Genomic DNA, 144179 nt, shown 5'->3' with positions numbered 1-144179 from the left:
TCACCGACCTGAAACCTTAACTCTCTTTCCCTCCACAGATGCTGCCTGACCCGCTGAGATTTCCAGCATTTTCTGTTTTTATTATAGTAATGGCTACACATGGGAGATTTTGATATTCACCATAACAATGATTGAGATGTTAGCACGAGTCAATAACCTACTCCATCGGCAGACCATGGAAGGTGTAGTCATTTTGTTTGACCTTGTCTAGTCCAATTACATCTTCTGGGACCTTGTTTTAATGCAATCGCCGTTGTGAAATGTAGGAAACTAACCTACAGATTATTATTCTAAAGTGTTTTAAAAAAATTTAATATTTTCAGTTCATGCTATTCGACAACAGATGACCGGTCTACAGAGCCAGCTTCAGCAGGCACAGTTGGAACGTGCCACTCTGACAAGCCAGCTCAGGACATCCCAGTCGGAAATAACTTCTCTGCAGCAAGTTCGGCAGTGGTACCAGCAGCAACTGGTACTGGCACAAGAGGCAAGGGTTCGCCTACAGAGCGAAATGGCAAACGTGCAGGTAAGACTTTCCAACCTTTACACGGCACCCGTGTTCCACTTAGTGTAAATGATGACGCTACTTGGCCACCAGGAGGAGAAACAGACACACCTGAAGCTGTCCAAATCATATTGAAAATGTAAATTTAAATCAATCCAGTTTGGCTCCTTTCGTTTAGATATATCTTTTTTAATTGGCTCACTTTTTAAATTGTCACGTCAGCATGTGGCTACTATTGTTTTACCTTGGACTCTCTATAAATGTGTACAAAACTTAATTACATTGACTCTCAAACGATTTCTCTGAAAACTACAGCTTGTAGTGAAACCAAGGAAAGGATAATATACAGTACACTTAAAACTATTTTATTCATAGGGGAGATTATTTTATGAGGAGAGGCCAAGGAAACTAGACCTATATTCCCTCGAGTTTAGAAGAATGAGAAATGGTCTCATTGAAACATATAAAATACTTACGGGCTTGCCAGGATAGATGCTGAGGGGATGTTTCCCCCGGGCTGAAGAGTCTAGAACTAGAGGTCACAGTCTCAGAATGAGGTCGGCTATTTAGGACTGAGATAAAGAAAATGTCTTCACTCAAAGGGTTGTGAATCTTTAGAATTCTCTACGCCAGAGGGCTGTGGATGTTCAGTCGTTGAGTATATTCAAGACAGAGATCGATCGATTTTTGGACATTAAGGGAATCGAGAGATGTGGGGATAGTGCGGGAAGGTGTTGAGGTAGAAGATCAGCCATGATCTTATTGAATGGCGGAGCAGATTTGAAGAGCCGTATGGCCTACTCCTCCTATTTCTTATGTTCTTATTTCATGCTAAGCCAAATGTTTCTGCAGTTATTATGTTTCACAATGATTTGAGTGTGGTTTTTTATTGACAGGCTGGGCACATGACCCAAGCAGTAATGCTGGAGCACCTGAAGATAGAGAATGTATCTCTGTCTCAGCAACTTACTGACACTCAGCAGAGATCTATCAAGGAAAAGGAACGCATTGCAATGCACCTCCAAAATATTGAGGTAAAAATTAAAGGCAATCCGTGAACTGTGTGAGGATATTGCGACTAATGGCTGTTATTTGCATGAGAGTATAACCTTTAACAAAGTTCAATTTTGATCCTGCTCCACCTGTTTTTTAACAAGAGTACGTTATTCTTGTAAAAGGCTTGATGTGAATATTTTCTGTGATTCTGAAAGAAGTAACATGTTGGAACAGCAGTATGTCTCAGTTATTGTTGACATTAGAATTGCAATCTGATCTGTTTTAAAATGTAGAACTGATAGCCTAACCCCGTTTGCTAGGTAGCACATGTAGAGGTCAACAGCATGGGATCACTCGCATTTCTGTTACACTCCCTGATATGGAGAGAAGAGGGATTGAGTGAGTTGGTGCACACTGTTTGCATTTTTAACCTACCCTCTCAAAGAAGAATTGAGGAAATATTTAAAATGATTTTAATTGTATTAATGTTCTGCTTCGTTACAGTACAAAATGTAGTCACTGTGCACATACATCAAATGCATGCGTAGAGTCATCTTTAGTGGTTGATCTGCTAAAAGCTAAAGGATCTTAGTCAATCCCTCACAGTTGTACAGTACTGGAGAATGGATTGTTGAAACTCTTCTTTTTTTGGTAGAGAGAACATTGTGGCTTGAGGGAGCCCGGTCTCGGTCACTGCAGCGTGACCGTTATTGAATGATTCATAGTTGACCCTCTAGTAACACAACACTTCCACGCAAAACACGAGCAAGTCAGTTCACAAGGTTGGGGTTGCAACTGGTTTTGCTGTATTTTCGTGTATGACGGTGACATTTTGCACAACAGGTTGACATGTTGGACCAGGAAAAGGCTTTCCAGCAGATTCAGGAGGCGAAGGCAATGGTGGAAGATGATCTGTCACGGAAACTTGAAGAGTTTGAGGAAGAGCGTGAGCACCTTCAGAAACTGGCTAATTCTGCCACAGCATTGGAGAGACAGCTCGAGGAGGTAAGGAGCCCGAGTTTTGTAAAAATGGCTGTTTCCATTTGAAAATCTTACAAATACACTGGGCCGAAAATTGCAGTCGGAGACGTCCTTTGTACGCACGCCTCTGATCCGAAAAAAAAATCCCAGAAAATACCTGTTGGTCCCGGAGAAACATGGGGTCCAAGGTCGTCTTTCGCTGTGTAGTGCACAGGGAGATGTCTTTCATGTACGGACGTCTGTTGAAATCACGTGAGCCTGGACCACCAATCACAATCTAGTATTCTCAGTGATAATGGGAGCTCTGTTTATATGGTCTCCTATTACTATCAATGGCAATACTAAAATAACAGCACAATAAATTAAAATAAGCACCTCACATATTTAAAATAATTGAAATTAAATATAATTAAATGTTTTAGAAAAACATATTTTTTGGATTTTTTTTTTAATGTGTTGTAATAGGGTTTAATGGGAGCCCATATAAACAGAACTCCCATTATTAATGCGAATGAAGCCCTCAGACCGGAATAATATTAAAAATAAACTTGCCTTAATGAACAGGGTTTTTAATATGACAATGAATGATTAAATTTAATTTTTCTATGTTTTAAGTGTTACAAATCTAGAGCCCCCTGGATGTCAAGGGATATACAGGGTAAGATAAAGGGAAGCTTATTACAGAGTCCGAGAACTCAATACTGCAGAGACTCTAGGAGTATAAGTCAGGTCTGCAATTAAAAAAGATATCGGGAAAGCAAAGAGAGAGCATGAAAGAATGTTGGCAAGTAAAATCAGGGGAAACCCAAAGATGTTTTATAAATACCTTAAGAGCAAGAGGTTAACTAGAGAAAGAGTGGGGCCTATTAGAGACCACAAAGGTAATCTGTGTGTGCGTAGGCAGAAGATGTTGGTATGATTCTTAATGAATACTTTGCATGTGTTTTCACGAGAGGGGCGATGCAGACTTTGCAATGAGGGAGGAGGAGTGTGAAATATTAGACGAGATGAACAAAGTGAGAGTGGAAATATTAAGGGGCTTAGCAGCTTTGAAAGTGGATACGTCCCCAGGCCTGGATGAAATTTATCCCATGCTGTTAAAGAGAAGCAAAAGAGGAAATAGCAGAGGCTCTGGCCATCATTTTCCAATTCTCTCAGGGTACAGGTGCCGTGCAAGAGGGCTGGTGGACTGCTAATGTTGTATCTTTGTTTAAAAAGGAGAAAAGGGATAGACGAGTAATTACAGGCCAGTCAGCCTAACCTCGGTGGTAGGAAAATTATTGGAAAAAAATCCTGAGGGACAGGATAAATCTTTATTTGGAAAGAAATGGATTAATCAAGGACAGTGAGCATGGATTTGTTAAGGGAAGGTCGTGTCAGACTAACTTGATTGAACTTTTCGAGGAAATAACCAGGAGGGTCGATGAGGGCAGTGTGTATGATGTAAAAAAAATATAGAAACATAGAAAATAGGTGTAGGAGTAGGCCATTCGGCCTTTCGAGCCTGCACCGCCATTCAATAAGATCATGGCTGATCATTCCCTCAGTACCCATTTCCTGCTTTCTCTCCATGGCCCTTGATCCCCTTAGCCGTATGAACATAATAAGCACATAAGAATTAGGAACAGGAGTAGGCCATCTAGCCACTCGAGCCTGCTCCGCCATTCAGCAAGATCATGGCTGAGTGGACTCAGCTCCACTTGCCCGCCCGCTCCCCATAACCCTTAATTCCCTTATTGGTTAAAAATCTATCTCTCTGATTTGAATACATTCAATGAGCTAGCCTCAACTGCTTCCTTGGACAGAGAATTTCACAGATTCACAACCCTCTGGGAGAAGAAATTTCTTCTCAACTCAGTTTTAAATTGGCTCCCCTGTATTTTGAGGCTGTGCCCCCTAGTTCTAGTCTCCCCGACCAGTGGAAACAACCTCTCTGCCTCTATCTTGTCTATCTCTTTCATTATCTTAAATGTTTCTCTAAGATCACCCCTCATCCTTCTGAACTCCGAGTAAAGACCCAGTCTACTCAATCTATCATCGTAAGGTAATCCCCTCATCTCCGGAATCAGCCTAGTGAATCGTCTCTGTACCCCCTCCAAAGCTAGTATATCCTTCCTTAAGTAAGGTGACCAAAACTGCACGCAGTACTCCAGGTGCGGCCTCACCAATGCAGTTGCAGCAGGACCTCCCTGCTTTTGTACTCCATCCCTTTCACAATGAAGGCCAACATTCCATTCGCCTTCCTGATTACCTGCTGCACCTGCAAACTAACTTTTTGGGATACATGCACAAGGACCCTCAGGTACTGTATATGGATTTTAGCAAAGCTTTTTATAAGGTACCACATGGCAGACTGGTCATGAAAGTAAAAGCCTATGGGATCCAGGGCACAGTGGCAAGTTGGATCTAAAATTGGCTCGGAGGCAGGAAGCAAAGGGTAATGGTTGATGGCTGTTTTTGTAACTGGAAGGCTGTATCCAGTGGGGTTCCGCAGGGCTCAGTCCTGGGTCCCTTGCTTTTTGTGGTATACATCAATGATTTGGACTTGAATGTTGGGAGTATGATTAAGAAGTTTGCAGATGACACTGAAATAGGCCGCGTGGTTGATAATGAAGAAGAAAGCTGCGGACTGCAGGAAAATATCAATAAACTGGTCAGGTGGGCGGAATAGTGGCAAATGGAATTCAGTCCGGATAAGTGTGAGGTAATGCATTTGGGGAGGTCTAACAAGGCAAGGGAATACACATTAAATGGTACAACACTGAAAAGTGTAGAGGAACAAAGGGACCTTGGAGTGCAGGTCCACAGATCCCTGAAGGTAGCAGGCCAGGTAGATAAGATGGTTAAGAAGGCATATGGAAAACTTGCCCTTTTATATTCGAGGCATGGAGTATAAGAGCAAGGAGATTATGCTTGAACTGTATAAAACACTGGTTAGGACACAGCTGGAGTACTGTGTGCAGTTCTGGTCACCACATAACGGGAAAGATGTGATTGCACTGGAGAGGATGCAGAGGAGATTTACAAGAATGTTGCCTGGACTGGAGAATTTTGGCCACGAGGAAAGTTTGGAGATGATGGGTCTGTTTTCTTTAGAACGGAGGAGGCTGAGGGAGACCTGATTGAGGTGTATAAGATGATGAGGGGCCTGGATAAAGTGGATAGGTAGGACCTGTTTCCCTTGGCAGAAGGATCAACAGCCAGGGGACATCAATTTAAAGTAATTGGGGAGGTTTAGAGGAGATACAATGGGGAAATGTCTTCACCAGAGGGTGGTGGGAGTCTGGAACTCACTGCCAAAAGGGTTGTAGAGGCAGAAACTCTCACCACACTTTAAAAATACTTGGATGTGCACTTAAAGTCCAAGTTTCAGCATCAAAAACGGTGCACCTCGGAGACTTACGTGATCTGCCTAAGTTAGTTTGTAGTAAGTTTTCACTGCCGAAACTTACAAAACAGGCCTGAGTGGCTGGACACACCCCCTTTTGAAAAAAAATACTTTACCTAAAGCCAACCTAAACTAACTCACTAGAACTGGAGCAAACTAATATCCGAGAATTGCAATTTCTAACATACTCCAAACTAAACTAGTTGCTCCAAAAAACTAGGAGCAACTCCACCCGAAACTTGGGCCCCTAGAGTGCTACGGACCAAGAGCTGGAAAGTGGGATTGGGCTGGATAGCTCTTGGTCGGCCGACGCGGACACAATGGGCCGAAATGGCCTCGTTCTGTGCTGTAAATTTCTATGTTTCTACATTATGCTGGTAAAAGTAGGCTATAAACGCCTGCTTTTACCAGGGGTAATAGTTTGAAGGTCATTCGTTGGGCAACTTCTCCCGGGGATGCGTAGAATCTGTCTAAAGAAATGTTGACTGATCGGAAATGCCGGTTCTCAGCGCATGCGCACCGTGCGGCGAACCGTTCTTTGCACAGCCTTGCCGGGTCCATGCGCACTTCGTACCCACCCGGCGAGGCCGCAACTTCCGGCCCATTATGTCCGGAACTCAAAAGGAGAGAGTTGTTGCTGTGCTGTCAAACATGCCTCCTGGCAAGTAGACCAAGTAGCTCCACTGGTTTCTCAGCGTGAAGATATCAGCAGGTTTGGCTGTTCTGGCCAACTATGTCGAGGAAGAGATTGTAGACGCGGAGAGTGAAAAGGAAATTGTAATTAAAAAAAAAATTCAGCCGAAGTTGAACTTTTCACCAAATCCAATAAAATGTATTGTTGCTATGCTGCCTATTTAACCAGCCGCAATATGTGAGGGACCCATGCCATTCCTCTATTAGAGTTGTACTGCTCAGCTGCTGTGGGACCAGAAAAGTGGAAAGGAATTAAGGATATTTGTTATAGAAAGAGTAAAAAGAATGAATGAGCTTCAATTTATTTTGCAATTTGTTACTGCATCCTCTGAGCATAAAGTGTTTTACTACCAAGTTGTCATTACGTTGTAATGTGCATTCCTATTGTTTTATGGGCAAATGTAGGCATTTGCTCACAGCAAGGTCCCACAACAGCAGATGAATGGATGGTTAGGTAACTGGTGGTTTTGGCTTGGGGTGGAATGTCATACAAGATACCAGAAGAAATCCTTGCCCCTCTTTGAATAGTGCCAATGCAATCTTTTACCTCCCACAAGATGTTTGAACAGGTCAGACAAGGCCTCAGTTTATGGATCAAACCGAGGATGACTTGCTTCCACGCCTAAAAGTTCACAGGTGTATCAATAGTCCAGGTCCCGGACTAATTCTTGAAGGGTGGAAGATACCTGTGCATGTATTTTTTTAACGTGGGGTGGCCGTTGCACACCAGCCACCACACGGGCTTGACAGAGCTAGGTCTTGGTCCATTGGCAAGGGTTAGCACTGGAGACCAGCTCTGCTGCACGGACCTAGTACGCGCGCACATCACAGTGTGGGCTGGGCCCGTGCTGCCCCTGGGCCCTCGCCTCTTCTGGGCCCCGCACTCGCCCCTCTCCCGGGCTCCGATCACGCCCCTCTACAATCTCTCACCGCTCCTTCGCCCCGACCTCGCCGCTCCTGCTGTACCTGACCACGCTCCAATCACCGACCTGGATCTTGGTGACGTCCAATCCAGTCACCCTCTTTGCTACCATTGCTCTCCTCCAGCTCGTGCTGCTCCCTGGAGAGGTATGCCGCCATGCTGTTCCTTCTGCTCCCCGGCCTGCCTCTGCTGAAAGGCAGCATCTCCGACAGTCCCTCAGTACTTCGCTGAATTGTCAGCCTGGAGTATGTACTTCTGTTCTCAGTGGGGCTTGAAATCCTAACCCTCTGACTCGGGCAAGAGTATTACTGCTGAGCCAAGTTGTTGGTCTGTGACAGCTTCCTGTGACTGAGTTTCATGGTCACTGTCTGCTCCATTCTCAATGCATATACAGATGAGTGTGTATATTCAGCCCATACTAGCTCATCTGTACAGAAAGAACTGACAATTCCCCCGTTACAATATCCAGCTGTTGCTTAAAGATTCCAGGGATTTTGCCTCTACAGCCTTACCTGGAACTACAGTCTACATGTTGATGACTGTGAACAACTTGCTCAACTGCAAATTGTCATGACTGTTATTAATGTGATCTTGGATCTGGCCTGTAGGTTAAACAGCTTCCCACTGGTTATTAACTATTCCAACGCACATCTGGCTGGCCTCTCACATTCTACCCGATGTAAATTTGAGGTCATCCAAAACTCAGCTGCCCCGTGTCCTAACTTGCACCAAGTCCCACTCACCCATCATCCCCTGTGCTCACTGACCTACATTGGCTCCCATTTAAGCAACGCCTCAATTTTAAAATTCTCATCCTTGTTTTCAAATCCCTCCATGACCTCTCACCTCCCTATCTCTGTAACCTCCAGCCCCATAACCCTCCTGAGATATATATGCTCCTCTAATTCTGCCCTCTTGAACATCCCTGATTTTAATCATTCTAACATCGGTGGCCGTGCCTTCAGCTGCCTAGGCCCTAAGCTCTGGAATTCCCTCCCTAAAACTCTTTGCCTCTCTACCTCTCTTTCCTTCTTTAAGACACTCATTATAACCTACCTCTTTGACCAAACATTTGGTCATCTGCCCTAATTTCTCATGTGGTTTGGTGTCAATTTTTTGGTCTTGTAATACTCCTGTGAAGCACGTTGGGACGTTTTACTATGTTAAAGGTGCTATATAATTGGTTGCATTTGTGATTCTAGCTCATGGATGTACTGAAAATGTTTCTCTCTCCAGGTTAGGTTAACCTTGCATCAACGAGAACTCCAATTAGAAGCTTTACAGCAGGAACAATTGGAGCTTCTGAAGCAGCTCACTATCTCCCAAGAGGCCTTGCACACCAAGGACCAATCATTGAATGAGTTGCAGGCACGTTTCGATGAACTGGAGGCCAACCTAGCAGAGGTACAAACTGAAGCAAACACCAAAGATGATGCCATCCAGTTCTTGCAGAATGAGAAGATTGTCCTGCAAGTCGCGCTACAAGCTGGAAAAACGGATAAGGTTGTTCTGGAGGAAGGTAGCAAAAAGCTCGAGGAGGACACTGAAATGGTATCTGAAATCCTAGAACAACTTCGGCAAGAAATCGCTGTCAAGACTGGGCAGGTAATTGGAATTTACTGCACTGCGATGCAGCATGTTTATAAAATTAACAAAGATTTTGTGGTCTAGCTTTTTTGGAAAAAAAATATTCAGTACATTGCAAGTTGTGACCCATAAGAATTAATCTCTGTCAGATGCACTCTCTGGTCATATTTTCAGCCCTGGGTTATTTATTTATTAGTTTTTATACCATGTTGCTTGTATGGCTTTTTTTTTTAGCAGTACTGTACCTAAAGTTTTGAATAAGAGTCAAATGGGCTGGAGGGTAAAGGACAGAACTAGGGAGGGGTGATGCCATGGAGGGATTTGAATTAATGGATGAGAATGTTAAATTTGAGGTGTTGGGAGAGCCTGAAGCCAATGTAGGTCAGCGAAGATGGGTGTGATGGGCGAGCTTGACTTGGATTGGGGTAGGACACTGCCAGGAACGTTTTAGATGAAGTTTTACCGAGGATTGGAGACGAAGCAGTGGTAATCAACTCTGGATGTGACCACGATGTGATTGAGGGCTTGAGCAGCAGATGAGGTGAGATGGAAGTAGGTGGCCTTTGTGATGGAGAGGCTTTTTAAAAAATGTATTCATTGGATGTGGGCGTCGCTGGCAACGCCAATATTTATTGCCCATCCCGAAAACTGAGTGGCTTGCTAGGCCATTTCAGAGGGCAGTTAAGGGTCAATCACTGGGACATATTGGCCAGGTCAGGTAAAGACAGCAGATTTCCTTCCCTAAAGGACATTAGTGAACCAGATGGAGTTTTACGGCAACGCGGTAGTTTCATGGTCACCATTACTAATTACGGCAACGCGGTAGTTTCATGGTCACCATTACTAATTACGGCAACGCGGTAGTTTCATGGTCACATTACTAATTACGGCAACGCGGTAGTTTCATGGTCACCATTACTAATTACGGCAACGCGGTAGTTTCATGGTCACCATTACTAATTACGGCAACGCGGTAGTTTCATGGTCACCATTACTAATTTATTCCAGATTCATTTAGTTAACTGAATTTAAATTTCCCAGTTGCTGCATTGGGATTTGAACTCGTGTCTCCGGATCAGGCATCTGGAATACTAGTAACATACAGCAACGTCAGCTAGTGCTGCCATACACCGGGGTTAGAAGCACAGCTCGGAGTTGAACAGGCTGCTCAGTTTTAAAGTCTGGTTCAGCTTAAGACATTGGCCAGGGTGGAGTTGGTGTCGAGGGTCCGGACTTTGTGGTGGCGGCTGAGGTGATGGTGTTGGTCTTTCCAGTGTTTAGCTGGAGGATGCTACAGCCCGTCCAGGACTGGATGTCAGATGAGCAGTTTGATGGGGAGAAACTGTCTCCACTAGCAGAAGGCTCGGTAACCAGCGGACACAGATTTAAGATGACTGGTAAAAGAAGCAGAAGTGACCTGAGGAAACATTTTTTTTTTTTACACAGCGAGTTGTTGCGATCTGGAATGCACTGGCTGAATTGGGTGGTGGAAGCAGATTCAATAGTAACTTTCAAAAGAAAATTAGATAAATACTTGGAGACAAAAATTACAGAGCCATGGGGAAAGGAGCAAGCGAGTGGGACTAATTGGATAGTTCTATCAAAGAGCTGGCACAGGCACGACGGGCTGAATGCCCTCCTTCTGTGCTGAATCATTCAATTATTCTATGATAATTCAGCACTAATTGGAATTGCCAATCAAAGAGGCCACAGAATCGCTGGTGTGCCAATTGGAAAACATGTCATAAGGGTGCAGCAGTGGCTGCTCATCTAAGGTGGGGGCAGAGTAGAGGGAGCTTTACTTTGCTTCTGTCTGTGCATTACCAGACCTGGGAGTACTTGCTATTGGAATGCCTGAGATAGGACGAGTTCCATTTCCCAACCTTAACATACATCCCTCAACTTGAGCACACAAAACAATTAATGGTGAAAAAAAGTTTTATTTAACAAGCCACCAATCTATTTTCAATAAATTCTGGTCTTGGTTTGCATAATACAGGCTCTGCAAAAAGATTAAACATGGCAAAGAACAGCATTTTAGGTAAATCACAGGAGTTTTTTCAAATGCGGAATACATTTATGCAAAAATGCCTGTAGCTTACGGAGCAATGTTTTGGCATAACCAGAAAGATGGTTGTAAAACACACTGTGCAATTCTTAATCTGAAACTTGCATTACCATCCAGTGTTAGTATTTTACAGGAGGTGCAATTATTTATCTGTTGTATAGGTGGAAAATATGCAACAGGAGAACACCAGCTTTAAGAAACAAACCCAGAAACTGAAAGAACAGCTTGTTCAACAGAAGGTAAATGTTGCTGAGATTTGTAGTATGTTACTTGAAAGTGCTGTTTGGTTTACAATGTCTACATGTTTACCTAGATTGATGGTAACCAGAGGATTGATACTCGAGGGTAATAGAGAGCTGATTGTTCTAGAGTTGATTGCACTGTTAATGGCACCTTCCTTCAGGTGATGGTGGAGGCCTATCGACGTGATGCGAATTCAAAGGATCAGCTAATAAACGAGTTGAAATCAACCAAGAAAAAGCTGGAGTTGGTGGTGAAAGAGTTGAAGCAAGAAGTGGTCGTGCTGCAGACCGACAAAAAGTCAGCGCAGAACGACCATGTGCGGTTACAGAGAGAGATTTCTCGGCTTCACCAACAAATGACCGATCTGGAAACCCAGCTGCAGTTGGCACTGGAAGAACGTGACGAATTGGACACTGAGCTCCAGGTACAGAAGCTCACGGTCAAATCTCTCGACCCTTTAACTCGAGCAACTAACTATAGTATCAGCAAGTTGGCATTGTTTCATTTCATTGCTCTTGTCAACAGATCATTAAACCTGTCGTGTTCTACTTTCTAACAGTCGGTGCAGTTTGACAGAGGCCAGCTAGTGTCGCTCTCTCAGGAGAATGACGAACTGAAGAAGCAAGTGGAGCAGCTGCAGGAAGAAACTAAAAAGTGAGGGAAACTTTTGCTTAAACTTGATCGGTCCTTATCCTGCTGATTTATCACACAGACAATTCCGAATTAAAGTTTAGGCAGAAGTGACCCAAGTATTGATGATTAACACTTGCTACTTTTAGACTTTGGGATAACTTTCCTATATGGCCGCTAAGGCTTGTTATATCTGCATAATTGTTTACATAAACCAACAGGAAAAATCAGCAAATCTTTTGTTCGACGTTTCACTGCAAGTTTTGCAGTCACAGTCCTGAATAGTCATGGCTTCAAAAATACTACGGTTTTGTAAAAGTTTATCAATTAACAATTGGAATGAGACTGTGTAGACTGTTTAAGGGAAGAATTTTCGTTGTATAGCAGGATACCATTCTAACTTGTATGAAAACCTTATTGTCGACCCATATTTTCACTGTTGGCTGCAGATGCATGCAGTGTAATGACCAGGACTTGCCTGTAAAGCTGCATAGAGTATATAACCTCGCAGAATATAGAATCATAAAATGATACAGCACAGAAGGAGGCCATTCAGCCCATTGTGACTTTGCCGGCTCTTTGAAAGAGCGATCCAATTAATCCCACTCTCCTCTTTCCCCATAGCCCTGTACATTTTTCCCTTCAAGTATTGATCCAATTCTCTTTTGAATGTTACTATTGAATCTGCTTTGACTTCAGTGAAGTGCTGATGTTTCGAGGACTTGTCGATGGCTCTCCCACCCCCACTCCATTCCTTGTCCTAATTCGTTTTGGTGCAACATATAAAGAATTGTTGGGTTCTAAATGAATTTCATTTTCCTGATTGTGTTTGACTTGCGTCGACCTGATTTTTTTCCAGAGGTATCTCTGAGCAGAAGACCCGAATGAAGAAGCTCGGCACGGATCTCACCAGTGCGCAGAAAGAAATGAGAGCCAAGCATAAAGCTTATGAAAACGCTGTTGGCATCCTTAGCCGTCGACTGCAGGAGGCCCTTGGAGCGAAGGAGTCTGCTGAGGCGGAGCTCAGCAAGCTGAAAGATCAGATCACAGGAGGCGGAAGCGATAAGATTCTGCAAGTGCGTTTCCCTTTCTAAACTCTAATTGTAAATGTGTTTATATCCTGCAATTTGTAGATCGCTATCTGAGGCAAAAAAATGTTTAAATGGAAAAGGAGTTTCATAAAATCTTACAGTACAAAATCCGCTCCATCGTGCCTGTACTGGCTCTTTGAAAGAGCTGTCCAATTTGTCCCACTCCCCACCCCCCGCTCTTTCCCCATAGCACTGCAAATATTTTCTCTTGGCATCGTGGGCTGTCGACCGCGGAGGTTTAGTAAGAAGCAGCAATAAAGATAACTTCAAAAGATTCCAAAGATAAACTAAGGGCTGTAGTTGATTGTCATTTAATGAGATAATGATCTGGGTCAAGTGGTTGTGGTATTGGACTAACAAGCCAGAGGTAGTGAGTCAAATCCCATTGCAGCATGGTAACTTGTGACCACGAAAGCTTGCCACATTGTTTTCAATTTCTATCTGGTTTGATAATGTCCTCCAGACAAGGGAACCTGCTACCCCTACCCAGTCTGGCCCTGTGCATGTCTCTAGCCACACTGTGTGGTTGGCTTGTTAATTGCCTTCTGAAGTGACCTCGCAAGCCACTCTGTTGTAAAAGCAACCACTGCAAAGGCCCACCACCATTTAGGTTAAGCCCCTCGGGATGGGCGATAAAAGCACCCTCGCGGGTCTGTCTCACATTCTGATGACAAACTAGAATGAGATAAATCGAGAAACGGGATTCCATACCTGGTCTAATATTTTTGCACCAGTCTATTGCTATTTAAAGGAAGTTTATCACTGAAAAATCTTTTATTTTTTTGAAAATTGGTCAAGAACAGAACTAGATGTTTTTAAGTGAATAATTCAAAAAACACAGTTTTTCTCAAGCTGAGAAAAACGGAGTCAGCTATGCTTGTGTGTAAAACATGCTCGGAGTTTAGTTGGTTGAAATAAATATTGAAGGATGGTACAGCACATTGGAGCCACAGACTGAGGGATAGCAGGTTTCTATCTGTAGTTCCCCACATGCTAAGCATATGACTTCAGTTGAACCCTACAGATAAGACATAAATATGGAGCCTGATATATCCCCTGAAGGGAGGTAAAAACGAGAGGTCAGATAACTCTGGGTCTCTGGCAGACTGGACCTTCTTGTGTGGAACTCTAATAGTATCGACTGTCCTCTCAGTTTGGTGATGGTGGTTTTAAAAAAAATTCATTCATGGGAAATGGCTGTCGCTGGCAAGGTATGGTGCAGGTATTCCCACAGTGCTGTTTGTGAGTGCCAGGATTTTTACCCAGCGACAATGAATGAACACTGATGTATTTCCTGGTCGGGATGGAGTGTGTGACTTGGAGGGGCACCTGAAGGCAGTGGTGTTCCCATGTGCCTGCTGCCTTTGTCCTTCAAGGTGGTAGAGGCCACAGGATTAGGAGGTGCTGCCGAAAAAGATAACGTTGCAGGGAGACATTTAAAGGATGAAGTTTCTTTTCAAGTATCTCTCCTATTCAAAAAAAAAAAGTGCTATTAGTTCCGCAATCGGCCATTGAACGTACCACATGTTGGATTTCACTGGGGGTGAGAAGTGTGGTGCCAATATGTGATGTTTGCCGAGTTCACCCTTGTCCGCAGGTTGCTGTGGTTGGGTTACATTTTGGCAGAAATATGGAATGTGGCCTGTGGCATTCCAGGATATATTGGCCATGTCACTTGGAGCTGCGCTGGCAAATGATGGCGTTCTCCTTTTTATATGTTAATAGGAACGGATTCAGGCTTTGCAACTGGAGCTGCAGGCAGTCAACCACAGCAAAACCATGCTCGAGAAGGAGCTGCAAGAAATCATCTCGCTTACCAGCCAGGAGCTGGAGGATTACCGAGAGAAGGTTTTGGAACTAGAGGATGAGGTAAAAATGAAACAAAACCAGACTCTCTACTTGGGCACTTTTATCAGCCTGATTCCATTCCGGTACAGCTTATACCATAGAGGGAGTGCAACGATTCCTGGGCCGGGCGATTGTCCTATGAGGAGAGATTGAGTAGACTAGGCCTGTATTCTCCAGAGTTTAGAAGAATGAGAGGTGATCTCATTGAAACATACAAAATTCTTAGAGCTTGACAGAGTAGATACAGGAAGGATGTTTCCCCCGAGCTGGGGAGTCTAGAACCAGGGTCACTGTCTCAGAATATGGGGTTGGCCATTTAGGACTGAGATGAGGAGAAACGTTTTCACTCAGGGTGGTGAATCTTTGGAATTCTCTGCCCCAGAGAGCTGTGGAGGCTCAGTTATTGAGTATATTCAAGACAGAGATCGATAGATTTTTGGAATTTGAGAGAATCCAGGGATATGGGGATAGTGCTGGAAAGTGGAGTTGAGGTCGATGATCAGCCATGACCTCATTGAATGGCGGAGCAGGCTCGAGGGGCCGAATGGCCGACTCCTCCTAATTCTTATGTAGGGGTTGCTCATAGCGAATCGATGTCCCTTTATTTTTGTTTACTACAGCACGACTGAGCACAGAGTATTGTGGAAATGAATGGAATGATTCTGGGCTTTTTCTATTCACTCCTTTCCCCCCCCCCCTCCCCCCATCTCCTCCCTTCTCTCCCCCCCCCCCCCCCATCTCCTCCCTTCTCTTTCCCCCCCCCCCCCCCATCTCCTCCCTTCCCCCCCCCCCCCCAAAAAAAAAACATATCCATAGTGGTGCATCACCATAGTAGAGAAACGCATTATTGTTTGTTTATAAACTGCTTCTAGCCTTTCCTCCTCCTCTTGTGGTCTGATGACTATTGGGTTCTACAAAATTGTATAGAAAACCATTTAAAAACACAAAGACTTGCATTTCTATAGCGCCTTTCGTGATCTCAGGATGTCCCAAAGCGCTTTACAATCACCACGGTACTTTTGAAGTGTAGTCATTGGTGTACTGTAAAACAATAGGTTTTAAGGTGCATTATACGCGGGGCCATCATTAGTATAATGGTTTTCAAGATATTCCTGCATAGTGAAAATACATTTCAATTTGAATTTGTGTTGCACAGCCCTAAATAAAACATTTGTTACACAAATGTTTGTGGATTAGTACTCCATGTGGAATATTTTGAGCTTTCTGGGCTCAGTTTCAAAGTGCAGTAAATTTGACCTTTTTGTTCAGCTTCATTTCCTCTACAAATTATTGGCAAGACTGCACAATAACTGACCACTTCTGACTCTCGCACGCTCCTCTCAGTTGAGAGTATACCCTAAGTATAGTACGTGTGTGATGATTCCATCCATCAGCAAGTCAGCTTTCTTTTACAAAAGAAACCGCGATGAAACAGATAAATTTAGCAAAAACCTATTCAGACTTCATTTCAAGTTATGCATTTGAGAATGTGTAAAATTCTACTACTCCAGTCTTAGATTTGTGACCAAATACTTGTATATTCAGAATTCTAACGGGGATACATCTTTGCACAGTGACCCACAGAAGTTCAATGTTGTATCATACTCCGCCATGCAAGATGGGCAGCTCCCAGGATTTGATCCATGTCATGTAGTGAGATCTCCGTGGGGCAGCAGCCAGACCGTTGCAATTGAACTCGGTGCTTTGAGGTTTGTGATGGTGAAGGGCAGCCACTATCGAGCTGGAAGGCGTGTGTGTGTGTGTACGGATTTCAGATGGAGACAGGATCGTGGTGATGACCAGCTTGCTGGTGCTCACTGCCTTGGATTCACTGATCACACTGGTGTCCTGGATCATGGACTACCTGCTCTCTTCCCCCACCAAGCTGTAAATGTCAAATGAGATGCTGCTCGTATTCTCCTGTAAAATGCCTTCAATCATTTCCATTGCTTCTCTCTTTCTATCTTCTTGCTCCTCTCTTTCCCCACCCCCCCCCCCACCAGCCTTCACTTGCAATTTCTCTCATTTCAAGGGGCTGCCCTTTATATTTGTTTTTCGAGAATGAGTGAAGGTATCTGTAATTAATCCTTTCATGAGAATTATTCTGTCCATTCACTCAATGTGTCAGCCAATGGGTAACCTACTCCTCTGAGTCAGAAGGTTGTTGGTTAAAGTCCCACTCCCAGGTACTTGAGCGCATAAATCTAAGCTGACATTCCAGTGCAGTGCTGAGGGAGGGTGTCACAGTCGGAGGTGGTAAACCTGCTCTCTCAGGTGGACCTAAAAGAAGAGGAGCAGGGGAGTTCACCCCAGTGTCCTGGGGCCAATATTTATCCCTCAATTAACATAACAAAATGGATGATCTGGCCATTATCACATTGCTGTTTGTGGGAGCTTGCTGTGCGAACGTTGGCTGCCGCGTTTCCCACATTATAATAGTGGCTACACTCAACAAAAAAAAATACTTCATTGGCTGTAAAGCACTTTGAGACATCTAGTGGCCGTGAAAGGCGCTATATAAATGCAAGTCTTTCTTTCTTAAAAGCAATCTAACTCGAGTGTTTGAGTTTTTTTTCCTCTTGAACTGCTGTGATTTTTTTCATGCAGAATTTAAGGTTGTGTTATGTTCCTGAGGGCTGTCAGAAGGTGTGGTTCTGATTGAAGATGTAGACTGCTTCGCGTAAAGGTGTTTGTGAAAAGGCCTGGATTAGAAGAACTGTTTTCCAGACCCCAATAGTGTATTAGAAATTTGAAAAACACACAATCAAAGCTTTTGAACAATTGAAGTATTGTGTACTAAGCCCTCATTTTATTTTTGTAACCAAAGTCCTTCTGTGTATCTTGTGGGGTTAATTACAACAGCAGCAACTTGTATTTATTTCGCGCCTTTATTGTAGTGAAATGTCCCAAGGCGCTTCACAGGAGTATTATGAGATGAAAAATTTGACACCGAGCCGCATAAGGAGAAATTAGGGCAGGTGACCAAAAGAGGGTCAAAGAGGTAGGTTTTACGGAGAGTCTTGAAGGAGGGTAGGGGGCCGAAGAGGTTTAGGCAGGGAGTTCCAGAGCTTGGGGCCTAGACATCATCATCATAGGCAGTCCCTCGGGATCGAGGAAGACTTGCTTCCACTCCTGAAGTGAGTTCTTAGGTGGCTGAACAGTCCAATACGAGAGCCACAGTCCCTGTCACAGGTGGGGCAGACAGTCGTTGCGGGAAAGGATAGGTGGGACTGGTTTGCCGCACGCTCTTTCCCGCTGTCTGTGCTTGATTTCTGCACGCTCTCGGGGTGCTCAGCGCCCTCTTGGATGCACTTACTCCACTTAGAGCGGTCTTGGGCCAGGCCTAGGCAACAGAAGGCACGGCCACCAATGGTTGAGCGATTGTAATTGGGGACGCTCAGGAGGGCAGAATTACAGTCAGTATGAAGACTTATTGTTTTATTTTGTAGCAATTCTCTATTCACTGTGACGGCTTCAGTTCTTTCCCTCCCACGTAGCTTCAAGAGTCTAGAGGTTTTCGGAAAAGGATTCGACGCTTGGAAGAAGCCAATAAAAAGCTGACTCTGGAGTTGGAGCACGAACGAGGGAAGCTGGTTGGCCTGAGTCAGTCCCACGTTGCACTGAAAGAGCACACGAGCATCTTGGAGACGGCCCTGTCCAAGAGAGAAGCAGACCTGGTACAACTGAACCTTCAGGTATGAACTCAAAACAGAAGGATGTCTTTCTTTTAAAGCAAGGAGTGATTTGTGCTGCTTAATCCCGAGAGTGCTGCGAATCAAAGGAATTCCAGGCACTGTGCGCTAGCCATTGAAAAAATCGTTTCCCGCACTTTAATACTGAAGCACGCCCTAATACATAAAGCACTATTCAAATGTTGCGAGGAGCTTTATTATTCTAGTATTAACCCTGTAGAACAAAAATTATTTTTTTAACCACTCTGCTCATTCACCTTCCTCATTCTCTACCCTTCTTTCTTTTATGAATTCAACTTTCTAACTAGTTATACCTAACTGATGGATCTTGTAAGAAATTGTGGATTGTAAGAAATAGTCTTATACGGGTTCCCTCGCTCAACAGTTTGCCCGAGTTAATGACGCTGAAGGATTCCAATCACATCAGAAAAGGAATTGTATAGACAAACTGAGTTACAAGTCCATAATGCAAAAACAAAAACAACTTGTATTTATATAGCGCCTTTAACATCCCAAGGCACTTCACAGGAGTGTTATGAGATAAAAATTTGACACCGAGCTGCATAAGTAGAAATTAGCACAGGCTTTGTCAGAGGTATGTTTTAAGGAGCGTCTTAAAGGAGGGAATAGAGGCAGAGTGTTCCAGAGCTTGGGGCCTAGGCAACAGAAGGCATAGCCATCAATGGTTGAACAATTATAATCAGGGATGCTCGAGGGCAGAATTAGAGTAGCGTGGGGGGGGGGGGGTGGGGGGGAGGTTGTGGGGCTGGAGAAGGTTACAGAGTTATGACAAAAACAGGCATTAAGAGGTCTAGCAAGGAACCTTGAGATAAGAAAGATTATCCAAGAGAAGGTGTGATCTCAGAGGAAGTGGAGGGTTTTTCGCCTAAGAGTTGAGATAAAGAACTCGACATATCCTAGGTTAAATGATCCTGTCCATACCCTACACCAGGCCCATCGCTAAAAAGAGAATAAAAGAAAGACCTGGAGGGATTTTCAGGGTAGACGGTGCAGAGAAGAACTGTTCGTGCCACCAGCCCTGTCTGATCGGGACTAGTACCAGCTACTTGTCACGGTCGTATGTCTACTATGTCTATCCTGATTGAGTGTTGTGTTTGACGATATTTAAACTACCGCTCCCTTAATAAAATGTCTTATAACTGCTAAGACCCTTTGGGTATATGTGTGTGATCCTGATCGTACAGGCCCTCTAAACACTTGACTTGTTTCCTCTGCCTACCATCGTTTTTTGGAGTTGGGGCCAAAGTGTAAAATTGCTCTCTGTCTGGCAGAGAACCAGTTGTAGAGCCACTCTCGATCCAGAAATGAGAAGACCCAGATGGTCACATAATAGATGCAATTTTTTTGTTCATCTCGTGTCAAATCAAGAAACGCCAATGCTCAGTGGCCCCTGAAATTTGTTTGTGAGCTTGGTGCTGCTCCAAGAGCTAAATAAACCAACAGCGAACTGTACTGTGTAGTCTGCCAGCCCCAAACCTTTCTCACCAAAAATCCGTGATAATCTTGCCAACCCCATTCTGATATGAAAAACCATCCTGTGCCTTTTACTCCCTCCCCATACTTTGTGATTAATATTGTATTTCATTGATATCCATGTTCTACTTCAAAATGAGCAAAATTTCATGGCGTGACTTTTTTGGACAGGTACAAGCCGTCCTAAAACGAAAGGAAGAGGAGGACCAGCAGATGAAGCAGTTAGTACAGGCCTTGCAGATTGCACTGGAAAAGGAGAAAGAAAACGTTAATGAACTCAAACAGCAGGTAAATGGTGGCTTCAAAACTTCATTTCAAGGAACCGTAAACCTTTAATGATAGCAGTCGACAACCAATGAATCGGTTTATCTCGTTAATGGAATTTGCTAATGAAATGCTGGCAAAGGACTGGAATACAAGGGGGTAGAAGTCTTGCTTCAGCTATATAAAACCCTGGTTAGACCACGCCTGGACTGGAGCACTGTGAGCAGTTTGGGGCACTACATTTTAGGAAGGATTTATTGGCCTTGGAGAGGATGCAGCGTAAGTTTACCAGAATGATACCCGGACTCCAAGGGTTAAATTACAAGGAGAGATTACACAAACTAGGATTGTGTTTCCGAGAATTCCCTAGAATATAGAAGGTTACGGGGGTGATTTGATCAAAGTTTTCAAGATATTAAGGGGAACAGATAGGGTAGATGAGGGGGCTTGACAAGATGGATGCAGAGAGGATGTTTCCACTGATGGGGGAAACTAGAATTAGAGGGCATAATCTTAGAATAAGGGGCCGCCCATTTAAAACTGAGATGAGGAGGAATTTCTTCTGAGGGTTGTGGATCTGTGGAATTCGCTGCCTCAGAGAGCTGTGGAAGCCGGGACATTGAATAAATTTAAGATAGAGATAGACAGTTTCTTAACCGATAAGGGGTTGTGGGGAGCAGGCAGGGAAGTGGACCTGAGCCCATGATCAGATCGTCCATGATCGTATTAAATGGCGGAGCAGGCTCGAGAGGCTGTATGACCTCCTGCTCCTATTTTGTTATGTTCTTATTAGATCGAGTGAAACTATTCCTGCTGGTTGGGGAGTCTAGGACTAGGGGGCAGAGAGTAAGTATTAGAGCCAGACCTTTCAGGAGTGAAATTAGGAAACACTTCTACACATAAATGGTGGTAGAAGTTTGGAACTCTCTTCCACAAACAGCACTTGATGCTAGATCAATAGCTAATTTTAAATCTGAGATTAATAGATTTTTGTTAACCAAAGGTATTACGGGATATGGGGCAAAGGCGGGTAGAGAGAGTTGGGCCACAGATCAGCCATGATCTCATTGAATAGCGGAACAGGCTCGAGGGGCTGAATGCCCTCCTCTTATGTTAATGTTTTAATAATTTTTCTCCAAAAGTAGAGGTTTGGAGGAGGAATATTGGGGGATGTCTAATTGTCAATGATTCCAAATTTAACTGAAAGGCAACAATAGGCAAAGGGTGAGAAAATACAGTCTCTCCAAATTCGAACACGTCCATTACACTGCAATTCTGACTGTTGAATGAACGAGAACACTGCACAAAATTGCCCATCTTGTTTCACACGCTTGACATCTGCAGTCTGTAAATAAAGACAGTGTGAGGAAAATTGTATTGAAAATTATCACACAACATAACAAACTAGTTGCTTTAATCGACATCTCCACTGTACCAAAGGATGGCTAAGACCCAGCTCTGTGGGATTGAATGGTACAGACTCTGTGCTGAGTAAGTAGATCCCAGCCTGGCCAGCTATTGCAATGCTGGCTCCGGTATCGCTGAGCGAGGGATGGGAACGATCAGCTAGGGTTCCTGCTCCTGCTGCTATCCAGTGATCCTTGTTGCATACGCCATGTGAGAAACTTGGATGAGGACAATGGCTGTAAGAATATGAGCGGGTGTAGGCCATGCAGCCCCTCGAGCCAGCTCAGCCATTCAGTAAGATCATGGCTGATCTTCGACCTCAACTTGTACTTGGACCTAAAGTACTTGGATATGAACTTGAAGTGCCGTAACCTACAAGGCTACGGACCAAGAACTGGAAAATGGGATTAGGCTGGGTAGCTCTTTTTCGGCCGGCACAGACACGATGTGCCGAATGGCCGCCCTCCTGTGCTATGAATTTCTATGATTCTGCTTTCACACCCGATCTCTCATGTCTCTTGATTCCCCGAGAGTCCAACAATCTACCTATCTCAGCCTTGAATATACTCAATGATTCACCATCCACAGCTCTCGGGTAGAGAATTGCAAAGATTCATGATCCTCTGAGTGAAGAAATTCTTCCTCATCTCAGTCTTAAATGGTGACCCCTTATCCTGAGACTATGCCCCCTAGTTCTAGACTCTCCAGCCCACTTGCTGTCTAGGAATAGTCACCAGGATGGGGTGCTGAAAGGCTGCCAGGACTTGTTCAACTGTAAGATTAAAAAGGAAAGGGGGAGAAACGGAAATCTGCAAGAGATAATACAATAGAAAGAATGACTTGCATTTATATAGCGTCATTCACGACCACTGGATGTCTCAAAGCGCTTTACAGCTAATTAATTACTTTTGCAGTCACTATTGTAATGTAGCAATCGTGGCAGCCAATTTTTGCACAGCAAGCTCCCACAAACAGCAATGTGATAATGATCAGATAATCTGTTTTTGTTATGTTGATTGAAGGATAAATATTAGCCCAAGGACACTGGGGATAACGCCCCTGTTCTTCTTCGAAATAGTGCCGTGGGAGCTTTTACATCCACCCGAGAGAGCAGACTGTTTAACGTTTCATCTGAAATATGGCACCTCTGACAGTGCAGCACTCCTTCAGCACCGCACTGAAGTGTCAGCCCAGATTTATGTGCTCAAGTCTCTGGAGTGGGACTTGAACCCACAACCTGCTGACTCCGTGCTCAGCGAGAGTGTTGCCCACACTGAGCCACAGCTGACAATACTTTCCATCACCCTAAAGGAACTGAAAGCAAAGGTATTTTTTTCATTTTTCGTTTATTGTATGTCTAAATTTTTTTTTTTGTCTTTGTTTAAATTATTTACAGGTTTCAGCAAACAAGGCCGAGGCCGGACATAATCGTCGTCACTACAGAGCAGCCGCCCTCGAGCTCAGCGAGGTGAAGAAAGAGCTGCAAGCCAAAGAACAGCTTGTCGAGGCTCTGCAGGCAGAAGCTGATAAACTCCAGTAAGACAACTATGTGGCAGTAACTGTCCTTGGGCACAATGGTTGACCCGAACAGCGAGACCATGTGGTCGGAATGTTGAAACTCCGGGGTACCCGCTCAGTCGCTGGAGTTTCCCCATACCACAGCAATATATCATCCCGCAAATCCTCCTTTTGCCACGTCAGTCAGTGGTGGGGTTCAGAATTGTCCAGGTTGGCTTCATTTCTCAAGTTTGGGAAATCTCAGCCCCGTCCTCCCTCTTCTTCCCCCACCCAACCCCCAATCCAACTTTCTATCTGGAGTTTGTGGCTGGAATGTTAAGTGGGCTTTTTGTCTATTGTGTAGTGATTGGATTTGATGCATTTTATAGAATCCTTGGACTTCAGGTACAACTGTTGACTGTATTGGCCCATCGTGCCTGTGTCACGGCTAGCTATCTACTCTCGGAGGAAACGTTGCTGGATCTTGGTGGCTAAATGTATTTGCGACTGTTTGCTCACTTGGAGGGCAGGTGGCCTGTTTCCATGTAATCAATTTCATCAGTACATAAGAAATAGGAGCAGGAGCATTTGGGCCCTCGAGCCTGCTCCGCCATTCAGTAAGATCATGGCTGATCTGATCTTGGCCTCAACACCACTTCCCCGCCCGCTCCCCATAACCCTTGACTCCCTTATCATTCAAAAATCTGTATCTCCACCTTTAAATATATTCAATGACCCAGCCTCCACAGCTCTCTGGGGCAGAGAATTCCAAAGATTCACGACCCTCTGAGAGAAGAAATTCCTCCTCATTTCTGTTTTAAACGGGCGACCCCTTATTCTGAAACTATGCCTCCTAGTTCTAGATTCCCCCACGAGGGGAAACTCCTCTCTGCATCTACCCTGTCCAGCCCCCTCAGAATTTTATACGTTTCAATAAGACCACTTCTCATTCTTCTAAACTCCAATGAGTATAGGCCCAACCTGCTCAACCTTCTGGGATTGTTCTGGCCTATATGGTTCAACTACATATTGCTTTTCCCATCAAGGGCTAAAATAGTTGGGAAAAAATTAATGTAAAAATATTTTCTAGTATTTCCTAAATTTTGAAACGGTTTGCTGCCTTCTACAGTTAATTTGTCAAAACAAATATTGGCTTTGGGATATTAATGTACCCAGCTGGAGGGTAAGAAATGGCCATTACACATGATGATCCAAGAATCCACCGCAGTTTTACTTGCACAGTGCTCAGTGTCCAAAACATGGTGCTGTTCTTTGATAACCCACCTCAGAGCCCAGATTGCACCAAGTCTTCAGTCCCATCAGATATCTTCAACTAGATCAAAGTTGTACCTCCTCTTGATGCTTTCTAGAGTGCCGGTGATGTTATGATTGGATGAATCTAACCTCGCTTCCATTGTGTTCTGTTGCAGAGCCCAGGATAAGAAACACTCTCAGGAAGTAGCACAGTTCCAGGAGGAATTGGCTGCAGCTCACTCTCAGCTTAAACTACTGCAGAAACAGCTGGACGAGCAGCTTGACAAACCAGCCACTGTAAACCAGGAGGTACAGCTCGCCCGGTGGCTAAATCTAAGTTATATACATAAGAAATAGGAGCAGGAGTCGGCCCCTCGAGCCTGTTCCGCCATTCAATAAGATCATGGCTGATCTGATCCTGGCCTCAACTCCACTTCCCTGCCCGCTCCCCATAACCCTTGACTCCCTTGTCATTCAAGGATCTGTTGATCTCTGCCTTAAATATATTCACTGACCCAGCCTTCACAGCTCCCTAGGGTAGAGAATTCCACAGATTCACGACCCTCTGTCTTAAATGGGTGACTCCTTATTCTGAAACTATGCCCCTAGTTCTAGATTTCCCCCATGAATCCCCCTCAGAATCTTATATGTTTCAATAAGATCACCTCGCATTCTTCTAAACCCCAATGAGTATAGTCCCAACCTGCTCAACCTTTCTTCATATGACAAACCCTTCATTTCAGGAATCAACCTAGTGAACCTTCTCTGCACTGCCTCCAATGCAAGTATATCCCTCCTTAAATACGGAGACCAAAACTGTACATAGAAACATAGAAAATAGGTGCAGGAGTAGGCCATTTGGCCCTTCTAGCCTGCACCGCCATTCAATGAGTTCATGGCTGAACATGCAACTTCAGTACCCCATTCCTGCTTTCTCGCCATACCCCTTGATCCCCCTAGCAGTAAGGACCTCATCTAACTCCTTTTTGAATATATTTAGTGAATTGGCCTCAACAACTTTCTGTGGTAGAGAATTCCACAGGTTCACCACTCTCTGGGTGAAGAAGTTCCTCCGCATCTCGGTCCTAAATGGCTTACCCCTTATCCTTAGACTGTGACCCCTGGTACTGGACTTCCCCAACATTGGGAACATTCTTCCTGCATCTAACCTGTCTAACCCCGTCAGAATTTTATATGTTTCTATGAGGTCCCCTCTCATTCTTCTGAACTCCAGTGAATACAAGCCCAGTTGATCCAGTCTTTCTTGATAGGTCAGTCCCGCCATCCCGGGAATCAGTCTGGTGAACCTTCGCTGCACTCCCTCAATAGCAAGAATGTCCTTCCTCAGGTTAGGAGACCAAAACTGTACACAATACTCCAGGTGTGGCCTCACCAATGCCCTGTACAACTGTAGCAACACCTCCCTGCCCCTGTACTCAAATCCCCTTGCTATGAAGGCCAACATGCCATTTGCTTTCTTAACCGCCTGCTGCACCTGCATGCCAACCTTCAATGACTGATGTACCATGACACCCAGGTCTCTTTGCACCTCCCCTTTTCCTAATCTGTCACCATTCAGATAATAGTCTGTCTCTCTGTTTTTACCACCAAAGTGGATAACCTCACATTTATCCACATTATACTTCATCTGCCATGCATTTGCCCACTCACCTAACCTATCCAAGTCGCTCTGCAGCCTCACAGCATCCTCCTCGCAGCTCACAGTGCCACCCAACTTAGTGTCATCCGCAAATTTGGAGATACTACATTTAATCCCCTCATCTAAATCATTAATGTACAGTGTAAACAGCTGGGGCCCCAGCACAGAACCTTGCGGTACCCCACTAGTCACTGCCTGCCATTCTGAAAAGTACCCATTTACTCCTACTCTTTGCTTCCTGTCTGACAACCAGTTCTCAATCCATGTCAGTACACTACCCCCAATCCCATGTGCTCTAACTTTGCACATCAATCTCTTGTGTGGGACCTTGTCGAACGCCTTCTGAAAGTCCAAATATACCACATCAACTGGTTCTCCCTTATCCACTCTACTGGAAACATCCTCAAAAAATTCCAGAAGATTTGTCAAGCATGATTTCCCTTTCACAAATCCATGCTGACTTGGACCTATCATGTCACCTCTTTCCAAATGCACTGCTATGACATCCTTAATAATTGATTCCATCATTTTACCCACTACCGATGTCAGGCTGACCGGTCTATAATTCCCTGTTTTCTCTCTCCCTCCTTTTTTAAAAAGTGGGGTTACATTGGCTACCCTCCACTCCATAGGAACTGATCCAGAGTCAATGGAATGTTGGAAAATGACTGTCAACGCATCCACTATTTCCAAGGCCACCTCCTTAAGTACTCTGGGATGCAGTCCATCAGGCCCTGGGGATTTATCGGCCTTCAATCCCATCAATTTCCCCAACACAATTTCCCGGCTAATAAGGATTTCCCTCAGTTCCTCCTCCTTACTAGACCCCCCGACCCCTTTTATAACCGGAAGGTTGTTCGTGTCCTCCTTCGTGAATACCGAACCAAAGTACTTGTTCAATTGGTCCGCCATTTCTTTGTTCCCCGTTATGACTTCCCCTGATTCTGACTGCAGGGGACCTACATTTGTCTTTACTAACCTTTTTCTCTTTACATATCTATAGAAACTTTTGCAATCCGTCTTAATGTTCCCTGCAAGCTTCTTCTCATACTCCATTTTCCCTGCCCTAATCAAACCCTTTGTCCTCCTCTGCTGAGTTCTAAATTTCTCCCAGTCCCCAGGTTCGCTGCTATTTCTGGCCAATTTGTATGCCACTTCCTTGGCTTTAATACTATCCCTGATTTCCCTTGATAGCCACGGTTGAGCCACCTTCCCTTTTTTATTTCTATGCCAGACAGGAATGTACAATTGTTGTAGTTCATCCATGCGGTCTCTAAATGTCTGCCATTGCCCATCCACAGTCAACGCAGTACTCCAAGTGTGGTCTTACCAATACCCTGTACAGTTGTAGCAGGACTTAGCTGCTTTTATATTCTATCCCCCTTGCAATAAATGGCAACATTCCATTTGCTTCCTGATCACTTGTTGTACCTGCATACTACCATTTTGTGTTTCATGTACAAGAACCCCCAGGTCCTGCTGTACTGCAGCATTTTGTAATCTCTCCCAATTTAAATAGTAATTTTTTTTTTTTTTACACTGTCTCGATATCTTGCACATCTTGATAAATTGGTTGGTTTTGACATGGCTCTCAACCCTAATTGTACTAAATTTCAAACTCTGAAAAGTGAAGATAATTTCATGGCCCCACTTACCTACAGGAGAAAGTTGATGAGAGTGGAACTGAGTGAGTGAAATCGTATGTTCGAGCCACACTCTAGCAAATAATCTAGGTGACTCTTGAGCACAATACTGAGGGAATGTTGGAGATGCCACTGTTTATAGAAAGAAAGACTTGCATTTATATCGTGCCTTTTATGACCTCAAGACATCCCAAAGTGCCTTACAGCCAATGAAGTACTTTTGGAGTGTAGTCACTGTTGTAATGTAGGAAACACGGCAGCCAATTTGCACACAGCAAGCTCCCACAAACAGCAACATGATAATAACCAGATAATCTGTTTTTGTGATGTTGATTGAGGGATAAATATTGGCCAGGGCACCGGGGATAACTCCCGTACTTGAAATAGTACCATGGGATCATTTACATCTACCCAAGAGAGCAGATGAGACCTCGGTTTAACGTCTCATCTGAAAGATGGCATCTCCAACAATGCAGCACTCCATCGGTACTTTACTGGAGGGGCAGGCTAGATTTCTGGGTTCAAGTCTCTGGAGTGAGACTTGAACCCACGAGCTTCTGACTCAAAAGCGACAGTCCTACCAACTTAGCCATGGCTGGCAACAAATGCAATCTGTCTCTTGGTTCAGATGGGTGTAAAGGACCTCCCATGGTACTTGGTAATATCATCATCCATGTCTTTTATCATCGCCAGATTATACTTCCCGCTGGCCTTCCGAGTCACACCTGATACAAACTCTAGCTCGTCCCGATGTCGGTCACCAGCTCCCTATCTGGCACTGAATTCCACTCACCACGGTCCTGGCTGCCCTCCATTGACCCCCAGTGCATTGACTGCTAATTCTGAACTATTGTGCTCTCTTGTTTGTTCAGGTTTTTCTTTGTCAAAGTTCAAAAGTTGACATACAAAATCTTCTGTCTGTCAAATATTGCTTACTCCAGTGTGTTCTGAAGAGGACAATCTCATTCTAACACACTTTGGGCTTGGCAGTGCTGCTGCAAATGGCTTGGTGTCTTACCACAGAATCTTGGATCGTGGTGGACATTTTTGTTTTGTTTAAGCCATCTTTATTTCTGCAGGAAAAGTTTGGAGAAGAGCACGCCAGCAGGTTACCGTGCGACCTGCCTCCCTAAAAGTCCAACATTTGGCATCACCTTGTGGTGGGAATGTGTATTGTTACAGGCTAGGTTTCTTCAAGATCACTACTAGATACAATTGAGGAAGGTAATTAAGCTCATCCATCCATAAAGACCCTGAAAGAAAGAACTTGGATTTATATAGCGCCTTTCACAACACCCTAAAGTGCAGCCAACGTACTTCCCACAATACAACAGTGACTACGCTCCAAAAAGTACTTCATTGACTGTAAAGCACTTTGAGACGTCCAGTGGTCGTGAAAGGCGCTATAGAAATCTAAGTCTTTATTTCTTTCTTTACTTTTGAACTACAGCCACTGTTGTAATATAGTTTTGCTCATCGCAACATCCTACTGTCTTCTGAAATGATTTTTTTGTCTACCCTACCTACCCAGAAGCTCATTCCCTATCTTGATCACGCTTCATGGGGAAAATGTTATAAAATCAGGCCTTACTTTGCCTTTTATTAGTTTATGCCCATTCTACCATCATGGTTCAGTTTGAAGTATTTTTCCCATGTTTAGTCTGCTACTACACTTCAGTGTGTATCTCCAATGCTCATCGTTCTGCCTGAAGCATTCTTAAACACTCTCAAAATCAGGTCTCAGGAAGTCCGGATGGCTGAGTGGTCTAAGGCTGCGTTCAGGCCGCAGTCTCCTCTGGAGGCGTGGGTTTGAACCCCACTTCGGACAGATAACGAGATAACATCCAAGGACATGGAATCACGTCTCATTGGATATTAAGGGATATGGGGACAGCAGGAAGATGGGAATGAGACGATCAGCCATGATCTCATTGAATGGCGGAGCAGGCTCAAGGGGCCAAATGTTCTTGTGTAGAATCATTTTACTTAAGCAATTCTCTAAATTTCCTTCATTAGCCTTTTTAAAATGTTATAGCTGGCTGCTGGTCCTTAGTATTTCTGAATCCCAGATTATGTTGGTTAATCATTCTGTGACCACTACAACAGTGATTACACTTTACTCCATTGGCTGTAAAGCACTTTGGGTCGTCCTGAGAATGTGAAAGGCGCTATATAAATGCAAATGTTTTGTTTTCTTTTCGCTGTCTTCCCTGTTAGAGATGCCATGGCTTCAATTTTCTCTTCTGGCTCACTTGTCATAGAATCATAGAAATTTACCTCACAGACGGAGGTCATTTCGGCCCATCGTGTCCACGCCGGTCGACAAAGAGCTATCCAACCTAATCCCACTTTCCAGCTCTTGGTCCGTAGTCATTAACCAAGTGAAGATATCTCGTGACTGTCCTGATTCTCTGGGTCGTCAAGTGAGCAATATGTTCACTCACTTGGACTCCAAATCACTTGGGTAGCCCCAATTTATATTGGATTGATTAAAAACCCCCAACCCATGAAAATAATCTTCATATATATTTTCATATGCTTTTCTAATCTCTTCATAGAGCAAACCCAACCCTCTCCTCCTGCCCTGCTAGTCTGTAGTTTACCCATGGTGTTAGCTTTGACCTTTTCACATTGAAGCTGTTCCAGGGTAGCTGACTGCGTATTTTTTCACCTCCCGCCGGATCAACCTGGACCTCCCATTTAGGGTCGCACTAATGATCTGGAGACGCGAGTTCAAATCCCACTACAGCAGCTGTGGAGTTTAAATTCAGTTCATTAATTAATTAAATCTGGAATATCAGTAATGGCCGTGAAACACCCGGATTGTTTTAAAAACCCATCTGTTTCACTAATGTCCTTTCAGGAAGGAAATCTGCCGTCCTTACTGTTCTGTCCTTGAATGTTCTAATAATGACTTCACATTGTGTTGTACTTGAATTGTAGTGACCTTAGTCCTTTATTGATCACTCCAGAGTGAGGATCACACCTGGTGGCCTGCCTTTTATACTAAGCCAGGCACACCTGTACAGGTACCTACAAGTCTCCCACTGCTGTGCCCTCTGGTGGCACACCTTATGATAGTACATACAATAGCCAAGTAGGATACGTGACACTTACCCGGGTTCTGGCCTATATGTGACTCCAGGTCCACCGCAATGTGGTTGACTCTTAACTGCCCTCCGAAATGGCCGAGCAAGACACTCCGTTACCTCACCACTGCCTTCTCGAGGGCAATTAGGGATGGGCAATAAATGCTGGCCTTGAATTAATTTTTTTTTAAAATTCATGTGCTAGTTTTAAAAGGGGGGAAAAACCTTTTGGATCCCTAAACAATCTTGATTTTTGTAACATAAATGTGCGACTGCTAATGGTTGCTGATGCCTTAATGATGTAACTGCAGTGTGAAGAAATATTTTGCTTTGATAGTTCACATATTGCATTTTATTCCCAAGTTGTGGTACTGCCTTTGCTAAAGGTTTTAATTCTTAAACACGGAACACATTAAACACACTTGGTCATGTGTGAGATTGCCATCTGTCCCTTCAGCAAAGGAGGATGGGATTGGTTGCCTGCAAAGGAGGATGGGATTGGTTGCCTGCAAAGGGAATTCGTTCAGGGAATGCCTCCTGCACATAGATATTTGTGATTATGGCAAAGTAAAAATTATTTCTTTTCAGGTGGAGGACTTGAAATGGGAAGTTGAACAGAAGGAAAGGGACCTACAGGCCTTAAGGCAGCAACTCTCAATGACTGAGCAGCGAAGTCAGAAGGAGTTGGAAGGACTACAGGAAGCTCTACAGGTGGGAGATGTTGCCAAGAGGAGCTACAGTAGCATAGTGGTTATGTTGGGGTAAAAAAGGAGGCTTCTCTCCTTCAAGGTGGACTAACTGATCTAGTTAATCGACACCTCGCCCTCCTTCCACTGTATAACCACCACGGAAGCACAAACACGAAATCCCAGGTTTAACCGGCTTTTATTACGAGCAATGCACGACGGGAAGGTTCAGTCGTGGGCCCTCCGAAATACAAGAGTTTTCAAGTATAATTTATACAGGTTTTGGAGAGGAAGCTATCCTCCTACAAAATCAGCGATAGGTCTATTGTCATCAGCAAAATTACATTGATTTGTCAACTCTTATCTGACGGGTTCTGAGTGGTACATACAACTGTCCATCTCTCATCATTGTTTTGTTCCATTTTGCCCTCTACCCCAGTCTATCCGACGCCTAGGGTGGTTGTACTGACTTCCTTATCTCTTCCTCAGGGACTTTTAAACAAAACTGCTAACTTCTGTTGTTTGTGTTACTATGGTTAAGCTATAGTTTAATGCGTGTAAGTGTGCTATACCTACATAAACAAGTGTTGCATACATAGGCAATTATACAGACCCTCCTAATACTGATAAGTTCACTACCTTCAGCATAATTCTGACCACCTATTTGCAGCTCTTACAGTTTATCCCTTACATTACTGGACTAGTAATCCCGAGGCCTGGACTAATAATCAGGAGACATGAGTTCAAATCCCACCACGGCAGCTGGGGAATTTAAATTCAGTTAATGAAATAAACCTGAAATAAAAAGCTAGCATCAGTACTGGTGACCATGAAACTACCGGATTGTCGTAAAAACCCAGCTGGTTCACTAATGTCCCTTTAGGGAAGGAAATTTGCCGTCCTTACTCTCTGGCCGAAATGTGACTCCAGACCCACAGCAATGTGGTTGACTCTGAAACGGCGGCTCACCACCACCTTCTCGAGGGCGATTCGGGATGGCCAATAAATGCTGGCCTTGCTGGCGACGCCCACATCCCGTGAACGAATAAATAAAAAATAACAGCCATGTTTAGGTGTCTCTGTAAATACAATTTGCACACTTTCATTACATGATAGTTACCCCAAAATGTTACCTGCTGATTGAACTTAAGACTTTTGGCAATTGGTAGAATTTCCCCCGTCACTGTTTAGTTAAAAGTCCTGTTGCGTGGAAAGTTCAGAATATAAACAAAATAGGCAACAGAAATTTAATGTGAGAAATATTCAATTTATAACTGAATTGTCACAATTCCTGGGTTATGCATTCAGGCAACTCACTAAATGCCTGTGCTGTTTAGTGCTACAATGCTGAATTGGAGTAGGAATAATGGGTTTGTTTTTTAATGTTGAATCTATGGATGCCCTGGTATCATATTAGTTAACATGCTGTGGGAAGACATGAAATGTCACTGACAGTGAGCCTTTGAGAGTGGGGTGTAGCTTCATACACTGAGCTTCACGCAGCGAGCTGCAGATCTCCTCCAGGGTGTGAAGGGGAACTTTGGACCGGGGAGGAGTGAGGAACTGGACTGGCAATCCATTCTGGACTGGTACGGCCCCATCTCTCTCCTAACCAATTCGGGAACGTCCCTGGTGCACCAACTTGCCTTTTTGATCCACAATAGGTGGGAGGATAAATATACCTTTCTGTTTTTGCGTGCATTTTGCTTTCTGAAGGGAAAGGTCCTGAGCAATGTTCCTGTTGAGCCGCACGGTTGTACAGCGCTCTGGAGGTCCCGTGCAGGCCGGCTTTTCAACAGAAATAACTGCGCATGCGCAGACATTTGAATGGGCCACGCAGCCCCCCACAACCCCCCAAAAATTAAAGGGGATGTTGGTTCTAAGTGTGAGGTTTTTTTTTGGACAATTTCAATCAAGTTTCAAATAGACACAGTCCTCAACTAAACGACCCTCAAAATTGGCACAAAAATATGCATTTATTTATTTTTCTTAAACTGTTTATTGTGCTAAGGATAAACATTTTTCACCAGAATGGGCACATTTCCAGCATCTTTTCAGCAGCTCGTGTTTTAAATAAATGCTGTAGCTTAAAATATAGCTGATTCTTCCTTGCTCTGTATTTTGCAGGGTATTAAGGCCAATCTGGAGGACCTGCAGGAAGAGCTCACAGTAACCCGTAAGGACAAGTTCATGCTCCAAACGAAGGTGACAGAACTAAGAAACAGCATGAAGACGTTACTGCAGCAAAACCAGCAACTAAAGGTGGACCTCAAACAGACTAAAACACGCAAAGTAAGTGGGTAACTCCGGGACAGAACACAGTGGTGTCAATATTTGGACCCGGCCAAAAAGATAACATTCCCCAGCTATCTGAATGGCTAAGTGTGTGTGAGGGCTGGTGTGACCTTGGCCTAACGTTAACTGGTCATAGCATCATAGGAGCAGGAGGAGGCCATTTGGGCCCTCGAGCCTGCTCTGCCATTCAATAAGATCATGGCTGATCTGATCTTGGCCTCAACTCCACTTCCCTGTCCGCTCCCCATAACCCTTGACTCCCTTTTGTGGGCTTTTGCTCCATATCTCAATACTTTTGGTTAACACAAATTTATCAGTCTCAGATTTAAAATTATCAATTGCCATTTGCATCGATCCCCAGTGTGGCTGAAATTAATTTCAGAAAATAAATATGAAATATTGAACATGATCATGCCCTGTCTGTTGTTTCATGTTGCCTGTCCATATTTGCCATTCCTTGGCCCATCTACCTTTAGTCCAGATGTGACTAATCCCTTTATCACCTGACTACATACCTTAGTACCATCAGAAAATGTTGTATGAGAGGTTCCTTTCTCCAGATAATTATTTATTTTATTCATTCATGGGTTTTGGGTGTCGCTGGCAAGGCTGGCATTTATTGCCCATCCCTAATTGCCTTTGAGAAGGTGGTGGTGAGCCTCCCTCTTGAACTGCTGCAGTCCGTGTGGTGAAGGTGCTCCCACAGTGCTGTTCGGGAGGGAGTTCCGGGATTGTGACCCAGCGACAATGGAGATATATTTCCAAGTCAGGATGGTGTGTGACTTGGAGGTGGTGGTGTTCCCATGCGCCTGCTGCCCTTGTCCTTCTAGGTGGGTAATGTTTAAATAGTATCAACTTCAGGAAACCTAATTGTAGTCATAATTTTAATCCTGTCTGAATGAACAAAGGCAAAAACTTCTTGGAAGATTCTGCAACACTTTGAAATGCACCATTTAGAGCAAGTTTCATTTTTGTACAATGTTGAGAGAGAGACGGGTTACGTTTTGGTTCATTTTTAATTAGTTGTAACTTATGCAGCATGATATCAACTCCTGTCTGCTACTAAATGTTGCTGCACTGCTGGATTTTTGACATACGTTATGGAACGAAACAGATTTAAAAAAATAAAATAAAATTAATTCCAATGTACAGCAATCTGGTTTATTTGCACTAATATGTAGGATTAAAGCATTGATGCATTTAAGAGCAAGCTAGATAAGTACGTGAGGGAGTGAGGAATAGAAGGCTGTGTTGATAGGGTGGGAGGAGGCTTGTGTGCAGCATAAGCACCAGTATAGACCTGTTGGGCCAAATCACCTGTGGCTATGCTCTAAATACGATGTAATGCTATTGTTTAAATGAACTTTGTTTTTGAACAGAGAATAGAGCTGAAAGGAGATGCTGTTTCATCAAACCCTGTTACCCCGGTAAAGATCCCCGATTGCCCCGTACCGGCCTCTCTCCTCGAGGAATTACTCAGGCCTCCAACGGCAGTGAGTAAAGAACCCCTCAACAACCTGCACAGTTGTTTAAAACAGCTCAGGTAAGTTACTTGCAAAAAGAAGTGGGTTTGGTTTGGGTTTTTTTTGTTGTAAATTTTCATATGTGCACAGAACAGAGAAATAAGGCACAGGAACACACAATAAATGGGAGGATACAGAGAGGCGTGGAGGAACAGGGACCTTGGAGTGCATGTCCACAGATCCTTAAAGGTAACAGGACGGGTCAATAAGGTAGTTAAAAAGGCATAGGGAATGCTTTCCTTTATCAGCCGAGGCGCAGAATATGAGAGCAGAGAAGTTATGCTCGAATTGTATTCAACAATAGTTACCACAGGTTGAGTACTGCGTGCAGGTCAGGTCACCACATTACATGAACTATAATTTCACCGTGGGTAGTAAAGGGGAAGGAAGAAACACTTTATAAATCATCTAAATCTTATGTGATAAAAGGTATCGGGTAGGAGGAGTGAAGAATAAAATGGAACTACTTGCATTTTAAGCAAATACTGCAAATCCATTGTGGGAGATTGGGCAAAATAACTGAGAAGTTTTGTGGAGGCAAGATAAAGTTCTGTCCTTGCATCTTAAGCAAGTTCTGTGAAGCATCATCATAGGCAGTCCCTCGAACGAGGATGACTTGCTTCCACGAGTTCACAGGTGTTTCGATGTTCCAGTCCTGAACTCCAATTGAGGGGGTGGAAGATGTCTGTGCGTGGATTTTTTTAACGTGTGGTGACCGTTGCACATCAGCCACCACACGGGCTTGACAGAGCTAGACCTTTATCCAGTGGCAAAGGTAAACCAGGAAGACTGGAGACCTGCTCTGCTGCACAGACCTAGCGCGCACACATATTGCAGTGTGGGCTGGCCCGTGCTACTGTTTAATGTTCTCCCGTGAAGCAGTGGGGTTACAAATACCATATCCAGGGGTCCTGTATCTTTCACTATCTGTACGGCGCGTCATAATCTCACCTTGTGCCAGCCATGTGAGATTGCTTCATTAAATGTTGCTTCATTATGACGATGAAGCCATTGTCACAGTCCTTGGCAGCAGGACCGTTAGGCTCCTGGATGATCTGTAGGCGTTGATGTGAAAGAAAATATCTCATTTCTTTCTTTCTTCCATCCCAAGGCAAGAGATGGACAGTTTGCAGCGGCAGATGGAGGAGCACACGGTTACTGTGCACCAGTCTATGTCGTCGTGGACGCAAATCGAAGGGCAGTTGATGGAACTTACTGCCGACGGCAGTATCCCGGCAGCAGAGCAGTCCGGCAGTAGTACAGAGACTGACCTCGACAACACTGCAGATAGTAATCATGCGGGTAGGGACTGTCAGCCGGGAACAATTTCTGCAGCGCCACGGGTATAGAAGCCCTCAGCAATGCTGGATGAGTGGGAATGTTTTCCAAACCTCCTTGTGCTTTATTTACATTCTGTTTTTCTTGGAAGCCAAGCAGCAAAGTAGTTAAGGTGCCTCCTTCACACTACCAGTTATGGGTTTAAGTATCGCCTGTAGCTGCTTAAATCCACCAGCCACATGTGATTTTTGTTAGGCCACTGGGTCCATACAAAGAGTGGGCGAAGGAGATTGTGAGGGGGGTGGGGGTTAACTTTATTTATCTTCAGGTCAGTCTGTTGGCCAGTAAGTGGCACGGACTGACTTGGAGAAATTCATCACAATCTATTTGGGGATCTCTACCGTTAGGAGGAGGAGGAGGAGGTAATCAATATGAGGTGAGTTGCCTTCGTTCAGGAAGGGCTTAAAAGGATAAGAAAAATATTGATTCTAATTTATTGAAATTACATTATACCTTTAAAAAAAAAAAAAAACTGGTTGTAAGTTTTGTTTTACAGTTATAAAAAAGTTCTCGATTTAACTTGACGTTGGAGATGTATTTGTTAGAGTTTAAGACTTGGACAGCATTATGTCGGTACTGAAGAAGTCAAAGTTTAACCCCGAAGATAATGGTGTGTTTTGTACACTTTCATAACATTAAGAAAGCTATTACTTCCTCTTGGAAGAAAGCATTGTTTAAAAACCTGCATTGCACCTTTTGATCTCCAAGTTTGTGGAGCTAAGGAAAGCCCAAATAATATAAACTGACTTGACCTAACCTCAGCAGAAAATGCTGAAGATGTTCTCTCTCTTTTTGAATGTCTATTATATTTTGCTTCCGCACACGCACTAATATATGATGTCATTTAAACGTTGCAATTTTGTCTTTCTGTACGATGCTGGTAGGGGGTGGGCCGCACAACACGTTTAGCACTCTGGGTATGAATCCTGCTGAGATGGAGAGATAAAGGTTTCTGGACCAGTTACGGGCCCGCGGCACAAAATGGCCCCTCGTTGGAAATTGGGCTCACGAAAAAAAAAATGGAAATGTGACCTAGATACCCCCAGGTGGCACTCTTCTGGTTGGGACGAAGGCGCATTGTTTGGTCAGTGAAATCGGGGCTTTAAACTGAGGCTGCCTCTGACCTGGGAGTACCAGTTACTGACACATGGTGCCTGCAATGGGACAGTAGTTAATTCCCCGCCACTAAGCACCCTCACCTTGACGGGCAGAAAGAAAAGTTGTCCGTGTGGATCTTGGGTTACTGATGCGGTTTATATTTTTTTTAAAACAATTATAAATATACTTAACAGAAAATCCCACTGCCATTTACACAAGATGTTCTGTCATGAAGATAAAGCATGTTTTATGTCACTGTTGTCTAAGCTGAAAAGCAAATTCCCTTTTCATCAGCAACATAGAGACTCCGTCTAAACAATGTACAAGACCAACTAGAGCTGCTTTGATTGGAGTCGACATTTGTGCACTGCATCAATTCTTGTTTCTATCCCAGGAACTGTTGCTGTCCGAAGATGGAGGAATAGTTTGCTTCAGTTTCATTTGACTTCTGCTTTCTGTTTGTTTTTGTGTTTTTTGGTTTGGTCTGCCCCCTCTAGACCTACTTAGCAACTGACTATCTTGTACAGTGTGGAAGTTCTGTAAGCATGTTAAGGGACTTAAATTTGTGCATAATATTGCTGGAGATCATTGTGCAATAAACTATTTTTTGGTAATGGTTTTCTATGTATGTTTCACTTTTACATTTTTCTTTAAGTAGAGGTACAGCTTATTTGCAGCGCGCATGTGTGATGCCAATTAAACATGCTCCGTTATCTGCAGAGCCTGTTTAATAGTTCGAAACAAAATACTGTAAATCTGAAATAAAGACAGAAAATGCTGGAAATACTCAGCAGGTCAGGCAGCATCTGTGGAAAGAGAAACTGAGATAATGCTTCAGGTCGGTAACCTTTGTAAGGTCATCGACCTGAAATGTTAACCCTACTTAATCATTTTTACTTTATATAAAAAATAACGTGAGCTAAAGAATAGAGTTCTGCTTGAGAGCAAGTGCTTTGTAACTCGCAAATGGGATTTACTGATATCTCCTCACTTAGGTTGTGCAATTCCATGACTGAGTATCCACTAACCAACCCTATGTCCTTGAGTGGTCAAGCGATACACAGAAAATAATGCGTATATCAGAGCAATTGATTATAAGGGAATAACTGTGAAGGGGTACAATCAATGTTCCCTGTAAGTTGCAAGGCCCTGTGGCTGCACTGTAATCTGCAAGGTCCCGGAAGTGTCAGCTGTGGCTTAGTGGGTAGCACACTTGCCTCTGAAACAGAAGGTTATGGGTTCAAATCCCACTCCAGGGACTTGAGCACATAAAAAAATCTAGGCTGACACTCCAGTGCAGTGCTGAGGGAGTGCTGCACTGTCGGAAGTGTCGTCTTTCGGATGAGACGTTAAACTGAGGCTCCGTCTTCTCTCAGGTGGATGTAAAAGATCCCATGGCACTATTTCGAAAAAGAGCAGGGGAGTTATCCCCAGTGTCCTGGGAACAATATTGATCCCTCAATCAATGTAACAAAAACAGATGATCTGGTCATTATCACATTGCTGTTTGTGGGAGCTTGCTGTGTGCAAATTGGCTGCCTAGTTTCCGACATTACAACTGTGACTACACACCCAAAAAAAGTACTTCATTGGCTGTAAAGCACTTTGGGCACTCGGTGATGGTGAAAGGCACTGTAGAAATGCAAGTCTTTCTTTCCCTGTAAGCTGCACTATGTTGTGTATGGCTTGTTTCTTTTAATGCACGGTCCCTTCAGATTTCTGCACACGTGCAGTATTAACAATGGTGAGCGACCTGCGCGGGACCTTGCAGATTGCTGTGTGGCCATGGGGGGCCTCGTGGCTTTGAGGGAACATTGGTTATAACAGCAAACCAGGAGGGTGAAATTCCAACTGTTTAGAACCATTGTCTAAATCCTAGAGAATAAAAATCACATGCTGGTATATTATTTATATATATGTCTATTTTAAATTTTATATGGGGGCGTTTTTCTTTTGACGGTCATTGTGCCAGCACTGAATATCCAGTGCTCTGTGGCCTTGTGTGTCATGGTGTTTCTTTGCAGGATTGTTTAACATTATGGTGGAATTACTGAAGCTGATTGCTCTGTAGCTAATTGTAAGGAAATTGTATGTCATAATATTATAGAACAATGGCCCAGAAAAGGACAGGTGGTCACAAGTATATAAAGCATGTGGTTTTAAACACATTGCTGTTTGTGTTTTAAAATATTAAAACTATTAAAAGGTCACCTCGGACTAGGAGGATGTCTGTCTGTTTTAATTTTACTCTTACAACTTTTTGGGTGGAGAAAAATTTCCAGCCAACCTTATTGACGTGCAGATTATTCCTCAGCCCCTGTGCACAAATTCACAAATACATTTTACTGAATCTGCCTTTTTAAAGAGTGTTCTTTCCGAGGTTTTAAAAAGAAAAACTACTTGTCATAACTATTACAATAATTTCTTTCGTTTGTTCAATGAAATGAATAAAACGGTCTGTAATTAAAAATCCTGCAACTTCTGCTTATGTTTGTGTGTTTCAGAATCTCAGTGCTTATTGATTTGACATTCTGTCAAACTAATCCAAAACAACACTGCACAGGGCACAAATAAATGTTTCATCTTTACTAAAGAAACAAAGTATACTGCTGCTGTTTGCAGTGTATTTCTTTATAAAGTATATATCCTGGGGGATATGGCAGGTTGGGCATTTGTCTTAGAAACATAGAAAATAGGTGCAGGAGTCGGCCATTCGGCCTTTCGAGCCTGCACCACCATTCAATATGATCATGGCTGATCATGCTACTTCAGTACCCCATTCCTGCTTTCTCTCCATACTCCCTGATCCCTTTAGCCGTAAGGGCCACATCTAACTTCCTTTTGAATATATCTAACGAACTGGCCTCAACATTTTTCTGTGGTCGAGAATTCCACAAGTTCAAAATTCTCTGATTTTAGTGACCCCCAAGTTCGAATACAACCCAGTCTGATGGGATAACGGACTCGACTGTCTGCTACCTAACGGTCCTGTGTGAAATTAATTTGTGAAGTCCCGATCTAGTTCCGAAAGAGGCAAGTGATAACTGCACAAATCTACCCAAAATTAATACTACATTGGCAATTGTACAGAGATCACAAAAACATCCCACTAGTGAAGTAAGGGTGCTGTTCTGCAGTGGGGCATGGTAGAGGGAGCATTACTCAGCATCTAACCGCCATCATATATACTCTACATACAGATAGCAAGTTTAGCATTCCTTGCATTTATGGGACATATCAACAGTAACATTTGAAAGAGCTACTTGTATCACTAAGTGTTGAAACATTTTCCAGATTTATTTATGCAGCATTTGTTTGTGAAATTCTAAATAACTTGTTCAAAATTAAAAGCCTTTTTCTGAATCTGCATCTTTATCTGCAGATGAGATATTGATTGGTTCCAAAATCTGAGTGAAGGAAAGCAGCTATTCCAAGTGAGATTTACATTCAAACTGTCTTAAAAGAACTTTGGAAAAAAGTAAAGCTTTCTCTTAATCATAGTTTAATGGGATAATATTTCCTATATTACAGCAGTGACCGCATTTCAGAGATTACTTATTGGCTGTAAAGCACTTTCTGACGTCCTGAGGTCGAGAAAGGTGCTATATAAATGCAAAATTATTCTTTGTTAAAATTGAGACTAAAGAAATAAACACCAGGACACATACATATATAACTTAAATCTTGGAAAACTTTATTGAAATGTTTTGCACTTTTTGTTAAAGTTTACAAATTGACTTTATTTGTAATCACATTTTCTTTGTGCAATTGTAAATATTTTAAACTTTTGCCCTTTTACAATAAGTTTGTATTCATTTGTGAAATTGTATTGGCTCTTAATGATTTGCACACTAGTTTACGTTGGTGCGTGCTTTGTATTTCACATCCATTGTATGTTGAGTCGTCATCATCATCATAGACGGTCCCTCGAAGCGAGGATGACTTGCTTCCACGCTTAAAAGGGATGAGTTCACAGGTGTTTCAATGAAGGATCTAATATTCCAGATTCCGAACTACATCTTGAAGGGTGGAAGATGCCTGTGCGTGGATTTTTTTTAAACGTGTGGTTGTCGTTGCACACCAGCCACCACATGGGCTTGACAGAGCTAGGTCTTGGTCTAAGATCATGGTCTAAAGGGCTGTAGTAATACCCGCCCTCATGTATGGCTCAGAAACATGGACCATGTACAGTAGACACCAAGTCACAGGAGAAATACCACCAACGAATTCTCCAAGATCCTACAATATATGTTGAGTACAATGTAAGGAAGGATTCAAAGCGGGCTTTCTCTTGTGTGAACGTCTCCCAACACACACACTTTGCGCCATTCGGAGGATGGTCCAAATGTATTTTTAGAAGGATCTCGACAGACTGAACAAGATGAGCTGCTATTTCCCAGGCTGTTTTTTCTCTCAAAGACAGAGTTTCACCAAATAAGTTTGAACTGCACAACCAGGAATGCTACCTGCTTCAAGTACCTGTTTGTATCCTGTCGCTAATGGTCTGAACGGGAGGTGCCAGTAATTGTCCCTGTCCTTCACTGAGAAACAAGGCAATGGGACATCCATTCAGGATTGAAAAGCTGATTCTCTGCATAAACTACATAATCAAAATATTCTGCTAAGTTTATTATCTTGTCATTTAATGTTATACGAAACTACAGTATTATGCAAAAATAGTCAACTGTCTTTATAAAGCAGTACAGAAAGTTTATGGTTATTCCAGAGAACTCCTCTCCCAAGACTGCCCACGTGTCCTACAAGATGATGCTTTGGTGCACAATGACATTACATCACTGACTTTAGGGGTCAGGATGATTTTTTTCATGGTTTTAGTTTTAAAGCTTTTCTTGACTAAACCACTTTGCAAAGCGTAGACAGCAGCATTTTGCCCAATGAAAGTGTTTCCTGCAGAGTACAGGTGCGTGGGCCTTGCTTTTTCACCCTGAAGAGTTGCCATTTTTGACCAAGGCTGTATTTATTTACAATGCAGCGCTGTGTCAAGCTGTTTCATTTCACACCAGCACCAGAGTTGTAATATAAATCCTGAGTCTGGGCCCATCCTGACCAATGTACCCGTGAAGCTCTGCAATGCACAGGCTACACACTGTAAGAGGAAAAACCATGCATGCGGGCTCATTTAAACGGGCCGTGCAGCCAGTTAAAGGGCCCACATGCTGAAAATAAAATGAGGGAATGTTGATGCTGACTTCACAGTGAAGTGAGTCTCATTCCATAGTGAAGTTAGGTACTGACTCCAGACTTGTACTACAAATCCTTGGCTTAGGTGCAAAATGAAACTAAATGTAATGCACCCTAAATTTCCTACCAAAGGTTAGGGCCCACTTCTGTGCAGGACTTGTGTTGGGTTCTAACACACTGCAGTATTTAGGTGAAATTAAGTCACAAATTGAGTGTGTTCAATGATCATTTAAGATGCAGTATTTGGAGATACTGTTTTTGGATCGGGATTATGCATGGATCAGCTTGTTTTATCTGGACTAGTGTGTATGTTTGCATATATATTATACCATGATTAAAAGAATGTTTTCAAACTAAATATTGTCTTTCCTTTTTCAAATGTCATGCAAAATGATGCAATGCTGGTGGCTTTTAATCTTCTCTGTGAACAAACCCCAGGGAAGCCTCTGTCCTAACTTCCAAATGATCATGTTGGCTACTGAAAGGAAAGCAGTACCATTGTTGTAGAAACTGTTTTTTTTTTTAATTGGTACACAGCAACAGAGGTACTTGAGTAAGTCAATAAAGAGAAGAATTGAGAAATTTAATTCTTTGCCTGTCCAAGGAATGAACAGCGAATTTCAACTCCTGGTTTTATCATGGCTTCAGACGGCAGCAGAATATCTCTAAGCTGAATTTTACAGCCTTAACTGTCAGTCAAACATAGCTATTATTTGCTTGTTCTTTTACTAACTATATTTTGATAGTTAACTATGATGCAAGTTATTGTGTTCCTAACACAGATGAGACTGCACACAGGGAGGTTAAAGTAACAGTGACCTCAGTCTTTATTAAGACACTCCAGAGTGAGGAACAGGCCTTAGTGGCCGGCTTATATACAGTGCTCCCAAGGGATGTTGGGATCCCTTGGGACTTCAGGGGATGCACTCCCTGGTGGCAGAACATAGGAGTTCATGCTTTACAGATACACAAAATCACTCCCCGCCAAAGTCAAAGTGTAAACTATTTACAAGGTGAGGCGGTCGGGAGCCTTTCTTTCCCTGGTGGATCACCTCGGTACAAATGTCTGTTCTGGTGTGTTGGCTGTGCCCTCGCTGGGCTGGTGTGTTGTTGGCCCTGCAGGGCTGCTGGGTGAGCCTGGCCTTGCTGGGCTGTTGGGCGTGATGGGTTCGATTTCCTGGTCCGGGGTGATGTCGTTGATCTTTTGGGTGTGTGTTGTGGGCTCGAAAAAGGTGGTGTCTGCTGTGGGTTGTTCAGGGCAGTCTGTCAACCGCAGTCTCGTTTGGTCCAGGTGCTTTCTGCAAATTTGTCCATTGTCTAGTTTGACTACAAATACCCGACTCCCTTCTTTAGCTATCACCGTGCCCGAGATCCACTTGGGACCATGTCCATGGTTTAGCACATACACAGGGTCATTCAGATCAATTTCCCGTGACACAGTGGCGCGACCATCGTTTACATTTTGTTGCTGCCGCCTGCTCTCTACCTGATCATGCAGGTTGGGGTGAACTAGCGAGAGTCTGGTTTTAAGTATCCTTTTCATGAGTAGCTCAGCCGGGGGCACCCTGTGAGCGAGTGGGGTCTCGTGCGGTAGCTGAGCAATACTCGGGACAGGCGGGTTTGGAGTGAGCCTTCTATCACTCGTTTAAGGCTCTGTTTGATGGTTTGTACTGCCCGCTCTGCCTGCCCATTGGAGGCTGGTTTAAACAGGGCCACGGTGACATGTTTGATCCCATTACAGGTCATGAATTTATTTGAATTCGGCACTGGTGAAACATGGCCCGTTGTCACTGACCAGTATGTCAGGCAGGCCGTGGGTGGCAAACATGGCCCTCAGGCTTTCAATGGTGGCGGTGCTTCCCAACATTATTTCACATTCAATCCATTTTGAAAAAGCATCCACCACCACCAGGAACATTTTACCGAGAAACGGGCCCGCATAGTCAACATGGATCCTCGACCATGGTCTGGAGGGCCAGGACCACAAACTTAGTGGTGCCTCTCTGGGCGCATTGCTCAACTGAGCACACACACTGCATTGCCGTACACAGGACTCTTAAGTCAGAGGCGATACCGGGCCAACACACGTGGGATCTGGCTATCGCTTTCATCATTACTATACCCGGGTGTGTGCTGTGGAGATCCGAGATGAACGTCTCCCTGCCCTTTTTGGGTAGCACTACGCGGTTACCCCACAACAGGCAGTCTGCCTGAATGGACAGCTCGTCCTTTCGCTGCTGGAACAGCTTCATTAGCTCTTGCATTTCAATAGGGATGCTGGCCCAGCTCCCATGCAGTACACCGTTTTTTACTAGGGACAGCAGAGGATCTTGGTTGGTCCAAGTCTTAATCTGGCGGACCGTGACAGGCGATATATCATTTTCAAACGCTTCCATGACCAAGAAGTCTGCGGGCTGCGCCACCATCAACAAGTTTGCAGGCTGTGCCATTTCCACCCCCGTGGTGGACAATGGTAGCCGACTGAGAGCATCCATACAGTTCTCGGTGCCTGGCCTGTGGCGGATGATATAGTTATACGCTGATAGCGCGAGTGCCCACCTTTTGTATGCGGCCTGAGGCATTAGTATTTATCCCCTTGTTTTCAGCGAACAGGGATATGAGGGGCTTGTGATCAGTTTCCAGCTCAAATTTGAGGCCAAGCAGGTACTGATGCATTTTCTTTACCACGAACACACACGCTAATGCCACTTTCTCAATCATGCTGTGGGCCCTCTCGGCCTTAGACAAGCTTCTGGAAGCATAGGCGACAGGTTGCAACTTCCCCGCAACGTTAGCTTGTTGTAATACACACCCGACTCCGTACGACGACGCGTCACATGCTAGCACAAGTCTTTTACATGGGTTATACAATACAAGCAGCTTGTTGGAGCATAAAATGTTTCTGGCTTTCTCAAAAGCAATTACTTGGTTTTTTCCCCATACCCAGTTCTCCCCTTTATGCAATAACACATGTAGGGGCTCTAAGAGGGTGCTTAACCCCGGTAGGAAGTTACCAAAATAGTTGAGGAGTCCCAGGAACGACCGCAGCTCCGTGACGTTCTGTGGCCTGGGCGCCTTCCTGATAGCTTCTGTCTTGGTGTCTGTGGGCCGAATGCCGTCCGCCGCGATCTTTCTCCCCAAAAACTCCACTTCTGTTGCCATGAAGATGCATTTTGACCTCTTCAGCCACAGCCCTACCCGATCCAATCGCTGGAGGACCTCCTCCAGGTTTTGTAGGTGCTCGACGGTGTCCTGACCCATGACCAATATATCGTCCTGAAAAATCACCATGCATGGTACCGACTTGAGTAGGCTCTCCATGTTTCTGTGGAAGATCACTGCAGCCGACCGAATTCCAAACGGGCATCTGTTGTAGATGAACAGTCCCTTGTGCGTGTTGATGCAGGTGAGGCCCTTCGAGGACTGCTCCAACTCCTGCGTCATGTAGGCCGAAGTCAGGTCGAGCTTGGTGAACGTTCACTCCTGCCAGCATCGCAAATAGGTCGTCTGCCTTAGGTAGTGGTCCTGTAGCGAGAAACGATTAATAGTTACTTTATAATCGCTGCAAATCCTGACCGCGCCATCACTTTTGAGTACTGGAACAATCGGGCTGGCCCACTCGCTGAATTCCACTGGGGAGATGATGTCCTCGCATTGCAGCCTGTCCAGCTCTATTCCACTCTCTCCCTCATCATGAGGTACCGCTCGTGCATTGTGGTGAATGGATCGTGCCTCTGGGACCAAGTGGATCCGCACCTTCGCCCCGGAAAAGTTTCCAACGCCTGGCTCAAAAAGGGAAGGAAATTTGTTAAGAACCTGGGTACATGAGGCCTCATCAACATGTGATAGCGCTCGGATATCATCCCAGTTCCAGCGGATTTTGCCCAGCCAGCTCCTTCCAAGCAGTGTGGGGCCATTGCTCTGGACAATCCAGAGTGGCAGTTCGTGTACCGTGCCCTCATAGGTGACCTTGACCATGGCGCTACCCAGGACAGTGATAAGCTCTTTGGTGTACGCTCTCAGTTTCGTGTGGATGAGCTCAGGGCTGGTCTGAGTGCCTTGTCACATCACAGTCTCGCAAACATCTTTTTACTCATGATGGATTGGCTAGCGCCAGTGTCCAGTTCCATGGCTATGGGTAAGCCATTCAATTTACATTTAGCATTATAGGTGGACATTTCGTCTCAAATGTGTGTACTCCATGTACTTCAGCATCTGCCTCCTCTCTCTCAGGCTCGAAATTGCTTTGATCCACCATGGACCGATCTTCCTCTGCCACGTGGTGGTTATCAGGTTTTGCAGAGCTTGCAGTTCGTCTGCAAGCTCGTTGGAGGTGCCTCATTGTTCCACAGCTCTTGCAAACATAGCCTTTGAAACGGCATGAATAGGCTGAATGGAAGCCTCCACAATGCCAACAAAGTGTGAATTGCCTTGCATTCATCCTTTGTTGGGGACTCTGAGTTATCTAGGTCACCTGAGGCTTGCTGGCAGTTGCAGACTCGTGGTTTCTGCCCTGTACATTTCTGCTCGCAAACACAGTTCCAGTTAATTTATGAACATTGCTAGCACTTGTGTGCTGAGATTTGTTTGGTGTTATCACTGGTGGACATAAAAGCCTGTGCTATCGCAATGGCCTTACTGAGAGTCGGTGTCTCTACAGTCAAAAGTTTTCGTGGGATGGTCTTGTGGCCAATGCCCAGTACAAAAAAAGTCTCTGAGCATTTGCTCCAGAAAGCCATCAAACTCACATTGTCCTGCAAGTCGGCGTAGCTCGGCGACGTAGCTCACCATTTCCTGACCTTCAGATCGCTGGCACACGTAGAACCGATACCTCGCCATCAGCACACTCTCCCTCAGGTTAAGATGCTCCCGAACCAGTGTACACAGCTCCTCATATGACTTATCTGTGGGTTTCACCGGAGCCAGAAGATTCTTCATGAGGCTGTAGGTCGGTGCCCCGCAGATCGTGAGGAGGACCACTCTCCTTTTTGCAGCGCTTCCTTCTCCGTCCAGCTCGTTGGCTGCAAAGTACTGGTCTAGCCGTTCGACATAGACTTCCCAGTCCTCACCCTCCGAGAACTTCTCCAGGATGCCCACAGTTTGCTGCATCTTTGCGTTGGATTCGTATACTCGTCGCCAATTATTGTGTTCCTAACACAGGGAGGTTAAAGTAACACTGATCTCAGTCTTTATTGAGACACTCCAGAGTGAGGAACAGGCCGGCTTATATACAGTGCTCCTAAGGGATGTTGGGATCCCTTGGGACTTGAGGGGATGCGCTCCCTCGTGGCGGAACATGGGAGTGCATGCTTTACAGATTCACAACACAAGTAATTTTCTTTCCCCACCATCTTGTGAAGCAATCTTGCGTATTTCTCTTTGAAGCCTAATTTTTGTTACAATTACAAACAAGCTAATAAAAAAGAGAGAATTTAAATAACTAAACTCAATATGAACTATCAATCAAAAATATATTTTTAAGAAATCACGTTTGTATTTAAATTTAGTAGCTTAGGTGCCTGCCTGATGACAGCCACTGATTTGGAAACAGTTTCATCCCAATGAGCTTGAATGTTCTTTTGTGAGTTCCTTTACGCACAGGAATCCATTTAAAGAGCCCAATATCAAGCTAGATCTTCGACAAAAATGTCTCATTTTTGTCTCAATGCGTGTCCCTCAACCTGCCACCATTAGTTCGATGTAATTTCAAGGATTTTAATTACGTTTTACACCGATCTGTACTTATGGTAAGCAGACCTCTCAAACCACCTGTAGAATTGCTGAGCTATAGTCACTGTTTTTCCCTCTTTGTTTATATGGGGATAGTTGCAGCTAATGTGGGAGTGAGGGAAAATATCACTGAGACCTTTGTTTCATTTCTTTTTTACTGTTCCAATATTCATAATCAATGTCTCTCCTAAAGGTGTTAACTCAGGCCAGAGGCAGCTGTTGCTCTCCTGTACCTTGCTGAAGTGAATCATCAACCTGGCTAGTGAATGTCTATGGGCTATTCAACTGCGAAAGTCATCCGAGTTAGCCCCAGCAACCACCTTCAAATTCCCAATGGGACCAGCTGAATATCGATCCGAGTTATGACCATGGCCAATTTAACCCCTTGCCTTATATGTTGCCCCTCCCTCCCCCGATGCTACTAATTTAATTCCATTGATGAACAATATGCAGATAGCAAAGTATCTTCAAAGATGTGCTGTTGATCCCAATGAGGTAGGAGCAAATGACCATCCTGTTCCATAGGTACACCAGGCTCTGCATGTCATGGCATGAGGTAAAGCTGTTACAGATCCTTTGAGAGGAAGGCCTTTTTTTTGAGAACAGGTTGAAGAAATAAAATTGTTTTAAGAAAAACCATCAAAACCTAAAAAGCGATCCCAGAAATAAACCTCCAGGGACAGCTAGAGTAAGCAAATTTCCTTTTAGATATATGGGTAGAAGGATGAAACTAACCCCTTTCTGCATTCTCTACACTAACAGCCCAGTGTATGAAACATAGAAAATAGGTGCAGGAGCAGGCCATTCAACTCTTCGAGCCTGCACCACCATTCAATATGATCATGGCTGATCATGCAACTTCAGTACCCCTTTCTGCTTTCTCTCCATACTCCTTGATCCCTTTAGCTGTAAGGCCCATATCTAACTCCCTCCCGAATATATCCAACGAACTGGACTCAACTTTCTGTGGTAGAGAATGCCATAGGTTCACAATTCTCTGGGTGAAAAAGTTTCTCCTCATCTCAGTCCTAAATGGCTTACCCCTTATCCTTAGACTGTGACCCCTGGTTCTGGACTTCCCCAACATCGGGAACATTCTTCCTGCATCTAACCTGTCCAATCCCATTAGAATTTTATATGCTTCCATGAGATCCCCTCTCATTCTTCTAAATTCCAGTGAATATAAGCCTAGTCGATCCAGTCTTTTTTCATATGTCAGTCCTGCCATCCCAGGAATCAGTCTGGTGAACCTTTGCTGCACTCCTTCAATAGCAAGAATGTCTTTCCTCAGATTAGCAGACCAAAACTGCACACAACACTCAGGGTGAGGCCTCACCAAGGCCCTGTACAATTGCAGTAACACCTCCCTGCTCCTATACTCAAATCCCCTCGCTATGAAGGCCAACATGCCATTTGCTTTCTTTACTGCCTGCTGTACCTGCATGCCAACTTTCAATGATTGATGTACCATGACACCCAGGTCTCGTTGCACCTCCCCTTTTACCAATCTGTCACTATTAAGATAATCTGCCTTCCTGTTTTTGCAACCAAAATGGATAACCTCACATTTATCTACATTATACTGCATCTGCCATGCATTTGCCCACTCACCTAATCTGTCCAAGTCCCCCTGCAGCCTCTTAGTATCCTCCCCTCAGCTCACACTGCCACCCAGCTTAGTGTCATCTGCAAACTTGGAGATATTACATTCAATTCCTTCGTCTAAATCATTAATATATATTGTAAATAGCTGGGGTCCCAGCACTGAACCTTGCAGTACCCCACTAGTCACTGCCTGCCATTCTGAAAAGGACCCGTTTATTCCCACTCTTTGCTTCCTGTCTGCCAATCAGTTCTCTATCCACGTCAATACATTACCCCCAATACCATGTGCCTTAATTTTGCACACTAATCTCTTGTGTGGGACCTTGTCAAAAGCCTTTTGAAAGTACAAATACACCACATCCACTGGTTCTTCCCTGTCCACTCTACTAGTTACATCCTCAAACATTTCTAGAAGATTTGTCAAGCATGATTTCCCTTTTATAAATCTAAGTTGACTTGGACCGATCCTATCACTGCTTTCCAAATGCGCTGCTATTACATCTTTAATAATTGATTCCAGCATTTTCCCCACTACCGATGTCAGGTTAACTGGTTTTTCTCCCTCCTTTTTTAAAAAGTGGGGTTACATTAGCTACCCTCCAATCCATAGGAACTGATCCAGAGTCCATGGAATGTTGGAAAATTACCACATGCATCTACTATTTCTAGGGCCACTTCCTTAAGTACTCTGGGATGCAGACTATCAGGCCTTGGAGATTTATCGGCCTTCAGTCCCTTCAATTTCCCTAACACCATTTCCTGACTAATAAGAATTTCCCTCAGTTCCTTCAGTTCTTCTCTCTAGACCCTCGGTCCCCTAGTATTTTCGGGAGGTTATTTGTGTCTTCCTTTGCTTTCACCACAGCATGGGAAATTTGTAACCCTTTGGAAATTGTCAAATTTACAGATGAGAAAGAGAGTCCCAAAACAGCCTGACAACAGCGTGCATGTATACAGCGCCTTTAACATAGTAAAATATCCCAATGCACTTCTCGGCAGTGTTTTCCAACAAAGTTTAACACTGAGCCACATAAGGAGATATTAGGACAGACGACCAAAAGCTTGGTCAGTGATTGGTTTTAAGGAGCGTCTTAAAGGAGGAGAGAGGCGGGGAGAGGTTTAGGGATGGAATTCTCGAGCCCAGGCAGCTGAAGGCATAGCCGCCAATGGTGGAGCGATTTAAAATTGGGTATGCACAAGCGGCCAGAATAGGAGGAGCGCAGAGATCAGGGAGGGTTGTTCGTGGGGCTAAAGGAAGTTACGGAGATCATGAGGTCATGGAGGGATTTGAAAAAAAGGACGAGAATTTTAAAATCGAAACCTTGCAGAAGAGGGAGCTAATATAGATCATTGAGCATAGGGGTGATGGGTGAAATTCAGAGGAATGATCTCTGGTAGCTGCCAATTGATCTCAGCTGCATTCTTATACAGAGGTACCAAGTGCTTCTCTCTACCTCGAGAGGGAAAATTGAATTGGTATTTACAAGGTTTATTACCATCCCAAAAAAATAAAAATACGTTCCAAAGTTAAGAGGAGTTTTGATAAAAGTAGATTTTATTTCCTTTTAGATATATGGGTAGAAGGATGAAGCTAACTCCTTTCTATTTCTTATATTCTTATGTAGATAAAGAGAAACTGTTTCTACTGGCTGTAGGGTTGGCAACCAGAGGTCACAGATTTAAGATAATGAGAGGGGGAGATGAGAAATCTTGTTACTCAGCGATTTGTTATGATCTGCAATGCACTGCCTAAAAAGGTGATGGAAGCAGATTCAATAGTAACTTTCAAAAGGGAATTGGTATATACTTAAACAAGAAAAGAAATTGCAGGGCTATGGGAAACAGCAGGGGAACGGGGCTAATTGGATAGCTCTTTCAGAGAATTGCATAGGAACAGACCATTCGGGGAAGGTCTATGCTGGTATTTTTCCCCCACACGATTCTCCTCCCACCCCTCTTCATTGAACCTCAGCACAACCTTCTAGTTCTCTCTCTCTCTCTCTCGAGTGTTTTTCTAGCTGTCGAGGAAATATTAGCTTAAATTAACTCAGGCGGAGACTTTCAGAACTGCACTTCGAGAGAATTGTATTTTAAAAAGCGAGATATCTCGGAGAGCCTGCTTGGACCGTACCAAGGCAAAAAACTCTGCTGTACAGGCAAATTGTCCCTATCTTTATACAGAAATTGAATACAGAAATATAAAAGGAATCTTATTCATTAGTCCCGCGAGTACAAAGGTCGTCTCGGGAGGTACACACTCTATCTATCCTTGCATAGTTTCTCCCTGTTCACAGTCTGATAAGCAGAATAAAAGGAGACTCCCTTTTAATACCAGATGGTCATTTAATTCCATCTCTAAGTTTCAAGGCTATAAAAACATGGCTATTTTTCTAGTCCTATTATTTCTTTAAGCATAGCAAAAACAGAATTTAACCCTTCCCTTTTCCATAAGCCATAGATTCATAGATTCTTTCTTCCACACTAGCTTCCTCTTAAATGCATCGATACTATTCGCCTCAACTACTACTTGTGGTAGCGAGTTCCACATTCTCACCATTCTCTGGCTAAAGTCATTTCTCCAGAACTTCCTATTGGATTGATTAGTGTCTATCTTATATTTATGGTTCCTGGGTTTGGTCTTCCCCAGAAGTGGCATGATGGGCCAAATGACCTCCTGTGCTGTAAGATCCTAAGTTATTTTAGAATTATTTGTACTAATCTGTATGATGTTAGTTGGTGAGCTCAAGATTCTTTCATAATTAGTTCCCTCAGACTTTTAAAACTAATGATTGACAGTTATCCCCGGTTACTAAACCAGATTAGCTGGTCATTATCACATTGCTGTTTGTGGGAGCTTGCTGTGCTTACTAAAGGTGTTAAGGGATATGGGTCAAAAGCAGGTATATGTAGTTAGAAAGACATGCATTTATATAGCGCCTTTCACAACCACCGGACGTCTCAAAGCGCTTTACAGCCAATGAATTACTTTTGGAGTGTAGTCACTGTTGTAATGTGGGAAACGCGACAGCCAATTAGCACAATGCATGGTCCCACAAACAGCAATGTGATAATGACCAGATAATCTGTGTTTGTTATTTTGATTGAGGGATAAATATTGGCCAAGGCACTGGGGATAATTCCCCTGCTCTTCTTCCAACTAGTGCCATGGGATATTTTACATCTACCTGAGAGAGCAGATGAGACCTCGGTTTAATTTCTCATCTGAAAGACGGCGCCTCCGACAGTGCAACACTCCCTCAGCACTGCACTGGAGTGTCAGCCCAGATTTATGTACTCAAGATCCCTGGAGTGGAACTTGAACCCACAACTTTCTGACTCCAAAGTGACACTCCTACCAACTTAGCCAAGGCTGACAATATATACAAGACCTCCCATAGTACTTGGTAAAATCATCCATGTTGTTCATCACCTCCGGATTATACTTTCCGCTGGCCTTCCACAAACAGCAATGTGATAATGACCAGATAATCTGTTTTGTTACGTTGATTGAGGGATAAATCAGATCGCCCATGATCTCACTGAATGGCGGAACAGGCCCGAGGGCCTGAATGGCCTCCTCCTGTTCCTATTTTACAAGTTGGCTGCTGAGTTTCTCCATTACAACAGTGCCTACACTTCAAAAAGTACTTTGGCTGTAAAGCGCTTTAGGACAGTCTGAGGTCGTGAAAGGCGAGATATACAAATGCAAGTTCTTTCTGAATTAGATGTTTAAAAAAAAAATGAATGGCGGTTCCCATTCTAGGCCTTGAAAATGAAGGAATTCCACGCTCTCGCTGCAGGTGGCGCTGTGGACCCAGCGCGCTGGCTCCACAGCGCCGCCTGCGGCGGGGAGGAGTGGCCAATCTGAGAGGGCGGGATCGTTGAAGGGTTCGGCCCGGATTCCCCGGATGTGCCGTGGATTTTCTGCGCAGGCAGCGCGTTGGCCACGCCTGGCCGGCCGGGGAGGGGGTCCTCCTTTCTGTCGGACAGTTTGAACGGGTCGCGGTTGCTGTGAGACGTGTCGCCAGGGGCAGCGCGGAATGTTGGTCAGGTCGGTGATTATTTTCGTTTAGCTCATAATTAAAAGATTATGTGCTTCTGTACAGGTCGGCGGCGCGGGGGTGGAGGGGAGTGAAGACTCTTTCCACCGGGCACGGTGTAGAGCGGGAACCGTGCGGCGGCGGCACCCGTGTTGTCGAATCGGCCGCGCCTCCTTACGGCCGATTGGCAGCCTCTGCTGGTTACTGGCCAGCGTGATCCGCAGCGCGCGTGCGCGGGCTCTCTGCTGCCGGTTACTGGTCGCCCTGGCCCGCAGTGCGCGTGCGCGGACTCTTCGCTGCCGGATACTGGCACGCAGTGCGCGTGCGCGGACTCTGCTGCCGGTGACTTGCGCGTGCGCGGACTCCTGTGTAAATAACACACAGGCTGGCCCTTGCATGTGTGTTTTTTTTTCCTCTCTCTTCTCCATTTGGGAAGGTTTATTGTGTGTTGTGTTTCAAAACATAGCGAAGCCCGAGTTCTTTTTCCCTTCATAAATTAATCCAGTGCTTCAATTTCCCCTCTTACACACACACACAAAAAACAATAAAAACTATATTAAGAGATAGGATTTCCCTATTGTTTGATTTAAGAAACGGATGATTTTGGGGGGGGGGGAAATAAGAAGTTACCTACAAACAATGACATTGGAAACAAAAATATGAGAATAGTTACTTCTGATTGAGAAATGGAACCATTCAGGGAACAAAAAGTAGATGTAAATGGATCCAACCAAGGGTTTTGGTCATGGCCTGAGTTCTTTTTCTGTCAGTTTTTTTAGACCGTGACAGATTGCAATACAATGGGGTAATTATGCAATTAAACAAAGAATGGGTTGGATTCATGTGTAAAACACTTTTCCAAAACTGAGATGAGGAGGAATTTCTTCTCAGAGAGTTGTTAATCTGTGGAATTCTCTGCCCCAGAGAGCTGTGGATGCTGGGTCATTGAATATATTTAAGGCGGAGATAGACAGATTTTTGAGCAATAAGGGAGTAAAGGGTTATGGGGAGTGGGCAGGGAAGTGGAGCTGAGTTTAGGATCAGATCAGCCATGATCTTATTAAATGGCGGAACAGGCTCAAGGGGACAAATGGCCTACTCCTGCTCCTATTTCTTATGTTCAAATATGCAAATATTTCCACTTGTTTTACTCTCAATCCATTTGATGTTTATGGTGTCCTGGGTTGTAGTTCTGGGTTCCCATAGATACACTGATATTATATTCCGAATGTTGTATAGTAGAATGTACTAATTATAGGAAGTATTCTGAAAATGTGATTTATTGGAAATATTATGAACAGTGTATTAAATATTTTTCAGCATTGTTACTGACGGGACAGTTTATATGAAATATATTCATTTACTCCAATTTGTGCCAAGATTGCAATCTGTCTCGCTGACATTTCTTTATTTGTATTGTGCAATCTGCAGTTTTTAACAAACAGGGATGATTCTGTTGTGCGCTGAATTGATTGGATCAGGGAAATCACAATTACTTTGTTAAAAATGTGCAAATTATCAGCCAGTTTATACTTGCTGCAATCTGTAATCCAGAAATAGGCCTGCAGCTTTCCATATTCGAAATACCTAATCATTGCATCTCTTCATCCGTGCAAGCAGATATCTGCTTTGGTCGGGTTTGAGAATGTACTTAAAACACAGAAAAAGAACATGGACATGCCTATTAAAATGTTAGGTATAATTATTTATGTCATCATTTTTAAAGGACCGCCAAGGACATCCTATTGACATCAAATCTGGTCCTATTAAAGATTGTGGCAGCCTGTCAAATGTGCTTTCTCGATCCATTGTTTATTTGTTCGTTCATTCCCAAATCTGGAAATGAAACAAAAGCAAAATGCCCACTACACCACTTAAAGAAAAACAAGGTGATTTTTTTTGATGACATTAGAGAAACAAAGAGCATATGAAAAGTGGAGGAGTATGGGGAAAAAGCGGGAATATGGTGTTGAGATCGAGGATCAGACATGATCTTATTGAATGGCGGTACAGACTCAAAGGGCCGAATGACCTACTATTGCTCCTATTTTCTATGTTTCTATTTATATAGCGCCTTTAACAACCCCGGGATGTCCCAGAGCGCTTTACAGCCAATGAATGAATGAAGGGAGGCAACCCAAGGGAAGCTCTTGTCTAATTTTCCTATTCATGAAACCAAATACTTTATTTCCTTAAATGTTCGCTCTTCCTCTCCCGTGCTTTGCTCCCTCACTGGGTTACAGTTCGTTGGGTGCCAGTTGCGATTCGGTATCTTGCCCAAGTGACCATCGTTCACAAATGAATGCTGGCAGGCTATCCAACTGTAGAGGTCATAACGTGTATTTTCAGTAGGGATCAATAGCAATCAGGATTACCCAATAATGCTGCAGTTCACTTGTATTGCCCCTACTACCTCCTTGGCTGAGGTGCAGGAGGCCAGTTGACACACTTCACTTACCCATCCAGAACAGAAGACCTACATTGCCTCAGTTATGTCAGCTAACTGACTCTTGACTGAGTCGAAGTTACACCAAAACCTTACCCAGAGTACCATTCAAAGTGTGGATCACTCTTTGTGTGAGGATATTCTTCCTGACAGTTATCCTGAACTTTCCTTTTCCTGATTCTAACCCCTTGTTCTAGTGTCCTGGCATACCTTGAAGTGGTGCTCTAGATTAACCTCATCTTTACCGTTTGCTATCTTGTGTAAGGTTCTTTCCCCGTTTGTTCCTTGCAAGGTTAAAGAGCCCAACTCCTCCAGTCTTTGCTCATATTCAGTCTGTTGGTGCTGGGGATCAGCCTCGTTGTTTTTCTTCGCACAGCCTCGAAGCCTTGAATGTGTCCCTTATGTCAGGGTGTAATCTGACCCAGGCACTGTACAGTTTTAGCATGACATCTTCAGACTTGTACTCCACTGGCCTGGAAGCATAATTAAGAATTTTTATATGCTTTATTTATTGCTGTTCTGCATTGATTTGACATTTTAAGTAATGAATTTATTGTTTGTGCCATGAGCTGTTTCTACGCCATCTATTGTATACTCGTGACATCCAATTTTTTTGCCTATATATCCCCCTGCACTTACTTGTATTGAATTTCACCTGCCACTGATTTGCTCAATTGCAGATTTTAATCTGACCTTTATTTGTAGGTCCTTAGCAGTTTTGTCTTGTCTCCACAGCTATCCCAGTTTAGTCTTATCTGCAGACTTGACTAGTTTGCTCAGCCAATTCAGTACAGACTGAGATTTGAACTGTGTACCTTGCTAGTTCATGTGGGTCAGCTCTCATTGGATAAACTCTTTGGGCGGGATTTTCGGTCTTGCTGATTGCGGGCTGGTAAAGTTTGCGCCTGGGAACAGTTTGCGCTTCAGTCAGCAAAATTATGCAGCTGGTCCCCGAGTGTTGAGTGGGGCACTAAGGGAGGCGTTACACACCCCTCTCAGGGCGCTACTCCGGTTGAGCAAGCGAAAATCCGAAGCTAAAGAGCCAGCCCGGGAATGCTCCGAGAGGTCTGGGGAGAATAAAAACCTGAAAAAACCCCACCAAAAACATGCCCAATACACAGCCCACGCCACCACAACATAAATTGCAAAAAAGATTCAAAGAAAAAAACACTCACACTTACCTGAGGTGGACATTACTTACCTCCCTGCAGTCGGTATAGGTCGGACTGCCCGTTTTCACAGATGGTCCCAGCATCGGGTGGGACTCGAGAAGTGAGCTGGTGTCACACCCAGGGACGTTGCACACCAGCTCGTCTCTTCCAGGCAGCAAAGCTCCGCACCCCCGCAAAACCTCCGTGGGGCGCTGGACGCTGACCGCCTGCCCGGAAGAGCTTATTGCCGCTCCTCTGGGGAGCAAACAGAAGCGCACCTCACCGGAAAATCCACCCCTTTGAGCCACTGGAGAGCATAACGGTCTGCTTCAACTCAAATCTCAGGAGAGCACCTTTAATGTAGTAATATGATTTTTGTTTTATATTTCCTTCACCAGCCCTTACAGTCCCTCTGAGTGAGACTACCAATGTTGCTAACGTACAGGCAGTTTTATGCTTGGGGATTCGTACACACTGGGAACTAGGTTGAAATTGGGGTGAAACTTGTAAAGAACCCTGATGGCCATCAGAGAGTCTGAGCTGAGTTGAAGATTGCAGAGTAGGAGGATTGGGTGCTTAATCTACTTTAATATCTCGTCCATTCTTTGATCGATATTTGGTTTGTGAGAAGGAAATGTACGCAGAAGTGTCACGCCATATTAGGTATTGCTGAATGGATTCTGGAAATGTCCATTTCCCAGCCCACCCTTCGTAACCGATGATCCAGATCCATTTATACACCGTTGGTAAACCATTTTGGGTAGTTTCTGTCACCAAGCAAAAAGTTCTATCTTTTTCATACATTTAAAAAAAAAGACAGACTTGGATTTATATAACGCCTTTCACGACCATCAGCTCAAAGCGTCAATGAAGTACTTTTGAAATGTAGTCACTGTTGTAATGTGGGAAACACGGCAGCCAATTTGCGCACAGCAAGCTCCCACAAACAGCAACGTGATAATGACCAGATAATCTATTTTTTGTTATGTTGATTGAGGGATAAATATAGGCCCCAGGACACCGGGGAGAACTCCCCTGCTCTTCTTCAAAATAGTGCCATGGGATCTTTTATATCCACCTGAGAGGGCAGACGAGGCCTCGGTTTAACGTCTCATCTGAAAGACAGCACCTCCGACAGTGCAGCACTCCCTCAGCACTGCCCCTCCGACAGTGCAGCGCTCCCTCGGTACTGCCCCTCCGACAGTGCGGCACTCCCTCGGTACTGCCCCTCCGACAGTGCGGCACTCCCTCAGCACTGCCCCTCCGACAGTGCAGCGCTCCCTCAGTACTGCCCCTCCGACAGTGCAGCGCTCCCTCAGTACTGCCCCTCCGACAGTGCAGCACTTCCTCAGCACTGTACTGGGAGTGTCAGCCTGGATTTATGTGCTCAAGTGTCTGGAATGGGACACAACATCCTCTTATCACAGTGTCATTCTTCTGAGCAACACATGTTCACGATGCTTCACTACCATCAAAATGCTCAGCCGATCAAATGAATTGATTCCCGATGGTGGTTAATTTAAACGTGTGTGTGCCTGCTGTTTGTCACCATGGTGCATCCCATTCCCCTTCTTCCAGAGAGGTGTTTGTGGAGCGCAACTACCCATCGGAGTGAACTCCCGCTGACGAGACAGGGACAACTGCATCTCTGGGACACGTTCCTGGAAACATGTTGGCATTTGATGTCTTCCGGCGTCAGCTGCTGGTGACCTCGCTCAAGGCCGTGAGCCCCCCTTGCTGTGGAGATGGCATCACCCGGCCTGCCTGCCTTCTGGTTGCAGCGCAGGGCTGGGAGTTGGAAAGCAGTTGCTGTCATTGGGTGAGAGAGAGAGGAAGCCTCCATGTCACTGCGTGCTCTGATCTGCGGGTGAGCGGTCCTTACGGCAGCAGTGGGATTCCCGTGCCTCGTTTGGCTGAGCTCACCGGCTCTGCTGCTCAGTGCGGTGGAGACACTGCATTGGCAGCTGCCTGGTGAAAGGCTGTGCTGCTGATGGCCCTGGATTTGCCACTCAACCCCCACCCCCCCACAGCTGACTGCATATTCTGCATTCTGTGCCTCAGCATCCCACACATGTGGCTTTACAGTTGCCACCATATGTTGGATACTTTGTTTTACGTTCGTAGGATGTGGGCGTCGTGACGAGGCCCGACCCCATCCCTAATTGCCCCTCGAGAAGGTGGTGGTGAGCCGCCGGCTTGAACTGCTGCAGTCCGTGTGGTGAAGGTGCTCCCACAGTGCTGTTGGGGAGGGAGTTCCAGCATTTTGACCCAGTGACGATGAAAGAACGATGAGATATTTCCAAGTCAGGATGGTGTGTGACTTGGAGGGGAACGTGGAGGTGGTGATGGTGTTCCCAGGCACCTGCTGCCCTTGTCCTTCCAGGTGTTGGAGGTCGCGGGTTTGGGAGGTGCTGTGGAAGAAGCCTTGGCGAGTTGCTGCAGTGCATCTTGTAGATGGTACACACTGCAGCCACGGTGCGCCGGTGGTGGAGGGAGTGGATGTTTAAGGTTGTGGATGAGGTGCCGATCAAGCGACCTGCTTTGTCCTGGATGTTGTCGAGCTCCTTGAGTGTTGTTGGAGCTGCACTCATCCACTTCTGTGCATTCCTCCAGTGACTCCAACAACTATTTGTGCTAAGAAAGCATCTTTTAAAAAAAAATAATAGGGCTATGGAAATTTGGCTCAGTGTCTCGCCCGCTGGGGAATTAGGTAACCTCCCTCTTTGGCCAATGGCTTCGACCTGTTGCTACTTTTGCCCATCCATGTTCTGCTCATCACTCCCCGTGCTGCTCTCATGCTGAGTATCAAAGTCCTCCGGAGGTTGATCTGGACAGATAGTTTTGTTGCCTAAATACATACTGTGGGTGTGTAGACAGTTTATGTAGTAGATATTTAGTCACTACAGTCACAACAATTTGGTGGGACTTTGAGTTTTGAAAGAAAGTCGTCGACAAACGTTATGTTTCAGCTAAACAAATTTTATTTCCCAAAGTAGAATTAAAGTTCAAACGATTTCCCAAAGTAGAAATAAAGTACAAACAATGTATAAAATAGCACATAAGCCTCACTACTTGTGCCCGTATTACCCGTTAACAGAGGTGATCAGTCTCTGCCACTGGTGTCCTGCATTAAGCTCCTAGCTTAAGGTCCGGCTTCTCTCGAGGGCGGGTCCTAGGTTCTCTCTGCTTCTGTGAGATTTCCCTTCCTGGTTTATACTCTGCTATAATCTGATTACCCATTTGTCTGTGCCCTGGTGATTGGGTTATTCTAGTTACAATCTGTCCCATTCCTTGATTACATTTTGTCTGTATACCTTATTATTAGTATATTCTAGTTACCGGTAATGCTAAGGAAGCATGACTAATCAAATTTCAATTGGTAATTCATTTTATGTTCAAGGCACCTTAACCTTACCCTCGGGGACCTTTCCATTTAATGTTGCCATAGCCTGCATATTTCTACAATTTAGATGCAGTGATGGGGTGCACTTCTAAAGCTTTGTGAGCGCCTGTATGATTGGGGAGTCCTGTGAGGGGCATGTACCCGAAGTTTGAGAAGTTTCTGCAAAGATGTAAAACTGTAAGTATTACAAGAAAGAAGTGAGGTGATGGTGGCCTGAGCTGGCATAGGCAAACACAAGGCACGGAGGAGCGGGTTTTGAAAGCTTGAGTGAAGATGGTAGAATATAGTGTGTAGTCCGAATCCTTGGGCTACTAAGTCTGGCTGGGGCTTGCCCGTCCTTTGGTGGTATTGAATGCTGAGGGCCTGCTCCTCGAAAGGGGTGAGGTCCTTGAAAGAAGTTCCCCACTGAGGGAGTGTTACACTGTCGGAGGTGCCGTCTTTCAGATGAGCCATTAAACCGAGGCCCCGTCTGCTCTCAGGTGGACGCAAATGATCCCATGGCCACTATGTGAAGGCAAGGGAGCTGTCCCCCGTGTCCTGGTCAATATTTCATCATCATAAGCAGTCCCTCGGAATTGAGGAAGACTTGCTTCCACTCTTAAAATGAGTTCTTAGGTGGCTGAACAGTCCAATACGAGAACCACAGTCTCTGTCACAGGTGGCGCAGATAGTCTCGGCGATGAGACTCGAGGTGCTCAGCGCCCTCCCAGATGCACTTCCTCCACTTGGGGCGGTCTTGGGCCAGGGACTCCCAGGTGTCGGTGGGGATGTTGCACTTTATCAGGGAGGCTTTGGGGGTGTACTTGTAACGTTTCCTCTGCCCACCTGTGGCTTGTTTGCCGTGAAGGAGCTCCGAGTAGAGCGCTTGCTTTGGGAGTCTCGTTTCTGGCATATGAACAATGTGGCCCTGCCCAGCGCGTCAATATTTAGCCTTCAACCAGCATCACCAAAAACAAATCTAGATTATCTGGTCATTTATATCATTGATGATTGTGGGAGCTTGCTGTGTGCAAATTGGCCGCTGCGTTTCCCTGCAATACAACAGTGACTACACTTCAAAAAGTACTTCCTTGGCTGGAAAGTGTATTGGGGACACCCTGAGGCCATGAAAGGTGCTTGTATAAATGCTAGTCCTTTCCTTTATAGTTTTATAACTGCTGTTTTAATAACAGAAGGCAGTTTGTTATCAACATTTCTTGGTTAAAAAAAGAGCAGGGTTTAATGATTGCGCAATTTTTGGAGGCTTATGAGCTGCAGAGACTGAATGCTTCGAGGGTGACGTAATGTACCATTCCAGCATTAGATATAGTGAAAAATTGGAATTGTCCTGCCAAAATTCTTGCAGTATTTCTGGTAAACGGTACAAAGTCAAATGCTTTGCCAACATAATGTTTGCATTTTATTTGTTGCAAAACTGACTGACTTTGTCGGGCCAGAGACAGCGTGCAGATAAAATAACTTCAGTTTGGAGTTTTAGGTTTTCTTCCTTTCTTTCCAAAAGTACTGACTGTTGTTGGCATCCTTCCAATAGCTCGCCCAAGAAGCTATTCCTCATCTGTGACCTTAGCTAGAGTGTTGTCTGGTGTCAGCTGTGGCTCAGAGGGCAGTACCCCACCCTTGCCTCTGAGTCAGAAGGTTGGGGGGGGGGGGTGGTTCAGGCCCCATTCTGGAGACTTGAGCACAAAAGGAGGTGCTGAGGGAGTGCTGTAGTGTCGGAGGTGTCGTCTTTCGGATGAGACGTTAAACCGAGGCCCCGTCTGTTCTCTCAGTTGGGTATAAAAGCTCCCACGGCACTATTTCTAAGAAGAGCAGGGGAGTTCGCCCCGGTGTCCTGGCCAATATTTACCCCTCAATCAACATCGCAAACAGCTTATCTGGACATTATCACATTGCTGTTTGTGGGATCTTGCTCTGTGCAAATTGGCTGCCGTGTTTCCCACATTGCAACAGTGACTACTGTGGGGTGTTTGTTTTTCACTGTATTCTGATTCTCAGACCTCGGAACTTATAGTGGGAAAGGACGTCACATGGCACAAAATTTAGGCTTAACCCAGTGTCACTTTTATTACGCAACAAAAACTGACTAAAACTACAGGACTAGACTTCTGAGAGAAATCGACTTAAGACATACAATCACCACCCCGGTTGTAGGTTCGTGGTCGTTGATTCGTCTTCTGTTCGTTCTCTGCAGTGTATTCCCATTCCTGTCCTTCTGTTTTTCTGTTTGTCCTTCTTCGTCGTCTTGTGTTTCTGTGTTCGTATATTTATATCCATAGTATGAATAAGTTTCCCGCTGGGCCGGGGTCCGATTAATCCGTCTGGATCGATGCAGTGATTTGTTTAACTGGCTGTGGTGATAAGTTTGAATGGCTACTAATTTGCACACGGAGTCGACAGTGCAAGAGGTAAGTCCTTATCCTTAATGCCCTGTTATCCAAAAATGTGCATTTCGTAGAGTCCTTTGTAGTCCTCGTTTCTTGTAAACTTGCAGTCTCTGGGGTGAACTGTTTTACCCCCTGCTGCCAATCAATTCCGAGGCTCCTCTGATAGATCGTATCAATCTCTTTGTCTGTATGTATAACCAAGTTTAGTCTTTGACCACAGAGATTATTCTCAGTGGGTGATGTCATCATTTGCCTCAGGCTGGGGTCTTTCCCCTCCCAGGTAGTCCAAAAGATTTTACTTTGAAACAGTTTGTTCGTGGCCTCTTCCTGTGCCTTGATCCAAAAAAGGTGTACCCTTAGACTACACTTCAAAAAGTACTTCATTGGCTGTAAAGGGCATCCTGAGGTGGTGAAATGTGCTATAGAAATGTAAGTCTTTTATTCGACTATGGAGGACACCAAAGCTGAGTCCAGTGCTGTTTCGGCCTGACCTGCACACGCACGTGCTTCTAGTAGCAGTCATTGATCACAATCAGAAATGGAGCACTCGCTGATTTCCCTCCCCAGTCCCGATTATTGCCTCCTAATTATTGCCTCTGTTAAGAGCAGTTAACTCGGCACCGAGCAGCAATCAAATGGGGGAATGTGTGAGATTTAGTACTGCAGCATGCACCTAACCATCCAGCGAGAATGGCCTTGTGACCCACTTGAGGCTGACATTCAGTCTTGGCAGCAAATTTCAAAATGGAACGGGTCCAAAAGTGTAAGACAAAACCATTTATCTCTTTAAAGTGTGCACAATGTGAGAGACACTGGCGAGGGAATTAAAACTTGAAGGCAATCTCGAGTTTCAGATTAATAAGGGACAGATACACATCCCGACCCATCTGTTACTGATCCTCCCGGCATTCTTTTCACGAAAAATGTGTGGCATTGTGTTGGGCAGAGTTAACTCCATCAGAGAGGCCACGTGTGCAGCATGAGAGCTGCTGCAGGCACGGGGCACAAAGGCGGAACATTTTAGCCAAATTGTCTCCTCTTGACGTATGCAGTCAACAGAGCTGTGCATTTTAGAAAATCAAGGGGCACAAAGAACTTGTGCAATACTATTTTATGGAGGATGGAGAGTTCTCTGCTGTAAACTAATAGACCATGAAGGCATGTGTCGCTTGCAAAGTTAAAAGGAGAAACTGATTTATTTTTAAAGAAAGCCCATGTATAACAATACGAGATGTCAGCCAGAGGACTGCAGCCAGTATTTCAATCTCAGCGTTCAGCTGACAGATTGCCCGAACTTCGCTGTTGCAGCTTGCGTTGTCACCAGACCCCCTCAATTTGGTTTGCTGCCCTGTAATCTAATGCTCGTCATCCCAAACTCCTTGCTATAATCGGCAAAATAAGGAAGAGCATTACTATCAGAATTAAAATGCCTCTTGCGTTGGCTAGCAAAAGTTTTTTAAAGCTGTACGCAAATTATATTCATCCCTGTTGCTGTGTCACAAATTAGTCTCTCTGATGCGTTTAACTGTGATCAGTAACTTTAGATCCAGTGATGATGTAGTTGACAGATAAATAAACTGAATTCTGTATTTGTCACGGTCTCGAGAAAAAGCTGTGACCTTCCTATAAATAGAAATAAACAGGACAAGTGGATTTGCCCAACCTTAACCATGATGTGTGACAAAGTAAAGGTGCAGCACTGCACGAACCAATCTGTGAATGATGTAATAAATATGTAGAGAAGATTGGCTTCTCTCCAATTGATTGTGCCGTGTCGATATAAAGGTCATAGGTCATTGCACAGCTGCATTGTGGGACCACAAGCAGAAGGAACGTCTGCAAGCTGAGGGTTTGTCAGAGCAGGCACGTGCGAGCTAAAAGCTGTCTTGAGGAGTCAAGGCATGTTTAGGCAGAAATGTAACATTCTACAAATGAATTTTAGTTTTAGTTATCGGAGGGGCTGAAGAAAACAAATGGACGGATGTCTTTCTAAAGAGACCGTAACCATGTTGAGAATTATCATGCTGGGTTGGACACAATAGAAACCAGAGTCTGTTTCTTATTGCCTTTTATTGATTAGCAATTCATCCCAGAAATCATGTTAACAGCATAGATGAAGCCAAAGTTACTTTACAATTGACCTGCAGTTTATTTTTTTTAAGTTAGAGATTTATGATTCTGCACTGTTTCAAACCCCTTGTGTTGGCGATTAGTCATGGGACTTAAATCTAAATGTTATAGACTATGGGCTCAATGTTCCCCAATGCCGTTTTTTGGCATATTGCTAGAGTTACTCCTGTTTTTTTTTTGGCCCCGACTACTCCAAAAAAATAAGTAGCAAGTTTCCCCATTCTATTTTTTGAAATTGCCGCCGTGCAGCCTGCCCTTTAGCTTCGGGGATACGGGAGTGGAGCCTAATGTCTGCGCCGAAAAAACTATGCCACCCACCTCTGTGCATGCGCGAAAAAAAGGGACGTTTTTTACATGACTGCTATGGGCGTGCATGCCCAGTACACCTCCCGGTCTGCATTCAGCCATTTTTAAAGAGCTAGTTGTGTGTGAGAACTTTAATTCTCAGTGGAAAAATCGGAGCTGCAATACAAGATGCAACGCGGCTCAAGGACCAAGAATTTCTCTCAGGATGAAGTGGGGGCACTGGTTACTATAATTGAGGCCAGATGGCACGAGCTGGACACCAGCAGAGGTCACATAAAAGTTTCACCAAAAGAAATGAAGAAACGCTGGAACCAACTTGAAGAAGATTACTGTGCAATGTGACCACCCCGAGGTCTGGAGGTCAGTGCAAAAAGAAGTGGCAGGACCTTGGTCAAGTAGTTCGTGTAAGTAATATTTTCATTTATTCACTGGAATTGCAAATGTGACCATCTGTATATGTCCCACCCAGCAGAAAGACACCCTCTCTAAAAAGTTATATTTTCATCTTTGCAGAGGAAGGTGGCGCACAACAAAAGGGAAAGAAATCGAACAGGAGGAGGCCCAGCAAATCTGAACCCACTTGACACATTTGGATGACCGGGTCGCTGCTTTGATGGGTCCTGCCTGGAGAAATGCAACCACCACTGCACAAGCTGGGCCCACACTCAAGGGAGAGGGTAAGTCCTGCAAATTCCACAGTCTGGCTTTGCTAAATGTTAAGTACTGCGCGGGCTAGCCATGCTTCGGTTCATGGGGATATCTCTTGTCAGCCACACTTCGGTTGATGCAATGTGCTATCATTCCTCTTGGTTCTTTAAATCAGCCTGCTGCCTGCACTGTGTGAGCCTACTCATGCCACCCACCCTGCCCCCTCCTCTGCTGATAACCATTTGTTCTGTTATATTTTGCAGAACTTGAGGCCAACCCTGACGATGCAGAAGATGATTCAGACGAGGACGAGCCTGAAGAGGAGAACATCTTCCAATCCCACCTTCCAGACCAAGAGCATGGGGGAGGGGGGGAGGGAGAGGTGATGGATGAAGCCCCCACTCTTGTACTCACTCTGGAGGAGGTGCGGGTGCCAGCCCCTTTCCTGAGTGGTACGAGTGTTGGGAGATTCCATAATTTCCCACTGTCCGAGGCTGGGGATCCCAGTGGGGTGCAGCGAGGCACACCCAGAGCCCCACCGTCCGAGGCTGCGGGTCCCAGTGGGATGCAGTAAGGCATACCCAGGGTGAGGAGGGAAAGGAGAGCTCAATAGCGCTCTCCTGAGGTGCAGGATCTAACAGATGTAGTTCAGATGATGGCAATGAGTGGGGAGAGCATTGACCTTACACGATCACTCCTGGACACCATCAGTGGGGTGGGTGATGAAGTATCGGAACTGTCGGGGAAAAGTAACAACACTCTCACGAGAAATGGGAACACTGTCCGGGAAAATGAGGGAGGGAATGTCCCAGGTAGCTGAGACACTGTCAGGGCACATGAGGGAGGGAATGTCACAGGTAGCTGAGACACTGTCAGGGCACATGAGGGAGGGGATGTTGCAGGTAGTTGACGCTGTCAGGACACATGAGGGAGGGAATGTTGGAGTTAGCTGCTGCAATAAGGGAACGCGCCCAGACCCCGCGGCCATTGACAGAATCAACTGCCATTCCCACTCCAATCCCCAGACCAGCCTCTGAAGAGGCCCAAGCCGGGCCTGCCCCCCAATCAAGAAGTGCGTATTACCCGAGATGTTTGAAAGAATAAGCTTGGTACCAACCCGAAAAACACTGCGCCACTGCCTGCAGACCAAGCGCAGCAGGCGGTCTTAGAATAAGATGGAGGAGAGATGGGTGCAGCCTTTCTTTGCTGCTGTTGTAACTGTTCTCTAATTAAAAGTTTTTTGTAAGCTATGTAAATTTACAAGTTTAAAAGTTTATGTGAACTTAAAGGTTGTAAGTGATCTTAACTGAAAACTTTAAAGTTTGATACAAGAATATTTTTTATTAAAGTTAAGTACAAACAAGTGTTAACATTTTGAATAAAATTTATTTTAAATTATAACTGAATCATTTCCATTATTTGTTCCATTATTAACGCAACTTTTTGAACAAAAGAATAATTTCCATCATTTGTTCCATTAACACAACACAACATTACGGAACAGGTCCAAACATTAAACATGGGCCATACAATATACATTAACGATTTAGATGAGTGTAATATCTCCAAGTTTGCAGATGACACTAAGCTGGGTGGCGGTGTGAGCTGTGAGGAGGATGCTAAGAGGCTGCAGGGTGACTTGCACAGGTTAGGTGAGTGGGTAAATGCATGGCAGATGCAGTATAATGTGGATAAATGTGAGGTTATCCACTTTGGTGGCAAAAACACGAAGGCAGAATATTATCTGAATGGCAGCAGATTAGGAAAAGGGGGAGTGCAACGAGACCTGGGTGTCATGGTTCATCAGTCATTGAAAGTTGGCATGCAGGTACAGCAGGCGGTGAAGAAGGCAAATGGTATGTTGGCCTTCATAGGGTTTGAGTATAGGAGCAGGGAGGTCTTACTGCAATTGTATAGGATCTTGGTGAGGCCTCACCTGGAATATTGTGTTCAGTTTTGGTCTCCTAATCTGAGGAAGGACATTCATGCTATTGAGGGAGTGCAGCGAAGATTCACCAGACTGATTCCCGGGATGGCAGGACTGACATATGGGGAGAGACTGGATCGACTGGGCCTGTATTCACTGTAGTTTAGAAGGATGAGAGGGGATCTCATAGAAACATAACATTCTGACGGGACTGGACATGTTAGATGCAGGAAGAATGTTCCCAATGTTGGGGAAGTCCAGTACCAGGGGATATAGTCTAAGGATAAGGGGTAAGCCATTTAGGACTGAGATGAGGAGAAACTTCTTCACTTAGAGAGTTGTTAACCTGTGGAATTCTCTACCGCAGAGAGTTGTTGATGCCAGTTCATTGGATATATTCAAGAGGGAGTTAGATATGGTCCTTACGGCTAAAGGGATCAAGGGGTATGGAGAGAAAGCAGGAAAGGGGTACTGAGGGAATGATCAGCCATGACCTTATTGAATGGTGGTGCAGGCTGGAAGGGCCGAATGGCCTACTCCTGCACCTATTTTCTATGTTTCTATGGAATATTTGCCGCTGAGCCTTCAGGCAGTAAAGTGTTCATGGATGAGCTGCTGGCGCAAGGCTCGAGCAATCGTTAAAGGGGCACGACGGCCCACCTTCCTCTGCCGTCGTGCTTCGGGTTCAGGTAATTGCATGGCTTCCTCGTCCTCCTCCATCTCCTCCTCCTCGTCATCTGTATCTTCCTCCTCCTCATCAGCCGCTCTCACCTCAGGTGGGTCTTCTACTACCAGCTGCTGCAGCCTCATGATGGCCACGTGTGAAGCAGCACGCAACAGTGAACTGACCGACAATCTCAGGGGCATATTGCAAGTAGCCTCCGGAATGGTCCAGGCATCGGAAATGCTGTTTCAAGATGCCAATGCTCCTCTCTATTATGTTGTGCGTCGCAATGTGCAACATGTTGCATTCCCGGTCAGCTTCCGTCTGGATTACGTGTAGGGGTGTCATGAGCCAAATGGCGAGGCCGTAACCTTTGTCTCCCCGTAGTCAGCTCTGCCCTTCTGACTGCTGCTGAAACATGGCAGATATAGCGCTCTCGCATAGAATGAACGCATCATGGGTGCTCCCAGGGTATCTCGCATCAAGTGCCATGATGCGATGCATGTCGCCACACACGGGTTGCACATTAACGATCTGCAAGCCTTTTCTATTCCTGTACATCTCGGAATCCTCAAGGTGCTCGCAAGGCGATGTGGGTACAATCAATGCAGCCTTGTACCTTTGGGAAGCCAGCAATCCTGGAGAAGCCCACAGCCCTTTCACGCATTGCCTGGGCAGTTGTGGGGAATGTTATGTAGTCATTGCTCCGGGCATATAGTGCAGCAGTCACCTGCTGAATGCAGATATGTGTTGCATGTTGAGAAATGGCGCACACATCCCCAGTTGTGGCCTGAAACGATCCAGATGCATAGAATGAAAGTGCAGCTGTAACCTTCACTTCAACTGACAAAAAGAGAAAAGCATTAGTGTTGAAGTGTCAGATGCTGGGGATTCAAAAGTTAGGAGAAGAGGCTGAGGCTAAAAATAGGGAAGTCTCAGAACTCAGAGAGCAGCTAACAGCAGTGAGTAGAGAATTGGCGATTTCAAGCATTTGGGGTAGACAGGACTGTTCTAACGCTGAATCAGCATCTTGATGATGAACAGAACCATAATCAAGATCTAGAGAAAGGAATATCTAAGCTGCAGCAAATGGTGGTATTAGGTTGCCCAGCAGAGACAGCAATTGATAAAGCCGGGTGGTATTCGGAGGATTCCCCGGGTCTGAGAGTTGAAAAGGGGATTAAGGGACAGGGAGAATGCCTACCGTTCTCTTCCGCAGCTCCTTTGTCTTCTCTGACTTCGGAGCCTCGAACCCGTGTGGTTTGCGTGGCAACGTTGAGTACGGAGGCGGACCAGTTAGATGCCTCTTCGGTTCCTCAGACACTTAACACCCCGCAACATTACACACGACCTTCCGGTAATGCAAAGAGTGGGGGAAGCCCACTTGGGCAGACAAGGCGAGAGCAGGATTATGATTCCTCTACTCCCTATGGAGCTCGTGAAGGGAACACTACCTTAAGTGGTTTTGGGGATTCCTGGTATGAGCGAGGAGGGGTAAAGCTACAGGACATGAGAGCTATCCTTGGTGAACTGGGACCTGTACCCCTTCAGGATCTTAATAAGTTTGCCCAATGGTGGTGTCATATTCTGGGATGGTAACAGTCAGGGAACATATCAGAGAAACCGAGGGTTCACATGGTTCTGCGAGCTTTAGGGAATCACCGGGGAAAGGTAGTAGGTTTTGAAACAACTTCCAGGGCTCTGCTTGGTAGAATAATAGCTGCAATCTTTGGTACTCACTCAGGGCCATAGTTAATAAAGCGGCTTGCATTATTACCGGGGGAAGGACCCAGGGAAGCTGGGGAATGTATATTCCAGTTGTGTAAAGGTTTGGGAAGTAATTGGATTGATATCGGTCATTACGGGGATGGTACACATAGAGAGATAATTTTGACTCTCCTACCCACTTCAGTAGTTCTGGAAGTAGATGCCTGGGGCGGGGGCAATAGTTTTGATAAATGGTTGGCAAGGGTAGAAAGCTTGTATCAGAGAGCTGCAGGAATTTCAATCATGGCAGTGAGACAGAGGTTACAGCGATGGAAGGCAGAAGAAGGGCCTGAGTGGATGAATCCCGCGAAGAGTCACATAAAAGGAACAGGACCAGGTGGTACCTAGATCCCGACCCGTCAGTTGATAGAGGACAGGGATAGACTGGCTAAATAATTGAAAAAGTTAAAAGAAAAGCTGAAGGATCAGGAAAGAAGCTAGAGTCACAGACAGGACTGATGCCTGGGTTCAGTTGCTGAGGTCGGGGGTAGATTCTGCAGGTGAGGGAGGATTCCTTTCGGGATGCCGTGCCTCAACCACACGTCGTTTCTTTCGGACCTTTACTTCAGGATAGGGGTGGCCATACCCTTATCAAGGCATGTGTGGGAGGGCAGCGGGTAATGGACACAGGGCTACCGGACAAATGAAGGTTGAGGTGCTCCTGGAGGAAGGGGATTCCCCTCTTCAGAGACAGTACCTCAACATCCCAGATGCATGAGGAGCAGTTACTGAACTGTGAGAGATGAAAGCAATGCGAAAAGCTTGCTCAGAAGCATTTAAAGTTTCTGTAGGAATGGGCTGTCTCAGAACGGATGCGATGTTCAGTGAAAGGCTCAAATGTGGGAGTTATAAACATGATCTCAAAGGATGCGAAATAGAAGTTGGAGTGTTGCAGATGTTGAGAGGAAATGACAGTAGTTCCGAAGAGTGAACTGAGAGAAGGGCTGGGTCTCTCGACTGACTATTCAGCATTTCCGTCATCCGTTACTCTGTATGTTGTTACAATTCTCCCACAAAGCAGAGGAAATTGTTAAAACCTGTGCAGAGGGCAACAGACTTGGTCGACGATTGCGAGTTTACACTTCTAAATGTAAACCGCATGGAATTCAGTCGAAAACATCAAAAATTGAAAGTTGACTTTTAAGTGAAATCGGATATGGTGATCACAGACCAACGGACTTTAAAATGGCATCCTGAGAATCGGGATCTGCAGCAACCCTTCTTTGACCGTAATCGTGCTGCTGGTTGGAAGAAGGAAATGCGGAAATGGAATACAAGATAAAACAACTACAGGGTTTGAATCAAGAAATTGTGGACATTAACCATCACACTGCGGAAAGTGAGAACATTTGCACAACTTTGGAAAATGTTACCCAGATAAGGCCTGCAGAGAGAAGTGGGGGAATGTGGGACACAAGCCGGCATTTCTGAACGCTTTGCTTTGGCTGCGGGCTGGAAATATCGAAAGGGTAAAAGTTGGAAGATTCAAGATTGGATCGGAAGAGGCTGCTGAACGATGTGCATTTCAGCCTTTAAAATGCTGAGTATTCGAGTGTAACTTATTACTATGTGAATAATCATTTGATGATGACATCTGTATGATAAACGATTCAGAAAGCAGTTAAACGTGATTTCAGGGCAATGCCATTTTTGATTCTACATTGTCTGCATGTTAATTGTCTAAATGTACTATGCAAAGAAATAAGGGTTCAAAGGCTTTTTAGGTATAAGAGATGGAACTGGTTTTTGTCACACACACACACTGGACACCAGACACACTGGAAACTCAGAAGGTGTGTCACAAGCTGCCACGGAACTCGGAGCAAGCTAGAGCTGCTTTTGTGGAGTATCTCAGTAACTTCCATACTGGGTTGTTTAGTATGAATGTCTAAATAAAAGACCCAATCCTGCCTTTACTACAACTGAGTGTGTGTGTAATCAACGTTTAAAGCAACAAAGCGAAAAGAGCGAGATAGCCTTACAACACACATCACGGGGAAAATTGAGCCCCACATTTATGTCAGTTCAAAAAGAATCAGAAATTGATTTTTTTTTCAATGCAGAAGGGGGAAACATTTTGCTTAAATAAAGATGCTTTTTGTGACACTCTAATAAAGGATCTGTTGTGGGTGGTAATATTTTGGAAAGTCTGAAATATCAAAATTTGAAAAAAAAAGATTTTGTGCGTGGGTGGCCAAGAGCTATACTGGATATTCCATGTTTGGAGGCGGTTTGTGATCTTGTGATGAACACCAGGGTTCACAGTAATTAGTACATTCAAGGCCACATTTATTGTGGAAAAGGATCATTGAAGACAGCTGATTTATGCTGCGCATTCATTGACGCATTGTTTCTTAAAAACAACAGCTGTTTTTACAAAAAAGCATCTGAGATCCTTGGCTTTATTAATCGAGGCATCGAGTACAAAAGTAAGGAAGTTTTGCTAAACCTTTATAAAGCACTGGTTAGGCCTCAGGTGTGTGGAGTATTGTGATCAATTCACTTTAGGAAGGATTTCAAGACATTGGAGAGGGTGCTGAAGAGATCTGTTAGAATGGTACCGGGGGTGAGGGACTGAAGAAGCTGGACTTGTTCTCCGAGCAGAGAAGGTTAAGTGGAGATTTAACAGAGGTGTTCAAAACCATGAATACTTTTGATTGAGTAAATTAGGAGAAACTCGGGGGTCGGTAACCAGAAGACACCGACTTAAGGCAAAAGAATCCAAGGTGAAATTTTACCCAGCGAGTTATGATCTGGAACACGCTGCCTGAAAGGGTGTTGGAAGCAGATTCAGTGGTAACTTTCAAAAGGGAACTGGATAAATACTTGAAGGGAAAACATTTGCTGGGCTTTGGGGAAAGAGCGGGGGGGGAGTGGGACTGATTGGATCGCTCTCTCACAAAGCCGACACAGGAACACTGGGCCGAATGGCCTCTTTCTGTGCGGTATCAATCAATGAAATATGTTCAGGGCTTTTCATTTTAGGGGAGATGAACTTTATAATTTGTCCAAGCGCGTTTCATTCAGAAATAAATCTGTGTGAATGAAGAGGTGAATTTTGATGCAGATTGGAAATTAAAGGGATCCTAAAATACTTATTATCTTTTCAGTTTGCAAGTCTTTTTGTTGCATTTTCCCAGAATTTATATGTGGCAAATTCTAAACTTGAACCGAAGGGCCTGATTGAACGCTTGTCCTGTTGCTGTTTATGTCACTATGATTCAGACAATCTAATGAGTTGCGTTGTGTCATGGTGTCAAAGATGTTAGTGAAAAACCAGCGATCAGGATTTCTACGTGTTTGAACAGGCCCGTCTGTAACCAAGTTATGTGTCTTTTAACTACTGCTTTACATTATGCGCTGAATAGCGACTGCCCAGTGTGTTTTATTGGGGGGAGACGCAGCAGGGAAAAGGATGGGAAATGATGTGCAACCTAATCTTACTCCACTTCCATGAGAAAAGCTAAAAAGCTAGTTCTTGGATGTTACTATTTTGGGTGGCAGCTGAATTCCTGAAATACTATTTCATGGGATTTGGGCAAATGAACACTTGAAGGGAAAACATTGTTTTGTTCAGAAAATCCCTACAAAAGTTACACTCCAACCGAATCATCCCTGAGGGAAAAAACATTTGAAGGAATGAAGCTGTCATGTTGAAGTCTTGTCAGTTTATAAAAGCAATATTAGGACAGACATTTTGCATTTCTTCATAGATTTTTTTTTTTCTTTACCACAGATGAAGGAAGGATGGAAGCTATTTTGTTGAGACTGAAGCAACTTGCTCCTGTTGACCTCCGCAAAGAAATTCTCGGCGCTGGCCTGAGCTGTGGGCCCATAACTGCAACAACCCGCTCCATTTTTGAGAAAAAGTTAGCCCAGGCTTTGTTGGCGAGCCAGGAAGGGGGAGAAGCCGATAGCCAGGCTGCATTGACTGGTGATTCAGCAAACACCGGAGACAGCGGTGCTTTGTCAGACTCACCAAAAGACGTAGATGTGAGTGACTTACAGAGCAGCACGGAGCAGGCGTCGGGAGGGTCAGCTGCCTCCCCTTCACTTTATTATGGCGTCTGTCCAGTCTGGGATGACATACTGTCCAGGAATGGTAAGTCTCTAAATATTATAGTTATGCCACATGTAAATTTATCAGAATGACTTCTCTTTTTAGACAGTTCCCCCGGAGTCGAGGATGAAGTGCCTCCACACTAAAATGAGCTCTAAGGTGACTGGTGAGCCCAATGCGGGATCTGCAGACTCTGTCACAGCTGGGGCGATGTTGGTGTTGTCCATGAGGGACCTGACATTCCGGGTCCCGAACTTAATTTTAAAGGGTGGAAGATGCCCGTGCGTGACTTCTTTTAACGTGGGGTGGCCATTGCACACCAGTTACCACACGAATTTGACAGAGCAAGGTCTTGGTCCAATGTCAAGGGGATGCAAGGCGATTGGAATCTAGGCTCTGCTGCATGGGCCTAGCACACATGCACATGTAACATAAGAGCATAAGAAATAGGAGCAGGAGTCGGCCATTTGGCCCCTCGAGCCTGCTCCGCCATTTAATAAGATCATGGCTGATCTGATCATGAAACCTGCCATGGAGGTGGTTCTTACCCCGGGGTGATTCAGCTGTACGCAGTATAAACTACACACACATCGCCGGTTCCTGTCGTTCTCTCCCATTTGTTGGTTCTTCTCGAACATATCATCACTGACCTAACATGCTGTTTATAAATGACTTTTATGCTTGAACATGCTCATTGAGTATGGCCAAACAAAAAAAACAAAATTGAGCAGTGCATTTGTGTTCTCTCCTTATTTTGGGAGCCAGGGTATGAGCGTGGCAAATATCTGCTTTCATCGTCTGCTCCTTCTCACCGATTCTTTATCTCTGGTTCGTGAAATCTGTTCGTATTGTTCGTAATTTATCTGATGGTTTACATATAGACACCTGTGTGCACATTTACATGTACATTACATGAGGTTTTTTTGTGTGTGAGACTTGACAGGGTAGATGCAGAGAGGATGTTTCCCCTTGTGGGCAAATCTAGAACTAGGGGGCATAGTTTCAGAATAAGGGGCTGCTCATTTAGAAATGAGATGAGGAGGGATTTCTTCTGAGGGTGGTGAATCTTTGGAATTCTCTGCCCCAGAGAGCTGTGGAGGCTGGGTCATTGAATATATTTAAGGTGGAGTTAGACAGATTTTTGAACGATAAGGGAGTCGAGGGTTATGGGGAGAGGGCAGGGAAGTGGAGTTGAGGCCCAGATCAGATCAGCCATGATCTTATTGAATGGCGGAGCAGGCTCGAGGGGCCAAATGGCCGACTCCTGCTCCTATTTCTTATGTTCTTACACTGGTATAGGGCAGAAGAGTATCAATAAGATAGGGAGGAACTAGCAGTCGAGACACATATGAAGCATTTGGAGGTATATTCAGTAAAGCAGCAATTAAAAGGCACCAATCCCATTAAACAGCAATAACAAATTCAATTGCTCTGCACTGCTGCTCATCATTATAATAATAAAATTCAATATTTTAACATGCCAATCCAGTGTTTTGTAATCTATACCTGCGCTGATAACCCAGCTGATGGCACAATTAATTTATTTGGTCATCCATTTTTGAAGAACTTCAGTGCAACATTACTTGCAACTGATGGGGCATTTCAGCCTTGCTGAATGTTTTAATTTGACTTGTGATCAAAGTGGTGAGACTGACTTGAACCAAGGAATACTCACTCACTTCATGCCACTAGTTCAAGTCTGGTTCAATCCTGTTTGATTACATGCTCTGCTTAACACTGCAACTCTGGCACCCTGCAAGAGGAAAGTAAATTGCACAAAAGAAGACCTTGCAGATAAAAGGGCAGGAAGAAAAGAGACCACCAACAAAGAACAAAGAGAAAAGTAACTGGAGGAAGCAAATATTTTCAAAAACACGTCAAGGTGGCAAAGATGTTTTTCATGAATTGTTTGGAGGACAGCTGTAACGTTTTGCAGCTAATCTGTTGTGTCCCTTTAAGGTCACTGTTCATGGACCCCCTGAAGGCATGGCTGGCACTTAGCACTGATCAACGCCAGTGAGATAGGACACACTCAAACAGTTTCCCCATCTATACTGGAAGTAAGGGAATCCAAGGATATGGAGATCGGGCGGGAAAGTGGAGTTGAGGTCAAAGATCAGCCGCGATATTAAATGGCAGAGCCATATGGCCCACTCCTGCTCCTAATTCTACATTCTACATTTTTATTCCCCTTTTAATGCAATACAGATGGTTTGATGCACAATTAGACAGGAATTCTTAGAATAAGCCTCCCTTTTTAAAATTTGAGCATGAGAACGTAAGAAATAGGAGCAGGAGTAAGCCATTTGGCCCCCTGAGCCTGCTCCACCATTCAATAAGATCATGGCTGATCTGATCTTGGCCTCAACTCCACTTTCCCACCCGCTCCCCATTACCCTTGACTCCCCTATCATTCAAAAATCTGTCTGTTTCCACCTTAAATATATTCAATGACCCAGTCTCCACAGCTCTCTGGGGCAGAGAATTCCAAAGACCCTCTGAACAAATAAATTCCTCCTCATCTCTGTTTTAAAAGGGCGACCCATTATTCTTAAACTATGCCCCCTAGTAAACATTTATTGTTTACGTCTAATATCCTTTTGTTTTTCCATTTTTGTGGTGACTTCGGGATAAGTAGGGGGGAATTGGCATGGAGCAGGTGATCTGAGGAACCTGATCACCGAAGGGGTCTGAATTACCAAACATAGTTAAACCAACCCGATTACTGATTACTAAAGCACTTTGGGCCAAAGACTGTGCTCTGCCACCATTATAATTCTTCTCAGCTAGTTCTGTCAATTACATCTTTTTCCCCCTCATATTGTCATTCCTTCCCCCACCTCTCCAGAAGCAGGTTAATCCGGCGGGATTATTGTTCCAATACTGTTGCAATAACAATGCCGCTCCTGTGTGAGCTGAAGAGTATATAGCCAGTACACTATTTGAAGGGGGTGGCTATCACAGGTGAACCCATTCCTGTTCTATCCTTGGGTCCATACATGAATATCCAGTGGATAGCGATTAGGAGCAGCAACCTAAACCAGCATTTGTGTTTTCTCCCTCTTTAGTCAGAAACATTGAACTCAATTTTAGTGCCTAGTCTGAGATTGGATGAGTCAGCACAGGCGACTGATCAGTCCTTTGACCTTCCCCTGGTCCAGCAGCACATGTCCCCTTGGATATTATAAGTGATTTGGAATGGCCTGGCATTGGCAACAAATCCCGTTCATTTCAACCATAGTGCCATTGCTGCACAGGTCCCACAGTTACCCTTCTGTTCACACAGGCAATGGAAATGCACTGGAACAAACATCTGTCCTAGTCATTGAGAAAGGGAGAGGGAGCTTGTCAATTACACCATTTTGAAAATTAATCATAATTCAAGGTAATTGCCATTTGAAGCAGTACAGTACACTCCGGAGTTTAGAAGAATGAGAGGTAATTTAATTGAAACATGTAAGGTTCTGAGGGGGATTGACAGGGTAGATGCTGAGAGGTTGTTCCCCCTGGCTAGAGAGTCTAGAACTAGGGGGCACAGTCTCAGGATAAGGGGTCGGCCTTTAAAGGCTGAGATGAGGAGGAATTTCTTCTCTCAGAGGGTTATGAATCTTTGGAATTCTCTGCCCCAGAGGGCTGTGGAGGCTCAGTCGTTGAATATTTTCAAGGCTGAGATAGATACATTTTTTGACTAGGGGAATCGAGGGATTATGGAGATCGGGCGGGAAAGTGGAGTTGAGGTCGAAGATCAGCCATGATCTTATTAAATGGCGGAGCAGGCTCGAGGGGCTGTATGGCCTGATCCTAATTCTTGTTCGCATCTAAGTATCACACCATTTTCAGTATAACATTTAGTTGCAGCTTGAAGTGTAATACAACCTTCAAAGTCAACTTAAAAATCTTGGTGTGGTTTGACTGCAGCAGTAGGTAAGAAATGCTGTGTACTAATAAACCTATAGAAAATAAGCTGACTATGTATATAGTTTGCACAGGCAGTGGTAGAATGCCAAGATCTGTTCTGCATTACAGAGGGAGGGGGATAGATGTTGGAGTTAGAGATCCTTTCCTCTCTGACCCTGATTTTGCTCTGTGGCAGTGAGTTAGCGAAACCTTTCTCTCCGGGGAAAGGAGACAAATCTTCCCTGACACTTCTCCACATTTATTCTTCACTCCCAACTGGTGGATTTCTAACAGCTGCATAGAACCTGACTTTAAGGCCAAAGTTACAGCTTTGGTTTGAGTGTTGGGTTTATTGTGTTAGGAAACTACCTAAGCAGGATAGGTCAGCTCACTCCCTCCAACTATCGCCCCTCCCCCTGGCCCTGGAATTCCTGTTAATGAAGAGGGTTTGCTGAGGTAAAGCTTCCTCCCGTGGGTCCTTGACATTTGTCCCGGTGAATAGTGTTAGCTGCAGCTTTGACACTAGACCACAGAATTCCCCTCTGGGTGTGCCGGGAGGGTGCTGTGAGGTTTTTATAGTACCCTTCACCAACCAAGACCCGTGACTGCTCTAGGCGTGGGTCACAGTGGTTCTCTCCGAGCTTCTGAGCCGTTGGATGTGGTTCGCCCTGTGTATCTCACCACCGCTGAGTGCGGGACAGCACAGTGAGCTGGCCTTTACTCATTCGAACAGCTCTGGGAAACTAACGGAAGGATTGGTACACGGTCGTGGTTTTGTTCAGGTGAGCATGTTCATATTACGTCAGGGCAGGTCGACAGTTCTTCTGCTGGAAGTTCTCCACAGCCACCATTGTGCTATTGCCTGAAAACAAAAGGCAATTCATTCCAAGTCCTGTTTTCTGAGTTAAAGTTTCTATGACTTATAATGGTAAGTGGCCATTTATAAAACACCTACAAGCCTAACAGTGACGAACATGCAAATATTGTGACTTGTGGCTTTGCCATAGTGTGCTCAGCTTATCTTATAATGCTGAAATGTTTAGCAATCCCAAAATGGAAAATGGTTCCTCAATCCACTATCCACCATCTTGATGTCAGTGAAGATGGTTTTGGAGACGGGGAACTGTTGGTTGTTGTAATTGGTGTTTGCTGTACGCAGGCATTGGCTTGGCAAATCCCCTTTTGTGATTGCTTTCTATTTTTCCTCACCTTCCCCCCCCTCCGCCCCCCGAAACAGACAAAGTGCATGTCTATTTGGATAAGAAGGAAGCTCTTCAAGCTGTAAAGCTGATGAAAGGATCGCGATTCAAAGCTTTCACTAACCGAGAAGATGCTGAAAAGTTTGCCCGAGGTATTTGTGACTACTATCCCTCTCCAAGCAAGTCATCTGCGAGCATGTCTCCATTGAAAGCCAGTGCGCTGTGTAACCGAGGTAAATTGTTGTCTTGTTTCCTGAGCATTTCCGGACTCCTGTCCTTTTTCTAACACTTGCCACAAATTTGTTTGCCTTTCATAATTAAAAAAAAAAAATCTGTGATACTTTTCTAAAAGCAACTCTGTTATTTAGGAGAATGATTTCCACTGTTCTAACCTTAATAACTAATAAATTCACAGTGAAACCAGAAGGTGAAATTATGTTTAATAACGTCTCCGATTCTTACACTGGATTGGGTCAACCAATCTTAACCATTACTGATCAGTTTTGCACAGCATAACTTATTTTTGTATTGCGTAAATGCTACTTTGAGCACGAGTCTATTCTCTCTCATAAGCTAGTAAAATACTATTGCTAGATGTATATCCTTTATTACAGATCGCACAAGTATGATGTGAAGGAATAAAATCAATCAAATTGTTTATTTTCTAATTTTTTTTCCTCCATCACAGTCTCAGAATAAGGGGTCGGCCATAAACTTCTTCACTCAGAGGGTGGTGAATGTGAGGAATTCTCTACCCCAGAGGGCTGTGGAGGCTCAGTCGTTGAGTGTATTCAAGACAGAGATCGATAGATTGTTGGATATTAAAGGAATCAAGGGATATGGGGATAGTGCAGGAAAGTGGAGTTGCGATGGCAGATCAGCCATGATCTTCATTGAATAGGCCCAGGGGCAACATGGGTCAGCCCACACTGTGATATGTGTGCGCTAGGTCCGTGCAGGCCACTGGATAAAGGCCTGCTCTGTCAAGCCCGTGTGGTGGCTGGTGTGCAACGGTCACCACACATTAAAAAAAATCCACGCACAGGCATCTTCCACCCCTGGAGTTCAGGACTGGAATATCGCGTCCTCCATTGAAACATCAGTGAACTCATCCCTTTTGGTGTGGAAGCAAGTTATCCTCGTTCGAGGGACCGCCTATGATGATGATGAATGGCGGAGCAGGCTCGAGGGGCCGAATGTCCTACTCCTGCTCCTAATATGTTCTTATGTCCCCTTCTGAAAAACAAGTCTGCCAAGGTTCCCATTCATAAGAACATAAGAATTAGGAGCAGGAGTTGGCCATACGGCCCCTTGAGCCTGCTCCGCCATTCAATAAATTCATGGCTGATCTACTTCAACTCTGCTTTCCCAACTGATCCCCATATCCCTTGATTTCCCCCGGAGTCCAAAATCTGTAACCTCAGCCTTGAATATTCCCGGAGAGGGTATGAAAAAGATTTCAGCGTTCATTTACTCAACGTACAACAAGCTGCCCAACCAGGAAATAATTGTAGGTCTTTTATTTTCTGTCTCATTTATTTGAGTTTGGTACAGGTACAATGTTTGTACCTGGCGACCTTGGGGCCGAGACACTGCCTGCTTTCAGACTTTTCCCAATTTCGGACCTTGCTGTTGGAGCCGCCCACCGATCCCCCAATCATCGCCGATCCTCCAGTGCTCACCGATCCACCCCGCTCCTCACCGATCCTCCAGTGCTCACCGATCCACCCCGCTCCTCACCGACCCTCCGCCCGCCGACCACCAGTCCTCGCCGATTCCCATGGACCCCCGGCGCTGCGTTTTTTTTTTACCAGTTTCCTCGTCCCTCGCTGCCATCTTGGCCGCCTCAAAAATGTCAGTTTTTCGGACAATTCCGTTTTTCGGACAGCCAGATTTGAGATGTTGTACCTGTAATACTGTCCGTTGAGCCTTTCAGTAGGAGCAATGAACAAAAGTAGCCCAAGGATGTCCTTCGTGCCAGTTTTCTTGTTCATCCTTCCCCTTCCCCTCCCTCCCCACCACAGAGAGTGCGTAGTTTCCCACGGAGAGCTGTGGGGCCAAATCCTCCTCACCTCTACTCAGCTATTTGGAGAACACCATCACACTACATCGCCACGCTGTCCTATGGAATAGCACTCTTGCTTTGTCTTGTAATGCAAGCTTTTCTCATACTGAGAACTTTACAGTAACTTCAGCAGTTTTGTATAAATATGTTTGTCAGCCATGGCTCAGTGGGCAGCACTCTCGCCTCTGAGTCAGAAGGTTGTGGGTTCAAGTCCCACTCCAGAGATTTGAGCACAAGAATCTAGGCTGACACTCCCATGCAGTACTGAGGGAGTGCTGTGCTGTCTTTAATGAGACGTTCAATCGAGACCCCACCTGCTCGCTCAGGTGAACGTAAAAGATCCCACGGCACTATTTCGAAACAGAGCTGGGGAGTTCTCCCCAGTGTCCTGGCCAATATTTATCCCTCAATCGAAATCACTAAAACAGATTATCTGGTCATTATCATATTGCTGTTTGCGGGAGCTTGCTGTGTGCAGATTGGCTGCCGTGTTTCCTATATTACAACAGTGGCTACACTCCAAAAATTTGTTAATTAGCTGTCAATCGCTTTGGGACATCGGGAGAAAGTGAAAGAAAAGTTTATTTATTTTATATCCCATACACCAGTAATGAGAGGTGAGTTTTCCGTCAGGGACATGCTTTGAACATTTTAGAAACGTACTTCTTCCTCCAGTCAAAGTGAAATATTTGTTGAGGTTTTTCTGCTTATTTGCATTTTCTGTCAGATGGCACAAGTTCTCTGGATGTCGAAAGCACCAACAGGGAGCGAGCTAACAGTTACAAAAGCCCACGCTCTCAGGACTTAACATCCAAGCTGCGGAAGGCCGTTGAAAAAGGAGGCAAGGCTGCCTTTCTTGAGCTTGTGTGGAGTAATCCACGTTACCTAATCGGATCTGGAGATAACCCTACAGTTCTACAGGTTTGGAGATTATAATCACCTTGTAAAGCTGAGTCATAGACAAGACCAATTCAAAATATTTTGTTGCTCGAACTGCAGCATCATGATCAGTGGCAGCCCCGGTCACTGAGTAGTTTGAATGCTGCAGGAAATTACCTTCACTTTCATGAACAGGGAATTTATGATTTTGAGCGAGTGAGACATTGCGAGGGGCATAAATAAATAAAAAGAACCAGTTAATCCATTGGAAGCAATGGGCCCAAGTTTCCACAAGAAAAAAAACGGGCGCCCCTCCGAGCTGGACGCCCGTTTTTCGCGCCTAAAACGGCGCCTAAAAAAATCCTCGGTATTCTCCACCTACTTACAGGTCCTCTGGCCCTCGGCGCAGCCAGCATGAGCTGTGGGGGGGGGGCGGAGCCAGGTCCCGGCGCTGAAAACAGTGCCGGGACCTCTGCACATGCGCGCTACAGTCGGCACGCATGTGCAGTAGCTCCAGGCGCCGTACTGTGTGGGAGGGGCCCGAAGCACGCAGCCCCTAGCCCTCACTGGGGTTGCGTGAATGAGGCTCCTCCCACGGCCAGCTCCTGCTCCCCGCCCCCGACCAGACCCGACACCCGCTCCCCCCCCGCCGACCAGACACCCGTTCCCTCCCCCTCTCTCTCTCTCTCCCTCTCTCTCTCTCCCTCCCTCCCTCCCTCCCTCTCTCCCTCCCTCCCTCTCTCTCCCTCCCTCCCTCCCTCCCTCTCTCTCTCTCTCTCTCTCTCCCTCCCTCCCTCCCTCCCTCTCTCTCTCTCTCTCTCTCTCTCCCTCCCCCTCCCTCCCTCCCTCCCTCCCTCCCTCGCTCTCGCTCTCGCTCTCTCTCTCCCTCCCTCTCTCTCTCTCTCTCTCTCTCTCTCTCTCTCTCCCTCCCTCCCCCTCTCTCCCTCTCCCTCTCCCTCTCTCTCTCCCTCCCTCCCCCCCCCCTCTCTCTCCCTCCCTCCCCCCCCCCCTCTCTCTCTCCCCCTCCCGCTCAGCGGCACGAACGGCTGCAGAATTCTCCCTGGCTGAAGCACTTTCACACAGGTAGGAAGATGGTTTATTTAATCTTTTCTTGGCTTATAAATTTTTATTCAGGTTGGATTTATTTGTATAATATTTGTAGAAGTATAAATAAGGATTTATTGTTGAATTTAATGAGTTCCCCTCCCCCCCACCTCGTTCTGGACGCCTAATTTGTAACCTGCGCCTGATTTTTTAATGTGTAGAACAGGTTTTTCAGTTCTACAAAAATCTTCACTGGCTCCATTCTACTTTAGTTTGGAGATCATTTTCACTGTGGAAACTTTCAAATCAGGCGTCAGTGGCCGGACACCCCCCCTTTTGAAGAAAAAATTCTGTTTTAAACTAGAACTGTTCTACCTGACTAGAAGTGCAGGAAAAAAAATGTGGAGAATTGCGATTTCTAAAATAGTCCGTTCTCCACCAGTTGCTCCTAAAAATCAGGCACGAATCATGTGGAAACTTGGGCCCATTGTCCTGACATTGCATTGTGCCTGGAATTCAAAATGAATGTTGCCCGAATCTCTCAGCAATGCAACTTCAATGCATCCTGTTCCCTGCATGCAACAAAGCCCATTATAAGCTCCTGGAGCAACCCGAGAGTTGCAAGAATTGTTACCAGCGAGTTGCTGACATTGGTTTTATGGGTGATGTCAACATTTTATGGTTTGTGTGGATTTGATTGGAAGCTGGTTGTAGCTTGGGCCGGCTTGCTTTGACCCTTGTGATTCGGTATTTGCTAATAATCACCGACCTTTTACTCGCCGGTAACAATTCTTGCAACTCTCGGATTGCCCCAGTAGCTTATAATGGTTGATGGACCTTGTTGCATGCAGGGAACAGGATGCAGTGAAGTTGCATTGCTGAAGCCCCTTTTTCTTTCTTTAGGTTGGGGGCAGGTAATCAATTTATCTTCACAGATTCAGCTGAGCAATTTAAAACCTCAGCCCTGTATAAATGGCGAATTACCAGGGGCAAAGTAAATTGCAGGGTTATGGGGAAAATGCAAGGGAGTGGGTCCTAATTGGATAGTTCTTTTGAAGAGCCAGTTCAGGCACAATGGGCCAAATGGCCTCCTGTACTGTATCATTGTACGATTCTTAACCATGAGAAAGCATTTAACCAAATCAGGTAGGCACGCTGTACGGCAGAAAGTGGAATGGGGGACTTCTGTTTCTTGGAATCTTGGTTCACTCATCATTGTGTCAGGTTTGTGATTGTACCCAGAGTGACCCAAACCCGCGACCTCGACCGCCTAGAAGGACAAGGGCAGCAGGCGCATAGGAACACCACCACCTCCACGTTCCCCTCCCAGTCACACACCATCCTGACTTGGAAATATGTCGGCCGTTCCTTCATCGTCGCTGGGTCACAATCTTGGAACTCCCCCCCCTAACAGCACTGTGGGAGCACCTTCACCACATGGGACTGCAACAGTTCAAGAAGGCGGCTCACCACCACCTTCTCAAGAGCAATTAGGGATGGGCAATAAATGCTGGCCTTGCCAGCGACGCCCATAAGAACATACGAAATAGGAGCAGGAGTAGGCCATACGGCACCTTGAGCCTGTTCCGTCATTCAGTAAGATCATGGCTGATCTGATTTTGGACTCAGCTCCACTTCCCCAGCCGCTCCCCATAGCCCCTTATCTCTATCGTTTAAGAAACTGTCTATTTCTGTCTTAAATTTATTCAATGTCCCAGCTTCCACAGCTCTCTGAGGCAACGAATTCCACAGATTTACAACCCTCAGAAGAAATTTCTCCTCATCTCTCTTTTAAATGGTGGCCCCTTTTTCTAAGATCGTGCCCTCTCCCCTATCAGTGGAAACATCCTTTCTGCATTCACCTTGTCAAGCCCCCTCATAATCTTACACGTTTCGATAAGATCACCTCTCACTCTTCTGAATTCCAATGAGTAGAGGCCCAAACCTCCTCAACCTTTCCTCATCCCAGGAACGAATAAAACAAAAACCTCAGGTTCACTGCAAGTACCAGCCAGTCTGTGATCTAAATTAGTGACGTTTCTAATTCCTGTTATAGAAACATAGAAAATAGGTGCAGGGAACACAAATAGGTACACAAAGGGAAAACTGTACATCAGTGCTGTGACGTCACACTTGGGCCCCTGTTGTCTGGATACATGGGGGATGTTAAACTTATTCCAGAGCGAGGACAGACACCCAATTGCAATGACACATACACCACCAAAAGGGGTGAGGTTTTATTTTGAAGGGGAGGGTAGGTTAAGATGCCGAGTTTGCACGAGGTAGAATCAGTAGGACTGCTCCGAACACTTCCTAGTATCTGGTTATCCAGCTTGTTGGTGGAATCCTGACAGAAGCCACCTGGCTGCCATCTCGGCTGGGGAATGGAGTGGAGCATGGGGGGGGGGCGGGGTAGGAGGGGCGGGAGCTGGAGGGGTAACAGCTATAAGACGGGAGGATAAGAAAATAAGTTTCCTAAGGGAAATAAAATATTTCTTTTGTATAAATTGCAGGAAGGATGTCGGTACAATGCTATGCATGTCGCTGCTAAAGAGAATCAGCTTCAAATTTGCCAACTTCTACTGGACACATTGGAGAACCCTGAATTTATGCTGCTGATGTATCCAGATGATGATGAAGTTATGCTGCAAAAACGCATCAAATACATAGTTGACCTTTATCTCAACACACCTGATAAAGTGGTTGGTGTTATATTTTTTTCCCTAGTGACTGTTGATGTGACTTGTGCTGTTTCTCAAAAGACTCCAAATAAATTAACATACAGGCTTTTCCTGCAATTAAAGATGAGCATTGATGGTTCTATTTTTAAAAAAATTATGCAAAAACAGCTAGCTGGGCCCAGCTGTGGTTCAGTGGGTAGCACTCCCATCCCTAAGTCAGAAGGTTGTGGGTTCAAGTTCCACTCCAGACATTTGAGCACAAAATCTAGGCTGACACTCAGGACAGTACTGAGGGAGTGCTGCACTGTCGGAGGGGCAGTACTGAGGGAGTGCTGCACTGTCGGAGGGGCAGTACTCAGGGAGTGCTGCACTGTCGGAGGGGCAGTACTCAGGGAGTGCTGCACTGTCGGAGGGGCAGTACTGAGGGAGTGCTGCACTGTCGGAGGGGCAGTACTGAGGAGTGCTGCACTGTCGGAGGGGCAGTACTGAGGGAATGCTGCACTGTCGGAGGGGCAGTACTGAGGAGTGCTGCACTGTCGGAGGGGCGGTACTGAGGGAGCGCCGCACTGTCGGAGGGGCAGTACTGAGGGAGCGCCGCACTGTCGGAGGGGCAGTACTGAGGAGCGCCGCACTGTCGGAGGGGCAGTACTGAGGGAATGCTGCACTGTCGGAGGGGCAGTACTGAGGGAGTGCTGCACTGTCGGAGGGGCAGTACTGAGGGAGCGCCGCACTGTCGGAGGGGCAGTACTAAGGAGTGCTGCACTGTTGGGGGTGCCGTCTTTCCGATGAGGCGTTAAACCAAGGCCCCGCTTCCCCCTCGGGTGGATGTAAAAGATCTCGAGGAAGAGCAGGGGAGTTACCCCGGGTCCTGGCCAATATTTATCTCTCAATCAACATTACTAAAACAGATTATCTGGCCATTATCACATTGCTGTTTGTGGGAGCTTGCTGTGTGCGAATTGGCTGCTGCGTTTCCTATCATCATCATAGGCAGTCCCTCAGAATCGAGGAAGACTTGCTTCCACTTCTGAAGTGAGTTCTTTGGTGGTTTCCTACATTACAACAGTGACTACACTTGGCTGTAAAGCGCTTTGGGACGTCCTGAGGTCATGAAATAAGCTATATAAATACAAGTCTGTCTTTCTTCAGGATGGACTTTGGTCTGTAAGATTTGCCTGTTGAGTTGTACATTAAGGGTCCTTTACTTCCAACATGGTCTATATGAAAATGCTGAAAAAAATTTAACACGCAATCCCAAAATCATTATTCTTCCACTCTGTTAGCATCGTACTCTTTAGAACATACTTCCTAAACTCATTGTTCTTGGTCCCAAAATTTATGCTTTGCATGTCTGTACATTGAAGTACTGCTATCGGCCTACTCCCTGAACCTGCCCGTGTCTTGCAGTCTCCTTCGTTCTTTCTCTCAGCTTTGCGTGCCCCCTGATTTGGTATTAACACATTTTAGCATCATTCTTCTTCTTCTACGTCACAATTGTTGATATAAATGGAAAATGAGAGGTTCAGAGTCCTGAGACAGACCATTACCAACATATTACCCGGCAGACCTTGAACTTGGAAGTTGACAGAGATGTCAGTTTTTTGGCCTTCAGCTATTGGAAATAGATGCCCAAATCTCTGTACCCATCTAACAGAGGATCTGTAGTTTGCGAAAAAATAGTTTCTTCCTAAATGCTTGAGTTGGTACAACTAGTTGAAGGTCATTCACATTTTTCATTATTTTCACAAGACGGTGACGTTTATTCTTGGGAAGAAGGCACCCTCCCTTGCTGGAGTACAGTACCACGGGCTCCAGCTGTCAGCCAAGTGCCTGTTCATGTATTCCACACAATGGTGGTCAGCAAACTATTTGATTGTACAAAGCACTCAAGCTTGGTTCTGTCCCCACACACACATTCCATTAGAGGTCACTGGATAGTGAATGGAAGGGCTCAAACCCAGGGGTCTAGAGTCACTTGATAGCAGCAACAGCACTCAAAAGTTCAACACCATCCAGGACAGAGCAATTTTCTTGATCACTGCCCTGCCACCGAGCTCAGTGTACACCTCTCCACCCCCAGCGCACTGCCTGCACTATGTATAGAATCACAGAATGGTTACAGCACAGAAGGAGGCCATTCGGCCCGTCGAGATCATCTAGATGTATAATCTAGAGATACACTACAGCAAATCACCAGGCTTTAACAGCACCTCTCGGCCCCATGCCCTCCACCTCTGAGATAGACAACAACAACTTGTATTTATATAACACCTTTAACGTAATGAAATATCTCAAGGCGTTTCAAAGGAGTATTATGAGATTTTAAAAATTTGACAACGAGCCGCATAAGTAGAAATTAGTGCAGGTGACCAAAAGCTTGGACAAAAATAGGTTTTAAGGAGCATCTTGAAGGAGGATAGAGAGGTGGAGAGGTTTAGACAGAGAGTTCCAGAGCTTAGGGTCAAGGCAACAGAAGGCACGGCCGTCAGTGGTTGAGCGATTATGATCAGGGATGCTCAAGAGGGCAGAATTAGAGGAGCGCAGACATCTCGGTGGGGGTGGGGATGTTGTGAGGCTGGAGGAGATTACAGAGATAGGGAGGGGTGAGGCCATGGAGGGATTTGAAAATGCGAATTTTGAAATTGGGGCATTGCTTAACCGGGAGGTAGTGTAGGTCAGCGAGCACAGGGGTGATGGGCGAGCGGGACTTGGTGCGAGTTAGGACCAAGTTCTGGATCACCCTCTAGGTTTACGTAAGGTAGAATGTGGAAGGCCAGCCAGGAGTGCGTTGGAATAGTCAAGTCTAGAGGTAACAAAGGCAGGGATGAGGGTTTCAGCAGCAGTTGAGCTGAGGCAAGGGCGGAGACAACAACAACTTGTATTTGTGTCACTGGAGGATCACCCCTTCCAGGTTCCCCTCCGTCTCGCACTCGTGACTGGGACACATACGGCCATTCGTTCTTCACTGTTGCTGGTTCAAAATCCTGGAATTCCCTACCGAACGCCACAAGGAGTGCAGCAGCGGAAGGAGAAAGCCCGCCACCACCGTCCCAGCGCCCCTTGGGATGGGCAATAAATGCGGCTCTGCCAGCATTGGTGGGAAGAAAATTGACACATTCATATTTTAAAGGAAAGAAACCTGCGTTTATTTCCTACACGTGTGCTACTAATCAAAAAAAAACCCTGCTCCCTTTCCTACCAAAGGACTTCAAATCCATGTCCTTTTTTTATTCCGTGAACTAGAAATGTGGGGTTTTAGTAAGCTTGAAAGTAAATGCATTGGTTTGCCATGTTCAGTTGTAAGAATTCCATTTAGAAAACATCTGATGCGACAAAGCCCCTCCGAAAATCCTCTCCTTTAACTTTCAGGGTTTTGACACACCGTTACACTTTGCCTGTAAGTTTGGGCATGCAGAAGTGGTCAATGCATTGTGTTCACATCCTGATACCTGCAAGATTTCAAAGAACAAGTATGATCATACTCCTATGGAGGTAAGGTTTCAGAATCTCTCTTTTTTTTTCCTTAAGTGGTATTAAATTAAAGTTTCTTTTGTGAGCAAAATGAAGATGGTTACTAATTTTCTTTTGCCTCATAGGTGATCTGCGAAAGGAGTAAAACTAAATCGGAGGAGCTAAAGGAAAAGATCAGAGAGTATTTACAAGGTTAGTCAAACTGTGACTAAGGATTTAACAAAATGGGATGCTGCGCCAGTGCACAGTAATAATTGTTATAATGATGCTCACAGTCTTTGTGTCCGTGACGAGGAGGAATTTCTTCTCTGAGGGTTGTGAATCTTTGGAATTCTCTACCCCAGAGAGCTGTGGAGGCTGGGTCATTGAATATATTTAAGGTGGAAATACACAGATTTGTGACTGATAAGGGAGTAAAGGGTTATGGGCAGCGGGCAGGGAAGTGGAGTTGAGGCCAAGATCAGATCAGCCATGATCTTATTAAATGGCGGAGCAGGCTCGAGGGGCCAAATGGCCGACTCCTGCTCCTATTTCTTATGTGACCGGCAATGATCCCATTCATTTTTCTTTTGGGTCGCGGCCCCTTTAAGGCCTCATTGAAAAGTCGACGAGCTGGCTGCACGGGTGGTCCTTCCCAGCGTAAAGGGAACATCGTGACAGGCCTTCAGGGATTGGAAGGCTCTCGATCAGCTCTGTGGCTAGTCTGAAGGTCTGGCCTGCTAAAGTGATTGGAGGTGTTCTGGGGCATGCAGCAACATGCATTACTGGAGTAAGAGAGGAGTGATGGAGACCCAAAATGGCAATCTTCCGTGAGACTCTTAACATGCTGCGTTCAACAGGCAACTTATGTACTTCCGACTCTATTGTCAGAAGAAATATAGGACTGAGATGAGGAGAAACTTCGTCACTCAGAGGGTGGTGGATCTTTGGAATTCCCTACCCCAGAGAGCTGTGGTGGCTCAATAGTTGTATATTCAAGACAAGAGATCGATAGAATTTTGGATATTAAGGGAATCGAGGGATGTGGGGACAGTGCAGGTGAGGTAGAAGATCAGCCAAGATCTTATTGAATGGCGGAGCAGGCTCGAGGGGCCGAATGGCCTACTCCTGCTCCTAATTCTTAGGTGCTTATGGAAGCAAGGGGAAGTAGGTTGTACAGAAAGTCCTCCCGCTAGACGTTCCTTCCCCTTTAATGCAAATTATGATTTGCAAGGCTTTTTTCATTTATACTTTCAAAAAGGTTTGCATGCATATTTTGTGATACATAATAAGAACATAAGAAATAGGAGCAGGAGTAGGCCATATGGCCCCTCGAGCCTGCTCCGCCATTCAATACGATTGTGGCTGATCCGATCATGGACTCCTGCCCACTCCCCATAACCCCTTATTCTCTTATCGGTTAAGAAACTGTCTATCTCTGTCTTAAATTTATTTAATGTCCCAGCTTCCACAGCTCTCTGAGGCAGCGAATTCCACAGATCCATAATCCTCTGAGAAAATAAATTCCTCCTCATCTCAGTTTTAAATGGGCGGCCCCTTATTCTAAGATTATGCCCCCTAGTTCTAGTCTCTCTAGTGATGACATGTATATTTTCACTGCAGGAAAGCACATTAGGTTTGTTGGCAGTACAGGGCCCGTGCTGGGTGCAGTGTGTGTGTATTGAAGGGTTCAAGCAGTTTATTTGGTTTTGTTAGCCAAGGGAGAGAGAGAACAAAGGGGATAATTTTCAGCCTCACTGCCTGGGTGGAGAATTGGCTCCACTCGCCCTCTGTAGAACCTGATCTCGTTCCAATGTTCTTGCCCCTGTGGCGTCCTGGTTACCTAGTGGCCTATAGGCTGCGATCACTGAGAAACATAGAAAATAGGTGCAGGAGCAGGCCATTTGGCCCCTCGAGCCTGCACCACCATCAACATGATCATGGCTGATCATGCAACTTCAGTACCCCATTCCTGCTTTCTCTCCATACCCCTTGATCCCTTTAGCCGTAAGGGCCACATCTAATGCCCTTTTAAATATATCAAACGCACTGGCCTCAACAACTTTCTGCGGTAGAGAATTCCACAGGTTCACAACTCTCTGAGTGAAGGAGTTTCTCCTCATCTCAGTCCTAAATGGATTACCCCTTATCCTTAGACTGTGTCCCCTGGTTCTGGACTTCCCCAACATCTTGCATTGTCAGTCTTCAGTCTGTCACTCCTATTGGCTTATTTCCCTGTCACCTCTACTTCCAGGTAGTGTTTTTCGAGGGGTGGGGGTAGAAAGAACCCTTGTGCCACGTTACCCTCCAGGAAGCATCCCCAGGCTCCTTGGTATTTCCTCACTTTTAGATGATTCCCAAGTGTTTGTTCTAATTGGGGTATAGTCACGCTGCTTCAGCTTGTCGCAAAGCGTACCTTCTTGCGTATATCGGTGAGATTTGAGTTCAAGTGTCGTGTTTAGGACCAGTAGGCGTAGGAATGTTCAACAAATGGTGCCTATTATCCCGTGGTACTGATGTCTCTCCAGAAGGTGGTGCTAATTCTGCACATCCCACCTTGAACAAATCTATTTCGCCCTAGTCTCATCATTTTCGAGAACAGATCATGCAAATTATATCAACTCTTGCCCAACAGCAACTTGTATTTATATAGCGCCTTTAAAATAGTGAAACATCCCAAGACGCTTCACAGGAGTATTATGAGAGTTAAAAATTTGACACCGAGCCACATAAGTCGAAGTTAGCACAGGTGACCAAAAACTTTAATTAAAAAAAATTTAAATCAAGGTGCTACTTATTCGGCAGCCAATGTAGGTCAGTGAGGACTGGGGTGATAGGTGAGTGGGACTTGGTGCGAGTTAGGACACTGGCCAACCAAGTTTTGGATCACCTCTAGTTTACGTAGGGTAGAATGTGGGAGGCCAGCCAGGGGTGTGTTGGAATAGTCAAGTCTAAAGGTAACAAAGGCACGGATGAGGGTTTGAGCAGCGGATGAGCTGAGGCAAGGGCGGAGACTGGCGATGTTACAGAGGTGGAAATAGGCGGTCTTAGTTATGCTGTGGTTATGTGATCGAAAATCTATTTCAGGGTCAAATATGAGACCAAGGTTGCGTGCAGTGTGGTTCAGCCTCAGACAGGAGTTGGGGAGAGGGATGGAGTCAGTGGCTAGGGAACGGAGTTTGTGGCGGGGACCGAAAACAATGGCTTCAGTCTTCCCAATATTCAATTGTCGAAAATTTCTGCTCATCCAGAACTGGATGTCAGACAAGCAGACCAACTTGAACTATGTGCCTATTTGTAGAATTGCTTTGTTTGAAAACAGGGTGCTTAAATTGCTGCCCAAAGGCTGTGATGATCTGGGAGATTTAACATGAAGATCACAATTTCTGTATCTGGCTCTATTCGGTTTCCTAATTTCAGTTGCTCTGCTATCACGCTGGCTGCTTTCGGCCTGTGTGATGTTTAAGTGTCTTGTTCTGTTTTAGGATTTTCAGTCACCGCGAGTACACATAGCCGCTGATGCTAAAATTCAAATGCTGATATTCTGTTTCAGATCGATATTATGTGCCATTGCTAAGAGATACTGACAACTCGTCCCCACCTGTCATTGGTTCTCCCTGGTCACCTGATCAGTCAGATAAGCTGCATTCTACGTCTTTACCGAGGCACACTGGGAATCCCACGGATCCAGTTATGGCAGTCAGAGCATTTGCAGGACCCATGACTCCATCCAAGGTGACCGTTTCACTTCTTTAAAGTTAAAATTCTCACGTTAGATTTCTCATGATAATTGAATATAACATGTTCATATGATGCAACTATTCTGATGGTACATATATGTTTTGGCATTATCCTTAGAATTGCATCATACAAACACACACAAACTTTTGGGCTTTAAGGGATCTAAGCCAATCCAAAGCTTTGTGAAAAAAATCACTATTGCATCTCCTTGCAAGTCCTCCAGACAAAATAAAACCTTCCTGTGTGACCCTCAGTGATCATGGACAATTATCTTTCCTGAATTGTACTGATTGCTGGTTCATTCACTGCTTCCCTACATCTCCACTAACAGGCTAATATATTACGGCTGGAAGAACAGTTGAAGGAATGCCAGAAAATGGCAGCGTTCGGGGAATAAAAACAGAAAATGCTGGAAATACTCAGCAGGTCAGGCAGCTTCTGTAGAGAGAGAAAAACAGAGATAACGTCTCAGGCCGATGACCTTTCATCCGAATTGGATGAAGTTAGAGATTTAACAATTTGCTCAAACAAAAGTTTTCACAGAATTTTCCAAAATTTTTTTTAAATAGTCATCAAATGGAGCTGAATGTACTTATAAATATCGAAAGGGCTTTACTTTTCACCAGCAAACACCAACGTTACCACAGTTTCACTCACAAGTGAATCAGAATTGAAAAGGTTATCAGTAGATGTGTACATGGCCAGAGGGAACTGTGTAGCTCTGGGACCACTTGTGAACGGCTGGGTTGAGTGGGGCAGATCTCTGCCGTGTGGTCAGATGTTCCCCTCTAATCTCCCTGTAGAAGTTCAACCAATTGCGGGTGGTTTGGGAGGGGGCATTTTCGAAGAAGGGATCAAAGACTTACCAACGATCGCATAACCAGCAAGGCTCTCAAACCATCCTCTGCTACCAGGGGAACAAAGAAATGGCGGACCAATTGAACAAGTACTTTGGTTCAGTATTCACTAAGGAGGACACAAACAACCTTCCGGATATAAAAGGGGTCAGAGGGTCTAGTAAGGAGGAGGAACTGAGGGAAATCTTTATTAGTCGGGAAATTGTGTTGGGGAAATTGATGGCCGATAAATCCCCAGGGCCTGATGGTCTGCATCCCAGAGTACTTAAGGAGGTGGCCATGGAAATAGCGGATGCATTGACAGTCATTTTCCAACATTCCATTGACTCTGGATCAGTTCCTATCGAGTGGAGGGGAGCCAATGTAACCCCACTTTTTAAAAAAAGAGGGAGAGAGAAAACAGGGAATTATAGACCGGTCAGCCTGACCTCAGTAGTGGGTAAAATGATGGAATCAATTATTAAGGATGTCATAGCAGCGCATTTGGAAAGAGGTGACATGATAGGTCCAAGTCAGCATGGATTTGTGAAAGGGAAATCATGCTTGACATATCTTCTGGAATTTTTTGAGGATGTTTCCACTAGACTGGACAAGGGAGAACCAGTTGATGTGGTATATTTGGACTTTCAGAAGGCTTTCGACAAGGTCCCACACAAGAGATTAATGTGCAAAGTTAAAGCACATGGGATTGGGGGTAGTGTGCTGACGTGGATTGAGAACTGGTTGGCAGACAGGAAGCAAAGAGTAGGAGTAAATGGGGACTTTTCAGAATGGCAGGCAGTGACTAGTGGGGTTACCGCAAGGTTCTGTGCTGGGGCCCCAGCTGTTTACATTGTACATTAATGATTTAGACGAGGGGATTAAATGTCGTATCTCCAAATTTGCGGATGACACGAAGTTGGGTGGCAGTGTGAGCTGTGAGGAGGATGCTATGAGGCTGCAGAGCGACTTGGATAGGTTAGGTGAGTGGGCAAATGCATGTCAGATGAAGTATAATGTGGATAAATGTGAGGTTATCCACTTTGATGGTAAAAACAGAGAGACAGACTATTATCTGAATGGTGACAGATTAGGAAAAGGGGAGGTGCAACGAGACCTGGGTGTCATGGTACATCAGTCATTGAAGGTTGGCATGCAGGTACAGCAGGCGGTTAAGAAAGCAAATGGCATGTTGGCCTTCATAGCGAGGGGATTTGAGTACAGGGGCAGGGAGGTGTTGCTACAGTTGTACAGGGCCTTGGTGAGGCCACACCTGGACTATTGTGTACAGTTTTGGTCTCCTAACTTGAGGAAGAACATTCTTGCTATTGAGGGAGTGCAGCGAAGGTTCACCAGACTGATTCCCGGGATGGTGGGACTGACCTATCAAGAAAGACTGGATCAACTGGGCTTGTATTCACTGGAGTTCAGAAGAATGAGAGGGGACCTCATAGAAACGTTTAAAATTCTGACGGGTTTAGATAGGTTAGATGCAGGAAGAATGTTCCCAATGTTGGAGAAGTCCAGAACCAGGGGTCACAGTCTAAGGATAAGGGGTAAGCCATTTAGGACCGAGATGAGGAGAAACTTCTTCACCCAGAGCATGGTGAACCTGTGGAATTCTCTTCCACAGAAAGTTGTTGAGGCCAATTCACTAAATATATTCAAAAGGGAGTTAGATGAAGTCCTTACTACTAGGGGGATCAAGGGGTATGGCGAGAAAGCAGGAATGGGATACTGAAGTTGCATGTTCAGCCATGAACTCATTGAATGGCGGTGCAGGCTAGAAGGGCCGAATGGCCTACTCCTGCACCTATTTTCTATGTTTCAATTCTATGTTTCAAACAATGTTCCCTGTTGTTTTGTTTTGGGTGCGCGGGGTCCATTCACATTTTTGGACATGCGCGAACCTTAACATTGCAAAGGCCGGTCCCGGGCTGCATGGGATTGGCAGAGAGCTGCGCAGCTTATCGGGAATGTTGCTGTCAAACCTACTGTATATAACAGGTCCATCCAGGTATTACTCTAATGTGTTTGTTGTGGGAAAATAGATTTTCAAAAATTAGAACAGATACAATTTATTTGTACTCAAGTCAATTTTTCTTTTTATTTATTCCTTGAATCAATTTAGGCAGACGAATTTCGGAGAGTATGGAAAACTCCGTCCCGAGAAAGAACAAGCCAATTTAAAAAGGCAGATGCTGAGCGAGGCTACGAGAGAGTTGGAAGGTAAGGACACCGCATAAATCCAGCTGCAACGGGTAACATAAACCACTGTCTGAGTGAGGTAGGCTGTTGCTACGATAGTGGAAGTATTTGACTTCCTTGTTTGATTCCCTGCTGGTACTCTTTCGTTTAGAACAAAGGGTCCCACACAAGAGATTAATGTGCAAAGTTAAAGCACATGGGATTGGGGGTAGTATGCTGACGTGGATTGAGAACTGGTTGGCAGACTGGAAGCAAAGAGTAGGAGGAAATGGGTACTTTTCAGAGTGGCAGGCAGTGACTAGTGGGGTACCACAACTCTTTTTGGGAGAAAAAGTAAACAATAAACATTAAATCAAGTGCCCCCCGATCTGGGGGACACTCCAAACATTTTTTGAGGCCCTTTTTTGTGGTTTTTTTGTAATTTTTTTTGTTGGTTTTTTGGGGGTACTAAAATCATTTTTTTTCAAGTGCCCCCTATAAAAGGGGAGGGGGACACTAAAACCGGCATTTAAAATAAATTAGACTTTAAAACATATAAAATCACATTAAAATTTGGTTGCCGGCGGTAACGATGCACTCCAGTCCCTCTGGCGCCAGTGGGGAACCACAAGGTTCAGTGCTGGGGCCCCAGCTGTTTACATTGTACATTAATGATTTAGACGAGGGGATTAAATGTAGTATCTCCAAATTTGCGGATGACACTAAGTTGGGTGGCAGTGTGAGCTGCGAGAAGGATGCTATGAGGCTGCAGAGTGACTTGGATAGGTTAGGTGAGTGGGCAAATGCATGGCAGATGAAGTATAAAGTAGATAAATGTGAGGTTATCCACTTTGGTGGTAAAAACAGAGAGACAGACTATTATTTGAATGGTGACAGATTAGGAAAAGGGGAGGTGCAACGAGACCTGGGTGTCATGGTACATCAGTCATTGAAGGTTGGCATGCAGGTACAGCAGGCGGTTAAGAAAGCAAATGGCCTGTTGGCCTTCATAGCGAGGGGATTTGAGTACAGGGGCAGGGAGGTGTTGCTACAGTTGTACAGGGCCTTGGTGAGGCCACACCTGGAGTATTGTGTACAGTTTTGGTCTGCTAACTTGAGGAAGGACATTCGTGCTATTGAGGGAGTGCAGCGAAGGTTCACCAGACTGATTCCCGGGATGGCGGAACTGATATATCAAGAAAGACTGGATCAACTGGGCTTGTATTCACTGGAGTTCAGAAGAATGAGAGGGGATCTCATAGAAACGTTTAAAATTCTGATGGGTTTAGACAGGTCAGATGCAGGAAGAATGTTCCCAATGTTGGGGAAGTCCAGAACCAAGGGTCACAGTCTAAGGATAAGGGGTAAGCCATTTAGGACCAAGATGAGGAGAAACTTCTTCACCCAGAGAGTGGTGAACCTGTGGAATTCTCTACCACAGAAAGTTGTTGAATCCAATTCACTAAATATATTCAAAAAGGAGTTAGATGTAGTCCTTACTACTCGGGGGATCAAGGGGTATGGCGAGAAAGTAGGAATGGGGTACTGAAGTTGCATGTTCAGCCATGAACTCATTGAATGGCGGTGCAGGCTTGAAGGGCCGAATGGCCTACTCCTGCACCTATTTTATATGTTTCTATGTTGCACTTTCTCCATTTTGTTGCTTACTTTAATGTTTGAATAGTAAAAAGCTCTCAAGATGTGCGCGTTATTGAGTTAATTATCAAATTTTTGGCATTATCATGTTAATTGATTTTAGAAACTGCAATCTTCACACTTTCTATTCCCATTACATGGAGGACATGACTAGACCATCGAGGTAAGTAAGCCCACCCCATCCAGATATTGTCCGGCCGTGTACACCATACACTTCCCTCCCTCCCTTCACCCCCACCATACACACAAATCGCAGTCTTCACCACAGAGGTTTTCAAGCCGCATTTCTGAAAATGTTGTTTCTAAAAATCAATTAACACGAGGATTGAGTTAATTGGGCCGATACTCTGTGGAGTTTAGAAGAAGAGGTGATCTCATTGGAAACATAAGATTCTGAGGGGGATTGACAGGGTAGATGCAGGGGGATGTTTCCCCTGGCTGGAGAGTCTAGAACCAGGGGTTACATTCTCAGGATAAGGGGTCAACGATTTAGGACTGAGGAGGAGGAATTTCTTCACTCAGAGGGTGGTGAATCTTTGGAATTCTCTGCTCCAGAGGGCTGTGGATGCTCAGTCCTTGAGTATATTCAAAGCTGAGATCGATAGATTTTTGGATAATAAGGGAATCAAGTGATATAGGGATAGTGCAGGAAAGTGTTGAGGTAGAAGATCAGCCATGATACTGACTTGTGAGCAGGCTCGAGGGGCCGAATAGCCTACTCCTGCTCCTAATTCTTATTTAAACGTAAAATAGATAGCGTTGACCATTCCCCCGATCGTTTAGGGAGTGAAGCCACCGACCTAGTATAGTACCCAAACGTTGCAGGCCAGAAGGTCCTAGGGTTAATTCTCAGTTTATGCCGAGTTAGTTGGCCTCTGCTGTAGTAGCCACCGGAGGGCTGGGGTGGTAAAAATACAGCCATCGTTCCCTCTCCTGCTTACTCCTTCCTGTAAAGTATGCGTTTGTGGGGGTCACCTGAAACGCCATCATGTAATGTGATTCTCTCGACAGTTGAATAGCCTCCTGATACCTCCTGTGTCTAGGCCACGTGAAGAATGGCCATTGCCAACACCCATTCAACCCAACCTAAGCAAGAGTCGGTTACGTCAGAGGGGAAAAGGGAAAGGAAACTGTGTTAAGGAAAAGTCCAGACTATTATCTAGCCCAAAGATCACAGCAGTAGGTATACAATTATACACATGATCAAAATGGAATAGTGGGATTGATAAGCTTAGAGATTGTCGGGAGAATTTGCCAAGTATAGCTCCCCTCTGGGAGTGCAGAATCACTGCATTTACCCTTGATTCACACACATTATGTAAGACAGGTATAATGTGTGTATTCCACACCTGTAACTTACTTCAGTTCTATCAAATATCCTTTAGCAGTAAAACTTACGTTCACTGTACCATGGAAGGCTTTTTAATCCCTCACTGTCGCATTTTCAATATGTGCATTTATAATGAAATAACTTTCATTTCAGGGATTTAGCTCATGAAATGGGGCATCCATGGGCTGAATACTGGGAATTTCTTGGCTGTTTTATTGATCTTGCGGCACCTGAAGGAATCCGAAAAATAGAAGAATACCTGAGCAAAAAGGAACTGAGTAAAAGGACTGAACTGGAAGGAGACATCTATATCTGCAATAGATTCAAAAGTCCTCCGCCAAGTGGTAAGTGTAAAAGTAACCTAAAATCCTAGCAATTACAGCACAGGAAGAGGCCACTTGACCTATTGTCCCTGTGCCGATGACAGCTCTTCCACATGAGCTGTGCACTCTTACTGTCGCCCAATACATCACCCACTCGCCACACGGGGCCAATTAGGAATCCAGATGTGGCTAATTGCATGGAAACAGCCACAGCATTGTGTGGAGAGAGGAGCTGTCACGGTAATCAGCTTGAATGCCATGTCAATAACCGCTCCAGGCCAGCAGATGAAAGCAAGCCCAACCAATAACGAGCAGCTCCAACAGGGCACGGCATGACAAAGGGCAAATAGCGTCCAATCACGGTGTGGATAGAGAGCAGGGGCGGGTCAGGCGCATATCATTGTGAGAGTCTGCAATCACTCTGCTGGAACCAGAGTACCGCTCACAACCGCTGGACTAATACCTAGAAGACAGGGTGATCTCCTGGACTAGTTTCGATCACCTGGATGGGTCGGAGAGGAATTTTCCCAGATTTTTTTCCCCTAAATTAGCCTGGGTTTTTATCTGGTTTTTGCCTCTCTACAGGAGATCACATGGCTCCGGTTGGGGTGCAGTGTCGAATGTTTTAGTGTAAGGGGTGTCGCAGTTGTGTGAGGCGGACTGGTTGGGCTGGATGCTCTTTACCTTTCCGTCATTGTTCATAGGTTTATATGTAACCTTTAGGGCTGCTGACCGAGGGCCGTGCGTCTCTTTGTCGGCCGGCGCAGACATGATGGGCCGAAATGGCCTCCTTCTGCGCTCTATGTTTCTATGTTAAACTGCACTAAGATGTGCTGTGTCTGGTGAACTCATGCCAGAATTCCAAACTTTGGTGAGAGAGAAAGACACAGTTAAGTAAATTCTCTACCTGAGAGAGCTGTGGAGGCTGGGTCATTGAATATATTTGAACGATAAGGGAGTCAAGGGTTATGGGGAGCGGGCAGGGAAGTGGAGTTGAGGCCAGGATCAGATCAGCCATGATCTTTTGAATGGTGGAGCAGGCTCGAGGGGCCAAATGGCCGACTCCTGCTCCTATTTCTTATGTTCTTAAGTATACACACGAAGAACCTTTAGCCCTCTCTGTGTACGGTGTTTTTGAGTAAGATCGGTATATGTGGTTAAAAACGCCTCACCATTGCAGCGCTCGAGGTTAGGTCAGGGACCAGTCTGCCCTCGTATTTCTCACACCAGGTGGAAGCAACCTTTCTCTCTATCTACCCTCTTGAAACCTCTATTATATTCACTCCCTGAACTTCCCTTGTTCCAGAGAAAAACCTATGCAAGCACCTCATTAGGATTCGAGTATCCCATAATTTTAGTCAAACTATGTATAGATATTTGTATATGAATCTGTTTGGCCAAGCAAATTTGGAGTTTGCCTTTTTTTTTGGTTTGTTGGATCAAATAATGAGGCTTTTACCTTACTGGCAGAGTAGTTGTGATTGGATTTATACAGATGCTTTACTCAAATGCAGGAAACAGATTGCCTCCATAAGGCCCTCTATATAACGCACCTTGATAAAGGACCTACTGTAAAACACAGCTTTAATCATCCCCACACCTTCTCAACACATATTCATTAACTCCCAAATAAAGGATGAATGTATTTGCCAATAGTATACAGTCCAGCAATTGTACTGGAGAAAAAAACTATCATCACTTTTTGTGCCAAGAATAGGAAATTGGTTCCCTGTTGCAGTTACCACAAGGCCACCCCTGCCCGTGCTATAGGTAACAAAGTAATGCAGGAACTGCTGTTTGCAAACCCACACCACCTTTCATTTTCAGCGTTAGAAATAGTTGAAGCTTCTAACAGAAGCTGGATTGTGTGGAAGTGGACTTGACTGTATTTCTGTTGGACATTCTGGAGAAGATGTATGTTGGACATCTTGGGGAGTTAAGGGTTAACAGCCAAACATGTTCTTACTGACCGCTGCTGGCAGGGCTACGCCGACAGGTTTGACCTGTCGCTATTCTGGGCGCGGCGTACGAGTTGGAGAGTGCCGAAACTCAGTCGGTAACGCAACCCGTGCCGTTACACGTCCGCCACACTTCTCTCCGGCGGTACGCCCCATCGCCGCCGTAAACAGCGAGCCCAGGATCCCCCCCGGGCTCTGCGAGCGGGTTTTCGTCACAGAGGGTCAAAACGCAGCAAAAATCCGGCACTTTGTGTCTTAAAACAACCGGCTCTACAATATAAACCGGATGACTTTGAAGTTGGTGAGGAGAAGGCATGGCTTGTCTTCTAATATGTAAAGTGCTTGTGTAAGGAAATGAGTGTAGGTAATAAAATGTAACTTGGGTAATAAAACGGAGATAGCGAGTCCATTAGTTGGAATTCAGAGATGTTAGCAACTGTTACCGTCAGGAAGTCTTGTTTAAGGGAAGTAGTCCTGAAGTCAACAACTGCAAACTGTTTACCTGAATAGTCTGTTTTCAAAGGATTTGGGAATAGGTACATCATTACAGTTATTTTCCTTTGTAAGTCAAAATATGATGCATGAAGGTTCATAGTTTTCAACAGTATCTCAGAGGGCTCGAAAAATATAGAAAGGCTACTCTCGGTGTACAGTTAAAGGCCAATCATCAGTATTGTGTATCAATAAAGTGTTCCGTATGCTCCACTACGACATTTCGTGCTTACTCGAAACATGTTGTTGTAAACCAGAGGAGAAAAGAGGTTGACTCAAGGAGCAAAATTTCACACAGTAAATATACAAGCCACAAGCAGAGTGTTTTTTTTGTAACAATGGCTACTTATAACCTTTTAAAGGGGCAGCTGGTTACTGTCGTGGGATTGGAGCGCTGACATGGAGGTAGGGTAGTACATGTGATTCTAATCTCGGTCCCAGTCACGAGTAAGGTTTACTATCTCAAGACACGGTTTGTGACAGCAGGGTTGCAAGTAGAGACCGAGCACTTCCACACAGGACAAGGGCAAGTTGAAGGGCAGGGCAATTCAGCCGCTCCCTCACGAGGACCTCCTGTGGTTAGCTCAGGAATGATGGGAGTACCTTCATTTACTTCTGTAACTTTATTTGGAGCAGTTTCCATGATTAGGTTTAAACGGACACATTCAGCAAATCAACAGAGGAGAAAGACGTTAACCATAGTCATTCATATCTAGATAAAATTTACTGCACACAAACCGGCCCCACACATCTCTGCCGGTGTTTATGCTCCATACGAGCCTCCTCCCACTTTACTTCACTTTACTCGATTCTGATAAAGGTCAACATTAACTCTGTTTCTCTCCACAGATGCTGCCTGACCTGCTGAGTATTTCCAGCGTTTTCTGTGATTATTTCCCACTTCATCTTGCCCCGTAAACATATTCTTCTCTCCCTTTCTCCCTCATGTGTTTATCTAGCTTCCCCTTAAATGCATCGATACTATTCACCTCAACCACTCCCTGTGGTAGCGAGTTCCACATTCTCACCACCTGATGTTTAAAAAGCAATATTAGTGAGGATTAATCATTTTCAACTAAATTCAAGTAATTATTCTGATTATTAAGGACTTTGTGTTGGGATAATGCAATCAGAACTTGTTCTTTCCCCCCCATTAAACAGGTAAAACCAGTAAATACTGCAACTCTATCTCTGTCGGTGCTTTTCTGGATGATGATGGTGACGATGACATTAGTTTAGAAGAATTAAAAAATAGACAAAATGCTGCATTGAACGTCAGCAAGTCGATGGTTATACCTGGAAATAGCCCTGGTGCCATTGAAGAAAACGGGTGCCATATACTTCCAGTGCAGCGCACAGCAGACATTATTGATTCTACGGACAATCTAAGTAAGCCCGACAAAGAGATTGCGCCTAATTTAAATGGAGTTTGTTCACCTGTTGCTAATGAAAAGACTGGCGGGCGATGTCCTCGATCATTTACCATGTCTGAGTCAGAAGGTGTCCTCTCCCCCGTTTCTAACCTCATGGCTGAATTCGAAAAGCTTTCACTGTACGACGACGAAGAGAGCAATTTGTTTTCTGACAGATTTATCGAATCTCTAGAGGAGTGCGAGAGTGAAGTAATGGCAGAGTTAAAGGACGGTAATGGGTCTGGATTGGTAGCTCATGAAAAAAGCTCTGCGTGTAACCAGGATACTGAACATAATAACGCTGATCCAATGGAGACTGATGAGCTGACTGAAATAGAAACGAGGGAAGAGAATCCATCTCTCACTGCTGGGCCCAGCCAGAAGCAGTCTGTGGGAGAAGTCAGTGACGACATCTCTGATTCGTTGTCATTGTGCACGTCAAAGGTGGCCACTTTACAACTTGAAAATCAGAAGAACTATGCATACCTAGCCTCTAGGACAGGGAGTTCTCCTGCTTTGGAGAGGGAGGTTTCTGCGCATTTTTCAACGCAGGAATCCAATCTATCTCAAAGCAACCAGAACTTGAGGCCCAATATGCAATTGGACAACATCACCTGCAGGTCCCCAGAAGAAGCACAGCAACTGCTTTCAAAGCACACCCCAGGCTCTTTGAGAAAAGGAACTACCACAAGGATATTTCTGGTCGGGTAAGGAATTGATAATATATTGATTTGTTTTATTGGAGGTGATGGTGGGGTGCTTGGCATTTCCTGCTGGGTGAACACCACTAAATATCCTAACACAACTAGTCCAGCCTACATTTGTTGATTATTTTCCTACATTAAAATGCCGGGAACTTCCTTCTATCATTAGCGCAAACACCGTATCATTTTAGCAAAGTATTTATTGCTGCCATTTACCTTGAGCTTACTAGAACGCACATTCATAAGTCCAAGGACTTTGCACACTAAACAATAATAATCCATCTGTTGGGGTAGTGCTGGCGTAAGGATTTTCTCCACTCCTCGTCTGAAGGTACCAAGCTATACTGGAAGTTCCAACATATTTACAGTCCTTCCGCACTTCCGTCACGTGCCCATTCTTTATACATGAGCTTGAACCATTGCTGCCTTTGGTTATTCAACCACGCCTGGCATTTTCCTCACCTGATGCGTGTGTGAGTACATGTATGTATACACGCACACCCTTTCTAACAGAGGTTACAGGTTGGTGAATGGGAGCAGGAACATGGGATTATTCTCTTCTCCCCCAGTCCAGGGAAACTGGCTATGTTTAGTGTTCGCACTCTACTGTCCTGGCTCGGATCAGCAGCTTAATATTCAACACTCTGACTATTGAAATATCTCAGTAATCAACTGCACAATGCGTACACAAATGTACAGCAATGATTTCAATTTATTATCTTTCACTGTAAAAATATCATTGGACATGGAGTGTTGTGAGCACAAGAAATGGAGCTGAATCTGAACAAAATGATTGAATCAATGGACAGAATTTCCCTGGGGACATGTTAGCACATTGTTCTTTCACCTCTTTGGCCTTGTTTTGAATTCCACCCCTAGACTGATGGAACTAGCCCAATCTTGCACTTGGCATGCTCACTCCGAGAAACTAGGATGTGTGGCTTAGGAAATGGTACTGTACAGGGAGTTGGATTAAAATGCATTGTTGGGACAGAACTTAAAGAAAGAAAGACTTGCATTTATATAGCGCCTTTCACGACTACTGGATGTCTCAAAGCGATTTACAGCCAATTAAGTACTTTTTGGAGTGTAGTCACTGTTGTAATGTGGGAAACGCACACAGCAAGCTCCCACAAACAGCAATGTGATAATGACCAGATAATCTGTTTTGTTATGTTGATTGAGGGATAAATATTGGCCCCAGGACACTGGGGATAACTCCCCTGCTCTTCGTCGCAATAGTGCCATGGGATCTTTTACGTCCATTTGAGAACATTTGGTTTAACGTCTCATCCGAAAGACGACACATTGCAGCGCTCCCTCAGCACTGCACTGGGACTGTCGGCCTGGATTTTTTTTGTGCTCAAGTCCCTGGAGTAGGACTTGAACCCACAACCTTCTGACTCAGAAGCGAGAGTGCTACCCACTGAGCCACACTTACTCCGCACGTGGCCCTTCCTGCTGGTGGCAGCGGTGCTTGCTGCTGACACTGGATTTCCAGAGTGAATGAAGTGTCCCTTTTTCAGCACTGACATTGCTCACCCTGATTAAAACAAGGAGTTTACCAAAAAAAATAAAATAGTTGGCAGGGTGGATAAAGGGGAACCAGTGGATGTGGTGTATTTGGACTTCCAGAAGGCATTTGACAAGGTGCCACATAAAAGGTCACTGCGCAAGATAAAAGTTCACAGGGTTGGGGGTAATATATTAGCATGGATAGAGGATTGGCTGGCTAACAGAGAACAGAGAATCGGGATAAATGGTTCATTCTCGGGTTGGCAATCAGTAACCAGGCCCCAACTATTTACAATCTATATTAACGACTTGGAGGAAGGGACCGAGTGTAACGTAGCCAATTTTGCTGACGATACAAAGATGGGAGGAAAAGCAATGTGTGAGGAGAACACAAAAATCTGCAAAAGGACATAGACAGGCTAAGTGAGTGGGCAAAAATTTGGCAGATGGAATATAATGTTGGAAAGTATAAGGTCATGCACTTTGGCAGGAAAAATCAAAGAGCAAGTTATTATGGAGAAAGATTGCAAGTGCTGTAGTACAGCGGGACCTGGGGGTACTTGTGCATGAAACACAAAAGGATAGTATGCAAGTACAGCAAATGATCAGGAAGGCCAATGGAATCTTGGCTTTTATTGCAAAGGGGATGGAGTATAAAGCAGGGAAGTCTGGCTACAGTTGTACAGGGTATTGGTGAAGCCACACCTGGAATACTGCGTGCAGTTTTGGTTTCCATATTTACGAAAGGATATATTTGCTTTGGAGGCAGTTCAGAGAAGGTTCACAAGGTTGATTCCAGAGATGAGGGGGTTGACTTATGAGGAAAGGTTGAGTAGGTTGGGCCTCTACTCATTGGAGTTCAGAATGAGAGGTGATCTTATCAAAATGTATAAGATTATGAGGGGGCTTGACAAGGTGGATGCAGAGAGGATGTTTCCACTGATGGGGGAGACTAGAACTAGAGGGCATAATCTTAGAATAAGGGACCGCCCATTTAAAACTGAGACGAGGAGAAATTTCTTCTCTGAGAGTTGTGGATCTGTGGAATTCACTGCCTCAGAGAGCTATAGAAGCTGGGACATTGAATAAATTTAAGACAGAAATAGACCGTTTCTTAATCGATAAAGAAATAAGGGGTTATGGAGAACGGGCAGGGAAGTGGAGCTGAGTCCATTATCAAATCAGCTATGATCGTATTAAATGGTGGAGCAGGCTCGAGGGGCATTATGGCCTGCTCCTGCTCCTATTTCTTATGTTCTTTTGATTTCAAGGCCATGATCTAATCTGGGATTATAAAACAGTCGGAACCATTGATCCTCACTGTTACAGTTTCCAATATCTGATTCAATTGCAGAAATCCACCTCGGAGATTAGTTACTGCTAGTTTATTTGTGGGAGTATTTTCCTTTATAATCTGCATTCTCCTGCTGTCAGAGGTAGGGATTTTGCAACCATAAATTACACAAAGTAATATATGCTATTAAAAAGGAATTTTGTGAGATCCTGCCCTCTATTTGGAACCAATCATAAACAGCCTTTCATTCCTGATCTGGGCTGAGCGAGCTGATGGGAGTCTCGTTGAGTCTTTCCAATTGGCCTGCGCATTCTGGGCTGGGGCAGAAAACAAATCAGCCAAGGTTCGCACTTGCTATAATGTACATACATCAGGCCCGAATACGATGCCTTGCAACGTCAAATAGCTTCACTGTCTATGTTCAGGAGTAACAAATGGCCACTCGAGTGAGGTAATGGAGGATTGCTAGAAGTGTGAAACAAACTCCAGCGAGCCTTGAGGAGAGGAGAAAACCAAATGAATGTTCTTAAAAGCAAGGATATTGTGCTTTTTATTTATTTAAAGCCATTGAAGTTAACATTTTCAATTGTTCTTGAAGCATCTACAATCCTCTTTTCTTCCTCCCCCCCCCCTCCCCCCACCCAGGGATGGACCAACTAAGCTTGACAGTGATGTTCTAGCAGCAGTGAGTGGTGTTGACATTGACCCACAGACCTTCCCGTGTTTAACTCAGTGGAAGAGCAGCATGCAGTTCTACTCCGTGTCAGATATGCAGAGGTGGGTGTCGAAAGCAAAGAAAGCCTCGTACTTTCAGACAGATCAACTTAAGTATCGAGAATTTAACTGGCACCTCCTCAGAAGAAGAAGGAGGATCCTTTTACAGTGACCTACTTATCATAGAATCATAGAATGGTTACAGCACAGAAGGAGGCCACTTGTCCTGTCGGGCCCGTGCCGGCTATTTCCAAACTTTGAAGAAATAGAATCCACACTGCCTTTATGTATTTTGTAATATAATACACCAAGGAGGTGTAAGGGTTTTTTATTCGTTCCTGGGATGTGGGCGTCGCTGGCAAGGCCGGCATTTATTGCCCGTCCCTAATTGCCCCTCGAGAAGGTGGTGGTGAGCCGCCTTCTTGAACCGCTGCAGTCCGTGTGGTGAAGGTGCTCCCACAGTGCTGTTAGGGAGGGAGTTCCAGGATTGTGACCCAGCGACGATGAAGGAACGGCCGATATATTTCCAAGTCAGGATGGTGAGGGGAACTTGCCGATGATGGTGCTCCCATGCGCCTGCTGCGTCTTTGTACAGAAAAAGTCATGGCCAGTGGTGTTCTGTTTTTATCTTGTAAATTCTGATTGAAATGTAGCTTTGTCTAATTGTTCTCGGGGTGTGGGTGACTCTGGCGACACTCACAGGTTGCCCTGCGATGGTCGTGGTGAACCTCTGGCGCACTTGTTTTTGTCCTTTTCCGAGGGCATTAGGAGCAAACCACATTGTGTGGGACTGGAGATGTGTGCAGGCCAGCCCAGACCCCGGGGTCAGCAGGTTGCCGTCCCTGTAGGACGGCAGTAAGCCAGTTTAGTTTTTACTGTCCAGCATCTTTCATGGTTGTTATTTGCTGCCGCCATCCTACAAATGACCAGATTTACTGAATTCCGTTTGGCGTCTTGCCACGGTAGGATTGGAACTTTCAGCCTCCGGGTTGTTCGTCCAGTACCTCAACCATTACACTACACAACCCATAAATGTATAGTGCATTGATCTTCAATACTAGATTCCTAAAAAGCCCAGTAGCAAGTCACGCAGGTCACAAAATCTTCTGTTTGATTCCCTGCCTGTGCTGAGTTCGCTCATCTCAGTTGTGCTCGACAATGACCTCATAGAATCAAAGCATGGTTACAGCGTGGAAGGAGGCTTTTCGGCCTGTCCAGCCCATGCAGGCTCTCAGCTAGTCCCACCCCCCTGCCCTTTCCTCATAGCCCTGCAAATCTTTGTCCTTCAGATACTTACCCAACTCCCTATTGAAAGATAAAATTGAGTCTGCCTCCACCACCCTCTCAGGCCGTGCATTCCAGATCTTTAGAGCAGATACCCGCTGTGTAAAAACGTTTTTTGCTCTGTCGCCTTTGGTTCTTTTGCCAATCACCTTAAATCTGTGTCCTCTGGTTCTCGACCCTTCTGCCAATGGGAACAGTTTCTCTCTAACCACCCTCTCCAGACCCCTCATGATTTTGAACACTTCTATCACATCTCCTCTCAATCTTCTCTGTTATAAGGAGAGCAACCCCAACTTCTCCAGTCTATCAACAGAACTAACGTCCTTCATTCCTGGAATCATTCTCGTGAAAACGTTTCTGCACCCTCTCTAAGGCCTTCACATCCTTCCTAAAGTGCGGTGCCCAGAATTGGACACAATACTCCAGTTGGGGCCGAACCAGCGTTTTATACAGGTTCACCATAATCTCCACTCTATGAAGCCCAGGATCCCGTGAGCCTTTTTAGCTGCTTTCTCCACCTGCCCTGCCACCTTCAACGATTTGTGCCCATATACCCCTAAGTCCAGCTCTCTCCACTCAGGAAGGAGAAAATTCCTGGTCTTAAACGCTAACCATTGATCATGCTGGGAAGACTGCGCCGGCAGAATTGGGCCAGTAGAGCCGAGCAGCCTGCTGATGCTCGTGGTCTCAGCTCGGACGTGAATAATGGCCTGGGTTGAGTCCATGGTGACAAAGTGTTGCTGGCACCCATCCAATTGTATCCCAAGACAGTCGCCACCTTCAGGAGAGACAGGAAGCAAGCTGACCAAAAGGACAAGTATTCCACATGTGACTTGTTGTAACCTGTTCATTGCCAAGAGGATTTAATTCCCACATTTTGCTATAGAGCTTTTTGTGTGTGTTTCTGTGAGGTTATATTTGTGAGTTTTCTAGAAAATAATCGATATTTGTTGTCAGCTAGTGGAGGTAGAAAGTAGCCATGTGATCTAATACGGCCAGTAGCATGGCAATCATCACTTGGCAGAGAATGAGGATGCGGCGATATGTTCATCCATTTTCTGGTTATATACAGATACTTCCATCGGGGGCTAAATTGTTAAGCTGAACAGCAAGTTCTTGTTGCAGGCTGTTCCTGCTTGATGTTGAAGATTGAGACTTTTGTATATGCATTGAGCCACAGTAAAGTTCTTGGCATTACATTTGTGAAGTTTTTGTATAACTTTATCAAGATAATGGACTCGAATCAAAATGATGTAGTTATTGGCATCACTCACTAGCTACCATTTCCCAAACCTGAAGACACTGGTAAAAGGGCTTAGTACTGACACACCTTGGATACTTCAATCCATTATCACGCGTGAGGCGATTTGCAGCTACCACTTGGGGAAGAGAAGGAATGCAGCTGAGCTGGATTCAGTTCTCTGGAATTCTGGGCTGATTCTTCAAGTAATCAGGATAGGAAGGACCTATTCCCCTTAGCAGAGAGGCCAAAAACCAGGAGGCATAGATTTTAAAATAATTGGTAGAAGGAATAGAGGAGAGTTGAGAAGAACCTTTATTCACCCAGAGGGTGGTGGGGGTCTGGAACTCACTGCCTGAAAGGGTGATAGAGGCAGAAACCCTCATCACATTTAAAAAGTACTTGGATGTGCACTTGAAGTGCCGTAACCTGCAGGGCTACAGACCGAGAGCTGGAAAGTACGATTCGGCTGGGTAGCTCAGTTGGCGCAGATACAATGGGCCAAATGTCCTCCTGTGCTGTAAATTTCTATGATTCTAGTTCATTTAATAATTAGTGCAATTGTTATTCCCTCAGTGAGAGCATTATCACATCAACAACACAGACACAGCTATTTAAAATGCTTTGTAATATATCTCAAGTATTAGAAGCAGACTATAAGAGGGAAAACAGGGCAATTTATATTGCATATCTCAGGAATGGCCAAAGCATTCCTCATGCTTACTTTGAAAAACACGTGCTGTGTGGGTCAATGCAACAGCGGTTGTGTGCACAGAGTCCCAGAAACAGTGGTGGGAGGCATGTGACCAGTTCATGTTTTTAGTGGTGTTTGGTTGAGGGAGCGGTGTTGACACCGGGGAGAATTTCCTGCTTCCTTTCAAGTGCCATAGGAACTTTACAAATCCACTCAGAGGTTCTCATCTGCTTTATCAAATCTCGCCCAAAGGCCGGCAACTGCAACGATGCTGAATGTCAGTTTTCGATCAAGTGCTCGAGTCCTAAGATGGGCCTGAACAGCATGCAGTCCCTAAATTTCTCGAGGTACGTGGCTGAGGCCCTGAGCAGAACCCCAGGCTGGTCCAGAGCAGAGAATGTGACGGCAAATTGTATGTTGGCCTTGAAATGGCGCACGCAAATACTTAATGCATTCATATGTCCTTCGTTTGTCCACTATTTTAATAAAGGCATAGTTGGTGTTTACCCAGCCTAATCTTAACACCACAAAACTATATGCTCTTGCAATTCATGACGTTCTGATTTCTTCACCTTTCTCCCCCTCACCCCCGCCCCCCCCCCCCCCACAAACCATGTATTACAGCCAATGTCCCTCTAATTTGCGATGTAAGTGCGTTGTCCTTTAAATTTGCGGATTATTGACCAAGTGAACCCACCCTCCATGGTCAAGACCATACTCACAAAACTGACGTTTCAGAATAATAAAAAAGTTAGGATTTTGATTTAATATTCTAGCAGTGCTTTGTTTCGTGTTCGTATACAACCTTAAGGAAAGAATAATCCAAATTCAGTGGACTGATTAGAAAAGTATCTTATCAACTCTTAAAATAGTTGTGTGTGTGTGTACACACATGTAACTTTTATTGAGTTTGTTCTGCAGAACACTTCGGGTAAAACCTGGCAAGAGGATAAAATAAATGGACGTAATTTGATATTATTTCTTTGTTTCTGCAGTTGGCCAAGCCCTGCTACACTAAAAGGAAGACCAAAACTCCAGTCGGTCACACCGGGTTCTCCGTGCAGCCCTGGGCTCTCCATTGTCGGGAGATCGAGCCCGCTGTGCCACAGTCCAGGAAAGTTTGGGAGCTTTCAATACTCAGAGTTTGGAAGCCCAGGCCGGTACAGTCCAGCCTATGCCAGCCATATCCAGGTGCTCCAACGCCTGCACTTCTCTGAACCATCTGAGCTCTAAGACTTGCTGTTGTGATACCACTTACGTCGCCCCACTTTAGAGAGGGAATCGGTTTTATATTTTAAAAAAAAGATAAAATGTAGTTTCCTAAATATGTCTCTAATGTACAATGGCTGCTTCATGGTTACTGTATTCTCTTCGATTCTGTTGGTGTAAATCAGTTTTCACTGCATTATTTTACTGCTTACTGCATTGTCCCAAGTCCCCCATTTCTGTAATCAGTGTTAACCCTGATTTCGCTGCCATTTCTTCCTAAAATGAATATATTTTAACTTTATTTTGCTTTATTAAAATGATGTCCTCCATTTCAACTTTCCCAAAAAGAACCAGTGTGGGAACAAAAATAATAATTACCTTGTTTAGAGAACTTCACAACCTCTAAGGCAGCTCCGAGGATTACAAAGGAACCTGATCCTGATCCAATCTGATAATGTCAGTAACACTCCCAGTTATGTATGTTTTATCCAATTTAATTTCTGTGAAATTCCTGTAAAAGTCCACTGATCTGGGGGTGGGGGAGGGAATGATAAATGAACTTGTCTTGTTTGTTAACCCCACTGTTATTGCTGAGAAATACATTTGTGGGTGTGTTATAAAACATTATATTGCATGGAACTGAAGGCTAATGTTGGAGTAAGTTCATAGAGTCGGCTACTATATTGGTACGTGTTGTGCATACAAAGAGAGAAAGTAAGGTACTGACATACAACGATGAATCTGTCATTCTGGCACCTTGATTGCATTGGCCATAAGGCATTCTCAGTATGATTTTCAATTGTATTAAAATGTATTTATTTGTTACAAGAAAATTGCATCTGTGGCTTTTGCAAGCTTTATAGTGCCTTTTTTAAAAAAAAGAAATTAATTTTTAAATTGAGCTTTACTGTTGCCTTTAATGTAATTAAATGCAGCATATAGGTTTGGGGTGACTGGAGAATTGGTGGAGACCTGCTGTTGAGTCCGAGTTGTTAGAGCACAGATACATAGGACACGCGGCTAACATGACGACACCTTTGAGTCCCTGTACAAATTGGCTTTTACACTGTTACTCCCATACCCACAAGTGCCAGCAGACCCGGTGCTGTGGATGTGTGAAAATGTTTGGTCTTAGTAGCTCTGACCCTTCCCACTACCTACACCTCTGGGATGTAGCACGTATTTATGGTACGTTTATTACTGTGTAAACGTGAAATGATAACTGTGCTGGGAAGAGAATAAGGAGAAACTAAAGCGCACAAGATTAAAGCATTTTAATCGTTACTGTGGAGTTCAGCACATTTATTTTTTAAAGTCCTTGAATAATGTCCACGTGCAAGTGTTCAGTGTACAGATATAAGTAATGTTAATTTAGTCGTCTTGAGTGAATTAGTTTCTTAACAAACAGTGTGTGACTAAAAATGTTTGATTCATTCTCCTACAGGTAGTGATTTGTGAATGTTTATATTGTGGGTTTATTCTTGTGTCTTGCTCAGTTCTCAATTTTTTTTGATGTGCTTCCAACTGAAGTGCAGCCCATTACTGTTGTGACCGTGTCAAATTTTCACTTGTGATGTCCTTTGCTGCAAAAGTACGGAACGTGATGGAGAGCAGGAGGTCCATGGCCCCTTTATTTGATTGAACTGAATTTAGAAATGCAAAAAAGTAACCTGATGTAGATAGTGATTTAATGAACATTTGTGTACAATGAGTCCTTTTGCTTTTTTTAATAAATTGTTGTGATTAAGTGGGGACGGGAAGTTGCTTTGCTGACGCGAGTCGCCTGTTTCTACCGTCGGTGATTTTAATGCTCGACATCAATATTACGGCAGCCTCCTTACCTCTTTGCCTTATTGAAAGCCCAGCCTGTGAACGACTACCTCGGCACAGTCCTGGCTTCAGCTTCACTCTGCAAAGATTTCTGAAGCAACAGAAATGCTGTAACATGATCTAAAGCTGAGCATGTTGTTAAAAGAACAAAATGATACTAATAAATTCTGTATGTTAAGAATTTGGAAATGTAGGATATTGTATTTTTTTTTAAACAGAAAATATGTCTACCAAGAGCAAAAGAAGTACTGCCTGACCTGGAGTTATGACCATAAAATGAAGTTGTTCAGCTTTACACAAAGATGTAAATGACACAAATTCTCTGTACTTTTATTTGGTATTGAATTTGGAAAACTAGAACCAGAGTTATTTCCAGGCACTAAAAAAGTGCACAGGTTATTGTGATCAAAGTCTAAAGCCGCACCATGCTCTCTGACAGTACAGACAAGTGCTTGTAATTTCAGTAACCCTCTCGCTGGTTAAAGGTTTAGGATTGTCCTGGAGTCTCCAGAAATTAAAGATTAATCCCTGGGATTCTGCTCTGAGCAACTCAGGAGAAAGATTATAGGTGCGTTTATTTCATTTCCTTTTAGTACTTACTGGTTATAAAAATATTGGACGTGAGACAAAAGGCAGTTGGAGGTGAGAGGTCACGTGATGAAACCTCCAGGAATGTGTCACGCCAGAGTTGGCGACCCCGCTAAGGTTCCCTCTGATGTTATGACAAACTCACGGCAAGGACAGAGGCGGGGGAACAAACTACATGTGTGTGTTATGCAACATAAGCTAAAGAGGCTTATGTTGCATAACTTTCCTCCAATTCCACTACACCTCCCAGACCATAAGAAATTAGCATAAATAATCTACGTGGATCCCAGATTGATTCAGGAGCCCTGATTCTCTGCCATCTCATTGGAAGAGAGTATCTGGCACATGGGTCATGCTGATGGCCAAGCTTTAAAGATGCTTCTTGCTCTGGCCTGGAGCACATAGAGGGCTCGGCAGACTTCCTGCTCCATCTGACTCGCTGCTTGCTTGGCTGTATGGGGTTGACCAGTTTGCAGTTCAATGCTGTTCAGTCTTGTCCTTTAGTACAGAGAGGCAAGGTTATCCCCACTATCGCTCTGTTAAAATAGAACTATTGCATCTGTGACTCTTGCAAGCTTTTTAGTTTATTTTTTAACTTTATGAATGAGTTGTAAGCTGATTGATTGATTCGTTTTATTGGTGCCTTAATATCATTGCTGTATTTTGATGCAGCATATAGACCTGCACAGTGTAGGTTTGAGATGACTGATTATATTTGTTATCGCAGATACATGAGACTCAGTAACCTGAAAGCACCCCTTTCTAGAACTGCACAGATTGGTATGTATACTACTGTTGCTCCCTCACCCATGAATGGCAGAAGACTCGTGATGTAGATGTGTGAAAATGTCTGGTCGTACTAGCGCGGAATTTCCCATTGCACATTTTAAATGTCGCATGCATTTATGGTCTTTCTTTTCATCAGTTATTTTTATTTCCCTCTTAGACCCCACACAAAAAGCTACTTCTCTTCAGTGAGTCCTCTTAAACAAGTTAACAATCCAGGCCTTCAAGACCACAAGTCAGGTGGCAGCACAGACATTCGTAATGTAACAAACTGGTATATTTTTTTTGAAGCTTTGAGTTAAAGCAAGTGTAAGGGGAGCTTTACTGAAAGAATTTAATAGGTTCAAAGAAAATTGTTTCATTTCCTAGACTTTTCTTTAGACAGAGGATAATAACCCGTTGGCCCTCTCTAGATTCTGCTACAACTGTACAGGGTATTGGTGAGGATACACCTAGAGTACTGCGTACAGTTTTGGTCTCCGTACTTGCATTGGCGGCAGTTCACTCGTTGATTCGAGAGATGAGGGGGGTCGACTTATGGGGAAAGGTTGAGCCCTATACACACATTATCCTGAACTCCAATGAGGAGGCTCGACAAGGTGGATGCAGAGAGGAAACCATGAGTTGCACTGTTTTTTTTGGTGTAACTTGATTTTTCTGGTGTCTCTTTTTAGTTGCAATTTAATGGCCATTTAATTTGTGCCAATGTAAGTGAGTTAGTTAGGTCAGTTTTTTTTTCCAAAAGGGAGCGTTCCCAGCCACTGACACAATTTATACCAATTTGGCCAGAAAAAAGTTATACTAAACTAATTTATGTGTCCACTTTTGTCCGCACAGAAAGACCTTACTTACTTACAGTTAAAGAATCGGTGGCAATAACGACATTTAAAGCACCACCAAGCACAAAAACTAATAAGCAATTAATAATAAATAAAATAGAAGGAACCCTGCACCAAAATCAATCAATAAATAAAAAATAGAAGTCCTACCTAAGTGAGCGCAGCAGGCCGCTGATGAGGGAGCCCATTCGGCCAGGGCTAGGGATGGTGTGCTTCGGGCCCCTCCCACACAGTCTGCAGCGTGCGTTTGTGAAACGGCCTGCCAGGAGCTACTGCACATGCGCCAGGACCTAGCTCCGCCCTTGTATACTACACCAGCTCCACAGCTGGCCTGAGAATTGGCAGTGATCGCACGGAGTTTTTTTGGCATTGCTTCTGATGTAACATGTCAGCGGGGGAGCTCGGAAAAAAACAGAGGGCCAAATTTGGGCTCATAGTCTCAGAAAACTGATGAGGAATTTCTTCTCTGCCCCAGAGAGCTGTGGAGACTGGGTCATTGAATATATTTAAGGTGGAGATACACAGATTTTTGAGTGATAAGGGAATAAAGGGTTTATGGGGAGTTGAGTCCATGATCAGATCTGCCATGATCTTATTAAATTATGGAGCAGGCTCAAGGAGCCAAATAGCCTACTCCTTATGTCCAACTCAAGTATAGTCCTCCAATAAAACCACCAAAACTCTACAAGTTCTCCAGCTGTGATCTCACCAACAGTTGCAGCAGGACTTTGGCTACTTTTTATATTCCATCCCCTTTGCAATAAAAGGATATGGAATTCTTTGATCTAACCTGTTGTTGAAACAGAATCCACAAATTATTTTAAAATGGAAGGAAATGAAAGAGTAAAATATTAAAGAATGTGGAGAGCAAGCAAGGGCAAGATTAGAAAAAGACCAATGTAGTCATTGCAGGGTAGGATGTTTCTGTGCTGTAACATGCTGCTAAATGACAAGTTTGTTAAAAACCCTTTATTGTGGAACCCTGTATTGCATTGACATACTAGCCTGAAAAAAAACATTGATACAATCCAGTAAACTGCTTAATGCAAAGACATGATACAAGACTTGACTCATTAATTATAATATTTAAACCCACCCCCAGCCTCTCGAAGGTGTCGAGGCTTAACATAATGGCAACTGTTGAAGCACTCTGGGATTTGCACTGGTGCAGTATAAATACAAGTTATTTTTCCTATATCCATATGAGAGCCCTGGCAAGCAGGCTGTTCAACTGCAGGAGAATGATGGAGAGAGAACTATCCAACTGCCCCCCTCCCTTCTAACCCAGGAATGCTGAGGTCAGGTAAGGAATGGTGTTCCTGGTTAGCACTGAGCCAGGGAGACTAACTACTGTAAAACAATTTGAAGTTTATTGCCAATAGAGGTCCTTGCACAGGGCACAGTTAGCTGCAGTGATTTAATTCCAAATAACATACAGCGACTGCAGGAAAAAATATAACCCTTAAAAAATCTGCATCATTTGTAATTTTTTAAAAAACGCACGGTAATAGTAAAGTGTTACAGACACTCAGGCCCCAGCTTTCACTCTCCCCACAAGTTAAGTTTTACTATTAATGAGGCTGAGGTGAGTGAGAGTGCCAAAACACACAGCGCCACAGGCAAGAGACATCATTTGCACCTATCATTAGTCGACATGGAATAACATTGATTATATCCCAAACATACACAATTCATTCCAGCCCTCCCGGCTGTAGGGACGTGATTATAAAATGTACAGGGGAAAAAAGTAAAAAAAAATAAAATTAAAATCTGCAAATATTGTTGCAAACCAACACTGCACCTTCCGACCTCGTTTCGCACAGTGCAAGACGCAAGATTTCCAAATGAAAAGCAGCAATTTTGTTTTAACGTGTTAATTTGTCGGGGGGCATGAAGCCACTGTCTCCTAATGTTCGAAGTGCCACCCTCCCATTCGGGCGGATGGTCAGCCAGGTGATGCTGCCATTATTGAGACACATTCTCAGCCATCCTTCGGGCGGAAACTGCAAAGCTCTACAGAACAGGGAAAAGATAAAACACGGATTACTGGATAATTTAACTTCAGGAATTATTTTTAAAATGGTGAAATACCAACATCTGCATCCATACAAGGGCCAGGGGAGGGAAAATGAAGACAACAGAAGGCTGGTAGCACACAAGTGAGTTCTTTTGTTAGATCTGGAATATGTCTGCGATATCGTGGTGTTGGCCTTGGCACTCTTGTCTCTAAAGTGGGATTTGAGCCCACAACCTTCAGAGACGTGAGCAGCTGTAACTCCCAGTGCAGTGCTGAGGGAGTGCAGGACTAGTTTTTCAGACCAGACATTAAAATTGTGGCCCCCTCTGATTGTTCCCAATGTTGGGGAAGTCCAGAACCAGGGGTCACAGTCTAAGGATTTAGGACCGAGATGAGGAGAAACTTCTTCATTCAGAGAATTGTGAACCTGTGGAATTCTCTACCACAGAAAGTTGTTGAGGCCAGTTCGTTAGATATATTCAAAAGGGAGTTAGATGTGGCCCATACAGCTAAAGGGATCAGGGGACATGGAGAGAAAGCAGGAATGGGGTACTGAGGGAATGATCAGCCATGATCATATTGAATGGCGGTGCAGGCTCGAAGGGCCGAATGGCCTACTCCTGCACCTATTTTCTATGTTTCTATTACCGACCCTCCCGCCACTGCAAACAGTTTCTCCCATCAAAACTCCTCATGGTGTGGAACACCTCTGTTCCCCCTTAACCTTCTCTGCTCAAAGGACAACGATCCCACCTTCTCTAGTCTCTCCTCATCCCCTGGCATCATTCTGAACTAGGGCTTAAAACATGTAAGCATGATCGAAACGGCATGACCAGTTTTACGGGAAGTGTATATGCAAGACTTTTAATATACAACACATTTTTAGATGTTTATACATTAGGTTAGAAAACAAATGGCTTTGTATATATTTGTGAACATGGAGTTAAAGTTCATTTGTTGAACTCCATCCCTCCAACAGTTATTAAGAAATCATGTATAAAACCATTACACTTTCCCCGGTTATAGCTGTAATAACACACAACATTAAAATAGTTACCTGCAAACAAAATAGCGGATAACGTTTGCGTGACAGACGATGATCTCGTAACTATCGTTCTGCTGCTTCAGGTCTGCTCTGTGGATATAGCGACGGAAGGCAGCTTCAATCCTCGCACCATCTTCATGATACTGCTGAGGACATTTTAAAAACATGTAAACCACTTAACCTCACACGCAGGCTGCGCGGAGGGGGGCGGGGGAGTCGAGGACAAGGGGACATAACCTTAAAATCAGAGCCAGGTCATTCAGGAGTGAAGTTAGGAAACACCTCTTCACACTCAGGGCAGTAGAAGCGAAGCTAAATTAATCATTTTCAATCTGTGAAATCGATAGATGTTTGCTAGCCAAGATGGAGTTACGATACTGGTCAGCCATGATCTCATTGAATGGTGGAACAAGCTCGAGGGGCTGAATGGCCTACTCCTGCTCCTATTTTTGGGCTAGTCGGGGAAAAGACTTTTGGATCCAAATGGCTTTACAACAGCATGAGGTTCTTTAAAAATAAAATAATATGCCAAGATATCCATATGTGTACATGGGAGCTGAACTACATTCAAATATTAACCACAACTGTACCAATGGGAGGTAATGTAATGGTTTGATTTCCACTGTATTTCTCTACAGAAGCATCATCATCACAGGCAGTCCCTCAGAGTCGAGGAAGACTTGCTTCCATTCTAAAAGTGAGTTCTCAGGTGGCTGTACAGTTCAATGTGGGAATTACAGTCTCTGTCACAGGTGGGGCAGAGAGTGGTTGAAGGAAAGGGTGGGTGGGGAGTCTGGTTTGCCGCACGCTCCTTCCGCTGCCTGCGTTTGTTTTCTGCATGCTCTCAGCGACGAGACTCGAGGTGCTCAGCGCCCTCCCGGATGCTCTTCCTCCACTTAGGGTGGTCTTTGGCCAGGGACTCCCAGGTGTCGGTGGGGATGTTGCACTTTGTCAAGGAGGCTTTGAGGGTGTCCTTGAAGCTTTTCCTCTGCCCACAGAATGGAAGAGAGTGAAGCACAGTAATGGAGGCCACCTTAAGCGTCATTCTTACCATAGCCTCTGGCTTCCAATGGCTGACTGGTGGGATAGGTTCAATAGGTGCTCCCTCTCTCAGCAGGTCACAACTCATCATTTCCAAATCTAGAATCACAGCATAGAATCTTCTCAATATGAAGACTGATAATATCACACCCAACTGTTATTTAAAAAAAACAAATTGCTTCTTTACTATTAGTATTTATGTTTCCTTGCGTTCCTCTTCTGTAACCCCCTGTTCCCCTGTCAATGCTCTTCTATTCCTAACGAAGATCAATGACGTGCCACGGGAGAAATCCATAATCCAACCACAGTCATACACAATACTTCTATCATATCCCATCGCTCCATTACAATCCATGCACAATACCTCAGTCACTGCTGGCTGTAGTGTTTCCAACAGTGATTACACTTCAAAAGTACTTCATTGGTTGTAAAGCGCTTTGGGACATCCTGAAGTTGTGAAAGCCATTATATATTTGCAAGTCTGTTTTTCCCTTTCTCCTTATAATTTCTGTTGGTCCCAAGTTAATTCACTGGGAGTTGTGTTCAAGATTCAGTAAACGTTCCTTCTCCCTGCTATAGTCAGCCAGAAGCCTATATTAAGGTATGTTAACCTTTGTTACAAAGGGATTGGAGTACAGAATCATAGAAATTTACAGCACGGAAGGTCATTTCAGCGTGTCCATGCCGGCTGACCAAGAGCTATCCAGCCTAGACAAGATCCTAAACAATTCCAATGACAAACTTCACAAAATGGGACTCAATATATTCTGGCACGATTTCAACAACTACAACTTGCATTTATTTGCGTAGCGCTCTTCACTTCTCGAAAAGGGATAGTCAAAGGAAAGGGTGGTCTCACCGAGTTCCTACATGAGGGTTTCATTTTGAACACTCTAACTCGAAGTCTGTGTGTGCCTGACTACTGACTACATCTGTCCACAGACCTGACCAGATGGTGCTGACGAGGCTTTTCGGGTTAAGCAAGATCGTGCCGTACAGTTAACAGAACACAGAAAGGTCCTACACATAGCACTGTTTGATAAAAAATTAATCTTCAGAAATCAGCCTGAAAACAAAACTGGTACAAAAAAAATTTTGAAGAAAAGAAATAATTGCATTTCTATAGCGCCTTTCACGACCACCGGTCGTCCCAAAGCGCTTTACAGCCAATTAAATACCTTGTGTAGTGACCTACTGTAATGTCAGAAACACTGCCGATTTTGCTTGCTGTGTGTAAATTGACTGCAAAGGGATATAGACAGGTTAAGTGAGTGAGCAAAAATTTGGCAGATGGAGTACAATGTGGGAAAATGTGAGGTTATCCACTTGGCAGAAAAATAGAAAAGCAAATTATAAGTTAAATGGAGAAAAATTGCAAAGTGCTGCAGTACAGAGCGACAGGGGGTCCTTGTTCATGAAACACAAAAAGTTAGTATGCAGGTACAGCAAGTAATCAGGAAGACAAATGTAACGTTGGCCTTTATTGCAAAGGGGATAGAGTATAATAGCAGAGAAGTCGTGTTACAACTGTACAGGGTATTGGTGAGGCCACACCTGGAGTACTGTGTACAGTTTTGGTCTCTGTATTTAAGGAAGGATATACTTGCATTGGAGGCTGTTCACAGAAGGTTCACTCGGTTGATTCCAGAAATTAGGGAGTTGACTTATGAGAATATACCCATTGGAGTTCAGAAGAATGAGAGGTGATCTTATTGAAAATTCTAAGATGAGGGGGCTCGACAAGGTGGATGCAGAGAGGATATTTCCACTCATAGGGGAAACTAAAACTAGGGGACATAGTCTTAGAATAAGGGGGCGCCCGTTTAAAACTGATATGAGGAGAAATTTCTTCTCTCAGATTCTCCCAAATCTTTGGAATTCTCTGCCCCAGAGAGCTGTGGAGGCTGGGTCATTGAATATATTTAAGGCAGAGAGCGACAGATTTTTGAAAGATAAGGGAGTAAAGGGTTTTGGGGAGTGGGCAGGGAAGTGGAGCTGAGTCTATGATCAGATCAGCCATGATCTTATTGAATGGCCGACTCCTGCTCCTATTTCTTATGTTCTCCCACAAATAGCAATGTGAAAATGACCAGGTAATCTGTCTTTTAGTGATGTTGATTGAGGGATAAATATTGGCCAGGACACCAGGGAGAACTCCCCTACTCTTCTTCGATATAGCACCGTTGGATCTTTTACATCCACCTAAGCAAGCAGATGGTTTACGTCTCATCCAAGCTATGGCACCTCTGACAGTGCAGCACTCCCTCAGCACTGCACTGGAGTGTCAGCCTAGGTTATGCACTCAAGTACTGGAGTGAACCCACAATCTTCTGAGTCAAAGACAATGGTGCCACCAAGTGAGCTAAGCTGACACTATTATAATAAGTAAGCACCAACTGGATTCAGGTTGTTATAGAATTCATGGCCTCACCCTCTCCCTATTTCAGTGTGGTCCTTTCACATCTAGGAACATAGGAATTGCTCGACGAAAAAAGACCCAGGTCCATCGAGTTCACCTTCCATTCCAGTCGTTGCACGATCCAACGATAATGGAGTTGTTGACCAATCACAGCGATCAATCTCTATCACTGAGTCTACAACAGACCCAGACACGAGGTGAGGAAAACCCCCAGTGGGGGACAGCTTTGGGAACCAGAGGCCCAAAGTCCCCTGTTCCCCCCGAGCTCGCTAAACTCAACACATCACGGCTCACGTTACTCACAGACTGGATCCCAAAATGTTCTTTCCATCTATACTTGATGGATATACACTACAACAACTTACATTTATATAGCGCATTTAGCATTGTAAAACATCCCAAGGCACTTTCACTGGAGCTTTATCAGACAAAATTCGACACTGAGCCACACAAGGAGATATTAGCACAGGCACTGGCCATGCCAAAAACCCTCAGTGCTTGTCTGCAGTGAAAATATACATCACAAAATAAGCATGTAAACTTTCTGAAAGTTTAAATGAAAAAAGCCTTGCCAATCATAATTTGCATTAAAGGGGAAGGAATGTCTAGCGGGAGGACTTTCTGTTCAATCTACTCCCCCTTGCTTCCATAAGAACATAAGAAATAGGAGCAGGAGTAGGTCATTCGGCCCCTTGAGCCTGCTCCGCCATTCAATAAGATCATGGCTGATCTGATCTTGGCCTCAACTCCACTTTCCTGTCCGCTCTCCATAACCCTTGACTCCCTTAATATCCAAATTAGGACAAGAGACCAAAAGCTTGGACAAAAAGTTAGATTTTAAGGAGGGTCTTAAAGGAGGAAAGAGAGGCGGAGTAAAAGAATGTAAAGTATTGTGCCCCATCAATGTTAAATGCTCATGAGTCTCAATAGATACAACTTCTATGTTCCTTTATTGCTCATTCATTGCACTACAATTAATTATTAAAAACCATTAAAAAATAAAGTCTGCTCACAAGACACAGAAATGATGAGCGCTGAGCACAGTGTGATGCGCAGACCCACCTGGCAGGTATTTACTAATGATTGCTGCTGTCTCTTTTGCCCTGGTCATACTGGAGTGAATCAGGATATCATAGTTCAACCCCAGACTGGCCAATCGCTGACCAGTCAGCTCAGCCTGCTCACGCCCTGCAAAGAAATAACATTTTCATTCATAACGCAACGAGCAGGTTATTGTCAATAATAAGAAATAGGAGCATTGAAACATAGAAAATAGGTGGAGTAGGCCATTCGGCCCTTCGAGCCTGCACCGCCATTCAATATGATCATGGTTGATCATTCCCTCAGTACCCCATTCCTGCTTTCTCTCCATACCCCTTGATCCCCCGAGTAGTAAGGACTACATCTAACTCCTTTTTGAATATATTTAGTAAATTGGCCTCAACAACTTCCTGTGGTAGAGAATTCCACAGGTTCACCACTCTCTGGGTGAAGAAGTTTCTCCTCATCTCGGTCCTAAATGGCTTATCCTTAGACTGTGACCCCTGGTTCTGGACTTCCCCAACATCGGGAACATTCTTCCTGCATCTAACCTGTCTAAACCCGTCAGAATTTTAAACGTTTCTATGAGGTCCCCTCTCATTCTTCTGAACTCCAGTGAATACAAGCCCAGTTGATCCAGTCTTGATATGTCAGTCCCGCCATCCCGGGAATCAGTCTGGTGAATCTTCGCTGCACTCCCTCAATAGCAAGAATGTCCTTCCGCAAGTTAGGAGACCAAAACTGTACACAATACTCCAGGTGTGGCCTCACCAAGGCCCTGTACAACTGTAGCAACACCTCCCTGCCCCTGTACTCAAATCCCCTCGCTATGAAGGCCAACATGCCATTTTGCTTTCTTAACCGCCTGCTGTACCTGCATGCCAGCCTTCAATGACTGATGTACCATGACACCCAGGTCTCGTTGCACCTCCCCTTTTCCTAATCTGTCACCATTCAGATAATAGTCTGTCTCTCTGTTTTTACAACCAAAGTGGATAACCTCACATTTATCCACATTATACTTCATCTGACATGCATTTGCCCACTCACCTAACCTATCCAAGTCATTCTGCAGCCTCATAGCATCCTCCTCGCAGCTCACACTGCCACCCAACTTAGTGTCATCTGCAAATTTGGAGATACTATATTTAATCTCCTCGTCTAAATCATTAATGTACAGTGTAAACAGCTGGGGCCCCAGCACAGAACCTTGCGGTACCCCACTAGTCACTGCCTGCCATTATGAAAAGTACCCATTTACTCCTACTCTTTGCTTCCTGGTCTGCCAACCAGTTCTCAATCCACGTCAGCACACTACCCCCAATCCCATGTGCTTTAACTTTGCACATTAATCTCTTGTGTGGGACCTTGTCGAAAGCCTTCTGAAAGTCCAAATACACCATATCAACTGGTTCTCCCTTGTCCACTCTACTGGAAACATCCTCAAAAAATTCCAGAAGATTTGTCAAGCATGATTTCCCTTTCACAAATCCATTCTGACTTGGACCTATCATGTCACCCCTTTCCAAATGCGCTGCTATGACATCCTTAATAATTGATTCCATCATTTTACCCACTACCGATGTCAGGCTGACCAGTCTATAATTCCGTTTTCTCTCTCCCTCCTTTTTTAAAAAGTGGGGTTACATTGGTTACCCTCCACTCCATTGGAACTGATCCAGAGTCTATGGAATGTTGGAAAATGACTCTCAATGCATCAGCTATTTCCAAGGCCACCTCCTTAAGTACTCTGGGATGCAGACCATCAGGCCCTGGGATTTATCGGCCTTCAATCCCATCAATTTCCCCAGCACAATTTCCTGACTAATAAGGATTTCCCTCAGTTCCTCCTTCTTACTAGACCCTCTGACCCCTTTTATATCCGGAAGGTTGTTTGTGTCCTCCTTAGTGAATACCGAACCAAAGTACTTGTTCAATTGGTCTCCATTTCTTTGTTCCCGTTATGACTTCCCCTGATTCTGACTCATCTCAGTCCTAAATGGCTTACCCCTTATCCTTAGACTGTGACCCCTGGTTCCCCAACATCAGGAACATTCTTCCTGCATCTAACCTGTCCAGTCCCGTCAGAATTTTATGTTTCTATGAGATCCCCTCTCATCCTTCACAACTCCAGTGAATACAGGCCCAGTCGATCCAGTCTCTCCTCATATGTCTGTCCTGCCATCCCGGGAATCAGTCTGGTGAACCTTCGCAGCACTCCCTCAATAGCAAGAACATCCTTCCTCAGTTTAGGAGACCAAAACTGCGTACAATATTCCAGGTGAGGCCTCACTAAGGCCCTGTACAATTGCAGTAAGACCTCCCTGCTCCTATACTCAAATCCCTTAGCTATGAAGGCCAACATGCCATTTGCCTTCTTCATCGCCTGCTGTACCTGCATGGCAACTTTCAGTGATTGATGAACCATGACACCCAGGTCTCGTTGCACCTCCCCTTTTCCTAATCTGCCGCCATTCAGATAATATTCTGCCTTCATGTTTTTGCCACCAAAGTGGATAATCTCACATTTATCCTCATTATACTGCATCTGCCATGCATTTGCCCACTCACCTAACCTGTCCAAGTCACCCTGCAGCCTCTTAGCGTCCCCCTCACAGCTCGCACTGCCACCCAGCTTAGTGTCATCTGCAAACTTGGAGATATTACACTCAATTCCTTCATCTAAATTATTGATGTATATTGTAAATAGCTGGGGTCCCAGCACTGAGCCCTGCGGTACCCCACTCGTCACTGCCTGCCATTCTGAAAAGGACCCGCTTATCCCTACTCTCTGCTTCCTGTCTGCCAATCAGTTCTCTATCCACGTCAGTACATTACCCCCAATACCATGTGCTTTAATTTTGCACACCAATCTCTTGTGTGGGACCTTGTCAAAAGCCTTTGAAGGTCCAAATACACCACATCCACTGGTTCTCCCTTGTCCACTCGTCGGCCATTTGGCCCCTCGAGCCTGCTCCGCCATTCAAAAAGATCATGGCTGATCTGATCTTGGGCTCAACTCTACTTCCCTGCCCGCTCCCCATAACCCCTCACTCCCTTATCGTTCAAAAATCTGTCTATATCTTCACCTTAAATATATTCAATACCCCAGAGAGCTGTGGAGGCTGGGTCATTGAATACACAACTCGCCCATTTAAGACAGAGATGAGGAGGAATTTCTTATCTCAGAGGGTCGTGAATGTTTGGAATTCTCTACCCCAGAGAGCTGTGGAGGCTGGGTCAGAGACGTCCAAAGATTCACGACCCTCAGAGAAGAAATTCCTCCTCATCTCCATCTTAAATGGGCAACCCCTTATTCTGAGACTGTGAACCCTGGTTTTAGATTCTCCCACGAGGGGAAACATCATCTCTGCATCTACCCTGTCAAGCCCCCTCAGAATCTTATTATGGTACGAAAGTTGTTCAATTACCAAAGGAAACCGCCACAAATGTCTGGTGGACTGCACTTTGGTCGAGTCCGGAATGCAATAAATGTAGCGACATGTGGCGCACCCACCCGCGTTTCACAACGCTCGTGCTGCAACGGTAAATTCCTTCCGCGCCGCCAGCAGCCATCTTGCTCCCCGTCAGTTGTGAATACCCTGACTGCACACTGCTCTGTCACACCCTGTTTAAACAAACACTCACTGCGCTGTCTCCTAATCATCCCACTGACCCAGGACCACAGAACAGTGGAGCCCCTAGGCTCGTTTGGCCGTCCTCCGACAGTCAAGACCCAAGTTTGACGTCGTCACCACTAATTCATTTATCTGATTTTCTCTCCTACTCCAACCTTGCTGGTTTTCCCACATTACAACAGTGACTACACTCCAAAAGTTCTGAATTGGCTGTAAAGTGCTTTGAGACGTCTGGTGATGGTGAAAGGCGCTATAGAAATGCAAGTGTTTCTTTTTCTTTCTTAAAGAATCATAGAATGATACAGCACAGAAGGAGGCCATTCGGCCCATCGTGCCCGTGCTGGCTCTTTGAAAGAGCAATCCAATGAATCTTCTGCTCTTTCCCTATAGCCCAGGAAATGTTTCCGTTGCAAGACCTTGGCCCCTGATTTCTCGACAACAATATTTCCTCCGTCTTCTTTCCCTGCAGAAACGTCACAAAATAATACTAAATACAAGAGCAGAGGTACTTCGCTAAAGGCTTTGCACAATAATTAATGGAGCACAGACCCAGCGACGTCAGAATTCTCTCTTTGTCTGTCAAGGCGGACAGGTTGTATTGGGAATGTCTGATGAGAAAGATGTGCCTCGTCGCTTTGACTTTGTAGTCTTCAAGTTGAGTAGTCACGTCCTCAGAGGCCTCTCTATTTTTCTTGTTGGGTTTAATAAGTGAAATCGGCTCGCGCCTAAAACAAAGCAAGAGAAATGCATTAACGGTTACGATACGGATGGTCATCCCAGGCCGCTCTCCCCCGCTACGCCCCAGAAACAAAATGCCTCACTGGCTCACCCAGCTGGGAACTGGTTAAACTCACCGAACCAATTCCCTTCAGCACAAGCGCGTTAACTTCCGGGAGACTCTGGCCAGCTCTTCGCACTGCAAACCGGGGGCAGCGCAGAAAGCAGCACGCTTCAAATTCTACGAACACCACAGCATTTTTACAATAATATAACGGCTAAAACTAGAAAAGAACGTAAGAATTAGGAGCAGGAGTAGGCCATTCGGCCCCTCGAGCCTGCTCCACATTCAATATCATGGCTGATCTACTACCTCAACTCCACTTTCCCACCCGATCCCCATATCCCTTCATTTCCTTAATATTCAAAAATCTATTGATCTCTGAATTGAATATACTCAACGACTGAGTACCACAGCTCTCTGGGGCGGAGAATTCCAAAGTTTCACCACCCTGTTTCTCCTCATCTCAGTCCTAAATGGCCGACCCCTTATCCTGAGACTGTGACCCCCTGGTTTCTAGACTCCCAGTCAGAGGGAACATTCTCCCTGCATCTAGCCTGTCAAGCCCTGTAAGAATTTTGCCTGTTTCAATGAGATCACCTCTCTAAACTCTAGAAAACGTATACCTAGTCTACTCAATCTACCTTAAAGCAGCATGATATATATGTTTAAATGTTTTACAGACATAGGAACAGGAGGGGCCATTCTGCCCCTCGAGACTGTTCTACCATTCAATTAGATCACGGCTGATCTGTACCTCAACCCCGTTTATCCGCCTTTCCAACACATCCCTCGATACCCTTACCCAACAACAATCTTCAAAATTTCAATTGAAAAAAAAAACTGAAGAAACCAGAGTCTCCAGGTAGAGAAGGTAACTGAGAGATGATCTAATGGAGGGATTGAACAACAACTTGCATTTATATAGCACCTTTAACGTAAAACATCCCAAGGCACTTAAAACGAGTGTTATCGAACAAAATTTCACACCGAGCCACATAGAGATATTAGGACATGAAAGAGTTGGGTTTGAAGGAGTGTCTTAAAGGAGAGAGGTAGAAAGGTGGAGAGGCTGAAGGAGGGAATTCCAGAGCAAAGGGCCGAGGGCAGCTGAAGGCGCGGCCACCAATGGTGAAGTGATAAAAAATCGGGAATATGCAAGGAGCCAGAATTGGAGGAGCGCAGAGATCTCGGAGGGTTGTAGAGCTGGAGGAGGTTACAGCGCCTGTCACAGTACCAAAACTGCTCTCGTCAAAGTCACAAATGACATCCTTTGTGACTGTGACAAAGTCAAACTATCCCTCCTTGACCTTCTCGACCTGTCTGCAGCCTTTGACACGGCTGACCACTCCATCCTTCTCCAACACCTCTCCACCGTCGTCCAGCTGGGAGGGACTGCACTCGCCTGGTTCCATTCTTAGCCATCTAATCGCAGCCAGAGAATCTCCTGCAATGGCTTCTCTTCCCGCCCCTGCATCGTTACCTCTGGTGTCCCCCAAAGATCTATCCTTGGCCCCCTCCTATTTCTCATCTACATGTTGCCCCTTGGCGACATCACCTGGAAACACAGCATCAGTTTCCACCTGTACGCTGATGACACCCAGCTCTATCTCACCCCCACTTCTCTCAAACCCTCCTCAGTCTCTAAATTGTCAGACTGCTTGTCCGACATCCAGTTCTGGATGAGCAGAAATTTTCTCTAATTGAATTTTGTGAAGACCGAAGCCATTGTTTTCGGTCCCCGTCACTGACTCCATTCCTCTTCCCAACTTCTGTCTGAGGCTGAACCACACTGTTCGCAACTAATATGTCCGTACTATACAGTACAAATGCACACGAGGCCCAGACTAGAGAGAAGGTCACTCTGTGACCAGTTACCTTTATTCCAGCACTGAAGTGGAGAAGATGGGTGGAGCTTCCTCTTTTATACCTGAAAGTCCAGGTTAGGACTGTCTCCCACAAGTTCACCACCTAGTGGTCAGTGTTCTCACGGTGTACAACTTAGGTCAGTTTATACATGGGTTACAATGACAGTTGAATACATGACATCACCTCCCCCCCCAAAGTCTTATTGGGATCACAGGTTGAGTCTCTCTGGTGGTTTATGCTCCCTTGTAGAGCGCCTGAGTTGGGGCTCCGGTTGTTGGGCGCTGGCCTGAGTGTCTGCGGTGCCTCAGGCCTGTCCCGACTGCCCACAGTGACTGGGCTCTCCTCCACTTGGTTCCGGTGTTCGGTCACCTGTGGTGGAGTGAACTCTGCATCGCGTTCTTCCTCTGCCTCTTCTATGGGGTTGCTGAACCTCCTTTTTGTTTGATCCACGTGTTTGCGGCAGATTTGTCCATTGGTAAGTTTAACTACCAGAATCCTATTCCCCTCTTTGGCAATCACAGTGCCTGCGAGCCATTTGGGCCCTGTAGCGTAGTTGAGGACAAAGACAGGGTCATTGACATCAATACATCGCGCCCTCGCATTCCTGTCATGGTAGTCATATTGTGGCTGGCGCCTGCTCTCAACAATTTCTTTCATGGTGGGGTGTATAAGGGATAACCAGGTTTTGAGCATCCTTTTCATTAGCAGCTCTGCGGGTGGAACCCCTGTGAGCGAGTGCGGTCAGGATCTATTGGCCAACAGGAGGCGTGATAAGCGGCTTTGTAGGGTACCCCCTTGGATTCTGAGCATCCCGTTTGATTATCTGCACTGCTCGCTCCGCCTGGCCGTTTGAGGCCGGCTTGAACGGTGTCGTTCTGACATGGTTGATATCATTTCCTGCCATGAAGTCCTGGAATTCAATGCTTGTAAAGCTCGGGCCATTGTCGCTGACCAAGACGTCCGGTAGACCATGGGTTGCGAACATCGCCCGTAGACTTTCTACCGTTGCAGAGGATGTGCTTGAATTGAGAATGTCACACTCGATCCATTTGGAGTAGGCATCTACTACAACCAAAAACATTTTTCCCATGAAAGAAACTGCATAGTCCACATGGATGCGTGACCATGGCTTGGCGGGCCAGGACCAGGGGCTAAGGGGGGCTTCCCTTGATGCGTTGCCCAGCTGAGCACATGTGTTGCACCTGCGAACACAAAGTTCCAGATCTGCATCTATCCCTGGCCACCAAACGTGTGACCTGACAATTGCCTTCATCATGACAATGCCCGGGTGCTCATTGTGGAGTTCTCTGATGAACATCTCTCTGCCCACCTGGAGCATGACTACTCGGTTTCCCCATAGTAGGCAATTGGCCTGAATCGAGTTCATCCTTGCACCGGTGAAATGGTTTAAATTCCTCAGGGCATGCCCTGTACGTGGCTGCCCAGTCCCCATTCAGGACACATTTCTTGACTAAAGACAGTAGCGGGTCTCTATTTGTCCAGACTTTGATCTGACGGGCTGTCACGGGTGAGCCTTCGCTTTCGAAAGCTTCAACAGCCATGACCATCTCAGCAGCATGCTCGGTTGCCCCCTCGGTGGTGGCTAGTGGGAGCCTGCTGAGTGCATCGGCGCAGTTTTCAGTGCCCGGTCTGTGCCGAATTGTATAGTCATAGACGGCTAACGTGAGTGCCCACCTCTGTATGAGGGCCGACGCATTTGCATTTATGGCCTTGTTGTCGGCCAAAAGGGACGTTAGGGGTTTGTGATCTGTTTCCAGCTCAAATTTCCTGCCAAACAGGAACTGGTGCATTTTTTTTTTTACTGCATAGACACATGCAAGCGCTTCCTTTTCTACCATCCCGTAGCCCCTTTCTGCCTGGGACAGACTTCTGGAGGCATAAGCTACCGGCTGTAACTGACCCTTGGCATTAACATGCTGCAACACACACCCGACACCATAGGACGACGCATCGCACGTTAAAACAAGTTTCTTACATGGGTCATATAGCGTTAACAGATCATTGGAGCATAACAAATTGCATGCTCTATCAAAAGCCCTTTCCTGGCTGTTCCCCCAGACCCATTCGCGACCTTTGCATAGGAGCACGTGTAGCAGCTCTAACAGCGTGCTCAATTTGGGAAGAAAGTTACCAAAATAGTTCCGGAGCCCCAGGAACGAACGCAGCTCCGTCGTGTTACGGGGTCTGGGTGCTCTCTGGATTTGGACGTTTTGGATGCAGTAGGGCTGATCCCGTCTGCTGCTACCCTCATCCCCAGGAATTCTACCTCTGGAGCTAGGAAGACGCACTTCGCCTTTTTCAGTCGCAGACCTACCCGGTCCAATCTGCGTAGCACCTCCTCCAGGTTGTGGAGGTGTTCTTCAGTATCGTGACCCGTGATGAGGATGTCGTCTTGAAAAACCACCGTCCTTGGAATCGACTTGAGGCGGCTTTCCATATTTCGCTGTAAGATAGTGGCGGCCGAACGAATCCCGAACGGACATCTGTTGTACTCAAACAACCCCTTGTGTGTCGTGATGGTGGTCAGCTTCTTCGACTCACTCGCCAGCTCCTGGGTCATGTAAGCAGAGGTCAGATCCAATTTTGAAAAAAGTTTGCCACCGGATAGCGTCGCAAAGAGATCCTCCGCTCTCGGTAGCGGGTACTGGTCTTGGAGTGACACCCGATTGATGGTGGCCTTGTAATCACCACATAGCCTGACCGACCCATCCGCCTTGAGCACCGGCACAATCGGGCTCGCCCAGTCACTGAATTCGACTGGCGAGATGATGCCTTCCCTCAGCAGGCGGTCCAATTCGCATTCTATCTTTTCCCGCATCACGTGCGGCACCACTCTGGCCTTGTGGTGTACTGGCCTGACGTCCGGGTTTATGTGAATCACTACCTTGGCCCCCATGAAAGTGCCAATGCCGGGTTGAAATAGTGATTCAAATTTGTCCAGGACCTGAGAGCATGATATTCGCTCCACAGAAGAAATTGCATTGACATCGCCCCATTTCCAGTTCATGACTCAAGCCAACTCCTCCCCAGCAGTGCGGGACCGTCCCCCGGGACAATCCAGAGTGGCAACCTGTTCTCCGAATCTTTGTGGGTCACGACTACCGTGGCGCTGCCTAGCACCAGAATGATCTCCTTTGTATATGTCCGTAGCTGTGCGCCAATCGGCAATAATTTTGGCCTCCTGGCCTTGGACGCCCACAACTTGTCGAACTGTTTGATACTCATCAGGGATTGGCTGGCCCCCGTGTCTAGCTCCATTGATACTGGGATGCCATTGAGGAGCACTTTCATCATTATTGGTGGCGTCCTGGTGTATGAACTGTATATTTGCTCCACATGAACTCGCTGAACTTCAGCTTCCAGCGATTTCCCCTAGTGTCCATTTGGCCTTGTAGGGCTTACATCGGGCCCATCCTCCTCGTACATCAACCTGGCTGCAGGCTTCCTGCACATAAGCGCCAAGTGACCGCTGATGTTGCAGTTTCTGCAGGTATATTGCTGATACCTGCAAGCTCTGGCATTATGTTTGCCTCCACATCTCCAGCTTGAGCCGTTGTTGGAAACAAAAGGTCCATTACCAGTCGATCGTCTCTGACTGTCTCTGTAACTGTCCTTAAACGCACCATTGACAGGTGTTGATGGCCCCATTACCGGCCGCATTGTCCATTGCGACGGCATGAATCGCCGTTCAGCTAGCCTTTGTCTCTGTTGAATTCCCCCTTTGGGTTTGACTACATGCTCGGGCATGTCCGATTGCCCCTGTCTGCCGAGAGAACTGTGTGCTGCGTTAACAATGTTGACTCCCTGTCCATTTGCTGCATTTAAACCAAGATTTTTGTCAAACAGCATTCTGGTGTCTTCCGCCTCTGAGATAAATGTCTGGGCCATCAAAGCCTCCGTTTCCAGGGTCAAGTCTTTGGTCTCAGTTTCCTGAAAACCCCAGCGTGCCCGATGCCCTCAATAAAAAAGTCTCGCAGCATCTCCGCTCTGTATGCATCTGGGAACTTACATAGGCTCGCCAGTCGCCGGAGGTCTGCCACGAAGTCTGGAACGCTTTGCCCTTCTCGCTGCCAGTGAATGTAAAACCAGTGTCTCGCCATGTGCATGCTGCTCGCTGGTTTAAAGTGTTCCCCGATCAACTTACTGAGCTCTTCAAAAGTCTTGTCTGTCGGCTTCTCTGGCGCTAGAAGGTCCTTCATCAGGAAGTACATCCTGGATCCACAAACCGTCAGGAGATGAGCCCTGCGTTTGTCGGCCGAATCCTGTCCCAGCCATTCCTTAGTGACGAAACTTTGCTGTAGTCTCTCAATAAAATCGTCCCAACCATCACCAACACAGTACCTTTCGCCTATGCTGCTAGTGGCCATGCTCGCGTGGTTTAAATCACAGTTTCTCGTCGCCAATAATATTTCCGTACTATACAGTACAAATGCACACGAGGCCCAGACTAGAGAGAAGGTCACTCTGTGACCACTAACCTTTATTCCAGCACTGAAGTGGAGAAGATGGGTGGAGCTTCCCCCTTTATACCTGAAAGTCCAGGTTAGGAGTGTCTCCCACAAGTTCACCACCTAGTGGTCAGTATTCTCACGGTGTACAACTTAGGTCAGTTTATACATGGGTTACAATGACAGTTGAATACATGACAGCAACCTTGGTGTCATATTTGATCCTGAAATGAGCTTCCAACCACATATCTGCAGCATAACTAAGACCGCCTATTTCCACCTCCGTAACATCGCCCATCTCCGCCCTTGCCTCAGCTCATCTGCTGCTGAAGCTCTCATCCATGCCCTTGTTACCTTAAGACTTGACTATTCCAACCTACTCTTGGCTGGCCTCCCACATTCTACCCTACCTAAACTAGAGGTGATCCATTTTATAAAAAAGATATGGAGGCACTGGAGAGGATGCAGAGAAGATTTACAAGGACGATACCATAATGCGAGGGTACACCTATTGGGAAAGGATGAACAGGCTGGTTCTCTTTTCTCTTGAAAAAGGGAAGGTTGAGGGGTGACCTAATACAGGTCTTTAAAATTATGAAAAGTTTTGATAATGGATACAGAGAGTGTTTCCACTTGTGGAGAAGAGCAAAACTAGAGGCAGATGACCAAAAGCTGGTCAAAGAGGTAGGTTTTAAGGAGCGTCTTGAAAGAGGAAAGATAATTAGAGAGGCGGAGAGGTTTAGGCAGGAAATACCAGAGCTTGGGGCCCAGGCAACTGAAGGCATGGCCACCAATGGTTGAGCGATTATAATCAGGGATGCTCAAGAGGGCAGAATTGGAAGAGCACGGACAATTTGGGGGGGGGGGGGGGGAGCTGAAGGTGGTTAGAGATAGAGAGGGATTTGAAATACAAGGATGAGAATTTTGAAATTGATGCGTTGCTTAACTGGGAGCTAATGTAGGTCGGCGAGCACAGGGGATGATGGGTGAGCGGGACATGGTGCGAGTTAGGACACAGGCAGCCGAGTTTCAGATGACCTCTAGTTTACATAGGGTAAATTGTGGAAGGCCAGCCAGGAGTGCGTTGGAATAGTCAAGTCTAGAGGTAATAAACAGCAATGTGATAATGACCAGACAATCTTTTTTCTGTCATGTTGATTGAGGGATAAATATTGACTAGGACACCAGGGATAACCCTGCTCTTTTTTGAAATAGTGGCATGGGATCTTTTACATCCACCTGAGAGCAGATAGAACCTCGGTTTAACGTCCCATCCGAAAGACGGCACCTCCGACAGTGCACCACTCCCTCAGTATTGCCCCCCCGACAGTGCAGCGCTCCCTCAGTACTGTCCCTCCGACAGTGCGGCGCTCCCTCAGTACTGTCCCTCCGACAGTGCGGAGCTCCCTCAGTACTGCCCCTCCGACAGTGCGGCACTCCCTCGGTACTGCCCCTCCGACAGTGCGGCACTCCCTCGGTACTGCCCCTCCGACAGTGCGGAACTCCCTCGGTACTGCCCGTCCGACAGTGCAGCACTCCCTCGGTACTGCCCCTCCGACAGTGCGGCACTCCCTCGGTATTGCCCCTCCGACAGTGCGGCACTCCCTCAGTACTGCCCCTCCGACAGTGCAGCACTCCCTCAGTACTGCCCCTCCGACAGTGCGGCACTCCCTCAGTACTGGCACTCCCTCAGTACTGCCCCTCCGACAGTGCAGCGCTCCCTCAGTACTGCCCCTCCGACAGTGCAGCGCTCCCTCAGTACTGCCCCTCCGACAGTGCAGCGCTCCCTCAGTACTGCCCCTCCGACAGTGCGGCACTCCCTCAGTACTGCCCCTCCGACAGTGCGGCACTCCCTCAGTACTGCCCCTCCGACAGTGCAGCACTCTCTCAGTACTGCCCCTCCCTCAGTGCAGCGCTCCCTCAGTACTGCCCCTCCGACAGTGCAGCGCTCCCTCAGTACTGCCCCTCCGACAGTGCAGCATTCCCTCAGTACTGCCCCTCCGACAGTGCGGCGCTCCCTCAGTACTGCCCCTCCGACAGTGCAGCATTCCCTCAGTACTGCCCCTCCGACAGTGCGATGCTCCCTCAGTACTGCCCCTCCGACAGTGCATCGCTCCCTCAGTACTGCCCCTCCGACAGTGCGGCCCTCCCTCAGTACTGCCCCTCCGACAGTGCGGCCCTCCCTCAGTACTGCCCTCCGACAGTGCGGCCCTCCCTCAGTACTGCCCCTCCGACAGTGCAGCACTCCCTCAGTACTGCCCCTCCGACAGTGCAGCACTCCCTCAGTACTGCTCCTCCGACAGTGCAGCACTCCCTCAGTACTGCTCCTCCGACAGTGCAGCGCTCCCTCAGTACTGCCCCTCCGACAGTGCGGCGCTCCCTCAGCACTGCCCCTCCGACAGTGCAGCGCTCCCTCAGTACTGCCCCTCCGACAGTACGGCACTCCCTCAGTACTGCCCCTCCGACAGTGCAGCATTCCCTCAGTACTGCCCCTCCGACAGTGCGATGCTCCCTCAGTACTGCCCCTCCGACAGTGCATCGCTCCCTCAGTACTGCCCCTCCGACAGTGCGGCCCTCCCTCAGTACTGCCCCTCCGACAGTGCGGCCCTCCCTCAGTACTGCCCTCCGACAGTGCGGCCCTCCCTCAGTACTGCCCCTCCGACAGTGCAGCACTCCCTCAGTACTGCCCCTCCGACAGTGCAGCACTCCCTCAGTACTGCTCCTCCGACAGTGCAGCACTCCCTCAGTACTGCTCCTCCGACAGTGCAGCGCTCCCTCAGTACTGCCCCTCCGACAGTGCGGCGCTCCCTCAGCACTGCCCCTCCGACAGTGCGGCGCTCCCTCAGTACTGCACTGATAATCAGCCTGGATTTGTTGCTCAGGTCCCTGGAGTGGGCCTCGAACCCACAACCTCCTGACTCCGAGGCCTCCGGCCCTCCCTCACTCACTTGTCCCAGTTGGAGTCCCAGCCTCCGCCTGGCCGGTGCTCCAGGCCCACACTCGGCGCTCCGGGCCCGGGGCTCCAGCTCACCGCCGCCTCCACCCGCCCGTCGCCGCGCCGCTGGGTCGCCGCTGCCGCCACCACCACGGCCGCCGTGCCGGCGATGCCGCAGGCCACCTGGCAGGCTCTCCGGAAGGCCATGGGCCCGGGGCTGAGGAGCGAGAGGGTCCGGGGAACTGGGTTACTGGGGGACCCGGAACCACGGTGCTCGTTTCCGGTTACGGAAGCCGAGCGCGACTCTCTCAGCGCGAAGGGACTTCCGGTCTGTGTTCAATGTCGATTTAAATTTGTCCCCAAAACTGAATCCCAGCTCCCTCCTGCAGGAGATAAATGGGAATTGGAAAAGTCCTTCTGCCCCCACAGCAAAAACAAACTGTTCATTCAGCAAGTTTCATTGTTTATTGAATGAATATCCACAGCTGCAGTTGTTTTATATTGTAATGTGACTGTTTATAAATATAACTCCCAGCCCAGTTCAATTTGACCTGTGTAATGAGACCTCTCTGCCCCAAGGTCTCTCTGTATTTCCCTTCGTCATCTCTTTCAATGCTTACAAGCTAAAAAAAAATATTGATAAGCATTATGATATAAATAAATTCCTCGTTGTTATCCCTGCATTCGACTGAAGGGCAATAAATACATGTTTAAATATTGATGCGGTCTCCAATCTCTGTAACCTCCAACCCCCTGATCGTCAGGACACCATCGTCATCATCGGCAGTCCCTCGGGGCCGAGGATCACTTGCTTCCACACTAAAAATTACTGAGTTGACTGATTAACTCATTTTAAACGGTGGAAGTTGCCTGTGCGTGAATTCTTTTAACGTGGGGTGGCTGTTGCGGCTATGGCCTCAGCTGCCTGGGCTATAAGCTCTGGAATTCCCTACCTAAACCTCTGCCCCTCTCCTTTAAAAAAAGACTTGTATTTATATAGCGCCTTTCACAACCTCAGGACATTCCAAAGCACTTTGCAGCCAATTAAGTACTTTTTGAAGTGTTGTCACTCTTGTGGGTGTTATGTCTTTAATACTCTTATGAATGACTCCACGAGGTCTAGTATTGTACTTGAGCTGTTGTGACCTCAGTCCCATTTATTGTAACTCCAGAGTGAGGCACAAGCATGGTGGGCAGCCTTTTATACCGGGCCCTGCACACCTATGCAGGTAACCCTCAGGTCACCCACCGCAGTGCCCTCTGGTGGCACACCTTATGCCAGTTAGTATACATGGTCTACATACATGTCATCACTTCCCCCCCCCCCCCCCCAAGTCTTTAATGCAAATTGACTCATACATTGACGGTGACCTGGGCTTTGCTCTTCCTGGTTGACCGTTGGAGGGTTGCTTCTAGCTTGGGTGGGTTGGTAGTGAGATTTGTTGCCAATGGAGGTCCCAGTGGTTTCTGGTTGTGAGTCCATGACTACTCCATTCTCCCCCCCACACAGAGATCATGCTAATGTCCCGTCACAGGCAAGTTGCATTCAAGTTCATCACATGGGTTTTACATTTACATCTTGGTACATTTGTTGGGTGGATTACAGTTGCGTTTCTTTTTGTGTGGTACATTTATATGATCAGTACAGGTATCTCAGTACAGGTACACAAGGACAGTCTAGTTCCAGCATGGCCGGATGAGATCCGGGTCGTGGGTCTGTGGGCGAGGTGAGCTCATTTTGCCAAGTTGCTGGAGCTCAGGGCTCTTGCCGTTACTCCTAGTGTCGGGCAGGCCCAAAGACAGCTGATGTATCTGTGACCTCCCTGTCCTTTTCGTTTGCACAGTGTCGCTGCTGCTCCCTGGGAAGCGGTCTGAGCGAGTGAGCGTTTTGTCCAAGCGACGGTCGGGCTGCCTCGTCTTATCTAGCAGTTCACAGGGGAATGCTGACTCGCTTTCCTTGAGGGCACTGTTGTGAGCACTCTCTAGTTTGGGAACCTGGCTGGTCCAGGTCCCGTTCGGAGGAGCCGTTGCGGGTGCCCCTTCGCTCTTGAGCATTGCCGTGGTGGCAGGTGGGTTTGTGGGCTGCGCCTTTTCCACCCGGGTGGTGTGCGACGGTAGCTGACTGCGAGCATAGGCACAGTTTACTGTTTCTGGCCTGTGGCGGTTCATGCCATCGGGTGCCTGCAATGTTAAACTGATCTGAGGCAGGGTATTGCTACCGGTGCCTCTGCTCTCCTGGGATCGTTTATTCTGCGGCTTGTCTATTTCTGTCAGCTGTGGGGACACTTTATGATACATCGTTCTGGTCCCGGGGACGCAGGCTACAGCATTGGGTAGCCCGCTGGACTTGTATACAACCGTTCGCCCGCTACATTGTCGGGTGCAAATTGCAATCAGCCATCGCTCAACATTTTGCTCGTTACAGCTGGACTTTTACATGAGTAACCAATTTCAAGCAGTTCATTCAAAAATGGCGGGTTGCTGGCCTCCTTTAAAATGGCCTTACTACTTTAACTCCAATCGTCTTCCTTGCGTGGAACCACGTGTCGTTGCTCCATTAGCGCTGCACCTCGTAGTTTGGATGCCATCTTTTCCCTGTCCATGATGTCGACTGCTGCGATCTTCTTTCCCAGGGATTCTGCCACTGAAGCTGGGAAGGCGCCCTCGGATCCAATCTTCCTCCCCAGGAGTCCTGCCACTGAAACCAGGAAGGTGCGTTCAGGTCGTCTCGGCTGGATCATCGCCACGCAGTCATGATGAGCGGTCTGTGCCTCGGGGGCTGCATGGATCTGCTCTCCGGTGCCTGGTCCGACCGAAGGTGGGGGCTTGCTCTGCCTCTGAGCATGGGGGACGTCGATCGCTGGAGGGATGAAGTTTTCCCAGTTCCAATGAAGCTTCCCCATCCATTTTCCAAGTAGCGTTGGTCCATCACCTGAAACAATCCACAATGGTAAATTGTGTACCGCGCCATCATGGGATACACTTACATCCACACTACCAACAACTGATATCAGTTCCTTGGTGTAGGTGCGCAGCTTTGTTGTTCAGCTTGATCGTTCCATAGCCTCTCAAAGGCTTCCTGGCTCATTACTGACTGACTCGCCCCCGTGTCCACTTCCATGAAGACTGGAACGCCATTTATCTCGACTTCCTTTATCACTGGAGAACACTCCGTGCTGGGACTGAGCTGCCTCTCTAGCCATCTCCTCGTAATCCGCACTGGATTTACAGCCATCTGCTGACTCCTCTTCCATCTCCTGAGTCACAGCTCTTTTGCACATTCGCTGGAGGTGGCCCTTTGTGCTGCAGCCTTTGCACACACAGTCTCTGAACCGACACTGATGAGCCCTGTGATTACCTCCGCAACGCCAGCATGGTGCTACTCAACTTACGTTTACACCCCTCGGCGCACTCTGAGTTAAAGGACTCGGGGGCCTGCACGCTCTGTCCTGGGCAGATTCACGTTCAACAGTTCTGCCTGTGAAAGATGCCATTCTATTTACAGTAATTGCCGGGTTTGAGTCCTGAGAATGAGTCATCATCTGCTTGGAGCTGCAGCTTGAGGTCATGAACGCCTGGCTGATGCTGATGGCCTTCTGCAAAGTGACAGTGGTTTCGGCAGACAGTAGCCTGTGAAGAAGGGCCTCATGACCCGATGCCAATTACGAAGACGTCCCGCAATGCATCGGCAAGCGATGCGCTGGATTCACGCGTTCCTGCCGGCCTCCTGAGGTCGGCAGCATACTTCGCGATTTCCTGGCCCTCGGAGTGATGGTGTGTATAAAATCGATACCTGGCCGTGAGGATGCTCACCTTCGGTTTGAGTTGGTCCTGAATTCGCACTTTCAGCTCCTCGTATGGTCGTTGTTTTCTCTGGTGCAAGCAAGTCCCTGACGAGGCAGTTAGACCGCGGGCCCACAACTGGTCAACAGGATAGCTCTGTGCTCTGCCAGCGTGGCCAGATCATCGCCTACCAGGTCGTTTGCTATGAAATTTTGGTCAAGCCGCTCCGTAAAGGCTTCCCAACTTCACCCTCTGAGAACTTTTCTAATGCACCAATGTTAGTCATTTTTGCGTGAAAGTTCATAATCTCGGCGCCAGTCTTTAATACCCTTATGAATGACTCCACGAGGTCTAGTATTGTACTTGAGCTGTTGTGACCTTAGTCCCATTTATTGTAACTCCAGAGTGAGGCACAAGCGTGGTGGGCAGCCTTTTATACTGGGCCCTGCACACCTATGCAGGTGACCCTCAGGTCTCCCACCACAGTGCCCTCTGGTGGCACACCTTGTGTGACTATACAGTTAGTATACATGGTCTACATACATGACAGTGGGAAACGCAGCAGCCAATTTGCACACAGCAAGCTCCCAGAAACAAATGTGACAATGACCAGATAATCTGTTTCTGTTATGTTGATTGAGGGATGAATATTGGCCAGGACACCGGGGATAACTTCCCTGCTCTTCTTCGAAATAGTGCCATGGGATCTTTTATGTGCACCTGCGAGAGCAGACGGGGCCTCGGTTTACCGTCTCATCCGAAAGATGGATTGTCAGTCTAGATCTCTGTGCTCAAGTGTCTGGAGAGGGACTTGAAACCTGAACCAACCTTTTGACTCAGAGGCGAGAGCGTTCCCACCTGAGCCACGGCTCACACTAAAAGATTCTCCTTAAAACCTACCTCCATGACCAAGCTTTTAGTCCTCGGTGGCTCAGTGTCAAATTTTGTTACATAACGAGCCTGTGAAATGTTTTACTATGTTAAAGGAGTTATATAAATGCAAGTCGGGTATGCTCTGGCCCACACAGCGTCTGTAGTTGTAGAACCTGTGTCTGGCCATGAGTAGGCTGCTCGCTGGCTTCAGGTGGTCTCTCACCAGTGTGCTCAACTCCTCAAACGACTTGCTTGCTGGTTTCTCGGGTGTCAGCAGGTCTTTCATTGAAGCGTATGTTTTTGAGCCACAGCTGTTCAAGAGATGGGCTCTTCTCTTGTCTGCCTGATCGTCGCCCAGCCAGTCTTTGGTCACAAAGCTTTGCTGGAGCCTTTCTATAAAGTCATCCCAATTGTCTCCAGCATTGTATTTCTCATCTGAGCTGCTGGTAGCCATTCTGCGGATTCTGTGATCCTGTAACTCGTCGCCACTGTTAAGTCCTGACTGTAATGTACTGACTTACACGAGACACACGCTGAAGTCAAGGTCACTCAGGACCTGCACCTTTAGTTCCAGCTCTCTAGTGCTGCACTTGCCTGAGACCTCCCTTCATATATCTCAGTGGGACAGGTATGGAGTGTCTCCTGCAAGTGCACCCCTGGTGGTAAGGTATGCTTATTGTTACAGGTCATATCCAGTTACAGTCATGTATAGCATGGTAATATACAGTTATATACAGTAATGTGAGATACATGTCAGTGGGAATGTAGGGCCCAGTGATCCAGCTCACCTCCAATCAGATTGACCGTGAAGCAGGTGGGGATTAGGGAGTCAAGGGTTATGGGAAGCGGGGGGGGGGGGGGGGGGAAGCAGGGGGGAAGTGGAGTTGAGGCCAGGATCAGATCAGCCATGATCTTATTGAATAGCGGAGAAGGCTCGAGGGGCCGAATGGTCTACTCCTGCTCCAATTTCTTATATTATGTTCTTACGAGATTCCTGTGGATTGGAAGGTTCTGCTTTCATAACTAACGAGACGAGCATCAGTATGTTGGGTGGCGAGAGGACTCTAGT

General features: G+C 45.4%; 3 protein-coding genes and 1 long non-coding RNA gene across 12 annotated transcripts in view; 3 read left to right on the top strand and 1 right to left on the bottom strand.

Annotated features, from left to right (window-relative positions):
* golga3 (golgin A3) overlaps positions 1–40370 on the top strand; it is an 88707-nt gene extending 48337 nt beyond the window's left edge. For all 6 annotated transcript variants that reach the window (XM_070888097.1, XM_070888096.1, XM_070888100.1 and 3 more), the window contains 17 exons: positions 324–526; positions 1402–1539; positions 2345–2506; positions 8722–9090; positions 11302–11379; positions 11544–11807; positions 11943–12037; positions 12873–13089; positions 14830–14973; positions 18450–18647; positions 20310–20426; positions 23206–23345; positions 24737–24869; positions 31541–31663; positions 33766–33930; positions 35313–35476; positions 36568–40370. In XM_070888097.1, coding sequence (XP_070744198.1) covers positions 324–526; positions 1402–1539; positions 2345–2506; positions 8722–9090; positions 11302–11379; positions 11544–11807; positions 11943–12037; positions 12873–13089; positions 14830–14973; positions 18450–18647; positions 20310–20426; positions 23206–23345; positions 24737–24869; positions 31541–31663; positions 33766–33930; positions 35313–35476; positions 36568–36805 — 2948 coding nt within the window. In that variant the 3' untranslated portion in view covers positions 36806–40370. The remainder of the gene's footprint in view (positions 1–323; positions 527–1401; positions 1540–2344; positions 2507–8721; positions 9091–11301; positions 11380–11543; positions 11808–11942; positions 12038–12872; positions 13090–14829; positions 14974–18449; positions 18648–20309; positions 20427–23205; positions 23346–24736; positions 24870–31540; positions 31664–33765; positions 33931–35312; positions 35477–36567) is intronic.
* A 14017-nt stretch (positions 40371–54387) lies between these two features.
* Positions 54388–118252, top strand: ankle2 (ankyrin repeat and LEM domain containing 2). Of its 3 annotated transcripts, none has more exons than XM_070888090.1 (13): positions 54388–54480; positions 75032–75397; positions 80490–80684; positions 83244–83437; positions 86953–87141; positions 90490–90612; positions 90717–90783; positions 94124–94305; positions 97279–97376; positions 100474–100664; positions 104255–105212; positions 108664–108795; positions 112946–118252. In XM_070888090.1, the coding sequence occupies exons 2-13, from the start codon at positions 75043–75045 to the stop codon at positions 113181–113183; spliced, it is 2922 nt and encodes a 973-aa protein (XP_070744191.1). In that variant the 5' UTR covers positions 54388–54480; positions 75032–75042; the 3' UTR covers positions 113184–118252. The 3 variants fall into 3 exon arrangements, with proteins under 3 accessions (XP_070744191.1, XP_070744193.1, XP_070744192.1); XM_070888092.1 differs by lacking the exon at positions 112946–118252 and adding an exon at positions 112203–112289; XM_070888091.1 differs by lacking the exon at positions 54388–54480 and adding an exon at positions 63543–63874.
* On the top strand, positions 66539–67263 carry LOC139268329 (uncharacterized). The gene is made up of 3 exons (XR_011594012.1): positions 66539–66693; positions 66803–66966; positions 67201–67263. It is a non-coding gene; the product is annotated as an uncharacterized lncRNA (long non-coding RNA).
* pgam5 (PGAM family member 5, serine/threonine protein phosphatase, mitochondrial) lies at positions 118157–138731 on the bottom strand. Of its 2 annotated transcripts, none has more exons than XM_070888094.1 (6): positions 138468–138731; positions 128953–129128; positions 124787–124912; positions 121316–121404; positions 120277–120410; positions 118157–119215 (listed from the first exon to the last, which is right to left on the bottom strand). In XM_070888094.1, exons 1-6 carry the CDS (start codon positions 138659–138661, stop codon positions 119068–119070), a joined length of 867 nt encoding a protein of 288 aa, XP_070744195.1. In that variant the 5' UTR covers positions 138662–138731; the 3' UTR covers positions 118157–119067. The 2 variants fall into 2 exon arrangements, with proteins under 2 accessions (XP_070744195.1, XP_070744196.1); XM_070888095.1 differs by having other exon boundaries at positions 120277–120407.
* Positions 138732–144179: the final 5448 nt, after the last annotated feature.

This window comes from Pristiophorus japonicus, chromosome 8 (genome assembly GCF_044704955.1).
Source record: "Pristiophorus japonicus isolate sPriJap1 chromosome 8, sPriJap1.hap1, whole genome shotgun sequence".
Taxonomy (NCBI): domain Eukaryota; kingdom Metazoa; phylum Chordata; class Chondrichthyes; family Pristiophoridae; genus Pristiophorus; species Pristiophorus japonicus.
The sequence above is the reverse complement of the archived record's forward strand: the minus strand, read 5'-3'. Positions and strand labels throughout refer to the sequence as shown.

Coding starts and splice junctions, on each gene's coding strand:
- ankle2 (XM_070888090.1), top strand. CDS start 75,043: ATGGAAGCTATTTTGTTGAGACTGAAGCAACTTGCTCCTGTTGACCTC. Junction 87,142..90,489: donor TCAACACACCTGATAAAGTG/GTTGGTGTTATA, acceptor TTTAACTTTCAG/GGTTTTGACACACCGTTACA. Junction 94,306..97,278: donor GACCCATGACTCCATCCAAG/GTGACCGTTTCA, acceptor GAATCAATTTAG/GCAGACGAATTTCGGAGAGT.
- pgam5 (XM_070888094.1), bottom strand. CDS start 138,661: ATGGCCTTCCGGAGAGCCTGCCAGGTGGCCTGCGGCATCGCCGGCACG. Junction 121,405..124,786: donor CATTAGTAAATACCTGCCAG/GTGGGTCTGCGC, acceptor CTGTGATTCTAG/ATTTGGAAATGATGAGTTGT. Junction 120,411..121,315: donor ATTGGAAGCCAGAGGCTATG/GTAAGAATGACG, acceptor AAATGTCCTCAG/CAGTATCATGAAGATGGTGC.